Genomic DNA, 144,179 nt, shown 5'->3' with positions numbered 1-144,179 from the left:
GGCTACTGACTGTAAAATTATTGGCTTGTAAAATTACTGACTGTAAAATTTACTGGCTTGTAAAATTAGGAAGCCAAAATTCTGAGGCATCAGGTTTTGTGCCATCATTTTCAAGATATTGTTTATTATGAGTTAGTGTTGTGAAGGTGTAAATATTTATTTTAATGACATATTTTTGTTATTAAAAAGCACTTTATTTATGTATTTATTTTTATTTATTTACTTTTGCATAAGAATGTAGTTGTCTTCAATATTTATTTATGGGAAATATTTGTGTTTATGTACCTAATAAATGCTTGTTTATATATTTTCATTTCAATATTGTGTTATTAATTTCCTTCTTTAAATACAAAACTGAAAAAGAGGATGCATTGTCTATCATTCTGTATCATGTAAGGGGTTCTCAGAAGGGCAAGTGTTGGCTGAGTTGTGGATTGCAGCTAATTACAACAGCAAGTTCATGTCTATGATGAGTGCACATGGTTTCCAATAGGAGGAAATATAAAAATTATCTACTTTCTTCCTCCTTCCTTGCCAGACTCTATGTTTTCAGAGGCCTGGGTGACAAAATTCACTGATAGAAAGTAATGAACAAATAATGGTTAGTCACAAAAATTCCAAGGCAGTGGTGGTGCTTGGACAGTATGTCAGCTGACTAACCTGGCACTGTATGAGGTTTTCATTAACTTAAATAAGCAGGGAAACTTGATAAACATTAAGGAAGTCACTGAGCATCCTCCCTAATTCCACTGAGGAGGAAGGACCACATCAGGAAAAGTCCTAAGAAATACAACTCTGATTGTATGGCCATGCATCTGCCTGTGACACAGCCATTTACAGAGAAACAGCTGGAATACAAGCAGTGAACACTTGAGAAAGTGGGAAAATTGGACAAATGTTTTGATATTTGTTTTACTTCAGTCTCTTCCAATAGGGAGCTGCTCCATATTTTGCATGAACAGCCCAAGTTTGCTCATAATGCAAGATAAAAAAGGGAGTTTCTGGTACTGTTTGAGCAAGCTCTTATGCAAGATGACAACTATTTCAAGCATACTTGACTCCCTCTCTCCAGTGGGTGAGCAATTGGCTGACAGGCCAGGCTCAAAGGGTTCCAGTAAATGGGGTTATGTGGGGCTGGTAACCAGTCACTAGTGGGGTTCCACAGGGATCCATCTTAGGGCCAGCACTCTTCAATGTCTTTTTAAATTACTTAGGCTGAAGATTGAGGGATTGCTTAGCAAGTTTGCTGATGACACAAAATTGGGGGGAGCTGTTGACACTCTTGAGGGTAGAGAGGCCCTACAGAGGGATCTGAACAAATCAGAGAACTGAGCAATCACCAACCTCATGAAGTTCAACAAGAGCAAGTGCTGCATTTTGCACCTGGGACATGGCAACCCTGGCTGTACATACAGACTGGGGGACAAGATGCTGGAAAGCAGCTCCACTGGGGGTTCTGGTCGATGAGCCAACAGTATGCCCTGGCAGCCAAGAAAGCCATCTGTGTCCTGCGGTGCATCAAGCACAGCATTGCCAGCCACTCGAAGGAGGGGATTGTCTCACTCTGCTCTGCACTGGTGCGGCCTCATCTGGAGCACTGTGTGCAGTTCCGGGCACCACAGTATAAAAAAGATATTAAGCTGCTAGAGAGTGTCCAGAAGAGGGCTACAAAGTTGGTGAAGGATTTGGAGAGGAAGCTGTATGAGGAGTGGCTAAAGCCACTTAATTTGTTCAACTTGAAGAAGAGGAGACTGAGAGGAGACCTCATTGTGGTCTACAGCTTCCTCACAAGGCGAGGAGGAAGGGCAGGCACTGAACTCTTCTCTTTAGTGACCAATGACAGAACCCAAGGGAATGGCAGGAAAATGTGCCAGGGGAGGTTTAGGCTGGACATTAGGAAAAAGTTCTTCACCCAGAGGGTGCTGAAGCACTGGAACAGGCTCCCCAGGGAGGTAGTCATGGCCCCAAGTCTGTCAGTATTCAAAAAGAGACTTGACAACACCTTCAGACACACGGTGTGAACTGTGGGGCTGTCATATGCAGGGATATGAGTTGGACTCGATGATCCCTGCGGCTCCTTTCTAGCTGAGGACATTCTATGATTCTGTCCCTCAGCACTGCATTACACAGCCTGCTAGAACTCAGCCTCAGACTGTAAAGCAAATTTCTCAAGAGGACAGGTTCTGTTCAGACTTGTCTTACAACACTAAGCATTCTTGTTTTCCAAGTGATTTTTACAAGCTGGCTTCTTTCAGAAATCTAATTTGAAGGGACACATGCTAGAAATATCAGCCAAGAATGGGGAGAAGTGGGGGAGAACCCCTTTATATGCACACCCCATAAAAGTAGGTGTGTAGCCTAAAGGACTGACACTAGTTTTAGTGCTATACAGGTACTTACAGTAAGCACATAACTTCTTGTCACCAGCAAAACCCCAGTCAAGTTACTGGGAGCTGAATCACAGTCAACGAAGGGTTCTCATCATAAATTCTTCTGTCCGAAATGTCAGCAATGGTTGTGCTCCCAGGACTCCAGGTAGGGCTTCTGCACAATGGCTGCACTGTATCCATGCTTTCTCCATAGGTTATCACTCAGTGGTGAGACATGATTCAGAGGCTGGCTAGAAATGACAAAATATTGCATTTCTGTTCTGTGTGCACTCACAAGACACCTTTCTTAGGAACACAACAACAACCCCCACACTTCCAAAAACATGTTTCAGTGCTCTCATAGCCAGCTAAGAGAAGCACTGCAGCTGTTCTGACTTGATGACTACCTTTGTCAAATGTTGGCTGTTCTTCTGTGTTGTTTCTGCTTTGCTAATACTGTCTCTCCAAAGCCAAACTCTGACACCATGAAAATTTTTCTTGCAAAATATTTTAATGTTGAGACACTTAACAATCCAACCAATTATTCACTAGTTAAAAATCTTAGCTAACACATCCAAAGTGTTTTCCTCCTCCCAGTGAGCAAAAGCAATATGCCATATATGTTCAGGATAAACTGCCATCTCCCCTACATAAAATACCAAAGCTCTCCTTTGGCAGGTTCCTTTACAAAACCCAATTGCTTCCTTAATTTTAGTAAAGGAATGAAATTCAAATGGACAAGATATTTTATCAGATCATAATGTGGTCCAGTTTTTTTTCCTTGAGATCACCTTTTTTTTCACCTCAAAAAATAAGAATATCCAATATCCCAATAAGTAAATGATACACACTCTAGAAATGGATTCCTGAGGAATACTTGAGATATTTCACTTACAACATATATTTAACTTCTGTTTTAAACACCTATGATTATTCTAGATGCATAAGGTTACAAACAAGTGCTTATTTTAATAAGGTGTTGTTACAACTCTTATTGTCAGGTACTTTATCTTTTCATATTCTGAATAAATGAAATATTCAGGAGAGCTTAAGTGGTATAGGTGACAGTGCCTTAGTCATTTTAAGCTCATATTTTCCTGCCCAATGACTGGAGAGGCTTTTCAGTACAGAATCAAGCATCTAAATTCCTTTAGCCAAACTGAAAATGAAAAAAATCATTTCAGAGAACAAGAGAAACTAGTTACATCTTGCCTTCATAAGGCACTGGGTAAATAGCTTCATTAGATCCTTATCAAAATGTAGTCCATTAAGACTGGGATGAAAAGTTGCAGCAATTGTGTTGGGTAAAAGCTTTTGCACAAGGCATTTAAACTCAATGCAAAGAGCTAAACACAAATTCTATATTCAGAGAGGGGGGAAAATTTGGGATGAGGCACGTCTGATAATGCTGTATTTTTTTCCAAGTGCAAGCTCAACATTGTTGGTTAAAACTAATATCCCATAAAGATCTTGCAAACAGATAGTGATGGATAATAATCACAATTTAAATAAATAAATAAAAACATAAAGCAGCAGAAGTTTGGGAGTTCTGAAGTGCTGCTGAACAGACTGCACAGAGATTTGGATTTCTTATGCAACACTCTCACACATTAGGAAACCTGCATGTACAGAACATTGTCCATTGTGCTAGAGTACACTTGTTCAGCACTCAGGCTGCTGGGAGTGCACCTTTCCAATATAAAATGTAATGTGAAATAGAACTAGAGCAGGACATCTGTCAAGAACAAAACTTCTGTACAGTAATGGATAGCCAATATGTCACTGTAGCTTTGGTTCTCTATTTGGTCTTAATGGTGGGATCAGAAGGTAAGAAAATGATTTCTTAAAACTCACATAACCATATAATACATATGCAAATGCAAGTGGGCTTATGCTATGTTAATGTCGACTTTTTGCGAGAGATGTGCATCATCAATAAACTATCATTCAGAAATAAAAAGTATAATTTGTATTTGCATCTGTTAGGATGCTGTGGCTGTTTGTGGGGGTAATTAGTTTATTCCTATGCCTTAATATATGCCTAACCCTAGATTATAAGAAATATTTGAGTTAAGACAGGACCTTTTTCTAAATGTGCTCAAACATTTCTTCTTTTCCAAATGACGACTTTCTCCTATTTGTACTTTTTTTTGGTAGGCAGGTTAATGGCTGCGCTTCCTCAAAGCAAGAATTATGCAATTTGCAGAAGAGAATAAAGAATATGAGCAGATGACTATGGCAGAAACTAGTAAAGAATATGTGGATATAGTTTATGACGTTTACCTACTTTGCATGATGTAATTTAGGTGTAGAATCTGTTCAGGCACAAATGCATTATGAAAACAGCAAAGCATTTTCACTTAGAGAAGCAAGCTTAACTTTAAGTGTATCTGCATAACAGCAGCTTTGAAAATGTAACCTCTGCTGTTGTGCAGGTGCAGTTAATTTTATCTCTGACACTTAGAGTGTCTGAGTAACAAGAATAAGGCTCCTTCTTCATAGGAAAAAATAATGAGATTGTTCATTTATGCAGACATAATTAATTTTTGTTCTATAGGCAGGGTCCTGGTGAAGACAGAGGAAAAAGGCTTCCAATGACTGTCCATATCACTCATTCCAAGTTCATTCCTCCCAAGGCTATTCAGAATGTGAGATTAAGCCAAAGAGGACTTTGCTGCAAAAATGTGGAAATCATGTGAGCACTTTTGCAAAATAGCACCTTGCTTTCAATAGAAGGAAGTGGCTTGGCATTTTGCATAGTTACTTATTTACTTTGAGCAAAATTATATTGATATATCCCTTGCAAAGCCTCATAGACACCAAGTATAAGGTACTAGGCCTTCTATCCAAAGGAATGAGCTCATTTCCTGCCAATGTTACAAGACACTTCCAGACAGTGTTTTACAAGTCTCGCTATGCTAGTATCTTAAATATGACCAACATCAGAGGAGAGAATGAAATGCCTATAACATATTCATGACACTATTAATAATTTAGACAATGAAGAATCAAAGATACAATCTTGATCCCACTGAAATAAATTCAAGCAATTTCCTCTAACTTGGTCTGCATGTGGCAAAGCTGGAAATACCACAAGTTACTCCCTATGTCAGTGTTCCCTGTGAGCATTTTCCTTTGCAAGGAATGTGGAACATCAATTGTAAAATCCACATGAGTACCAAGCATAAGACAAAAAAATCCCATCAAGAGCTGTTCACATTAATTGAATCAATGCATTCATGTAAACAGAAGGGAGCTTTCAGGTTTTCATGTTTTCGCTGTGATTTCATAAGCAAATAATACCCATACAATCAAACCCTTTGAAGCATTGCATGTCATTCAATTCAACCTCACCAGTAATTGGTAATTTCAGCCAGATTTTATTTCCAAGATAATTAAGTTCCTGAAAGATCTGCTAAACTATGACCAGATAGAGATGAGAAACCTAATCTATAATTCATCTGGCTCATTAAAAAGTATGCATCATAAGCACCTACACTGACACCATTCATTAAGAAAAAGGTTTTTTAAATGCCCCAGTATGGAAAAAGTACAGGAAAATATATTTTCCCCAGTTCTCTCAGAACCTCTAGTTGGAAAATCTCAAACAGTTTTAATAAATGGAAGTTCATACCATGTCCTCAAGTTACTTAATTGTCAAATAGCTCAGACAAATTTCAAAATATTAGGAGAGTGGCAAGGATCCACCTAGTCACAACTTCTTTGTTTCTTTCTTGGCAGAGCTACACTGAAAGGTGGCCAACAATTGTGTTTGGAACCCACCGCTCCCTGGGTCTGGCTCACTGTAAAAACTGTTTTGGCCAGGTAAGATGTTTTCTTCACTAGAATGCTTCAGCTCAAAGCTAGTTTTAGAAGGCAAAGTTTAGTTTCCTGGCATGAAAACGGTCACACTCTTCAGGAATTAGTAATTCTTCAGAACAGTTCCCTCTAAATCTATGTTTCTAAGAGCCTGAGGATTGAAACTCTTTCCTAGCTCTCACACAGTCCCTGTCTGTTAAGCCACCCAAAAGACCACAGGTATGATGCACCTAAACATCTGCTGAGACAGTAAAAAGCAAGCACGTGGTTGACGCTTCCAAAAATCAAGGTCTAAAAGGCTCCTTTCCTCTTTCCGGCTATAATTTAGACCTGTTGCTGGCATTTCAAAGCTTCACTGCTGTACATGGGAACAATCAGGTACCTTCTTTGCTCAATTTGGACCCAGACATAATGGAATTTCTTACTGTTGGAGCAGTACTTGTGTAAATACAGGATTTTTTTTGTTTGTCTTTGCACATATGCCGCATGTCGAGTGGAATGGCAGGCAAATACCAAGCCCTTTGAGGGGAATAGAGGTGGCTTTAGAAGACAGAGTGGGATTTTTTTCCCTGGGGAATGAAAGTGGGGTGGTAGTGAGGACACACAGGAGCCAGGAGTTGACAAGAGTTGACCTTCCACAAGCTGAACCCTTGTTCCAGTGAAAGCTTTGTCTCCCGGGCCTTTGGGGTCTTGTGTGCACAACTTCTCAAGTGAGAGGTCTGAATTTGTCTAAAAAAAAGACATATTCTTAATTTTCTTGAAGTAACCTTATCAGCCCAGAGGTTGGAGCATTCCCCTGGAACTGGGGTGACCCAAGCCAGCAAGCAACTGGATCCAAGCTCTCCCCCATCCCTCGTGATGATCCTGGTCACCAGAGTATGCATGAATCCTCCTCACTGTGGCCCTTGTGTTTGGATGTCCTGCGTTACATGCAAGGCTAAATGATGCCCAGCCAGATCCAAAAAGATTCCCATTTGACTTTTGTGCTCGTTAGACAAGGTAATGAGTCACGAAATAGAAAAACTACTAGTTTCCATCCTGCAGCAGCGAACACATCCTATACGCTGACCTGAAACACAGGCAAGGGAGATATTTCCTTCCCTTTTCAGCAGTTTTTCAGTAGTCATCGTATTGCATCACTGTTGTTTTGTTTGTTAAAAGCGTGCTTTTAACAGGGTTAAGCATGGACGGTCTCTGCTTGCGGCTGTATCAGCTCAGTCAGTGACATTACCCTTCAAAAGGAGATGCAATTCCAGTTGCAAAAGTCGTCTCTGATAGCTGGCAGGGAAAACATGCTGCCAAAATCTGACAATGGATTTGGAGTTCCCATAGGCAAGGGCTGAGACAAGATCCTAGGCAAAGTGTTGAAGGGATGTAGGGAGAAGTTGGGCGAAGCACGGCACTCCCAGCAACACAGGTTAGGAGTGCCTGCCCCTCGGGCTTCATCTCTCATCTTAACCTTTTTATGCCCTTATCATCACTATTACACTCTCTTTACATAGTCCCGATGAAACTGTGTGATATCGAGAAAAACCAGAAGCAGAGGGGATGCTTTAGCTCTCAGAAAACATAGTGGATTTTTATTTCATGACAAATATCTTGCTCTTTTAGGCAGCTACTTACCCTTGGCTCAGGGGCAGGGTTAATCATACAAGTGGAGTAGGCTCTTGACTTCACTTTTGACCTGGGGATTTCTGCATATCTCTTAATGCCATACTCAGGAAATAGCTGAGTCTAGCGGTTAGGAGGACAAGCAGTCTTTGTTTGTACCTGGGGACTTGAGGGGGAATTTTCTTTTTTTTGCCTCAGGCATTGATGCTATTTCAGTACACACCAAAATTAGATAACAAAGCTTTAAATAGTACCTTAGAAAAATGGGATCACTAATTAAATTTGAATTACCATGTGCATGTACATACATATGTAGAGACACAGAGCGAAAGAAAGAGATCCCAAAAAAAAAAAAAAAAAAAATCAGCAAAATCTTATTCAAATAAAGCTGGTTAAAGCTTCAACATCCAGAATTTTAACACCAGTGAAACGTGAAACCACCCTGTTATTTTAAAATAACATGTAAAATGTAATAAAACATAAACCATAAAATATAACCTTCTGTACCTGCTAAAATCCTCTTCTTTTTCATGCCTTCAGAGAATTAAATTTATTTTTCGGTAAAGCTCCTAATCACACACACTCCAGATGGGTTAAAAAAACAAATCTTCATTTAAGCAACAGATCAGCATTTGAGCCCAAGTCTTCCCTTGAAATTGTCTCCCTTGCAAGGCAATATCTCCACCAGACACAGCAAATAAACACTCAGCATTCATGCAACAAGGTTCTTTTACAGAAGTATCTATAGCAGTGCCATAATGTTATTTCCCTTTGTTAAAACCTAAGGTTATGGTCATTGAAAAAGTCTACAGAAAAGACTTATTAACAATATCTAGCACTTAAAAAGAAAAAAAAAAAGCAGTTGCATTTAGCAAGTCATACTATTTTGATTCCACACAAAGCTTCCTCTACTGATCATTCATTAATATGTGTGACATGAAAAATGCAGGCATGATTTTCCAAGCCATTTAGAATTCAATATCTACTTCCCACAGGAATCTTTGAATATTGCAGGCTCAAATTCTTTATTGAACAGGTAGTTTTAGAGACGAATTTACTTTGGAGGATACCACTTCAACAGAAAAAAAAATAAATCTGTAACATCAAAATAACACTGAGGTAAAATCCTGATGCCAGTGAAAAAGCTGTTCAGTTATTCCAGCACTGCTCGATTTCTAATCTAGTTGTTTAAAATCAGATAAGAAGAAGCTATTACCATAAATGGAGATAAGAAATTAAATAGCTTAAGTATAGATCTGGGATCCCTACAAAGAACAGTTACAACCCTGAAGAAAATAATAAATAGTTATAATATAAATGTAACTGAAACCATCATAAGGTTGTATTACCAAATAAAGGTATGCATTGGAAAAAGCACAAAATTTACAGAAGTCTACAAAAGAAATCAGAACGCATGGCTATAATTTATTTTAATAAATTAATACATTACCTAATTCTCAGCAGAATAATTCCTCGTCATTGAGGAAGGAGTTTCATAACAGTCATATGACTCATCTTTACTGCATCTGGGAAATTCCTCTAACGCAATCTACATGCTAGCAGAGCACACATTTTGGGTACAAAACAGTATATAAGGAAGATGGATCCTCAGACCAAGCATCAGCAATCCTCCAGACAAGAGAGGTCACTGCTCCACAGAACCAGAGATAAACAATCCAGCAAAAAACTCCTAACTAATCATGAACAGCAAACTTGCGGCTGTCCTGGCTCTTTTCCTGATTTCAGTGGCTGTGTCTCAAGGTGAGTAAATCCCTCCTAAGATTCCCCATGTAGTATTGTGTACGCATCTACTGAGATGCATGTCCTTGCAGAGAGGTAGCTTTGTATTTATGTTTATATTTCAGCAAATTAGTGTCTTTGGAGATATTTTCAGCAACTTGTCTTCAGTCAGAAGTCTACCAAGCAGCCCTTGTCCTGAAGAGTTACTGACATCTTCGGGGAAAAGTTTTAAGGATGCAACTTAAATTTGCTTTGTTTCAATGTTTCACTTGAAGTGTATGTGACTAGAGACAGGATCTTTTGCTTAAGTGTTTGAATGTTTCTCTGCCTTTTCACACACAGGACAGTTTATGATCTCATATTTGTTACTCAATGATCATACTGCCTCAAGCAAATAGTATAAAGCTGGGAACAGAGAACAAACAATACGAACATGGAAGCATGGGCAAGCCTCCTATAAATTAAAAAAAATAGGGCTCTGTTTTCTGTATAGTTTCCATTTTGTCAATCCAGATACTAAAATGATGCAAGTAACTGTAAAGTGTGGTCAGTACAAGTAACCACAAAATATGCGGCTTTATTTTAAAAAGATGTGATAATTTAATTTTAAATGTACTTGGGCATCAGCTCCTCTGAAATAAATAAGCAATTGGTCTTGATACTGTGAGGACTTAGGCAACTTCGACAAGTGCAGTATTTCAATCAAGAAAATAAAATAAAGCAGTCATGCTTTATATCTGATACAGGGATAGTAAGACCACCTCTCAAAGCATGATATTCCTTTTCTGCTCACAGGTAGGACCCTGCCAAGGATGGCAACCGAGCTGCGGTGCCAGTGCATAGCCACTCATTCGAAGTTCATCCCACCTAAAGCCATTCAAGACGTGAAGCTGACACAGAGTGGCCCCCACTGCAAGAACGTTGAAGTCATGTAAGTAGCTCTGCGACAGCCTCTGTCTCCCTCACCTACACTCTGCTGCTGCTTGCAGGGGCTTTTAATATTCACAGCTATGACAGTAGGTTGACATTATGTAGTCTGATGCAGTTATTATTTTGAAATGAAAATTTTAAGTAATATGCCATGTTTTTCATTGTCTCTATGACCTTATGTATTCCTGAACTGATCATTATTTACCTGTCTTGGGACATATTAAATCATCCAGGCAAAACCCCCATTAAAAGCGTATGCATCAGTTTTAGAGAGAAAAACTAAGTGCCCACAAGCAGATTTAGAGAAGCAATGAAACTAATCTGATCTTGAATGGCATGGAGGAGGGACTAAAATGTTGAAATCCTTATACTGCCAAAATTCCTTTTTACCACTGGAGGTTTCAATCATTGTGTAAGAAACCTTTACTAAAGTAGACAAATTCAAAACAAGTACTCATATCTACTAAGAAAGATTTTTGGGAATGTGTGACTGCTTTGAGAGCAGGTACACAAACTCACAAAACTTCTTGACAATTTTACCCTCCTCAGCTGTGGAACACATAATAAAATGACCAAGTCTAACCCAGAGCACATTGGGATGAATTTATACTAATTAATCTAAACATTCAGTATTAAATTCTGTGAATAAAACAAATTCACATAGTAGTTTCCTGACTTTTCTTTTTTCCCTGTTTTGCAGAGCTACTCTGAAGGATGGCAGAGAGGTGTGCTTGGATCCCACTGCTCTCTGGGTCCAGCGGATTGTAAATGCAATTCTGGCCAAGTAAGTTACATTTGCTCTCAATTTGGGCAGTGCAGTGCTAAATCTTCCCAAAGAAAAAAAGCCAATTTGTAGGATTTCCTAGTGATTTTCTCATAATCAGATTTAAAGAACATGGAAACTTGCTGCTTAGTTATAGAATTAGTCTTTCTGACTGTGCTGCAGAGTCCTTGTTCAAGCCGATATGTCACAGAATCACAGAATCATAGAATCACAGAATGTTAGGGATTGGAAGGGACCTCAAAAGATCATCTAGTTCAATTCCCCTGCCAGAGCAGGAACACCTATATGAGGTTGCAAAGGAATGTGTCCAGGTGGGTTTTGAATGTCTCCAGAGAAGGAGACTCTACAACCCCCCTGGGCAGCCTGTTCCAGTGTTCTGTCACCCTCACTGTGAAGAAATTTCTTCGCATATTTAAGTGGAACCTCCTGTGTTCCAGTTTGTACCCATTGCCCCTTGTTCTATCATTGGTTGTCACCGAGAAGAGCCTGGCTCCATCCTCGTGACACTCACCCTTTACATATTTATAAACATTAATGAGGTCACCCCTCAGTCTCCTCTTCTCCAAGCTAAAGAGACCCAGCTTCCTCAGCCTTTCCTCATAAGGGAGATGTTCCACTCCCTTCATCATCTTGGTAGCTCTGGGCTGGACTCTCTCATGCAGTTCCCTGTCCTTCTTGAACTGAGGGGCCCAGAACTGGACACGATATTCCAGATGCGGTCTCACCAGGGCAGAATAGAGGGGAAGGAGAACCTCTCTGGACCCACAAAGCACACCACTTCTAATACACCCCAGGATGCCATTGGCCTTCCTGGCCACAAGGGCACAGTGCTTGCTCATGGTCATCCTGCCGTCCACCAGGATCCCCAGGTCCCTTTCCTCTATACTGCTTTCTAATAGGTCATTCGCCAACTTATACTGGACATGTCACTATCAAACTTTTGAGTAAGAGCAACTCCATCTGGAAGGAAAGGAATACGGAAGTGTTTTGGCTCCTATTGAAACAATAGGCATTAAAAAATTCATCTTCCCCTCATTTGCAGTATCATATGTTAATAATTCATATTTCCAAGTCAATTAGTTTCTTGATTCAAGTAAATGCAGAGACTCATGCTGCAGATGTTTCCTAGCTGAGCACCAGATATGCACACACTGTGACTTCAGTAATTGCTTTCAAAACACACCTCAATGTAGCACATAGGCTTGGAAAGAGACCACTCATCCTTAACTGTTCATGCAATGCTAAGCAACAATAGTGGTTCTTGAACCTCCTTTTAAATTATCCTCTTCCCTCACCTCTTAACAGGGCTCAACTCAATTCTGACTCGCCACTCTAAGAAACACCAGGACAGAAAAAATCTGGGAACTCGTGCCACTCCTCCATTGAGAGAAACAAGAGGGAAAAGCATAATTCAGGCCACATACCACCTTCCACCTCCTGCATCAGTGTTATGATGTTAATTGTAGATTAATTTATCTATTTATCTATTTATTTATTTATTTGTATGTATTTAAGAAAGCCTTTCAAAATGGTTCATGTTGTCTGTGGAACATGCTGTTTATTTACACTGAAAATGTGGAACAGGTAAAGTGCTAAAGGAAATGAAGAACCTTTGGAAGCCACTTCAGCAAAACACAATCAGTTAAGTGCAATGCACTTACAGTACAGCTTGTTTACACTAAGCCTTACTATTTTGCTATTGCACCAGCAAATTGATAATTCCTCTTGCTCCCCTGGAGTGCAATAGTATGTTGTGTCAACAACAGTTTCCTGAGCCATGGTCAGCCTGTGGCTAGACTGTGAACTGTGATATCTGACTTCAAAATCTAGCCTACAGAATGTAAGACAGTTGGTTTGGTATTTATTTATTGTGAATTCCATGCTATTTATAAAAATATTGATTGAGTAGTTTCTGTACAAGAGAAAAAAAAGGATGATAAGTAATTTAATTCTTACTGGATTTTTCATTCATGCTATTCATTTCTTAAGAATTTTTCACAACCTCATTGCTCTGTACAAGTATGTCTAAATAGCTACTCAATCAGCTAATGGTAAAAAATTTAGCTTACATATGCAGAATTTGCTTGTGAGAGTGTATTTGTTCCTAACAACGTATTGTTATAATAAATGTTTTCTAAAAAAAAAAAAAAAAAAAAGCTATCTATTGTTATTTTGTTATTTCACATTTTCATATGCAATAGCAATGTCTTAGGGAAGGGCAATGTGCATCCTCCTCTCTTCAGGTTGCTCCCAGTCCTTGTGGACTGGTGGCCTGCAGAGCAAGACTCCTTATTTGAGTACCTTGCAGACAAGAGAATTTTATGCTCTGGTGCCTAAATACTGCCAGTGTCCAGATCAGCCCCAGAGCTGTAAATCTTTATGACATCAAAAGGCCACTATTTGACCATCAAAATGGGAATTTGTGACCTTTACTTTGGGTACCCAAGTATCAAGCATTTGCCCTTGTGCAGCACAGCCCTTGTGGGTGTGGACGCCTTTCCGTAAGAGTCCCAGTGCAGTTCATAAGACAGGAGTATAAAACAACCATCCTTAACAATTCTCTGAAATCAGCAGCTCAAAGTGCAACAGCAGCCAAATGAAGCCTGTGGAACATTGGCTATCTTCAGGAATGGAACTGAGAATAAGAGAGAGAGGTCACAGGTTTATTGCTGTGTAAATAATTTTAGCGTGCTCAACTTTTGAACATTGTGTGCAGTTTAGATCTCTGCATGTCAAGAAGCAGGTACGTGAGCTGGAAAAGCTACAGGAAAGGGCAGCGGCAGTGATGAAAAGGACAGAGCAGATGCTCTACAGGAGAGACTATACAGGACTTTCAATTTGGAAAAGAGGAGGTTGTGGAGAATTTGAGCAAGCCTTACCAAATCCTGAAGGCAAAGGGTGATGTACAGAGGACTGTGATTCATCAAATCCCACTCTTTAGGATACTTAATGAAATCTGCAGGTCAGTGTAGAACAGATAAGAGAAAGTACTTTTTTAGACAGCATATAGTGACCTGTTGGCAGAAGGCAGTCAGATTCAGATACTAAAAGGAATACTGAGTGATGTATTCCTCATATCCCTAAAACATGATAAGCTGTGGTACTGTGGGGATAAGGGAGAACAGCCCAGGGTGGCACGCTCTCCTATTGCCACTGCTGGACACGGGCTGCTGGGCTGGATGGACTGTAGTACTGGTCTACTAGGAAGTCTGTATGTTCCGTGTTCTGGAGAATCCAACACATGTGAATGATCAGATCAGGTTTAGTTGATCTGAAAACATGGCTTCTATTTTCCTCTCTTCTTCAGTATCACTCCAAGAGCAAAAGCAAAAAAAGAGCCCCCCTCATGTCGCCACAACAGTACAGGATTAGCATCATAGTTAACATCTGCGCAGAACAAGTTCTGCTCTCCTCTGACCTGTTGTCTACGCATTTGCACATTGCATAACTAAAGGATGAATGATATAAGGAAATAGCCCTGCTTATTCTCTTGAGAGAGGAGAGGGTTTTAAGATTTCAAGGGATTTTCACTGGACAGGAAAAAAGAGGAACATGAGAGAGCTATTGAGTGTTTTGGCAACTTGAAATCTGAAAGATATCCATTAGGTCCTTGTCCTGGTTGATTAGGAACAGAAGTCAGAACCTATACATGAAGGAGATCCAATAGGCTTCCACATGTACCTCTTTCTGTTGCAAATACTAGCACTTCCATGAAAACTGAAAAATTCACATGATGAAACAGAATGCACAACAGAGATTGACTATGCTGCAGCCCCCAGTAAGTGGTACTTACTAAGAATATGGCATAAAATAGGGCAGATTCCTGCTTTCTAACAGTGATAAAAGCAGTTGAAATAGAGGTGAATCCCTATCCATCAGACAATGCATGTGCTCTCTGAAGCAATCAGGAAAAGGTATGTTTCTATATGTGTTTCTACAGCAAAAATTGTTTTATTCCACCAGATGCTACACTCTCTTCAGCTGAAAGAGCTTTGAAAGAGCTTTCAGCTTTGATTGAAAGTAAGTAGCCATGTGACAAAATAGCAGCATGTATTAGTTGAATTAAGCTGCCTAAGTAGCAATAGGCACAGGAGATGCATGACCATCCAAGGAATTTTAAACTAATGTTTATCTGTTTATCTGAGGTGTGCACAATTTAGTGCACTTTAACCTGTGATCTAGATATTCTTGAAACTGCAGGATTATTGCCATTTTGTGATCCTAAAAGAGGAGAGCTACCTTTAGCTTGCTTTGTCTTGAAGACCCTGTGTAGTGAGACTGAACGGTCCCCTCCTCGACCCATATCATTTTGCCAACAGATTGAGGTGTTCAACCATTGAGCTCTAAACAATGTGTCTGGTGGTCCTCCAGTTACCAAGACATGCAGAAGCCACAGAAGAAAGCTTCAGCCTTTGAGAACACATAGGCTATTTAGCGTCTGTGTGTCTGTGCGTTCTGGTCCATGTAACACACCAGAAAGCTGAACGGGTGGTGAGTAAGAGTCAGGACATTTGCATCACAACCAAAGAAATGCCCTTGAGATTTCACTGCAGCTAACTATATGTTCTTGTCCATCTTCTCCTTTTCCCAATCTCATCTAAGCTTATGCTTCTCTTGCCCACTTCATTTGGCATCAAAATTGTATTTCTACAATGCTGACAGAAGGTCATTCCATGTTACAGATGTGTATTCATCACCCTCCATTCATTTCTCTACTGCCCTCTTTTCAATCAAATGTAGCAAAGGTGTTTACATGTCCTTTCTGGCCTCAGCTATCTTCTTGCTCCTTACTTCATCTTCCTTCCAAACCACTTTCACTCCTTTTTCACCAACAATTTCAGTTTGGGAGCAAAAAGGACAGTAGCAACAACCAAAAAATGAAGTAACAACCTCGTGTCATCTCTTATCCTCAAACTCACTCTCCCATGGCTGGTTGTTGTAGTTCTGCTCTTGCATCTGGAGCCTTTTCAGTAATGAGCTGTAATTTGTTCCCTTGAATTTCAGTGTTACTGTTATTAAAATACTGAAAGTATATTTGCCTCTAATCTATAAATGCTGTAAACCATAGAGGAAGTCAGTGAAAGAAATATTGGAAAGTCCCTGAAAAATAATTTAAACTCTTCCTTAAAAGAACAAAGAATACAAACACAAGTTTGCTGGCCTCCAGTAATTTGTCTGTGATGAAAATTGACTAATCCAAACATCCTGGTTATGTATCAGGTGACAGATGAATTATCCATGCTTTACCTGCTTTTCTTTTATGGATTGCTTCTCATTCTGGACATGATTCGATTTCTTATATTGCCATCACATAATATGGGAAAATCCCAGGAAAATTACACATAGTGCTGGCTTGATATTGCAGATTTGTTCCAAACTTTGGATGTGTTCTTGTTTATAACAGGATATTATCACAGAATCACTGAATCAACTGGTTTGGAAAAGAGCTCACAGATCATCAAGTCCAACTCTTGGTCCAACTTCAGTCCATTTACTACAGTCCATTTACTAGATCACGGCACTAAGTGCCATGTCCAACCTCACTTTAAAAACCTCCAGGGACGGCGAGTCCACCACCTCCCTGGGCAGGCCATTCCAATGCCTGACCACTCTCTCTGTAAAGAATTTCTTTCTAATATCCAGCCTAAATTTCCCCTGGCAGAGTTTAAGCCCATGCCCCCTTGTCCTATTGCTGACTGCCTGGGAGAAGAGACCAATCCCCACCTGGCTATAACTTCCCTTCAGGTAGTTATAGAGAGTGATGAAGTCACCTCTAAGCCTCCTCTTCTCTAGACTAAACAACCCCAGCTCCCTCAGCCTCTCCACATAGGTCTTGTGTTCAAGTCCCTTCACCAGTCTTGTTGCTCTTCTCTGGACCTGCTCCAGCACTTCAATATCTTTCCTGAACTGAGCGGCCCAGAACTGAACGCAATACTCCAGGTGTGGCCTCACCAATGCAGAGTACAGGGGAAGGATCACTTCCCTTGTCCTGCTGACCACGCTATTTTTGATACAGGACAGGATACCATTGGCCTTCTTGGCCACCTGGGCACACTGTTGGCTCATGTTGAGCTTCCTGTCAGTTAGTACCCCCAGGTCCCTTTCTGTCTGACTGCTCTCCAGCCACTCTGTGCCCAGCCTGTAGCGCTGCAGGGGGTGGTTGTGGCCAAAGTGCAGGACCCGGCACTTGGCCTTGTTGAACTTCATCCCATTGCAATCGACCTATTTTTCCAGTCTATCCAGATCCCCCTGCAGAGCCCTCCTGCCTTCCAGCAGGTTGACACTCCCTCCCAACTTGGTGTCATCAGCAAATTTGCTGATGATGGTCTCGACCCCTTCATCTAAATCACCAATAAAGATGTTAAACAGGACTGGACCCAACACTGACCCCTGGGGAACACCACTAGTGACTGGCCGCCAGCTGGATGCAGCCCCATTCACCAGCACTCTCTGGGCCCGGCCCTCCAGACAGTTCTTAACCCAGCGTAGAGTGCACTTGTCCAAGCCATGGGCTAACAGCTTTTGAAGGAGTATATTATGGGAGACAGTGTCAAAGGCTTTGCTGAAGTCCAGATAGACCACGTCTACAGCTTCCCCTTCATCCACCAGGTGGGTCACCTGATCATAAAAGGAGATCAGGTTGGTCAGACAGGACCTGCCTCTCCTAAACCCATGCTGGCTGGGTCTGATCCCTTGTCCATCCTGAAGGTGCTGTGTGATTGCATTCAGGATGATCTGCTCCATAACCCTGCCAGGCTGACAGGCCTGTAGTTGCCGGGGTCAGCTTTGCACCCCTTTTTGTGGTAACATTTTGGGTAACATTCACCAATTTCCAGTCGTATGGGACCTCCCCAGTGAGCCAAGACTGTTGGAAGATGATGGAGAGCGGCTTGGCGAGCAATTCTGCTAGCTCCCTCATCACCCTAGGATGGATCCCGTCTGGTCCCATAGACTTGTGAGGATCCAGATGGCTCAGTAAATCACCAGCTATTTCCTCCTGGAATACAAGGGGCCTATTTGGCTTCCTATCTCTGTCAACCACCTCCAGAGGCCAGTTGTCCTGTGAGCCACCTGTCTTACTGGTAGAAACTGAGGCAAAGTAGGTATTAAGTACCTCAGCTTTCTCCTCATCTTTGTTAACTATATTTCCCTCAAAGTCCAACAGAGAATGGAGGTTTTCCTTGCCCCTCCTTTTGTTATTAACGTATTTAAAGAAGGACTTTTTATTATCCCTGACAGAATTGGCCAAATTAACTTCAAATTGCACTTTTGTTTCCCTGTTTTTTTTTCTGCATGATCTAGCTATTTTCATAAATTCTTCATAAGTAGCCAGCCCTTTTTTCCACAGTCGGTAAACTCTCTTTTTATTTCTGATTTCCTTCAAAATCTCCCTGTTTAGCCAAGCCAGTTGTCTTCCCCGCCGGCTAGCCTTTCGGCACACTGGTATAGCCTGTTCCTGTGCACTCCAAAACGCCTGCTTGAAGCATGTCCAACCCTCCTGGGGCCCCTTGTTTTTAAGCATTGTTTCCCAGGGTATACTCCTAACTAGACTTCTGAATAGGCAAAAATCTGCCCTCCAGAAGTCCAGTGCAGAGGTTTTATTAATGGCTCTCCTTTCATCTATGAGTATTGAAAATTCTATTATTTCATGGTCTCTATGCCCCAGGCAGCCTCCAACCACTACATCTCCCACCAGCCCTTCTCTGTTTGTAAACAGTAGGTCTAGCAGGGCCTTAGCCCTGGTAGACTCATTTACCAGCTGAGGAAGGAAATTGTCCTCTATACACTCTAGGAAATTCCTAGACTGCCTCTTCTGTGCAGTATTGAGCTCCCAGCAGATATCCGGCAGGTTAAAGTCATCCACAAGAACAATGGCTGTTGATTGTGAGACATCTGCCAGCTGCTTGTAGAATAATTCATCTCCTTCATCATCCTGGTTGGGTGGTCTATAACAGACACCCACGAGGATGTCAGCCTTGTTGGACTTCCCCCTGATTCTGGTCCACAGGCACTCAACCTTGTCACTACTGACCTCAAATTTAACAGAGTCAAGAGACTCTTTAACATATAAAGCCACCCCTCCACCTCTCTTACACTTCCTGTCTTTTCTGAAGAGTTTGTAGCCACACATAGCAGCACTCCAGTCATATGAGTCATCCCACCATGTTTCTGTGATGGCAACTATGTCATAGCTTTCCTGCTGCACAATGGCTTCCAGCTCCTCTCATTTGTTGCCCATATTGCGTGCATTAGTGTACATGCACCTCAAGTGGGCTGCTGATTTCACTCTTAATTCAGGCTTTCCATCCTTAGGCTGATCTTTGGAGAGCCCAGTTTCAATCCCTTCCCCCTTCAAATCTAGTTTAAAGCCCTCCTGATCAGCCCCGCCTCTTGATCTTCCTAGAAGGACAAAGCCCATCTGGTTTGAGGAGAAGCTCATCTGATTTGAGGAGAGGGAGACCCCAGAGAAAATGGATCCTTTGGAAATAATATAGACTGCCATGGATATTTCTGAGCCTGCAAAAGTGAAACAGGAATTTCACCACCTATAAAAATAAGCCTGAGATGTCTGTTGTTAAAAATCATTGTGAAAATTTATTTTTAATATAACCTACAGTTAACTGTGTTAATAATAACAACTATTAGTGCCAGTCAGTGCACTGATGACTTAACAATTTGCATGGATTTCTAGAGAGGAAGATACTATGTATGACAGAATCTAGAAGGCAAGCTGAGACACAATTTGAAAATTACAAAAGAAATAAGCTGTTTTCCTTTAGCCAGATCTAATGCTTAGTAAGTTCAAATGTAAACTCTGTACTATTAGAGCTGCATATGTACAGTGCTTACAATGTATTTTCTTCAAACCTGTCATACTTTTGGCCTGCTCAGCATCTTGTGACCATGACTACCCAGAACTTCACAGAGCTATTTACTTTCAACCTGAAAAGTTGAAAGCAATAAGATTTTCTCATATTTTAACCTTTTTTTTTTTTTTTTTCCTGATGCCTTCCTAAATGCTTCCTAAAACTCAGGATGTCTTTTTGACTGCCATAATACACTGTACACAGTTCTTTAAAACACATCAAACCTGTGACACCCAGATCTATTTCATCAGTGACAAAAGCTAATTTACAGTTCCTTCTGTGCATATACAATAAGCTTATAGGTATAACTAAGCTCACTGGTACTAAACTTAATCTGCCCTTTCGTGGAACAGGCAACATTGTGACATCTTGCTACAACTTTCTGCAGGCAGATTTCAGCATAGTTAGGCCCAATAATTTTGCATCATTATCAGCCTCTGATAGGACCAACTATCTTATTCCATGACAGTTAAAATTCATGAGGAACATTATCACATTTTTTTGAAGGAAAAGCATGCTAGGTTGACCAGATGCCAATTGCTTGTAGATCCACTGACTCAACCAATGACTTTAGTGAATATGTGAAATAAGGCCTTTCATTCCAAAAGGTGCACTGGCAACTCCACTATCAGCCTATTAGTTTCTCCTATTCCATACTGAAAGGTAAGTAAACTGGGGAAAATGTAATTTTTTTTTTTTTTCCTCTTTGAAGATCACTATTTTTCATAGATTTATACCTTAAAAAAAGCTGCGGAAATAAAATTTCATTAGACAAGTAGCTTGTTTTGATACCACATTTGGACCCAGTTAGTCACCTTTCCTCCTACAAGCCTTCAGTTTTTAGAGAAAGCAGTGGTAAGAGGAAAGTTTTTCTGATTCAGCTATAAGCTATATGCCAGAATGTCAAGACCAATTTTTAAGCACTGAAGCAACACTCACACTGAGCTGCTGAGATTAATTATTACTGTTTTTTCATCACAAGTGTTTCCTGAAACAACAAAAGTTCCATAAGACGATCAAATGAGTAAATCTACCCTCTTACCCTGTTGTGTTGTTTTTTTTTTTTGTTAAAGATATATGATGCCTGTTTCCACAGAAATTATGAGACTTCAAAAATATGGACAATTCTTTTTTTCCTCCTATTTTTTTTTTGTTTGAGATCATATTTCTTTCAAGATTGCAAGCAGGCAAGAAAATCACAATTCAGTTGCACAAGCTAAAACCAAAATGTCAACAGAATTGTAAAAGCTCGAAATACTCACCATTTCTGTTTACCTTTAGTAGTAACTCTGCAAATGTTTTTATCACATTTGTTGACCTTTTTGTTATGTAAGGATATCATGGAGAAGGGAGCCTTCTCATATCCAAGAGTATGGATACACATTTCATCTTTTTTGTTGCCACCAAGTCAGGGCAATGAGAGTATTCATGGTGCTTGGATTCCGATCTGTTCTATTTTGACAGTTCTGTCTTGCTATGGAATTGGGATCAAGACACGAGTGTGAAAATGCTGAGGGGATCTTAAACGAAGTACTAGCATTCCCAGGATTAAGAAAGAAAAATGCCAGGACCCTGGGCTCCTGCTCATCCCTCTACCCTCAGAACTACACTTTCTCTGTGACAACCTGTTCAGATTCCCTTGATGGGACAAACAAGATTGCACAGCTGTGCTTACTCCACAGGTGATGCAAGCCCAGAGTTTCAGGTGATTGACTTGTAGATCTGTAATAGAGCTGAGCAGTGTTTGGTCTTTGGGTTTGTACTCAAGCCTCTGCCACCTAAGATACTCTCTTATTTATTTAATCTCACTTCTACTGTCTTACCTATCACATGACAGCTGGCAAATTAAAGGAATTGGGTGGTGCCAGGGAGAATTTCCCTCTGGGAAATAATGAATGACTTATGAGAAACTAAAACATAAAGAGATGATAGGAAGACAAACCTTAGATCCAAGAAATTGAAAGGGCTTTTTTGTTTACAAACTATTAGCAGTGTATTCTTTCCTTCTTTACCATTTTATTAAGTGTGGAACACATATAGAAGCACACCTTTTCCTGTCCTGTGGACTACAATCTCTCTTAGACTTCTCCTAGTGTATATTCAAACTGTAGTAATCTTCAGCAGTGACTACTTTTAACAGAACTTTTCATGTCTCATTTTGTAGTGACTTTTTAAAATCCGAATAAGAAGGAACACATACATTTTGTGAAAACAAACTCTGTCCTTTTCCATTCACTTGAAGGAAGATCCTTTTATGGCTGTGAAGCGTCAGTAACACCAAAGCACTAACAGAAGACATTCTTGCCCCATTAGCTGAATGCTAAAGCTTTGAGTGGCAGATTTCATTAATTGTAAGACTGGACATGCTAGTGAAAGCCTGGATTGCAAGTGTTTTTTTCTCTTGATGCAGAACATCTAGAAGGAATGAGACCGCAGGAGAATGAGCCACTGCATGGTGGCAGAAAACAAGCATCAAGGAAACAATTAATGCCATGATCAAAAGGAAAGTACATGTTTACCAGTGCTTGGGAAAGCATGGCCACCAGCTGTAATGGGTTATGAGAAAATGAATGAGTAGACAGGCAACAGATGAGTGCCTTATGTTCTCCCTTCTGACAGACTTTCATGGAAGTAAAGGAGAAGCAATATATACCAAGCACAGCAAAGGGCCAAAGAGTAGAATTTTGGATGTCACCAGCCACCACCCAACCTTGGACATGGGACAGAACTGTTGCAGTATTCCTTCCCATACAGAGACATCTAGGGTGAAATCCTCCTCAGGGTCTATAGCACTTCAGATTTTAGCCTCCACTGATGTTCAGCTTGGATTTTTCTACTAACTGAAACCACACAAACTTTTATGTCCCTTAAAACTAAAAAATCTCAAAACTTGTTGGGACAACGATGTATCTAAATCCTTAGGCGGCATTAAAAAGAAGAACCAAAATCCATTTGCAAACAGAGCCATCCTAGATGCTTATATTGATTTAAACCTCCCAGGCTGACAGGAAATGACTCTTGATCAGGAAGGGAAAGCACTCAAAACAGAGACGACTCATTTCTCGGTTTGTTTAGGTACACTACTCTTCCCTTGCAATGTGCCTGAAAACAAAGTGGCCTTCTTGTGGTTACTTTTCCTCATAGATAGAAAGAAAAAGTAGAAATTGGCTTTATATTCTAATCTACAAAACTAGGTTTGAAATACAGATCTGGCATTTTGGCTGAAACCACATGTTCCACAAAAATAAAAAAATGTTAAATCTTAAAACGTGCTAACCGTTAATGTGGGGAGAATACAAACTGGCAAGTGATGATATGGAAATAGAGCACCCAAGAAAATAAGCTACATTGCTGATTGTGGTAGTACACTCCCCTCCCCCTCTTCCCCACTCCCTCCCCAATCTGGCTAAAAACTGATGTGGCAGCTGCATGTGTGCACACTCCCCCAGGTTCCTCAACACCTCTCCCCTCTCCTGCAATGGGGCAAGTTAATGGCTCTTATTGTGGGACCCAGGCCAGAGTCGTTAGGAGAGAGGAGGAGATACAGGTAGCCACAGTAGTGGGGTGCAGAGGTGCACATAGCCACAGTAGGGGGGTGCAGGTAGCCACAGTAGTGGGATGCAGGAGTGCACATCGACACAGAAGGGGGGTGCAGAGAAGCCACGAAGCTTCTAGACTGTCCACAGCCAGATCTGACAAGACTATAAAACAGGGTCCCACCGAGGCTGCTTTTGTGTGGTCCTCTCGGACCGTGGGCCAAATACTGCCACCAAGAGCCTTCCCGGGACTGGGATGCCATCTAAGGTAACCTCCCGAAAGAAAAATGGGACTGCCTCATCTCCGCGTGTGGGTGAGTTACAACTTAGATATTTCCTCACCAGATAAGCGAGTGTATTAAATAATTCCTCGCTGCTTGGGCGGGTGTTTTCGGCACTAGAACAGTGAGTGTATTCCATACTTAAATATAAGCATACGTAGTTTCCTGGAGTCAGGGATGGCTCCGACGTTGTTTTTGATGAGCCACGTGTATGCACACTGTGGATCTCTGTTACTCTTATTTGCTGTACCCCAATAATTTCCTCAGGTTGATATCTGAATCTGTATTTTATGTTACCAGAATATAAAATTATTTTATAAGCCCCGTTTCTAATTGGTTGTTTTCCCAGACTTTCCAGGACAGAATAAAAGCTTGTTTTGGATCTTGTTGTCCGCCTAAAACTAACTTTGGGGTCCCTCCAAGACACTGATACACTGTAAATAGATTTTTTCCATAAATTTGTGCATATCTTACATCTGATTGTGTTTCTGTCCTTAGTGAGGCTTCTAGTATGCACAGTAAGTTCACTACAATCCAGGGTCACATGCTGCTCATAGGAAAATTTTAGCTTTGCAACATTTAGGAATTTTTTTGGACATCACCAACCACTGAACGTAAAACACAATTTATAGGGTGCAATATACACTCCACAGATGTCCATTTTGCTCTGAAGCAAGTGACATCTGCATAGATTGAAATCTCTTATCTAATAATGAATGGCATTACTGCTGCCCTGGCTCTTCCTGGAACTGGGAGTTGTGTCCAAAAGCAAGCAAATTTTTCCAGCCCTTATGACTAAAACAGAGTAGCTTTCCAAAAATATCCAGTGACCTGCATGTTAAAACCTGACTATGCCTTTGTATGCATAGGCAGTGACAAAATCCTGGCAAGCAATTTTCAGGTTCAACAGCCTATGCTCATTGAGAAAGCTACCTACTCTGCTCAGTACTTACTCTGAACACCAGTCATACATTTAAAGAAATAGTCCATTCACATTAGAAAATTATTTGTGTCCTATCTTCTGCTTGTCTGACCTCATTCTGGTTCAGTGTAGCAATGATTCTATATGAAAAAGGATTTTACAAATGGAAGAAGCATCTACATACATGCTTCAAAGCAATAACAAATGCATATTTTGAAAGGCATTAATGCATGTTTAATATAACATAACTTACCATAAATTGTGGTTATATCAGGCTCTGGGTGCTCAAAACCAAACCTTTACCTTTTTCTTTATAAATACTTAGGTAGTTTAGAACTAGGATCAGAGACAATTCTTTATTCATGTGTCATTGATAACAGAATATTCTTGTAATATGAGAACTAGGGCCATCATGTAAAGCTAGAGGAAGCAAAATTCAGACAAACAATAAGAGATGGTTCTTCATGCAACAAATACTTGACCTGGGGAACTTCTCGCTGAAATAAATAACTCACGTTTTTTCTATGGATAAACAACATTTAATCCAATTCCTTGTATTCCTTAAACACGTGTTCATTAGAGCATAAGCAAAACAGCGCTGGGTGCGCAGGGGATTCACTCCGCCCAACACGCACACTTTTAACAATAAGAAGTGTGCTTAAATACAGTATGGTATTACATATCCATAATGACCCTAGAAACGCCTATACATATTCATGACCTTTCCCACTTTTTATTAAAATGAGTCTCAGATAACCATTTACATATTCCCCTCCTTGACCCTCCCCTGTTGCGCCTGCGCAATGTCACTTGGTGAATTTGAGGAAGGGTCTTTAGGGGTCTTGGGATGAAGGTTCCTTCAGCTTTGTCACAGTGGACTTTTTACCTTTGGCTCATTAGAAGGAACTGGCTGGAACCCAAGCTACCAAGCCAACTGAAACCAGACTGGCACCCCCTTTTTGCTGTAAATCTTGGCTATCTTGTCTCCTCAAGGTTGCAGCTGGCGCTGTAAAACTTCTTATCTCGGCATTTAATGAAGTCCTGCTTTTTTAGCACAATTAGTTACATACAGCTCTAAACTAGATATTAATAATGTGGCTTAAAATGTTAGCTTGTTAGTAGGCCCTTATTATATAGTTGCTTAACCCTTAAAATGTTAGTTCCCTCTATCAATATAACTTCCTAAACAAGTTTCATAACTTCTTACATAGAACTTAACCACCCTTCCCTTTTCCAAGTTCAGAGTCCGTGCCTCATTTGGTTATACCTGTAAACATTAAACATCTTAGCACGAATCACAACTGCATTTTTCACAATTCCCCCTTTTTCTTTTTATCCTATTGATTCGTGCTTTGGCCTCAAAGTTAGCTAGCACCTGCCTAGCGGTGGCTAGGTCCAGTTTGGTGTTATCTTTTAAAATCATCAATTTATGCCCCGTTCCTTTTGTTGCCATTTGCACCTTTACACTGATCCTCAATGGCAATTATTACATTTTTCTGGAGTACATCAGAAAGTAATGTGATATATGAAGGAAACTTAAAAGTCACATTGCAGATGCAAGATCAGGGCGGTCTGTCTGAATGAGATTTGTATAGGATTACTTCTAGAGATAGTGTCTGATAGTACCTACTTAACGATGCTTTCTCAGATAACAAAATATTTAAACGTTATTGTCCAGACAGATAGAACTATTAAGTGTCAAGAAATCAGACAAAGTACGATACATGGAACAGCATTTGGTCAAAATTTCTGAAGATACTTAAAAAGGAGTAAAATTAACTCCTGTGATACTAAGCCAATTTCACCCCAAGCATTATGGGCGTGACATAACAGTGCCACTAACTCCACAACTGACCTCAGCTTAAGCTTTTACAGACTGTCCCTGCATCTGTAGGGACACAAACAAGAGCATAATCCTCTCATACCAATTCACATGTCCTGCTGCCAGCCAATTATTGTTCTAGCTCTTAAGAGCTATGAATTCTCTCTATTGCTGTCAAACAACTGTCTCCATCTACAAGGAAATGCAAGAACCAGTACCCAAAGTAATTTTAGATCAACATTTCAGCCTCACTGGTGTGAATGGGAAGCACAACTATGTTCTTCTGTGGAAATATAGTAAATGCTTTTAAATAAATAGACTTAGTCTCTAAAACAATGTGACTCACTAACTCAATTTGCTTCCGTTTACCATATCAACAATTAGATATGATTGACAAGTGTACTTTGTCACCTTGTAATCAAAAAAGTCCTCAGAGCTGCAGTGTTGGAAATCCTGCACATTCTACTTTTAAGAAAGGCTGTAAATCAAATAGCCACATTCTAAATATTTCTAAATGCCAAGTATTTGATCTGAGTGAGAAAACATGTTTGCCTACATTAATTCTTTCCTGTTTTATGCAAATCTTTAGGGTCTCTGAGAGATTAAGATAACAGATTTTCTTCAGTTCACTTAAGTCATCATGAGTCAGAAATTACTATAATACCATCAAATTCCAGTACAGTTGCCCCACGATATTAAAGATGCAAATACATATTTAGGGAAAATTTTTCCCCAGCACTCAAAGGGCAACTGAGCTTACTCAAGGCACATCCTTAATTCCAACGGATTTCAGTCATTGCACTGTAGGAGGTTTCTTATTCCCACCCAAAACAGACTGCAAACAATACCAGATTCATAAAATAAGGCACAAGATAAAATGTTCCTCATGTGTCCAAAAAATCAAAAAAGTTGCTCTGCCCTTGCTACAGTGAGAGGTCATTTACCTTTTTTTTCACCTCTCTCCCATTTGCATTCCAGATCAATGAGGCTTGTTTGGATAAGAAAGATAGCATGCAGCAAGCACACTAACCTCTTCTGTTCATCTAACCTCCTCTTTCTGGCCAGCCTCAGCTCTTCTGCATAGTGAAGTGCCTGTGCAGCTCCAAACAAGGACATTTCCTTCTGAATGAGATCTAAAAATAATTTTTTACAATACTGCTGCCTTCATCAGAAGCTGCTGTTGCCCTGCTTCCTCTATCTGGTCTCCACATTTCCTCATATTTTCCAACCCTTCTAACATGCAGCCACAAGTGTTTGTGCAGCTGCATGGTGCATCACACTTAAGAACTGATAACTGGAAAATAACATATCACAAAGTAAGAGTTAGCTCCATTCTCTTGATTTGTTCATTCTGTGAGAACCTGTATTGGCTTAATCAACAAGAGGGAATAAAGGCCACGAGTGAATATCTATAGTGGGATGGGGACCATTTCAACCAATACAAAGATCACTGCTACCAACTGTTAAACAGCAGCCTAGGATTGTAGGGCTCTGTTTTTCATCACATAACAGAAACACACTAGTTTGTCCAGATTTTCAAGCAGAATTAAGTGAGAACATGATTTGAGCTATAGCATTTAACTACAGCATCTAATAGCTTGAGTTTGGGGTATGATGATGTCCTGTGATGATCTGAACTGGTACCAGTCAATGCAAAGGATTTATGCAATCCTTATACCTTTATGTTTAGCTTTATTTTATTTTTCTCCTGGTAGCCATATATTAACAGACTTTAGACTCTTTACAAGGCATTCTGTATATTTCTGAGACCAAAGACTCTAAACCCCACAGCACCCTACAATAACTGGCTTTGAAAGAAACAGAAATGCAAATTATACCACAGTGCAAATTTCTTCCCTGTGGGACAGCAAGTAAAACGTTTAGAAATAGCAGGTATTTGAACCTCACCCCATTTCTGGGGAAACCATAGAAACCGATCCATTTATTTGTTCAAGGAAACTGAGATGTTATTCAGTAAACATCCTAACTATAGTGAGCCAAACATAGATACTCAATGCAGTCAACTGCACTGTTTCATTCAATTCTAGTCTGTGCTACGGGGCATCTGGTATATTGCACGTATGCATATGGCTGATGTTTTCATGGTAAATGTGGTGGGTTTGGATTTGACAACTATCCTCCCTTCCTCCAGCATTGAATGCTGAAATTATTTGGGAGAGAGCGTGCAAGTTCTTTTCAATCCACATGCCACATCTCCTGCCCTGATCAGATTAACAAAACTGTGAACAAAATCCTCCTTGTCAGCTGGGTTTTTCTTTCTTTTTTTGTTCCTCCTTTATACTTCAGCACTGTTACTGTGTTAGGAATTTGGAAGCGGTTTTTCAAGCTTAGCTCTGAGTTCACAGATCATTAAGTACAGAGTAATGATTTGTTCCTAGGTGCTCATGAGATGTTGGTGCACCTGACTCGTTTTCTTACTCCCCAGGGGCACTTTCTCTGAGCAGCCCTACCTTATTGCAATGATTACAAAAGCCAAAGGGCACAGCTACCACGCTCAGCACCATCACTTCCTCAGGGTTCCTCATTTGTACTCTCATCCTGCCCCACATCACTGCTGCATTTGCTGTAAAGAAGCTGAGGCAAGTACAACCCCAGTGCATCTACTCCACTACCTGTTGGTAGCATACAGGCAAAAGCTTGCATCCAAAGATACGTGGAGATATTCTCATATTATGTGTGCCATAGTTAATAACATTTTGCTTTCATGTTGCCTAGGCTAAGATGCAACTGGACAAAGTGAAAATACGAGACAGCCAGTACTGTGTGTTCAAAACTGGGACTGCTTCACCCCAAACTACAATGAAAGTATCTTCCTGAGCTGTCCCCAGCTATTTGCCTGTCCCAGAGACTGGCATTTCCAACTGATCACCTTGATAATCAGCAGCTTGTTTACAGAGCAACAATTTTCCCCTCATAACTTTGATCTCACACCATCTCACAGTAATTTGTTGATGACAGATATCAAGAGACAGCTCTGCTTCTTCCGAGCTCTCTTGTATTGTGTCATACACTCTCACAGGAAATAAGGCAACTCCAGGTCCTTGTTGAGCAAAATGACCATGATATGCTATTATTAACAAGTGATATCTTTTCCAGATGATCAAAACTAGCAGCAAAACAAGAGCCCATTTCACTATGCAAAACAAAGACCTATGAAAAGCATGTGCAAGTAAAGGGATATCACGGAGTGATGTAAGCCAGACTGGATTATACCCATTCCCAGCAGCTCAACATAAAATGACAGTTTTGAGAGCACTCCCCAACTCTCAGAGCTGCACCAATGTCCCAGCTGCATCCCAGCTCCAGGTCGGGACAACATCTGGATTTTTGTCATCCCCTGCCAGATCCTAGTGTTCATAGGAAAGAAACCTGGATAAGCAGGGAACAGGATTAGGCACCATGTTGGAAAATTTCTGTTTCCCATATACTAGGAAGACAAGGTCAGAGATGGAAATGAAGCAAGATAAACAAATGTGTACACCCAGCCCAGAAAAGCACTAGGAATATGGTCCTCAGAAAACACTAGGGACATGCTGGGATAATTTCTGGAAAAGGTCATGTAAACATATTCTTTGCTACTTGCATCCAGGCAAAAAAAAACTTTGTGCTATCTTTGTAAGCAAAACAATTTCATCAAAGCAATATCTGACTTCATTGCAACTTCCGTTTCTGAAATGTACCTCCCTGAACATCAAATTTAGGTCTGGTCAGCACAAAAACTGGTGAAGTTATTTGTATGTCTCAGTGTGTTAACTACAGGTTCTACCATTAACTATGAAGGGAAATTGGTCTTTTGATGGAGGGAATACAAATAAGAACTTAATTCACTTGGCCCTGGAAACCAGAAGCCTGAGCACGTGGACTAATTTTCTGTGAAAGGGGTCAAGTGGGCACATCAAAATAAGACCTAAAATGTGGTACATTGTGAAAATCCTGATTTTAGATCTGACCCCTAGAAATCCCTCAGATCTGGCCCATGTACTTGATTAAAAAAACCCAAACATTAAAGCACTTTTATAAGTAACCGTGTACGTTTAGAACTCCAGAAGGAATATATTTTGGAAACAGAAAAACAAACAAAAAATAACCAACCAAGTGATTCTTTTGTTTTTCTGAGGTCATACTGGTTGAAGAGATTATAAGTTGAAGACGATTGGCAGCATGGCTAGAGATCAAATATAATAGAAGAAAATACAGATTCTTTGTACATATTTAATAGTGGAATATTTGAGATCACTAAAGATATGATGAATACACTCAGCTATATTTTGCATCTGGAAGAGGGTAGATAAGGCAATTTTTTTTAGTGCTTTACAAAATAGCCGAGAGCTTTTAGTCCAAGTCGAATCTCATCAGCATCAAATTTTTATCTACTGAGACAGGAACATCTAAAACATGTGTTCACCATGTTAGTTAGAAAATGCAATTAGTTGCAGTTGTCGTGGTCATTCTGAAATATTGTGAGCCACATACGGCTTATTTAAGTTGTCTTCAGGATATTGCTCCAGACAGCATGCTGCTGAGGGTTTGTCAGCTATAGTTTTTTGTGTGCTTCCATTATTTAAGTATCACTCACAGTTTTCCAACTATGAACTCAGCTGTCCATAAACAAAAGCATAGCTTAACTCTTCCTACCAAGCCAGAGTTCACTGGAAACAGACAGTATCTCAGAGATGCAATTTGAGGGAATACATCTGTTTGCTTCAGGCTTCACAGGTGCCTCGGGATCTACCTAATCTGCAGTAAGAAAAATTGTGTGAAGATTCTGCAGCTAAGAAGCAAAAGTTTCTGAGTCATTCCTCCCACCAGAATCCAGTAGGTAGGAAGACCAATGACTTCTTTCCCTTACTGCTGCAGAGGGAGGCAGCTTTTAATTTTTCATATATACAGGGAATCTATTATTACCATGCCCCTAAGAAATGAAATCTGGAAAACATTTCATATTTGGAAGTTAATTCTTAAAGTCCCTCTGTGTCATCCAGGAAAAAGAACAAATCTGATTTTCAAGTAAAATATAGGTGAAATTGAGAAAAAATAAACAAAAGTGACACAATGCACAGGAAAGACCCATCACTAGCATTCAGTTACCTTTCTCTGAACAATTACATAAGGCAGGCTGCCTAGAACAAATAGCTGGTGTTTCCAAACTGAAAAAAATAGCAGTAAAATCGATGAGAACATGACCTGCAGAAAACATGACTATGCACCATTGTAGCTTAAATAGCACAGAGCCTTTCCACTCTGTAGCTTACCACTCCACCCTTTGTATTGAATGCTCTGCTGATGATTCTCTGTGAATCCCTCTGCTCCTCAATAGCTTTGCTATCAGTTTCTTCAATGAAATGTATGAATCCTCTCAGAGATTGCTTGCCCAAGTGCAGGGTGTTGGTAAACAAATGTTTGGTTGAAGACAGAGGTTTTGGTTCAATTTAATTATCTTTCCCCACTGGCAGGAAACTCATGGCTACTAAAGAAAACACACAGATTAGAGGCAACAGCAGGTGGTGACAGCAAGGCATTGTTCATCCTCCCTCAGAGGCAAACCGATGGAGTTCGAGAGTCACAACCCCAGGTTCTAGGTAGGAAATGCTAATACCTCCAGAATATACAGGGCCCAAGGTGCAATTATGTAGGCAATCAGGTGATTACTGTCTCACACATATTGCAATACAAATACAAGAACACTGAAACACTCAGAAAATACCATCAGAAATAAAGGCTGAAAGACAGGCCTCCAAGAACTGTTCTGTGTTTAAGATTAAGGTCAAAGCATTAAGAAGGGAATGCTTTGTTCATCACAATAAATACATGGGGTTATATGAAAGTACTTAATTCCATCACGAAATCTCTTCTTCTGACTGACAAAGCACAATTGCTTCATCACCAAAAACAAGAAAGGGTGACACTGGCATGAGAAGTAGATTCAATTTTCAAAGAAGATACACTGTCAGCTAGCATTTCTGATGGAACAGAATGAAATAAGTGAAGGAGCTGTTGGGGGTGGGTGGGTATGGAGAAAGACTGGAAGAAAACGGGCAAAATGAATTAAAAGTGAATGAATTAATTAAAAGTGAGACTATGAAATCAAAGAGATGGAGAAGGTTCAAAATAAGCTATGATATTCTAAAATAGGGGCTGGCAGTCTTCCAAAGAAAGCTCCAAAATATGTGTGGTTAGAGGTGAAAACACTTTTTTTTGGAACAGCATGAAATGTTTACTGTGAGTCTGCTAGCTGCAGACTTGCCAGTTCAGAATGGTGTAGAAATTAGGGAAGAGATGGGCAAATTGATCTTGTCCTCAAAACTGTGGGAGTTAGTCAGTAAAATTTGCATTTACGCTAGAAATCACCAGGTCTAAGCTGCTGGTCAAACACACCATAATTTTATTTTACTTAAAGAAAACAACAACAACAACAGCAAAACAACAACAACAAAAAAACCAAAACGAACAAACAAACAAACAAGTAATTTGCCCTAGAAGAACAATCAGTGAGAAGGCGATTTCCATAATTTGGAAATTTTCATAATTTGAAGCTATATAGAATTGGTCAAGCCTCCATAGAAGCCCAGAGGTTCAGACTGATAGGTTTCTCACCCTGTTACACAAAACTTAATTTTGGAATTGCTTTTATTGCAAAACTATTATACTGGCTGAGCAAAAAAGGGAAGTACTACAGTGGTCAACAGTATATTTACTCAGCAGTTTTACTGACAAAAAGAACTCCTGACTTCAATTGCCCATGTTTCCAAATTTCTTTCACATCAGTTGTAGATGCTAATGCCTACAGTTATGAACAGTATTGACTGAATAACCCAAACCCAAGTCCAAGGTTTCTTCCACAAAATATTTTACCCAGCAGAAGATTCTAGAACTTATTAAGCTTTTTGTTACTTTTACATAGGGAAAAAAAAAAAAAAAAAAAAAAAGCAAAACCTTATGTTCAGGATAAATCCTACTCCCTTGCATCAAAATCCTGGGACAACCTCCAAACAAGCTACAAGCTACAATGCTATGATCTCGTTACTATTCACATATCCAAGCACAATCATGATAGCGCTTGTACCTTGCTCAACTAGCACTGGTAACTGTTTCACAAAATGGTCTGTCATTGACCCTTCAAAAAGCTATGTTGACAGTAGCAGATGCCCCTGTGAAGTAATTATTCATCATACCTGAAAATCAAAGTGATTAAACAAGTGTGAAGACAATTCCAGAAATTTAATGGCTTCTAGGTTCATGAAACACATCCCACATCTGCACACTGACAATTAAAGTGGGTGCTAGAAACGGTGGGGGCAGTGAAGCACCTGCCTCTGCAGAGTGAAACACAAGCACAGGGACCAGCACATGCCATTGCATTTAAGAGTTTACAGAACATCCGTCAGTAAGGCTATAAACCACACCTCAGGGCAGCTTGGGTTTGGACTTCACCCAGAATCATAACACAATGATACCAAAGCATGCAAATGAAATCTGAATACAACCTACATGGTCTTTCTGCCAAATCAGAACTATATTTGCAAGCAGAACACCAGAGTCAGAATTTCATTTGCACCTCACTGCACCACGTTGGGTCTGGGAGAAGTTTGTAGGTAGCATACTGTAACTGGAAGCAGAATGGCATGCTTAAAATCAAGTACGATCCACAATGTGAATATAGGGGCTCTGTTCTCTTTCATTAAAAGGACACTGTGTTGCACCTTCTCCACACGGATCTGAACTATAACCTGTACTTCCCTGTCACCGTTTACTGCAGGGCGACACTAAACCGTGGCAGGTGCTCTCTGTTAATCCCCTGTCCTCCCCACTAAGGAAAGGTAATAGGAGGAAAAGGGAGAGAGACTCATAAGTTGGAAAAGTTTAAAATGCTTTACCGATGCTACTAATAAATACAGAAAATAATACAAGATATACAAAATCAATCTTGAATTTCCTGGGGCAGTGCAGCAGCAGCACTGCAGTGGAGCTGGCGTGGTTCCAATGGCTTCAGGGCAGGCACCCAGAAGTCCTGCGTTGAATGCCACAGTAAACCAGAACTGGATTCAGGGATGCAAGGTCTGGATCCAGGCCTCAGATCTCAGGGACCACAGGCAGGGTCCTCTTCAGATGCCGGCCATGGTCAAAGAGAGAGAGTCCCCTCATGATCTCCTGCTTTTATAGGGTGTATGACATGTATGCGATGGAATACTCAGATGGTCAATTTTAGTCATCTGTTCTGTCTGCGCCTCCTTGCAAATACACCCCTCTCACTTAAGGGACATGCAAAATTTATCAGTAACCTTGGCTGCCATAGCAATAAATGTAAACCCGGACCTCTTCTGCATACCATTGCTCCCCTTATCAGCTCCGGAGCCCACTGTCTGAAAAAAAAAAAAAAAAAACAAACATGCATCTAAATTCAGAAAAGTGCAGTTACTCAGAAGAACTTAGCTGAAAGGAAAACTTAACTAAAAGAGGAACTGGTCTTGTTTTTTGCAAAACCAGGACATGCCCCCAGAACTTCTTGGCCATCAACCTACACAGTCCTTCCTTAAGTACTAACTCATATTTAATGCAGCTCAGTTGCTCTTACCGAAAAGTGAGAACTGTCTATGCAGGTGTCAAACTTTCGTGTGAAAGGCACTTAGTCAGCCAACACAAATATCAAAGAGCAAGTGACTTGTCAAGAAGTCTGATGCTCTGAAAGTTTTATCTTGGAATTATCAACAACTGATAAACAAATGCACAAGCAATCCAGGATGGTTCATGGCTGACTAAGCCAGAGATTGCCAGCAGCATACCAGTAATCAAGCCAATAAAAACACATCTGCTGACTCACTGGATCTCTGTTGTTGAAATTCTATCAACTCCTCACTTTCTGCAAATTCCTTTTCCAGAAAGTTAAGGCAGGTGGAGTCCCTGTGTCCCTTGGGTCCTGCTGTGAGAGGCAGAGTGCACAAGACTGCAACAACTCCTCCTTCTCTCTCACTCCACTCTGGGCTTTCTCTGTTTTATACTTCACCTCCATCAGAAAAGACTGTCATTCTACAGAATAGAAGCCATTTATGTAAGCACTGTTCACCATGAACACAACTTTAATAAAAAGAGAGCTTAAGAAAACAGACATCGTTGTAGCTGGTTCATACCGAGCACTGTGGCTTTGCCCACTCCTGGTTAAGATTAACACACACAAAAAAAGGTGTTTTTTTGCAAACTCAAATCTTTTACACAAGTCAGCAGACGAATAGATTGAGTAATAAACACAGGAAAGAGCTGTAAATCTATCTGCACCTGTTTCACCTGATGGCAGACCAAATCCTACTGAAAAATTTCTATGTGGGAAAATTCTCATAATACTATTCCTGCTTGGAGGAAAGGATGAAGGAGAGCATCCACATGCTTCTGATACTAGAATATCTATTAAAAGAAACAGAATAAGAAGCAAATGGGTAATGCTGGATCAATAAGGTCTACAAGAGGGAGTTCTCAGTAAGAAGTACTGATTACAGTTTTTTTTCAAATTATGTGTGCCATGAATATAGCCCAGAATGCCCAGGTGGAAACTATGTTGATAGAACAGTGGCCCACTAGAAAAATGTTGATTCAAACATGCTGAAAAACTTCCCTAAAAAGCCATGGTTTTGTCAAATGTAGGCATATATTTGAATGCTAGTGGCCAGCTTCTTATCTAAATTAAACTATTAAAAAATACAGCAAGAGTATCAAAGATCAAAGAAATACAAGACAGATAAGGTAATGAGGAAGATAACCATTGACAGTAACCTCAGTGGTGATCACATTTATCAAATACATTATCAGTGTTTTCCGTCTAAATATCTCCATCTCTAAACACCCCCATTTAATGAGCTGAAATGAATATCTGCACCTCTTGCTGTTTTCTATGCTATTTTGGATCATTGACTGAGAAACAAGCAAACTTATTAATATTGTTTTTTCTTCCATTTCAAATTAGAAGCAGGCTTTTTTTTTTCCCAGCAATTTTACTACAGAGTCCAAATGCGCTGAAGAATGAACCTGCACATAGCATTCAAATAAATGCTTTAAGAAAGCGTTCCCTGAGATAGCAGCTTTGTTATCTTCTAGGTTGTAGGTCAAGTATGACTTCTTAATTTTTCCTTCATTGCAACACACCCAATGAAAATAACACAGAGGATTACAGCGTGGATGTCATAAGACTTCAAAGATTTTGTGATGATTCCAACGAGTGTTCTCATTTTCATGTGGTCACAAGTCTTGTGTCACTGCTTTCTCAACTGATGTCATCACTTCAAACAAAAGACCACATCTATCCAAAGCACAATCTCAAAAATTAATAAGCTCCACTGAACCTGAAAACTTAGTTGGATTGAGTTGGCTTAACCAAGGTTTGCTTTTTTGTTGTTGTTGTTTTGAGGTTTTGTTTTTTAATTGGGTGAAGAGTTAATTTTTTAATTGGGTGGACAGTTCATTTTTAGGAGACTCATATTTGTTTTATTTCCATCTATTTGCAGATGTAATATTTTTATGTATTTATTTTGAAACAGCTCATTTCCCACTTGAGGGAAATATTTGCTATCAGGCTTAAAGTGTAAGGATGTGAGGACTTTGTCTTTCACAGCTTCTTTGAGGAGTCCTGTTGGAAAGCAAAAATTTTATTTCAGGTAACAATGCTCTCAAATAAAACACGTATTTTACTGCTTATGAGTTGCTCAGCTTAAACTGAATATACTGTTATAAGTTTTCAAACTGAAAAAAATCCCACACTTATTTTCATCAATCTTTTGATCATGCTCCCTGGGGAGCCTCACATACTTCTACCCACCACTTCAAAATATTACTACCTAGAAAGTATCAGTACAATGGTGGCATATTGCTGGCTCTGCATCCTTTTTCCCATGCTTAGATAACACCACTGGAACAACCATCAACTGTTACACAATATGCTATGTCATGTGTGTACAAGGCACTGGCAAAGTGTAAGTTCTTCTATCAGATGTTACAGACAGATACACCAGCAACAGTGGCCAGTTGCATATTCAGTATAATTGTATCTGAATTAATTTGCAAACCATAGGATCAAGATCTGCCTCAGCAATCAGAAAACTTGCTTGCTTCTGGCAGGCAAGCAGGACCTAACAGCTCACACCTCTCGACCTTCTGAATAAAGGAATGCTCCTGATGTTTTTACAGATCCAAGGGTAAAAACCTGCAGGAAGTTCATAAGATGTGGAGCATTTTAAGCTGCAGATAAGGCCAGGAGGACATCATAATGCCTTTCAGGAGTTGTGATGAATTCAAAGGCTTATCAACTGAACAGCTATGTGGAGTGCAAGGAGTAACCAAATTGTCATCTTTATCCAGGATCATACCTGCCACTAAAAAGCCCGGGGATTCTTCCCCCTTAGCGGGGGTAAGAACAAATTGCTGAATAATTTGCCGCCATCATCAAAAAGAAGCAGCCCTTGCACTTGTATGTCAGATATACATTCCCAGAACCACTCAGTCCACCACCAGCCAGTCAATGTATGCACTTTTTTCAATCATTTTATGTCTAGGAGTCATACAAAGTAATGTCACAATGTGGCCGTAATTGCAATCCCATTAGCTATCTCAGAAAAGGTAAGTTGGCACTTGAAACTGAATAACTGAGAAATTATTACCAAATGAACTGATGTCAAAGCCAACCCTTTTTATTTGCAAAGGCAATGCTTGAGTAATACACACACATTCCTTTGAAGTTATTAACTGTGTTTGTTCACGCTCTTATTGTCACCAGTAAGCATAAGTAAATGAGGACCTCTAATTCTGTTGAGGGGAAAGAGAAAGACCTAAAGACTTCAGCATGTTGAAATTAGGTGAAGATCCAGGAAGACAGGTAAGAAAATACTGACCATCATTTGCTATATATCATAATTTTAAATGCAAATGTTACCATCTCAAAAAGTTTTAAAGAAACGACTGCATGACTGCAGCAATGAGAATCACACATACAGACACAGACAGAGATGCACAGACAGAGTTCTTATTAGCAGCAAAAGCAAAGCCAGGCAGAGTTGACTTCTATTAACAGTTCTCAATATAGACACAGGCCTGGACCAAGAGGTTAGACAGGATTTTTTTCAAAAAATATTATTCGAAATACACCACACTCATGTTGTGTCTGTTTTCAGTCACGTTCCCATGCATATCATGTGGGTGGTGTTCCGACCCACTCATTCACATGCCTAGGCCCAACATTCACACATCATACATATGGGGTGGTTTTCTGACCTGAGAGATCATTCTCACCAGCCTGGGCTATCACTCCTTACACTCATAAAAAGCATACTTCTGTATAACCTGCCCAAGGCCCTTTAGCTGGAACCACACGTCCTGCTGTTCCCACACACAACAGCATGTGATGTATGCCACAATGCAGTTGACAAAACTGAGTTGAGATCCTTCGTGATACAAGTTGAACAATGGCACATTTGTATTTCTTACATGCTCAGGTATTATTTACAAGTGAATATGGATTGGAAACTGTTGATAACTAGGGAAACACAAAGAAATTCAAGAAGATAAAACATCTGAAAAATTCAAAATAAGTATGAAACATATTTTACATCAAATTGTAGCATGATAGTGAAATTTGGCTTCCAGCCAAATCTTCCTAGAGATTGATCCAGCCAAGATAGCTTCCAGCAAATCTTCCTAGAGATTGAAAAGCCACAGTACTGGCTCCCCAAGAGCAGAGCTGATTATATGTTTGCATGTCATGACAGAGCTGGATCCACAGAAGGATTCACAGGTGCAAGGGAATAGCACCCTGTCATAGCCAAGGAATACTGTGAATCATTCTAAATCTGCTTGGTAATACCTTGGTTAGTGACAGCCTCAGCTGCAGTGATTACAATATTGTGAAGTTCGAGATCCTGCTGAGCATGCTGAAGGTAAGTACTATGACAAAGGTTTTAGATTTTAGAAGAGTAAACTGCAGCTCGGAACACAGTTGGGCAGGATTCCATGGGATGTTTCCATGGATGATAAAGGAGCTTGAGCAAGTGCTGGGAGTTTTTCAAGAACACTCTTCTGGAAGCACAAAAACTGCTCATCCCCTTTAAAAGTAAGGGAAGCAGGCAAAGCAAGACATGCCCTTGGCTTAACTGCAAGCTTCTGAGCCTGTGCAGTTAGAAGTCCTCACTTGTTGAAATGAAAGCAACTTTGTCTCTTCTTTAATTGACTTTTAGCTTTCCTGGACATGCCACCAGCAAATGTATGCTCTTACTACAGATGCCAAGCCAAATACCTACCGTGGAAAGGCAAGCAGCCAAAGTGTGCAACAAAGCAACAGAATCACTTCCTGTATTTAGCGAATTAACAACTCGATGACATGAAAATGATAAAGTCATGTGCCTGGTAATACTCTGTATGCATTTCTTTAGGACCTGCCTAAGGTGGGACAGCTTTCTATGCTCCACTAACCGTGAGACTCACACTAAGGACGCTGAGGGATTTCAGCATGTCTTCACACAGCAGATAAGAAAAGGATGGTAAATTGAATGGTAGCTTCAAAGAGGCAAATACAAACACTTCTGTGAGTTCCGTCTATATTATATATACTTATACTCTCTCCATATTGACACCACCACTCATGATAGCTAATTCAAACTTAAGTGTATCTGTACCACCAATGTACCACCAATGTGTGACAGACATCTATAATGAAAGAGAGATGGCAGCAGGCAGGGAAGAACTCAGCTTTCTGAATTCTGTCTGATGTGATGCTGTCTCTTCTCTGACTTTTCCTTACTTTCAAAAGGAAACATGTCAAAGGCAGTGAGGGGAGCTGGAGGAAAGACTAGAATCCAGTAGAGTTCATCTACTTATCAGCCCTGTTGCTGCTATAATCTGGACTTGAAGAGGGCCTACTCACATACACATGGAAAGTAGCTAGAGGTGATCTGGAAGCCTGCAGGAACAAAGCCTTGCTCAGGCAGATGGTCTTGACTTCTGAAATATTCCCAGAGATACCCACTTCCACTTTGCCAAGCCTGTTTGTGTGAGTACTGACTCACAGAATCAAGCTCTGTAATGCCCACTGCACCTCAGCATGTTCTTGATCTCTCTGACTATAGCTCATCTCAGCACAAGTCTCTGCTGGAGAGCTGACTGCTAAGTTCCACACGTTGCTGCTCTGTGTCCAAAACAGCTTCATGTTTCAGACCCCAGGAGGCTTCTTCTGGAATTTCCTCAGCAGTAACAACTGTGGAATAAGTCTGACAGTTCAGATATAGTGAACAGTCATTCAGGCATAAAATCAAGCACTGTCACGTAACCTTTCCTTACTCATGTGTACTGTCCAAGAACAACGTGTAATCTGACTGAATATGAATGACAATTTCTTACTCAACTGATCTGCTTTCTACATTTATTCAGAGCTGGATCTGCTAATGGTAGCTTCAATGACTTGCACTGGATTATCTGTGCATCATACTAACTGTTTATTGCCTCAGTTTGCTACAGCTAGGCAAATCCTTCTTCCTGGTAATAGAGCATAAGCCTCAGTTTTGCTGTTTGGCTTGCAAGGGCTAAGTTTAGGAGAAAACTACTTATGAACACACAGAGGGTGGAGTAGGGTACTTGATCCCCATAGATTAAGGTTGTTCAAATGTGTGTGCTCCTATCAACATAGTAATGCACATATACAAATAAAATCTGTGCTCATTAGTGTTGTCTGCAAAGCACATGGCACTTCCTTGGGGCAGCCATACCTGGAGCTGACAGTGCAATGCTCCTGGTATTATAGCCTAGAGGAAATGGTGCCTCCACCCCTATGATTTCAAGGTATCCCAGGGAAGGTTTGTAACTTTTCTATTTAGTAGTTGCCACTGAACACTGTGGCCAATTGTCCATTCTAAACAGATGTGTTTGTTATGGTTTTCTTAAGGAATCTTTCTAGTTTTCAAGGCAAGCAAGCCTCTGCCTCTCCCTGACTCCAACCTCTTCAGCTGCTGCTCTACTGGCTTAAAAAAAATCTTACAACACTACTTACCAGGGTCTATTACAACTATTACTACTTAGAAGGGTGAGTCAGGCTGCAAAAACAGAGCCTGGAAGAGCACCACTGCTGCAAAGCTTTGTCTTGAAGCCAGAAGCTCAAGTTACACGATGCATCAGCTTTATGCACAATTTCATATACACAACAGTGAAGAATTAATTTTAATTTAAAAAAATAATTAGTTTTCAATAATAAAAATAGTGTGGCATATGACTCATGGGGATGTAACAAGTCCAGATGTAAAGATGTGTGCTTTTTCCAATCTACTCAGTGTAATACCCACTGGACTCCCACACAACCTCTACATCCCCTAGTAGACTACAAGTCCTCCTCATGTCCACAGTTGATTCTCTGGTAACATCATTTCTTCCCAAGGCCATATAAATCACCTGCAATTCATCAAAAGTTTTCAGCAGCACAAGGGACAGTGCAGGAGGCAGCTAACTCTAAGCTATGCACTGGCTGCAAGCAGGAATGTCTGGACTGGCCAGCTGGAAGGAGCACATCTTACACTGCAGATTTTCCCCTAACGGCAGTGCTGGTCCTCCCTCCATCCACCATTGACTCTCCACAACTCTGATCTCCCAATAGACTAAGCCAGCAGCCATATGAACTATCTGATCTGTAGGTGACAAAGCTCAGGAATGAGAGTGTCTGTGTGCCACTAGGATGTCACCTAATTAAGTTCTCGCTAGGACTGATTCACATGCTACATTTTACCTGTTTTGAGTCCTGACTTGGTTTTGTTTTCAGACAGTAAATCTTCTAATGGGATTACAGTACTGTGATCCTTGTAATTTCAAAAATGACCTTATTTTGCTTTCTATCTTGGCATCCCTGCCAGTATAGTTTTACCTACAGTTAATTTGTGTTCTATCCTGTTAATGTCATTAAAATACAATGATTATTATTCTTGTCTCTAAAAAAAGTAAGTATAATCTATACCCTTCAGTTGCAAGAAGCTACCTCTATGCTGGCAGTCTTCTTATCAGGAAACAATGTTAATTTTCCCCTGAAAGTCAAGTCAAGCCAGTTCAAAACAGTCATGGTTGGTTTCAAGTCATTCTAATTATGATTCATGAGCAGATCTATTCTTCACAAACCAGGAGTGTTTCACTTAAATGTGATTAGGCTTATCCAATTTTCTATTAGTGCTTAAAGTTTCAGAGGTATAATCTACAGCAATAGGGATTAGAAAGTTTCAAGGGGAAGGAGATGTAAGAACATGCTTGCAAATCTTAAATTCCCACACAGCTATAAACACATCATAAATCAAAACAATACATGATGTGGTACAAAAAACCTGACCTATAAGCTTTAGGGATACACAAGACATTTAAGCTGTTAGAGCAAGACATATGGCAGCCTGATCCAGGAACAATTTGATTTAATGAACTCCACTCACGTTCACAAGGACCTGTGAAGAGAGAAAAGGCATAGGCTGCAAAAAGAGAAGTTCAAAATCATATCTCATACCAAAAGTAATTACAAAAGAAAGTGCATTGACCATATCTGAACTAAACTATGTGTAAATAAATCTCAGAAATGTTGCATCTAATTTTCTTCAAAAGCTCCCAGAAAACTAGTGACCTATCTGTGCAGAGAAGTGGAATAGAAGGCTTGTAGACGTGGAGTGTAGGTAGTGAAATTTGAGTGTCTCCAGGTTGCAGGAAAAACAGATTAGCAGCTTTCAAAAGGCAGGTGAATACAGGGGTGCTCAGGGGAGCAATCCCCACTGGATGAGAGTGAGTTGTTGCATGGGGTTAGCCATCAAGCCAAGCTTCAGAACCCAAACCCTTCTTCAGCTCAGCATTCTGCACTGGAACTAACCAGAGGCAAACTGATATCCCCCACAAAGGAGCCTCAGTTCCTTCCAAAGAATGGGGTGAGTCGGCTCTAGGTTCCCCGTAAAGCCTGAGAAATCCTGGGGGCAGTGCCATGCTTTTCCCGTTCCTGAAAGAACAGCTGTGCCGGGAGCCTCTCGGAGCAGGGAGCAACTCTACTTCTCTCCCTGCCCGGCTCCTTCAGCAACCCACATATGAAAGTGGAAAGGGGCCAAAGGGGCTTCCCTTCCGGTCCGGTCCGGCCCGGCCGCCCCACTTGGCCCGGGGCAAGGAAGGTGAGCAGCTAGCTTCACCCCCACCCCCGGCTGCACTTTGCGCTCAGGGAATTCCCCGACAGCTCCCGGCAAGAGATAAACGCAACGGCGGACAACAGAACCGTAGAGTCCGTTCCCGCAGTACCTCAGCCGCCAGCACTAGCCATGAACACACGTCTCTGCCTCGTCCTCCTCCTGGCCTCTGCTCTCTGCCGGGGTAAGCGGCTGCGGACGCCGAGCTGGGGCCACTTAGCCGTCCGCGGGGGTCGGGGCGGGGGGATCCCACGGGCCGCGAGCAGGGGGGGCTGCGGGGAGGCCCCGGAACCGAGGCTCAGGCGGCGCCTCCCGCCTCCCAGGTTCACCGCTGGCCGGGGAGCTGCGCTGCCGCTGCGTGCGGACCGTGTCCGAGGTGATCCCGCCGCGGCGACTGGCCCGCGTGGAGTTCGTCGCCGAGGGGCCGCACTGCGCCATGCCCGAAGTCATGTAAGTGTCGCCGGCTTCACCCCTGCCCGCCGCGGGCCCTGCACCGGCCTCACCCCTCCCTCGTCCCGCAGAGCCACGACGAAGCACGGACAGACGGTCTGCCTGAGCCCCTTCGCACCCTGGGTCAAGGTCATCGTCACCAGGATCCTCAACAGGTACCTGCCGCGGGCCGAGGGCAGCGCGCCCCGCTCCGGGCGCCGCCGCGGGAGTGTCCCGGAAAGGAGCGGCCCCGGCTGCAGCACACTCATAGAAACCCTCACCGGCTAAAGCTGGGGGGAGCCTCTTTCACCTCCTCCGAATCCCGCTTACAAGCAAGCTGAAGGCTGGCAGGTGATGGCAGGCAGTGCTGACCTCCGTGTTCTTGGCTTTTGGCTTTCAGCTCAACACAGAAAAATTGACAGGGTAGAGCAATTCGCCGGAAGGGAGATGACACCAAGCCTGAGACTTCTGGGGCTTTCTTCTTTTGAAATGCACTGCGTTTGTGTCAGCCTATTTATTTAGGACTTTAATGTAATGATATCTGACTCTACTTATTTAAATATTGCAAGTACTATCTAAGATGTATCCTTAATTTGGACATTGTCTGAAAAGCAAAATTTGAAATGCTGTACTAATTTACTGCCTTTAAAACCTTGCTTTTGGGCTGAAGTGCAAAAGAAAAGATACAGGGAACATCTGGACTGCTTTCAGTGGAAAAACTTTGCCTATGCTCCAGCATAAGCAAGCCAGTGGTGAGACTTCAGCATCAGCATGTAGCCTCTCCATGCTACACTCCTTTCTAAGTGTTTGAGTAACTCATAGAAACATTTATTTTACACAGCAGCTATGAGTAGAGAAGGGAAACTGCAGCCTCCCAAAACACATCTTTGTTTTGTTTTGCACATCTTACAGATATGTGCCTGGGGGAAAAAAAAGCTTTCCCAGTTATTGCGGGAAAGCCATGCAGCATGCTGTGCCAGAGCCAAAGGTTAACTCAGCAACGTGAGGTCACCAGCAGCTTCCAATTCTCTTCTCCTGCCAGAAGTCCTGGCATTATACACAGCACTGCTTACCTTTCACATTTGAATTTTGAGTGAGATGGTGTTATTTCCTCCTTGCAACCTTAGATGTGCTATATCTTTTTTTTTGTATGGCATAGTGTCCTAATTTATATAAAGTTATATATAAGTGGATATGCTGTTGCGCTGATGGTTGGTTATTTATTCTAGTTCAAATTCATTTTGGAACTGTGTATATGCAGTTTTCCTTGCTCCTCATTTTTCTGTCCAGCAGAAAATTAAAAAGAAAGGGGATCTAAACCACTTTAAAATACTGGTACTTAAATGTCATCATGGCAAGACCATATGATTTCTATAAATCTACTAATTTTCAAAAATGTGGAGGAAACCTTCAGAGTTACATAATTATTGTGTAGATGCATCATCATATATCCAGAATAATCGTAGTTAGTTCCTGTAAATTAAATAGAATTTTTTTTCTAATGGTTTCATTACTGCCTATGTTTCCTAATTCAGAAATTTTCCCTCGTTACCTACAGAGTTTTGTTGGGTTTTTTTAAAAATAAATCTTTAGAGAAACGCATCTGATGTGTGTTTCCATGTGTTAATGTAAATGACAGATCTTACAACACCAAATTGTGTTGGTTTAGTTAGTGGCTTGTATAAGCTGTGTCTAATATACTTTCACCATTCCAAAACTCCAGTCCTCAGGCTTCCTTTGCCTGAATGGGACTTCTGCACTGAGAGAGCAGTAGAACTGAGCCTCTTTTATTTGGTATGGCTTGCAGGAAAATTAAATTATTTAGGAAGCTGATGTGAAAAGCACTATGGTTCCATATTCCTCTCTTATGTTTCACGGTATTCACGTAAAAGTTGAAAACTGGGCTTGAGACAACAGGATTTGAAGCCATGAAACAACACTTTCCTCTCCTCACCACTAGCCCAAATTTCTGTGCCAGTTGCTGGTTCCTTTTGAAATGATGAAAAGGACAGGTTTCATATGGTAAAACAGCTTAGGCCTTTTCTTAGCAAGGTTATGAAAGGGTTTTGCCCTTACATCATCTTGCTGTGCTTGAAATAAGCTAGTGCTGCCACTGACCTTTTGGCAGAGCCCTTAGAAGCCAAGGGCAGGGAGCAAGTTTGAGCTGGTTTAGATTGAATAAAGCCAGTAAACAGTGGTCTGGATTGCATGGAGATAATGTCAGATAATGTAACTTCACCTGTGAGAACAGATTGACACATGAAGCTGTATGATTGTCTCAGGTTTCTCAAGCCTAAGAGGCTCTTCTTTCTGTCTACTGGCACACTTCTGTCATATAACCTACTGCAAAAAAGCAACACTATTTTCACAATACATTTTTTCTAACACATCCTCCATGAAAATGCAGCAGGAGGTGGTAGGGTGTGGGTAAAGTAAGAGCAATTCTACCTATTTCAGCCCTGATTAGTCTGCTGCTAATTTGTTCCTCATCATGCTGACATTTATGATGGCTTCATAAAGTTAATTTCCAGCCTCTCTGAAAAACAAGATCAGGCTGGACATTCTCCATAATGAAAGAGAAATTGTTGGGAATGTGGTATTTCAAGAGCTTACAGAACTTGCTTTGAAAATTGCCTAATTGTTCCAGTAACAAATCCATGCTGTAAATGAGCAAGCAGAGTTGTTCATATATACTACAGTATCTGCTGTTTGCAACACCTGACACCGCCTTTCCCAGTTCATACGGATTGTTGTGACTCAGCTCTGGAAGCCTTTTTTGGGGAAGAGTGATCACTTTGGTCCACGTTTGCACAATGCCTAGGACTGAGGCTTCTGGTCCCTGTTTGGGAAATGCTGCCTTAATGCAAATCTGGCTTTGGGGCCATTGCTCCAAGCAATTTCTTCTGCTGCAATAGGGAAAGAAGGCACATTCTTCCTTTCCTCATATTTATCTCAGTTTAAAAAAGGCTGGAGATGAGGAGGTCCATAACAGAGAAGCAACTGGGCAGATTTTCAAACCTATTTGTTGGACCTAAGAGGAGATATGGCTTCCCCAGCACTCTCTCCATGACGTCTGGACATCCTCTGGCTACTGGGGCACTTCTGGGTGTACAAAGGAGATTGAAGAACAAACCAAGCGCAAGCTTGGCCGTGATTCACAATTCACTTTGTGAGTAGAAGCAGGATTTCAGCATTTTTGTCCTCATCTGAGTTTCTTTATTTTCACCTCCACTCCCCCATCTCCTCAGTACACACGTATTTAAATAGGTCCTGAATGGCTAGCTATCCTTTTCTCACTACCCCTGCTACATGTCTGCAGCTGCCATAGACAACATGGGGATTTTCTTTCTGCATAGCTATTTTGCAAATATGATTACTTTATTTGGATGACTGCATGGGAGTGGTACATTACTGAAATCCAGTTTGACATCTGCTTGGCAGCATCTAGCCTGGTTTTCTTAGTAAAGAAAGTCTATTATGTGATGAAGTTGGCTTGATTGTTCTGTATTCCTCTCTTCCCCTTTTGAGTATTGAACATTTTCAAAGTATTAGGATCAAAGACTTTCCCTTTCTAGATGTTTCCCAAAAGTCTATGGGTGGCTGTACAAATTGCTATTGTGTTTACACTGAGGAAAAGGCTGCAGTGTAAGGACATAACACACTTCCATAACACACTAGAGAAATTAAGGTAGAGGAAGAGAGAGAAGTTATGAGTGGCTTAACTAGAGGAAGTTCCTCGGTTGGATTGTGTACCTAATTTGACATCAGAGAATCCATTCACAAACCCCAACTCCATTGAAAATCAGGCTTTGTCAGTTCTGTCACTTGTCTGCTCAAAGCACCGTAATCATCCATTGCAATAATCCTCACCTGGTGGGAGCAGGGTCAGGTCTACCATTTCCCAGTATCAAGCAGAGGTTAATGCTACTGGGCTTTATTAAAGTTTCCTAAAAATATTGTCTATGCAGAGCAGCAGGATGAGCTGTGCAGATTGCACATCTTCCTTACATTACAATACCCATATTTATCCTCTTTGTGTCATCAGACAGACTTCTCGACAAACTAACCTCATTACAGATCAACGATTTTAAAGTTACTCCTTCTCCTTGGGCTTCCCTGATTCATACTCACTGGCATAAGAAAATTATCTCCAGGAGGCAAGAGGAGAGTATATCTATAGCCTTTCATCATGCTAATGGGCAGTGGACCAGTCAGCCTCTCTTATCTCTCACCAGTAACAAATGACCAAGTGTGACCAACTGGTTGTGTCAATTAGAAAAGTGAGGGGAATTTCCCCATAGCCAGAAAAGTCTGGCCAGGAGTTTGGGCTGATCCCACTTGCAAAATTCAGCTAATCGCCCAAGGCACCATCCTTGAAAGAGTTCACTCCTTCAGTGTTGGAGTGATAAAGGTCTCAGCATTCCTTATATATGCAACTATTCTCTGATCACACGTCCACGCTCCAAGCATGCATTCACTGATTGGATATCATCTATGTTCATGAGCTGTGGCAGGATGCAAACGCACCTCTTTCCCCCTCCCTCCTTCGATATGGAAGGAGTAAATACATCTCCCTCTCTGCTGTTTGAGGCTAACAGCTTCTTTTGTTTGGTCCCAGAGCACTCTGGCCAGGGCCATTAGGAGAAGGGAGTGCCAATGTGCCAGGGAACTGCTGGGCGCCCGTGGCCAGTGTGGGGGACATTTGGAAGCTTCAGGGGCACCCTACAGCCAGTGTGGGGGTGCAGAGAAGCTTCTAGTATGCCTACAGTCAGATCTGATCAGCCAATTAAAAAACAGGACTCTCATCGAGACTCCGCCCATTGTCGCAGGTCTCTTGGAGCACAAACTTAGCCACTGCTGCCAGGAGCCACAGCCCCCCCTCTCCCCACACGGAGACTCCGCTTGCCTTGCCACCACGTGTGTAGGTAAAATTCACCCTCGCAGGACTGCAAGTGCATCTACTTTCCATGCACATTTGCATGTGTATTTCTCCTCGCAGGATTGCGAGTGTATTATAAATTTACCCTCGCAGAATTGCAAGTGTACACTTTCTGTAGTCAATACAAGTACGTGTATCTCTTTAAAATAATCCCACACTGTGTTTAGGCAAGTGTGTACCCTTCCCGGACTCAGGGGCGGCTCCGGCACTGTTTTGGGTGAAGCCACGTGCACGCACACTGTGGACCTCCTGTTGTATTAGTTGCTGCCCCTTAATAATTTACTCAACTGATATCTGAACCTGTATTTAAGTCACTTTGGAGTGCTAAAACCCTGTTTCTCACCGGTTTACCCTCTTGTCCCTTAAACTAACCTCGGGGTACCTCTATGACACGAGCTGTCCATGCGCTGAAGTCTCACTGCTGATAGGTCTGTTGATTTACGTCATGTTGAGGCCTTGTTATTGTAGAAATGCTTCTATCCCATGGCAGGTCCTGTTTACAGCTTTCTGAGTTGGTCTTGAAATTCCTTTGGGCCTGGCTAGTTCAGTAACAAATCTCCATCTAACAGAAACCCATCCATACTTCAGGATGATCTTGAGTTATTTTCTTCTCTTTGTTGAGAGTCTATCTAAAAGTGACAGTGTGGACTACATATTTGTAATTTCAGCTGCTTCCCAGACACAGCCTTCACTGAAGACTATTTTATTGGTTCCAATACAAAGGAATAGTTGTAGAATATCCTGAGCACTAGTACAAAAAGCACAAGTTCTTGTTTCACAGGGACAGAGACAGAATAAATTATGCTCATCTGATTTTTATTGTCTTTTTCTTCTAAAACATAATCCTGATCATACTGCTTTCGGTGTCCCCTGATGGAGCCAGATGTGTAGGGTTAGTCTAGCACAGCTTAAAAGGAAGACACTGAGCAATGCTCCCGGGCATGAGACATTTTTTTGTGTCTTCATACATCTTGAGTTTCCTCTTGCTCCATTAGTATGGTGGGTATTTGCACAAGACTTTCCCAGAACTCTAGCCTGGGCTAGAGGTCAGGCCAGCTGTTGAAGAGTTTGATATGTCAGAGAATGAAGACATTCTAGTCCATCAAAAATGTTTTTGTGAACATCAAACAAAATGGTTAATTACATCACAGGAAAATGACTGGGCAAATAAGCTTCTTCGTAAGCACTGCAGATGTTCCACATTTGTCAACAAGCCACATTTGTGATTGAGTAGTATTTCCTTTTTGACATGGTGAAGCAATCTCAGAACTTCTTCACCTCTTTCTCCAGTGAATTTTTGCTTCCCTGACACATCATTATTTCATTGTTATAAACTGCTCAATGCTCAGATTTCCCTTTAAAAGCAACATACCTTAACAAGATTATCTGCTGAATTCATGCTGAATCATGTTATAATTCACATCAAGAAAAATCAGTGGCAAATGAATCAGCACTGGGAGGTGCTGCTAAGCCCAAGAGAACACAGGCACATTGTCCATTTGATTTCATGAGCCCTGAACAGGTTAAGTTCTAAATTATACAAAAACCAGCCCTCCAGATTTGGAACATGACTGTCTCATCAGAAAGATGGCATTTTTTCCAGTACACAAGAAGCACAGCTTTACTTCAAGGTAGCTTGGATTTTTAAGGCCCTCTCAGTTACTTGTTACAAAATCTCCATCTGGGCACAAGAAAGACTAGGAAGTGGCTTTCCAGATGTTTGAGAAGGAAGAGGAAAGTAAAGTAATTTAGGATCATATTGCTGGAGTTGATAGTTTGAAATCCACAGGGCAGAAGGCACATTAGGAAGATTCTCACTGTATGGGGGATTTATCACTGCTGTTTTACCATTTGCATGTTGAATAGATGAACTGATCTGATAATTGGTATTGCTATGTATTTCATTTAGCTCAGCCTATTCCTGGACATTAATTCCTGCTGAGAGATTTGAATAAAACCAAAGTAGTTACTCTAACAAAATATGCTCTTTTAATGCAGATTTCTATGTGACACAAAACATTGACCACCCTTTAGCAGAGAAATCCTTTTCTTCTAGGAGATGGGCTCTTAGTGAACCCTTCGTAACAGTTTTCTAAGAGCTTAGCCACTGCTGCCCTCCCTGAATTGATCAAAAAATGGGTAAAATGCAGGTCAGCCCCAGTTGTTCCTCTGTCCATTGTCTACTTGAAGTGACAACTGAAGTCAGTGATGAAAAGCCTGTTTTACCTAAGTTGACATTGACGTCAGTGGGATGAGGACTTCACGCCAACAAGTGCATTTACCCTGAAATCCAAGAGGGTTTTGTCTTTCATTTTAGCAGAAGATGACTGTGTACAGAACCAGGCTGCTATTGACCTGACAGTATCCAAAGCAGAAAGTCTGTTTGCACAGAAAGTCGCCACAAAAAAAAAAACAAACACAAAACCCCACACTGGTAACATCAGAAAGATTACCCAAATAAACAGAAGACAGCACATAATGTTGTATCTTATAAACAGCCACAAGCCAAGAAATGTTAGTTTATACAGGGGGTGTGGGAGGAAGTAGGAAACCTGAAATACAGAGAGAAAAAAGTCAGGAAACAGTTCAGAGAGAATATATCGCTTACATTTTAAAGCTAGTCTGCATCTTTATGATCCTTTTGCATCTGGCACACCAAGCATATCACTTCAGGTTCTACTCTGAATATTTTTTGTATTGGAGAAACAGGATTCTCAGCATTAAACAGTCATTCTTCTCTTGGCACCTTGTAAGGAAATTTTGCAATAACAGGCAGGCTTGTAGCTGAGATTCAATGTTGTGAAGCAAGGACTAGCATACAGGCTACTGATAGATAGTTGGTGCTAACCTATTGAGCTAGCACCTCTAGTTCTGTCAGAAAACTCATGAGCAAGGCAGGTGAATTACAAGAATTACAAACAAGTAGGAATTAGTTATTTGTTCCCTACCCTTTTGCAGACTGAGCACAATGAGATGCAGGTGCTTTGGAGAGAAATACAAACCCACACTGCTCTGAAATCTTCCCCTCCTGGTTACTTTAGTGCTTCCATAACTTCTTGCAGGGTGGCCCAATCAAGCAATATTTAAGTGCCACAAGGCTTACAGATCTGATGGACCTAGAACCACAGACACTGCAGTTGCAAAGCCCAAACCAGGGAGTTCACACCCAGGACCAAGAGGAGAAAAGTCAGGTCATTAACAGCAAGGCAGTCAAATTGGTCAATGTGCAACAAAATATTTGACAGACTAATTATGACCACAAACTTATCTCTGTTCTCAGCTTCTCTCTTCCTGAGAATATTTTGCAATTAAGCTGAGAGTTGGTTTATAGGCTTGCAGACACCACACTAATTTTTCTTCCCCCTGCCTGAACAAAAAGAAATGAGATATCCATTGCCTAATATCAAATTGGTTCTTTTGCTGATGAGTGCAAGGAAAAAAGTTAAGACATTTATTACATCTTAGGAGAAAATATTTAACCTCTCTTCACTGCTCCAGAAAGCACAATAGCATTGCAAAGAAAAGCTGCAGGCCCAAAATGAAGGAACACACAGTCTCCAAAGACTGGGAACAGTGGGTGTGATGGCTGTGACACCTCTGGACTGCACTTGCTGTTCAGAGGCAGCCCTGGAACTTCCAGCAGACTTTATGCCTTGACATCTTCCTTTCAAGAAGGCTAGAGGGGGCCCCTACCACTCACTCTTTTCCATAACAATCAAGGCTCTTTGCTTTGAAAACTGACAACTAAATCCTCAATGAAACTACTGTGTGTTTGACAGAGAAACCCAGGTGCTAAAATTAAATGTGAACTTAATTCGTGGATGCATAAACCAAATTATTCTACATCTCAGTTTCCACTAGCATCTTTCAGTCTTATGAACTTAACAAAAACTTGGGCTAGACTAAGTTTAGCCTTCACATTCTGGTGTTTAAAAAGCAGTCTGTTCCTGTGTGAGTTCCCATGTCTGGCTCCGAGGCACTGGTGGGCTCCCTGGGAAGTGGAGCAGGCTGAACAGACACAACTGCCAGACACAGACACTTCCAGAGGGCCAAAAGCAGTGGGGCAGGGACACTGGTCAAGCACTGAAACCAACCCCTTGTGCCCTGGAGGGTGCTGAGTGATGCCGTGCTGACCTGTGTGGATGGGTCTTGATAGATAAAGATCTGTTGCTGAATTAGTCAGGCTCAAAGGTATCTCAAGGCCACTTCGAGAACAGAGTCTGCTGTGAGAAAGAGGGGCGTTCCACAATCACCCAGGTCCTGGCGTGGCATGAATCATCGGACGTATCATCAGTGAGACTCCAGAGCACGGACAGCCCACGATACTCATTTAACGAATCCACGCTTGGAGTGTGGACGCGTGATTAGAATATAGTTACGTATATAAGGAGACTTGTTTCCGTAATAAATGGCTTAGCGTGATTCACATTGAATCGACTTGTTTTGCTTGGTCCTTATCTCGCTCTACATCTGGTGACCCCGACGTGATACTCTGACCGGCGTACCACAGAAGATGGGGAAAAGCCTAGAGCGGCCCAGCCGGAGGCGGATCAGCTGGACTGAGAACCGGGCGGAGGCGTACGGATGTTCCGCGTTTTGTTGAAGAAGTCACCTTAAAGGGTGAGCGGCTGGGAGCGGGAGGAGGGAAGAGTGAAGTTATGGGGCAAAATAAATCCTTTGAGGAAGAAGCCGTAGTTAAACTCCTCCTGCCTACTCTCTCTATGAGAGGACTTAAATAGGAAGAAAGTAACATATGTGGACTATTAATTCGGTATAGAATTAAAGGCTACCCAGGAGAAAACGAGAAGGCTTTTAAACGTTAACTTTGGGATGATAAAAGGCAGAAATTATGGAATAGGGTCAGCAATGGAGATGATAAAGAAACTAAATCACTAGCGACTAAATGGAAGCTTAAAATTTCCACCTTAAAAGACTTTAAGGCTGAGCGGGCTACTATTGCCAGAATTTTTCCAGCGTTGCAGCCTGATAACAAACCTAAAAATGACTGTGAAGTTTACCCAGATCGTGTCTTTTGACCCCCTCCCCACTCCATCCCCTGTTGTGCCAGCGGCACTGATTCAACAGTCTGGGGCGGCGGGAGGAAAATTACGGAGTGGATGGCCTCCCATACCATCATACGACCCTAAGGAGACCAAGCAGTCCAAGGAACTGGAGTCAGATAATTTGTCAAAACAACTGTGTGAAATGTAACAGCTATAGATCATTTAGGACAGAACAATGGGGATTCGTCGAGGCGGGGCAGGTGTCCCACAACTCCTGGAAGAGACACTAATTGACACACCGCAACTACAGACACGATAAGTTTCTGAAATCCTGAGGCAGTCAACAGATCTTGCATATCAAGCTATGAGAGAGGTGCCAAATCATTTGCAACTATTAATCAGGATCCCAATGAGAATTACATGCAATTTATTGACCATCTTCAAGACGCCATCAGTAAGCAGGCCGAAAACTTAGAAGCTAAGGAAGCACTGGTGTTGAGATTAGCAGTAGAGAATGCTAATGTTTGCTATCAACGTGTTATTTGCAAGTTTTCCAGTACATATTATGTGCTCCTGTGTATTGCCTCTCTGAAAATCAAGCAGCTTGTCAGGAATGTGAGTTAATTGTTTTACTAGTTGTTTTTAAGTGCACTGTAAAACCTTCTCCCACTTTTCCCATTCTCGCTGCAAGCAGCCCTGTGCCTTCCTCCCCCTCCCTCCCCTCCCTTCTCAAGGTTTTTACTTGCAAGATGGGGTCAGGAACAATTGTTTTCAGTTGTGTTCCTAAAAAATCAGTATTGGGAGGTGTTTTAAAACTTAGGAAAGCACTCGGAATTATAAGGAAGGAAGATCTTGTAAAATATTGTAATTAATGGTGGCTGCGGTATAACTTAAATGATTGGGAAAAGTGTCCGGAAAATAGAATCTTGTTGCGATTAATGTTGGTTTTAGGGCGAGAAGAGCAGAACAAAATAAATCCCTACAAGAGATCATTAAATCATTTCAGACAGTTTTACAGGCGGGGTGCTTTGAACTTCAACAAACTGAGAGAGAGTTAACTGATAACACACAGGTCACAGAAAACTTGTTAAAGTCTGCAAGATGCTTGTATGTTGCAATTTTGGTAGGTCTGTGCTATATGGTACGATAAGTTCACAGTCTGTTAAATCATGAGAATCCGCTGACTCAAAATGTGCATTTTGTGATAATTCAGAAGATCATGAGTAATTTAGTTCTTTACTGCGTGAATGTGATGGTAAATTTTGTGTGTAGTAGCTGTTATTTTTTTTTTCTCTAGCATGCTAGCTTTATTCCAGCATTCAGACTTGCACAAATCTGTGACAGGCTGTGTCTCCTCTCGGTGTGCTGGATTTGGTTTTTCCGTATGCACATCATGTAAAGAATCCTGGTTTTGGAATAACAGCTGTAGCGCACCAGATGAGACACTAAAACAAAAACAAAACAAAACACAAAAAGGCCTTGCTCAGTCCGGGTCGGCGGGTGCGGATGGGTTTCAGCGCGCAACTGACTTTTTTTGTCAGGGAGACCCAGAAGTACCTCCACCTGGCTGAGCAGTGAGCGGCCCAAAGGTGCAATATAAAAAATTGAGATATTGTCTTAAATTGGTGTAACTGTGATCCATCTACATATTTGAATTTGGTATATGGTTTTCATATCTGAGCTTGGTATTTTAGTTTGCATATTCATATTTGGTACCAAAAGAATCTTGTTTGGGGAGATAATTACAAAATGGGAACCGGTTGCACTGCTAAAATTCCACCTTGCTCCTCCTTAGGATGCATCTTTACACATTAGAGTAATTGCTTATATTGTTAGGAAAGCATTTAAATTGTTAAAATGCTATGATAGCTGTGAATTTGGAAGAGGTTGTATTTAAAAGTTGCTAGAATAGTAACTGATTTAGATTTAGGAAAATAGAATAATGGATTTATGTTTATTATACTGGTTTATACTGTTTTTTGACATCTCTAAATTGTAACAGGTAAATGGAGCTAAGGAATGTAACTATTGCTGAGCTACTTGAAATTGCATATAAAGTGTATTATGGTTGGAATGAAATGGGAAAACAAAACAGCAAAATATTCCAGGCCTATGTGCAGCTCATTGTAACTGAGGAGTTTACCAGAGCCTCCCACCTCGTACCAGCTGCGTGACCTTGACTATATCTGAACTGCAGGAAGGAGAGAACGAAAAAAAAAAAAAAAAAAAAAAGGAGAAACCTGTTTTCCCGCTGCTAAGCGGAGAAAGGGGGGCTTTACTCCCCCCGCTCTGTCCTTTTTTTTTTTTTTTTTTTCCCTGAAGTATTGTCATCCATTTTTGTTGTGGCACTGTGTTGTTTTTCGGCTTTGAATCAGGGGTTATTGGTGTTTATTTTTGCTTCTGTCTTGTTTCCTAGGTTTTGGCACATTTGGGAAAAAGAACTCATAATTTTTCCTCCTTGCTGAAGTCAGTCTTTTCACACTGGTCAGCTTTGGGGGGTCACAGTGTTCAGTGCTTCTCTGGGTCAGACTGGTACTGATTTGGGTGTGGAGTGGAGCCAGATTGGTTTGATGTGGAGTTCGAACTGATGTGTTTTCATGCTGGGCTGGACATCTTGCCATCTCAGATGGGGGCGAGAGGGAAGTTTTATTCCCCCCCACACCCCTCCCCCAAGCAATGTTACTGCTAGAGAGCTGTAATATTGCATGAAGGAGTCTGAGGGTGAAATTTAAAGGCATCACCAGTGGATGCATAGTTCTAATGAAACTGGAAAATTAAACCAAAAATTTTTTTAATAGACTTATTCTGTGGTAATTAGTTGTAAGTGACTTCTTAGTAAATTCATCATGCTAGTTGTTGAGGTCATAGGAGAGAACGAAAGAAAGGCCATTTTTTGAGACCAATGGAATGCCAAATTTGAAACAAAGTTTTAATACATGAATTCTTATATTTGCCAGAAAGTCCTATACCTCTCTTAAGTTGAGATTTGCTAAGTAAATTGTAAGCTCAAATAACGTTTTCTGAGAATTCTGTTTAGTTGCATGGCCTACAAGAAGCTGCTGGGATGCTGCAGATCTGCTTGCTGCAAGTGAGAAATCTCCAAGGAAATTTCAAATGCTGTATTTCCACTACTATTAACAGCCAATGTTTTGATAAAGCAAATACTACACTGATAGATCTGAAACAGGACTTCGATCCGGTAAGGGAAAACAATATCCAATAAATATGACAGCCAAAATGGAGTCAGAAACTTTGAGGAATGAATTTATGACCACCTTACAGGCTGACTGCATTCGATTGGACTTGCAGATTTGTCTATTTATAGCTACAACATAGAAACAACCTGTGGCTATTGTGGGACAGTATGATGAGATTGCTAATAGACTGATATACCAATTGTGACTCTGATCAAGAAAATGCAGGGAATGAATTTAAGTCTTAATAGACCATGATCCTTTTGTCATATATGTACCATTTGTGAGATTTAATTCTGATTTTTTTTATTTGTAATGTATGTCTTTATAAATTGCACTAGCTGGTTTTCTTAACAACACAGCTTTTGGCATGCCTAAATGTAAATTGCTGCAGAACCTGCAAGTCTTTAACATCAGGTCATAGACCATACTTGTATTTGGTCTGATCCTACATACTTGCAAAGTTTTTGTTGATGGTTCTGGGAAGTCTCATAAAGCTGTAGTGGTTTGGTGTGAAGATAACAATTGGCGTCATTCTGTAAAAATTATTGAAGGTTCAACCCAATTAGCAGAACTTGGCACAGCTTTAAACTACTTAGAGCTTTTTAAGGAGGAACCTCTAAATTTGATTTGTGATTCTGAGTACGTAGTCAAGATGCAATGCATATATCTGGTTCTGAATTTTTTGTTTGTTTGTTTTACAAAAAAAAAAAAAAAGAAGAGGGGAAGTAGGGGAAGCACCACAAAACCAATTGTCAAAAGCATTGTTTTTGCTGAAATACTTTGCAAGTATGACCCAAAACCATGCTAAATCAGAAAGAACCTACAGAAGTTATGGTCAAATCACTAGTCAATCAAAAAGGCCACATCAATTGATAACCTGGGGAAAAGGTTATGTTTGTGTCATTACAGGCCAAGGATTGAAGTGGATTCAACAAAGATTAAACGGATGCAGATGGACAGGAGGGAGATAAGTTGTGAGGACTGTTTCAGATGTAAACCATGGATCCTAATTCAGTGTTACAGATGCTCGCAGACCTGGTGGTCTAGAAGCCTATTAGCAAGCAGGTGGTGTACCTTCACTTCTGTGGAGAATGGCAATTTGAACAATCAGCAGGAGATCCAAAAGGGTGATATTATGATTAGATAGTCAATGCATAGATAAGGTAAAATTATGAGATATCTCTATCATAGTAATCTAAGTTCAGCAACTGATAAAGTTTTAGAAGGGATATTAAGGTTAAGCTATTGATCTTTTAAATAGGTTAAGATAACTTTTAAGATATTAATTCAATTATTAGTATATGCTGATGATATTAAGTATGTTACCCTATAAACTGCGCAGTTATAAATCTTTTAGGAATTTAAGAGAATATATTGTATTAACTTGTCTGGTTATTTTGAATCTATTAAAATAGTGTGTTAATAAGGTTGTCATAGTAGAATTAAGATTTTAAGAATAGGCAGGTAGTTGTTTGATCTTATTAAGTAAGGTTTAACTGCATTATATGTAATTGTAATTATGTTGTTAATCACGTGTTCTATGTTGCAGTATATTTCAAAAATGATGCACCGTGCGGTTTAAGGGGCCTGACTAATTCAGGAAAAGAAAGGAGGAAGTGTGGATGGGTCTTGATAGATAAAGATCTGTTGCTGAATTAGTCAGGCTCAAAGGTATCTCAAGGCCACTTCGAGAACAGAGTCTGCTGTGAGAAAGAGGGGCGTTCCACAATCACCCAGGTCCTGGCGTGGCATGAATCATCGGACGTATCATCAGTGAGACTCCAGAGCACGGACAGCCCACGATACTCATTTAACGAATCCATGCTTGGAGCGTGGACGCGTGATTAGAATATAGTTACGTATATAAGGAGACTTGTTTCCGTAATAAATGGCTTAGCGTGATTCACATTGAATCGACTTGTTTTGCTTGGTCCTTATCTCGCTCTACAGACCTGGAGGATCACAGGCAGAGAAGAGGGCGAGCAGCAGCCATCCGGGGATGTACAGAGAGGAAAGATTCGTGACAGCGTGTGAATCATGTTTCTCCTACCTGCCTCTACACCCTAGGTCAAGCTCATCATCACCAGGATCCTCAACAGGTACCTGCTGTGGGCCGAGGACAGCTATTGTTTTCCTTGTGGGGATGAGGACGTGCACCACTCAGCAGCCAACTCCAATACAAACCCTTTTGGAGGCCAAGCTTAGCTTTTGGCTGGGTTTTAAACCAGTGTCAGTGTTACAGGAACAACAAACCTCATTCTGCCATTAATTTATATGGGGAAATCTGTTTAGGTATGGCACAGACTTGCCCATGAAGTGTCTTGTTTGTTGGGAAACAAAAACCCTGTGGGCCAGATAGAGTAGTCACAGAAAATGCCTGATTCAATGCAAAACAGGGCCAGTGTGTTTCACCATCACCACCAATCATCTTTTCCAAAAGACACATCTCCTACAGGACTTATTATCTGGGGTATGCAAGAAGATTTAAGGAAGGATTTCCTGATTGGCTTTAGAGTTTGGATTCTGCCTGTTGCAGTTCACATAACCAGCTCTGAAGGAAGAAACATGTCCAAATGAAGCTACCTGTGTTTACCATAAAGTACCATGAAATAGATGCTGGAAGAAGATAATAGCCTGATTCTGTTTTTGATGAGTTTGTAGACCAGATGTTCTTTGTTCTAATCCTCCCAAGACTCTCCTCTCTCCTCATATTTATTATTGCCTATTCCTGTATATGTATTTATTGACTCAGCTAAAGTGATTGAATCCATTTGATAAGACAGCATACACTTTGCTAGGCACCTCTCAGTGACCTTGCTGCATTTCTCATAACTTGAGTAAGCTCCTTCCTTCTAAACAATATTTGCCAACTAGTTCCTATAAATAGCATTAGTTTCAGAAAAGAAGATGGGTCCATTGTGGAGACCATTGTACAAATGTCCGCATATAGTCCAATATATCGAGGTTTGAATGGCTAGGGTTGTGAATAGTGGGTAATCCTTCTGTTAGGAATAACAAGATCACTGCATGTGAGTGTTGTTTTGCGTTTAGCGTTTTAGTGTACATTCAGGTTTACACAGGAATAAAAACTGGTTGAAGCAAGCACAGTACTTTGCTGCCATGCTAAATCTGTTGTCTCATGTGCCTAAATGAAGCCTGGGTTCAGAATGATATGCTAAATCCTTTTCCCCCTCTAACTTGCTAAAGTTTACAGTAGAATGCCTAGGATTTTTTGTTGCATAAGATACAGAAAGCCTGCTCCTGAAGTGTCACTCTATTTAATATGACAGTTTAAGAATTGCCATGAAATTGTGGGTTTCATGCCTAGAATGTTTTGGTTCTAACAAGATAATTTTGGTGTCTGTGTACTTGTTTTTAAATGTTTACATTTAATTATTTTGTATTTATACACAGGATGTAAAGGAACAGTATATGTTCTGAAGAGACTTAGATATTTTATGACATACTGTCATAATTAATACACAATAAATGATTTTTCTTATTCTGCTTTGGAAAAAAATGTATTTATGCAAAAAGTGGATTTATCATGAAATGATAATGTCATTAAATACAGTGCAATAAAAATATTTTCTTGTTGAAAAATATACTGGGTTTTCCAATCAATCCTGTGTCAAAATGGACCTGTGTACCTGTGTCAGTTGGCTAGATGAGAAGTAGGGAAGCGGTAACCTCTGTGGTGCCCAGGGGTTCCCGGGCACGCCAGCAGTCCAGCTCTCTCTGAAATGTCTGGGAAAATTTGTCTTGAACAAACATACTTTTAGATTCAGAGACATGTTATTTAAACCTTTTACTCAGAGTTGCCAATGTGGAGAGATCAGCCCTAGGATAGATGTAGTGAATTCAAGTAAGCACCTGAAATCTGCGGGAGCTTGTATTCTGATCTAACATAAAGTGGGGCTGTGCTTAGAGCTTAACATGTTTTGCTGAGTAGGAAGAAGCAACTGTGTCTGCTGTGGTAAGAAACCATCACAGTTTACAGTGGAAACAGTAAATTTGTTTCCAGAAAAAGAAACTGTTCGAGTCCCAGATGTAACAAGGAGCCACCACACGTTTTAAAACAAAGAATCTCCATTTCTAGATTCTTTTTTTAGTGCACATTTCTAGTGCAAACAGTATATTCAGTCACAAGGTACATAGTACTTATTTAGTGACAGAAAAATCAACTACTGTTTGCTCATGAAATTCAATAGGACCTAACCTGACAGTATGATCATATCCTGGCCTTATTGACATGACTGAGAGTCATATAGTGTTCTCCCATGACACCTGTGGAAAGCTGGTTCATCCTTGTAACACAGCCTAGCCTTTCTTTGAAGAATCATTGGAAAGAAAATCCATTAAAAAAGATTGCTCTTGTTCCTTATTTCTTCCTCTTCATGTAGCAATTCAGACAATCTTGGGGCACTGGAAGTTACTTTTTCTAGTTTTGAAAACTTCTTGATGTATAAAATAACTTTTCTCTCTGCAATGCCAGAATTTTAAAGTCCAGTATTTAGGCTGTTGTGGTTAGGAGAAAGTGTTACTGTCCTGGTTTTGTTAAAAACAAGACCAGTTCTCTTTTAGCGATTTTTCTTTCAGCTAAGTTCTTCTAGGTGGCTGTACTTTTCTGAGTTTTAATCTGTATATTTTTTCCTAGGATGCTGTACTCAGTGCTGATAAGAAGACCAACAGAATGCTGAAGAAGCTCATGTTTAGATTTATTACTATGGTAGCCAAGTAAGACTGGTAAGTTTTTCCACATTCCGTTGTAAGAGGAGCGTGTTTGAGGAGGGGTGGATGGAACAGGTGACTAAGACTGACCAACTGAAGTATTCCATCCCATAACCATCATACCCCCTATATAAGAGGATGATCATGAGGGTCAAGCTCTCTTCAACCATGGCCGGCATCTAGAGAGGACCCTGCCTGTCTGCCTGTGATCTACAGGTCTCAGGCCCTGCATCCCTGCAACCAGGTTCTGGTTTGCTGTGAACTCCTGCCCATGACTTCTGTGGGCCTGGCCTGCACCTGCTGGAGCAGCCAGCTCTGCACACCCAGCTCTGCTGCTGGAGTGACGCCAACTCCACTTCGAACATTCAAGATTGGTTTTGTATATTTTGTATATATTCTCTATTTATTAGTAGCATTAGTAAAACCCTTTAAAAGTCTCCAACTTGAAGTCTAAGTCTCTCTTCCTTTCCTCTTATCTTTCCTATCATCTTTCTGATCTAAAGGAAAGGGGTGGCAGGAAGTGAGGGGATAACAGGGAGCGTCTGCCACTGTTTATTGATACCTTGCCTTAAACCTTGACAGTTTTTTTTAGTGATACTATCTTCCTACTGTTGCTCTTGCAGGAAAAAAAAATCTTACTATGTTAAAAACATTTCCAGGGAAAATAATTCATTTTGCTTGACTTATCCAGCAGATGAGTGCAGAAATGTAGAGGAGGAAAGGGTTAAAAAGATGTCCTGCATTTGAGGAAAAATAATTAAAGTTTGTAAATATTAAAGAGAGAAGAATTCAGGGAGAGTGTAAGCTGGACAAAGCTACATATCAAAAAGCAATGGAGAATGGGAGGGGTTACCTATATCTACATAATTAAATAAAATGTCTATCAAAGGGTGGATTTTACAATACATATATATACAACTATATATACATATATATTTGCACACATCTACTTAGATCAACTGCATATTATGAAATCACAAAATGACTCAAGTGTTAGATATTTTCTACCCAACTGGCTATTCCGCTGGGTCATAATGTGAACTACCTGGAAGCTGAAGGTATTTACATGACTGGTGTTACTGGTTCAGTCATATAACAGAATCACAGAATCACAGAATGCTGGGGATTGAAAGGGACCTCAAAAGATCATCTAGTCCAATCCCCCTGCCGGAGCAGGAACACCTAGATGAAGCTACACAGGAATGTGTCCAGGCAGATTGTGAATGTCTGCAGAGTAGGAGACTCCAAAACACCCCTGGGCAGCCTCTTCCAGTGTTCTGTTACCCTCACTGAGAAGAAATTTCGTCTCAAATTTAAGTGGAACCCCTTGTGTTGCAGTTTGAACCCCTTACCCCTTGTTCTAACATTGGCTGTCACCAAGAAGAGCCTGGCTCCATCCTCATGACACTCACCCTTTACGTATTTATAAACATTAATGAGGTCACCCCTCAGTCTCCTCTTCTCCAAACTAAAGAGACCCAGCTCCCTCAGCCTTTCCTCATAAGGGAGGTGCTCCACTCCCTTAATCATCTTTGTGGCTCTGGGCTGGACTCTCTCCAGCAGTTCCCTGTCCTTCTGGAACTGAGGGGCCCAGAACTGGGCAAAATATTTCAGATGCGGACTCACCAGGGCAGAGAAGAGGAGGAGAACCTCTCTTGACCTACTAACCACCGCCCTTCTAATACACCCCAGGACGCCCTTGGCCTTCTTGGCCACAAGGGCACAGTGCTGGCTCATGGTCATCCTGCTGTCCACCAGGATCCCCAGGTCCCTCTCCCCTACACTGCTCTCTAATGGATCATTCCCCAACTTATAATGGAACCTGGGGTTGTTCCTACCCAGATGCAAGACTCTACACTTGCCCTTGTTCTGTTTCATTAAATTTTTCCCCACTCAACTCTCCAGCCTGTCCAGGTATTGCTGGATGGCAGCACAGCCTTCTGGCATGTCAGCCACTCCTCCCAGATTGGTGTCATCAGCAGACTTGCTGATACTACACTCTATTGCCTCATCTCAGTCAGTGATGAATATATTGAATAATACTGGCCCCAGTACTGACCCTTGAGGCACTCCACTAGATACAGGCCTTCAACTAGACTCCATCCCATTGACCACAGCTCTCTGGCTTCTTCCCTTCAGCCAGCTTGCAGTCCACCTCACTACCTGATCATCCAGATCGCACTCCCTCAGTTTAGCTGCGAGGATGCTGTGGGAGACTGTGTCAAATGCTTTACTGAAGTCAAGGTAGACCACATCCACCACTCTGCCATCATCTATCCACCTCGTTATGTCCTTATAAAAGGCGATGAGGTTGGTCAAGCACGCCTTGCCCTTGGTGAAGCCATGTTGACTGCCCCTAATGACATTCTCATCCTTTATATGCCTTGAGATGGCACCAAGGGTTAGTTGTTCCATCACCTTCCCAGGGATGGAGGTGAGGTTGACCAGTCTATAGCTACGCAGGTCCTCCTTCTTGCCCTTTTTGAAGACTGGAGTGACATTTACTTTCCTCCAGTCCTCAGGCACCTCTCCTGTTTCCCAAGACTTGACAAAGATGATGGCGAGTGGCCTATCAATGACCTCAGCCAGCTCCCTCAGCACCCACAGGTGCATCCCATCTGGACCCATGGATTTATTGATGTCCAGATGGCTTAATTGGTCCCTAAACCCTCCTCATCAACTAGGGCAGACTCGTCCATTGTTCTGACTTCCTCTGGGGCCTCAGGGGTATGGGGCTCCTCAGGACAGCTTCTGGCAGAGTAGACAGAGACAAAGAAGGCATTCAGGCCTTCTCTGTATCTTCTGTCGCCAGGGCACCCACCTCATTCATCAGTGGGCCTACATTGCCTCTGGTGTTAGTTTTATCTGTCATGTATTTGAAAAATCTTCCTGTTGTCCTTGACCCCTCTCACCACGTTTAATTCTAAGGAGGCCTTAGCTTCCCTAGTTGCCTCCCTACTTTCTCTGACAATAGCCTTATATTCGCCCCAAGTGGCCAGCCCCTCCTTCCATGATCTATAAAGTCTCCTCTTCCACTTAAGCTTACCCAGCAGTTGCCTGTTTAACCAAGCAGGTCTGCTGGTTCCCCTCCTTGACTTCCTACATGTCAGGATGCTCTGATCTTGAGCTTGGTAGAAGCAGTCCCCAAATGCTACCCAACTATCTTGGGCCCCCTTACCTTCAAGCACCCTTGCCCATGGGATTTCCCCCAGCAATTGTTTGAAAAGGCCAAAGTTGGCCCTGCTGAAATCCAGGGTTGCGATTCTGCTTGCTATTCTGTTCCTGCCACAGGAGATCCTGAACTCCACCATTTCATGGTCACTCCAACCAAGGCAGCCCTCAACCTTTACTGCTTCAACCAGACCCTTCTCATTAGTGAGGATGAGATTCAGCAGTGCACCTCTCCTAGTTGGCTCTTCCACCATTTGCACGAGGAAGTTATCATCAAGGCACTGGAGGAACCTCCTGGACTGTGGCTGGCTGGCTGAGTACTCCTTCCAGCAAACATCAGGGAAGTTAAAATCCCCCATGACAACCAGGGCCTGTGACTGTGAGGCCGCTCTCAGCTGCCTGTAGAAGGCCTCATCAACCTCCTCATCCTGATCTGATGGCCTATAATAGACACCCATAACAGTATCACCCCTGCCAGCCTGCCCCTTAATTCTCACCCATAGATTCTCAACTCTCTCCTCATCTGTGCCTGGACAGTACTCAATACAGTGTAGTTGCTCTCTCACATAAAGAGCAACTCCACCACCACGCCTTGCTGGCCTGTCTTTCCTGAGAAGGACTTAGCCATCCATGACCACATTCCAGTCATGTGAGCTGTCCCACCATGTCTATGTAATTGCCACTAGATCATAAACACCTGCCCAAACACAGGTTTCTAACTCCTCCTGCTTATTCCCCACGCTGGATGCATTGGTGTACAGGCATTTCAGGGGGCGAGCTGAATACACTGATTTCACCCTAGGGGTATGGGAGGCCTGCCGGTCTATCAGTTTTAGAATGCTGCCCCACTGGCACAAGCCCAGCTACAACCCCATCCCCCTTCAAATCTAGTTTAAAGCTCTCCAAATGATCCCTGCTAATTCCTGTCCCAGCATCCTTTTGCCCCTGCAAGATTAAAAAAAAAAAATAAATCTGGCTGTAAAGAAAACCAGTAGCTTTCAAACTACTATTATACTGTTTGTCAGAGAAAAATATTGAGATTTTTTCCCCCATAGTCCACATTGCTAAGTGAGATGAAGTGATTTTTTGCTGTCTTCCTCAAGAACATTTTCCTTCTCAAAATTTACCCTTTTAGACTGTTTCCTATTCATATTTTTCAGCCTTTTGTCCTCTTTTAGACTACATTTCACTTTGTATTAGTGAGAAAACAAGAAACTTTGCTCTTTTTCCTCTCAGTGAGAGTTCTATTTCATATGCGTTTAAGTCCCTGTGCCATTTAGCACCTAAGCCAGAGGTTCCCCTTGTAGAGATCCTGACTGGGAGACACTTGTGCATTAATGATCCACCAAGCTCAGTTAACCTGAGCTGTGCTGTGCTGCACATATAGTTTGGCCTTCAGGCCTGTGCTGCACTGCACATATACTCTGGCTACAGGATAAATTTAGCCAGCTCATTTTAACAAAAAATTCTGCAAGCAGCTCCCACTCCATGCTGATGGTTAGCTCCATGTCCTTGCCCTTACCCAAAATTGCAGCAACAAGTTCTCATATGAACATCTTTCTTATCTGACAGTAGAAATTATAAGTAGTGTTGTTTTCTTTTTAGAAAATCCTCAGAAACACACAGGAAAGCACCGTCACCTTTTACATAACCATGCAATGAGACCTCACTGCTCTAGACAGTTTCTGATGAGGCTCATCCAGATAATGAAGCAAGACTACTGGTTTTCGCACTTCTCCAAGCAGAGCAAAAAGTTCTCAGAAAGGAAGCACAATGACAAATTATCTCAGCCCTCTTCTTTCTCACCTCTAGTTACACCATGTTGGTCTGCAGAACCAGAATTTTATGTGGCTTCTTCCTCTTTTCCTCCCTTCCTCTACTATCCAGCTCTTTTCTCCATCATCCTCAATCCACCACAGAAATGGATGCCTCTTTCCAAGAAAGGACCATGGTGTTCACATTTCCACTGGCCATCATTACGTTGAAACCACAAGTCTCCCCTCATAGCCATCCCGTTAATGTCATTTGTCACTATACGCCTAGAACCCAACCTTGCTGGTTTTGTAGAGCTTTTACCTGTTCATTGAGGAATTCCACAAGGTACTCCTCTGCTGATCTCAAGAGCACAAGTCCCTTGCCTGTCCCAGAATTTATGCCTTGCTTTGCACGCTAGTTATTCTCCATTAAGGACAAGCTTGAGATTATAAATTTTCAGATGGTGGTAACAAGCATATTGGGCTGTGGATAGTGGACCAGGAGGTGCAGCAAAAGTGCAAGTATTACAATGTCACAGAAGTGTTCAGATATAGCAGAGCAGCCCTGCAGTTGATGCCTGCTGAGAATACAAAAACATGTGCCTTGATGTTAGTTACAAAGTAAAACTCTCTGCAAATTAACATACGGACCAAAAGTGAAAGGTTATTTTGCATGACATGTTAGCAACTTCTCAGAAAGACATATATACAGATACAGGTAGAACAAGTCTTTTATCCTGGTCCTTAGAGTAACCAATAATACTTTTCTACTGTGTACTTCACCGAACTTATAGAGTTTTCCATTGCTTTATGAAGTAACCTCAGTTGTGAAAATAAGCTTAGATCTGTAGAGTGATTTATTATATGTTTTTGAAAACAAATTATTTTCTAAATATATACGTTAGAAAAAATGTTCTTACTTGTACTTTTGAGTTAATTATATTCTATAGGGGTTAAGTGCAAGAGTGTAATAAGAGGCAGCTTCTTTGTGCTTGCAAATCCAAAGGGACTTGCAAGAAGGAATTAAATTGCCCTTGACTGAGAAAAATAGAGTAAACCAAAGAGGTCTACGGGCAGGGAAGGGACCATGAACAGATGGTGGCTGTTCCCACCATTTCCACCATTGTTTGGTTTTTTTGTGTGTTTGTGGTGTTGCACAAGTAACTCAAATGCTTGTTTTACAAAATCCTGAACCACACATTATTAGTCCCATTTTAAAGAAATGGGAGCTGGAACGATGAAGTTAAGCATAGCTGTAAGTGCTTTCTAAAACACCACGTAATATTCAGAGGTGTTGAAAATGGAAAGCTGCTTAAAACTGTTTTTTTTTTTTTAGTTATACAATATGAACAAGCGTAGGAGGTCAGGAGCTGTTTTCTGGACATCAGAGCATGTGGAATGGAATGTCTTGTCCATACAGCTGAAGTCTTCTTTCCTACAGAACAGTGTGTCCTCAGCCACAGGAAGAGTCCCTTATTCATTCTGGCCTATGAATTTGCTGGGCATTATATGGGACAGTGGCTAAGTATGTGTAAGAAGTTCTTCAAGATCATTACCTTAATGTGATAATACCCTGACTTCCTCATCCTATTCAAATAACACAATTACCTAGATTTTTGCCAAAGTTCTATTATTAAGTTGATTCTGTCTTGTATTTCAGCACTGAGAGAAAATAAAGTACTGAGCTATAAATGATGACAACAAATGAAGACTGGTACCCCTCTCACTGCTTTAACCAACATGTTCTCCCATAGTATTTTACTATTTTCTTGGAATTAAGAAGCAATCAGAGCAGCGGAGTGGCTTCAACTTAGTGCTGGGTTAGAGGTGTGTTTAGTACAAACTGTTTAATCTTGATTTTTCCCACTAATTCTTCTGCTTATGGCAAAAGGCAGCCACAAGAGTAATTACATCTGTGTATACATGTTCATGTGAAACAAATCCTGGAGTATAACAGTCCCATGTGGATCTGAAGATACTGGAGTTTGCTTTCAGTTCACCATAAAAAGCCATAGAGACCAGTCATGGATAGCAAGACTGTAATCTCCCTCCTGATTCTCTCTTTTATGGGCAACTTTCCTAGTAAGAAAATTCAATTTATTTTCCTTTATATTACAATTCTTCTGCAATATGGTTTAGCTAAACAGAATGTTTTCAAGGTGTGTAGGACTTGCGTGCTCACACTGTCTGTGAGGTAGCAGGTCAAGAAAAACATATTCATGGAGAGTCAGAGCAGGCCAATTTCTTGTCTCCTATTACTCTTCTGCTAGTTGAGATTCACTGACATTGGTGAACTTAAATATTCTGAGAAAAATGAGATTAAAACCAGGACCTGAGAATAATAGCCTGTAATAACTTTGGCATATTGCATCGCTATCACTTTTCATGCTGTTTTATGATAACAGGCCCTGAGATGAAAACTGGGAATATTCTACTTAGTTTGAACTAATCTATTTCTAATCAGTAGCCATCTGTTAGAGCTCTTTCCTGAGAAATGTGAGGGTAAAAAACCCCACAAAATCTGCTAGGAAAGTCCAAAAAGTATTTTGCAGGCAGAAAGTACGCCCAATTTAGAGATCTGGAATGCTTCCAAGACTCAGCACTTGTGGATGCTTGCTCCTACTGCATGCTGTCTTCATGTTGGCATGACACACATCTGCAGTCTCTTGTGAGCTACAACAGAGCTGCATGTGGCTAGTCTCGAGGCTGGACAGCGGGCTAACAGGATGTCTGTATCATTACACACACCTGCATTGAAGCCCTGGCACAGCTTTGGGAATCTAATCTTCTGTTGAGCCTGCAGATGGGATGCTGCTGCTCTGCTGCTACTCTATGTGCTTCCCAACATTTGGCCTTCAAGTGCATTTGTTTCTGCTTTCTGTCAGGTAGGTAGAGAGGTGTTGGTCAGCCAAAAGAAGCATCAGCAGATTCAGTTATGCAGAAGGTAAGTGAAGAAGGGAAACAAGTGGATGATCATATCAAGATACAAGAGCTAGCAGAGGGTGACATAAAGGGTGTTGCTGTTTGGTCCTAAGGGATATCAAGACTATAGACAATAAGAGAGGATTGATGAGCTAACTGGGATTTTGGCTCCTGTGGCCATCTCAGTAGCAGGAGCATGCATGTGCCCCACACCCATTTATCTGGAGCTTGTCTTTGCTGCTTGGTGATACTGCTCTCAAAGTACTCAATTTCCTTTTTCCAAGTATGTTCCACAGTTCAGCTGTCAGGAATTTGATGCTGAAGATGCAGTTTGCCTTATTAGGAAAAAAGGACAAATATTGTGATTGTAAATTTTAACCTGTGATATCTGACTTGAAAACAGGAAGACACCCCAGGGTCTGTAGTGGATTGAGCTGGGGAAGCCCTGGGCTTCATGGCTTGTGATCTTGAATAACTAATGTCACTTCTCTGGTGTTCTGTGCTCAGTCTCTAAAGTTGGAAGCTGGAATAACTTTTTTTCTTTTTCTTCAGTAGGGAAACATGGGTCTGAAAAGATTGTCAGATAACAGCAAATTTTATTCTATGGACTTGCATACTGCACAAGTGGGGCGTAATTTAATCAAACTCCATGCCAAAGCTTGTTGGGTTTCTTGCTCCTCGCAGTTACACAGAGCTGCTTCCCCAGAGGTCCCCACACCTTTCCTAGCATCTTAATTAAGCTTCTAACCTAAATATATTGGTGGTTCTTTCACACCAGGTACCAGTGTAGAATTTGAACTCAAACAGGTTTCATCTCTAGATGGTATGCATGGGGAGTAGCAATCTGCCTCTTCAGCTAGGTTTTTCTTCCTCTCATATGACAGAACCCCACACTTCCAGGAATCTTTCATTGCACTTGATGTTGTGGGCTTTCAAAATGTTATAACGGCAACTTATAAACTGTTACTTGTTCAGAGTCTGCAGATCTCAAATGCCCTGTTCTTCCTCAGTGAATGTACTAGCTTGTGGAGGGGTTTTGATAGATAACGATTTGTTGCTGAATTAGTCAGGCTCAAAGGAATCTCAAGGCTGTTTCGAGAAGCTGAGAACAGAATCTGCTGTGAGAAAGGGGGCGTTCCTCAATCAGCGGGGTCCTGGCATGGCGTGAATCATCGGACGTATCATCAGTGAGACTCCAGTGCATGGACAGCCCATGATACTCATTTAGCAAATCCATGCTTGGAGCGTGGACGCATGATTAGAATATAGTTGCATATATAAGGAGGCTTGTTTCTGTAATAAATGGCTTTAGCGTGATTCACGTTGAATCGAATTGTTTGCTGAGTCCTTTATCGCTCCAACACCAGCTCAAACCCATAAAAAGCAATAAAAAAATCAACCTTTTATCCCTCCTGCTTTCTCCAATTATATTTTTCATTTTTAGTTTGGTTCACTTACAGACATCCTTTTATTTCCTTTCCTCTCAGAGATGATACTGGCAGCGGAGCTGTGGTGTCACTGCATCCAGACTGTCACAAGATTAATGTTTCCAAAGCACGTGGCCAACATAGAAATCATTCCTAGGGGCCCACACTGCAACACTGTTGAAATCATGTAAGTAAAGTCTGCAGGCAAGAGAAGGTGTGGCTTACAAATGCCAAAGAGTTGACAGCCTTTAAGCTTATAATCCTCAGCCTTTTCTTTGTCCTCCTCTGACCTCTTTAGGTAATAAAATTATAATAACTACAGTGAAATATTCTTTCAATTGCAGAGCAACACTGAAGAAAAGACAGCAAATCTGTTTAAATCCCCAGGCCAAATGACTGAAGTGGATAATTAACAAAATTCTATACAGCTAACTGCCAGGATTAGCTAGTAACTGGATTTAGTCCACCAAAGGGCATATTTTCTCCACTATAAACACCAATGTGCATGCAGTCTTCAGCTATTTCTCTGAGAGCCATTTTATTAGTGTAGGCCTAGGAATGCAGAAGGACTAGAATGAGTTGATCTCCAGACAAGGCAAACAAAAACAAGGCAAACATGACATATCTCTGTAACTTAGCACAAACAACCAAACAGATATGTGTCATACTTTTCAAACAAGTATATTGATCCAGGGTTCCTCAGGGTTGTGTTCAGCACCACATCACCACGGGCCATGTTTAGGCTTTCTGGAGGAAGAGCCTTGAAAGCAATACAAGGTGCTCAGCACTGCCCTGTGCAAACTGAACTGGCCAAGAGATAGGATGATCAATAGAACAAGCTTCTCTTGTGTCCATGGGAGGGTGCATTTCCTCAGAGATAAATTACACACAATAGCTATCTGGACAAAGTTATTCCAGAATAGTTTCAAGTGAGTTCCCACTAGTGCAAATTAAACAAACGTTCAACTAAAAAGAAACAAAGAAGAAATATTTTTGTCTCCCACTAAAAGTTAATCTGATTTTGTCTGGTTTTAAGGTTTGTAAATTAATCTCACTGTTTTGTGCCTGCTGTAATTCATTACAATATCTGTCTTACAGTTCATACAAGAAATGGTATCAGTAAAGGAAACAGAGGCACCTCTGCAAACAAGCAAAAACTGCATAGGAATGCCGTTAGCCTTCAAGTGTCTCCAGGGTCAGAGTATTCATCATTTTATTCTAGCTCTTTCTATCCTTACTGCTCTCCATGTACAGGTTGTTAATCTGCAACAGGAAACTGCTGGGCTCAATAGGCTGTCACAACACTAGCAGACTCTCATATTTTATGGCAAAATTTTACACAGTGCTTAACCACACAGAAATTTAAAGCAATTTCCTAACCTCTTGTGGTTTAACCCAAGCTAGCAATACAACCACGATAGCTGCTCAATCCCTCCCCCTCAAGAGGAGAGAGAATTGAAAGGGAAGGGAGAAATTTTGATTGAGATAAACACAGTTTAATAAAATAACAAAATACTGATACACTACTAGTAAATATATATATAAATTAGAAATAAAAGATGCTCAAGGCAATTCCTCACGAACTTGGTCCATGAGCAGCCAGTCCCAGGAAGCAGCATACTGGTCCCGATCCCAAAGAGGGAAAAAAAAAAAAAAGACAGAAAGGCTCAGAGGCCTCTGCAAAACAGCAAAAGATCAAACGAAATGTTCCAAACCAAAACTTCCCCAGCTTGAGAGAGAAAGCATCTGGAAGTGAGCAAGAATGAGAATGCCCGAAAGAGAGAGACTAAAAGATCTCCCCTCACCCTCCTTAAATATGAAGCATGACACTAATGGGATGGAATACTCTTATTGGTCAGTCTGGATGTCAATCAAGTTCCACCCCATCCTGAAATATGACACTATTCATGTAGAGCCAGAATTTTTTACTCAAAGGTAGCCACAGAGTTTGAATTCTGCACTTCTTGTCCCAGCATAATTCTTCTTGTCCCTAATAACAAATTGATGTGGCCACTGCACTGAGCATTGCTGTGGGAACATGCCAGTGAGTGCACAGTACCAGGGTGAGATCACATTCAGACCAGACCAGCAGACACATGGTATGTTGCAGCAATGAGGAATGATGCATACCAGGACGCAGACAAGGATACACACACAGGCAGAGATCTTGTTCAGGAAGGAGCGCAGAGCCAGGCAGAGCAGAGAGCTAATAAGCCAGGCTGAGACCCTCTTTATTAGCCATTGACAGTTTACAGGATTTACAGATATGGGCCTGGACTACATAAGATGTTTTTCCAATAATTGTCATTAAAAACACACCGCACTCATGTTATGTTTGTTTCAATTACATTCTCACTCATTCACAGAACGGTCTCAAGGACATTCACACATCCCATGCCCTTGGGTCATCCAGCCTGAGATACCATTCTCACGAGTCTGGGCTATCACTCTTTAGAATTATGAGAAACGTACTTCAGCACAATCTGTCCATGGCCCTTTATATTTTGCTATGATCTATAGTACTATTTCTTTGACTGTCCAGATGGTCATGTTAGTATTGATCTTCCTTTATCAACCACGTAGCTGGAACTGCACATCTTACTTAACCACAATTTATAAAGCTGCATTTAGGATGCCACATCCTTATTGGTGTTGCACTCTGTGCCATCTTTGTATATCTTGAGGCTTTAATAAGATGAGCTGCTTCATGATTCTTTCTAAGTGAATTATGGGAGCAATCATTCTGTGAAAAACAGGAGTAAGTGGTCACTGGAAGACTTGTGCATTCAAAAGGTTTAGTGTGGTTGCTGCAAAGGTTGTGACTTATCCATGAGGGAATCAGATCAGAATTTGGAAATGGACTCAATTAATGAGAATGAAAGCACCAATAATTCTGCATGAAAAGCCCTTGTATAAATCTTCAGATCAAAACCCCGATTAAGTTAATTGTAGCCTCTTACCTCCTTCAACAGGTTCCACGTGTGACCTTTAATTCCCAGCTACATGTTACTTTCTAGTTCAGCTAACAGAGGTTACAAATAGTTTCTTACAACAGTTGAACAAGAAGATGAAAGAGGAAAAATGATCCAAAGGGGAAAACAGCTGGACAAGTCCAGACTAAAAGGAAAAGAAAGAAGGATGAAGAAAAAAAGGAGATCTGGAATATAATGAAATAGTAAAGATTCCTTAAAGGGTGTGGAATCTTCCTGCTCCCATTTGCAATGGCCTGAGTCATTACAGCATTAGTTTTGGCACTCTAAATTATTACCCTTGTGATCCTATGTCAGATGGAAATGTCCTTTTCTGATGCCTGATGTAGAAAATTATGTGGGAAGTACTGATTCACTGCAAGGAAAAAAGAATATTCACAAATATTCACCTGTGAGGCTGGTGGCACACTAAATAAAAATAGTATTAAATAAAAATGGTGAATACACATATTAATTCTTCAATCATATAGAAAGAGTCAAAATAAAAAAAAAAAAAAAGAAATGCAATTTCTTTTAAAATCCATTTTGATATTTTGAATACTAGCACTTGGGGCTTGAAAGGGCCTCTTCTGTCCAGTTCTTCATTCTAAGCCACAAGGGTGCAAAGGTCCATTGGTCAGCAAGACAGGACTTCTTGGTAATGACAATATATTTATTAGACTTACTGGTAATGATAATACCTTTATTAGACCAACTATTTATGTAGGAGAAATAAGTATAGGGACCACAAAGCTTTCATCACGCCACTTACATATTTCCTTATAAAGTGAAAATACTCAGGTTATTTAGCTGTTCAGTAGAGTTTTGTATTTTTTTGGCAGAAAACTCAGCAGGCACTTTAAGAACAACACAACTTAGGAGCCTTCTACAGTGACGAACTGAGGCTCTGCTCTACAGGGGGTAAAGATCTATTATCACTCCTGGCTTAAAAATGGAGAAATTGAAGTCCAGGATATTTAAATTCCATCTATAATTAAATCCAAATAAAAGTTCCAAAGCATCCAGTTTGTAGAGAAAGGAAAACAGAATTATGTTAATAAAGTTTTAAAAACTACAATAAAAGCAAACAAATTTAGATCCAGATAAATGTATTGAATAAAAGATTGCTTATAAAAGCCCTATTTATACCTTGTCAAACTCCGTTCATGTAACATACCAGTTTTTTGTAATTTTTACTTGCACTTTCATTTTGACTAACATTTGCTTTACAGGAACAGTGCACTCCTCATCATAAGGATATTCAACTAGATTTTTACTGCTACACAATCATATAAAATAGAACCTTTTTCTTTCTACACTTAAACTAGAACATTTCAAGATATTTCTTTGTGAGTTTATGCCCATGCCCTCCTCTCCAAGAGACAAGACTCAAAAGTAACATTTTCAGAGATTCATTTAAGCATTTTTCTTTCTGTAATTCTCCTCCTTAACCTAGACAGCTGCCAGCATACAGGCTCTCTAAACATGACATACCCAAATCCCTTATACCCTGGATACCAGTTTATCAACACCCATCACCATATAGAGGTGTCTTCTAAAAAGAAGAGTCCTCAGATATTAATTCAGCAACCAAATGCAAATTTGCCTGTATTTCCTCAACCCCAGCCCACCACAGTCTTTGTAGCTCTTCCCAGGTGGTTTTCAGCCCTTTACAGCCCTGCTCCTAAAGTTCAATCAGCTGGTCACCTCAGGCATAAATGCCAGCATTCCACAGTTTGCTCAGAATGAAAGATGTCTTCAGACCACAGAAGCAAAACTTGGGTAGGAATAATCTGTCCTTGCCTGGAGGAAAAGCCATAGAACATAAAGTCAGCAATGGAAAGGTAGAGAATTTCAACTCTGTATTGGACAGAAACTTAGTGCTGTAAAAACAACAAAACAAAAACAAAACAGATATGAAGAGATGGGAACTTGGCACCAGTGGCACATTACTGCCGCCATGTTTCTAATTCCCTGCAAAGGAGGATGGTGATATTGTGAAGATATATATGGGAATAGCAACTGTAATGCACAGATGACAGCTATTTTGGAGTCTACATCATTATCAGGATGATTTGGAACAGTACATGTGTTTTCAGTAAAGAAAATGCTACAAGCTTAGGAGTCTCATATAGATAATATTAGCAATACCAACGGCTTTTCTGAATTTTGAAGATGAAAACCACACTGAAAATTGTGACCTGACCTCATAAAATTTCCAGGGTTTTTTAGTTACGTGAATGAACTAGAGATAAGCTACTTTCTGGGATTGCCTACAAATGAGTGTTTTACCAAAAACTTAAGTCATTTAGTGAGTAGATCTCTCAAAACCAAAGACAGCCAAAGAACAGCTTGGCAAGTGAAAAGAATGAAGATAATAGATAACTATTATGGGTTTTCTGGGAACTTCAATGTAGATTTACTTTCTTTTAAACTCATAACGACATCTTTTGTTGTCTTCAGTAGCAGTGCTAATACTGAAGTAAAAGTAACATAGAATGCCAGTTTTATGTTTTGCTGAAGCATGTTATCAGATTTTTTTTTTTTTTTAACAGAACAAGCTTTACTGTAAGATCCATGGTGAGATCCCTTTATCAGACATAATTTGTAATGTGTGGTTAAACTACATGCTAGAAGTCTTGACAATGTTCATAATTCTTAATGATTATTTCAGAATAACCTAAAAGATAATATAAATGTAATTAAGATATGTCAGTCAAGCTTAAAAGAAGCTTCCCAAGGCAAAAAATTGTGTTCCCTTCTGTTGTACTCATTGGAAAGAGGTCAAGTACCAACTCACCAACTAGATATCTGATTTTCATTTGTGCATAGTTATATAATCAGTTACAGTAACCACAAAAAGTCATAGCAGAACAAACATAGCTGACTATTACAAATTTGTCTGGGAAACAATCTAGTTTCAGTAGAATTTGCTTAAATTTACAGCACATATTACATTCCTTACAATTCAAATAGACTACTTGGTTTGTTTGTCTAAAAATGAAAAACAACCAAAAAGTCAAATATATTACAGAATTTGGAGCTTGTTACCATTTAGAAATACCTGTTACTATTAATAATAGCAGTAGTCTTTACTATCTACCAATGATTTTGTAATAACACAAACTTGTGCCATTTAAAATCACATAAAAATAATTTGTTTCTCCACAAAAACATGCATTTAAAGGATCCAAAAATATTTGTGAAAGGCATTATAAATTTATATTGCTGTGGTTAATGATTCCTATTTGATTTACATTTTTGAAAAAATACCAGAACCTTTGCTTCAAATTCAATCCCACACCAAATGCTAGAATTTTCCTTTTTCAGATAAAAAGGTACTTTCTGTTGTTCCTACTGTAAGATTCTTCAGAGTGCAATACTAGGACAGGGTAAAAAGAACAGGAAAAGCTTAATTAATTTTAGTTGTGATAGGGAAAGATGGCTATAGCTGAGAAAAAAACATGCTCAATATTTAGGACCTCTGTAGAAATACAATGCACTGTTACTGAATGACACAATCTACCTAACTTGCATCAGTGCTTCCAATGCTGTACTCACTTAAAAAGACATTTCAGAGTCAGACCATAACAGAAAATGTTAGTTGATAAAAAATGCATCTATCCATAAAATTCAGCACTCTGAGAGCACTGATTTACTGTCTTGATATCTGTAGAAAGGGATGCCAAAATAACTAAGATTAAAAACTCTCATTAAAAGAGAATTGGCTGGGTATTTATTTCTTCAGTTTGTGCCTTAAAACTGTGTATCTGAGCCTGTCTTTTGATGTCTATATTTATCTTCAAAAGCATAAATATGAATTTCCATCTTCAACCTAGTTCTCTTTCATCTCCTACAGAAAAAATTAATATGTGCTTTCTATTGCAGCTGACAGCTATGTTGAACGGAATTTGTTCTCCCGTTCGACAGTGTTTCCCTGACACCATCATCCAGGAGCAGGTCCTAAGGGAAAATAAGCTATTAAAACAAGTGATGTGACCGGAGGCTCTTATTTTATGTCTGAGAATAATGACTACATAGCAGTAGATGTAGCTAAGGCGATCACTAATGCTTTTCATGACATTCAAACCGAACTTTGGCTTCCCAAGTAGTGCATTTCCAAAGATGGCAGCAGTAGGGCAAGGCAAGACTAACGTGTGGGCTGCCTGCCTCCAGGTGGCTACCTTCCCATGGGGCAGCCACAACCAGGGATGGCAAGCACTCACTTTTCTAATTATCCTAATACACTCACACACTTTATATATAAGAACAACAAGAAGGTACAGTCCAGATTACTGATGCTGATGATGCGCAATTCAATAGAGTCACGGCACATAGTAACTTGCACACACACAGACACAAACCAGAAGTTGTGATATTGGATCAAGGTGCAAAAAAATGCATCTGTTAAATACATCAGTAACGCATTTTTTTCTTTACTCTCTCTTCTGGCTTCAGCAATAACTGTGACTTTCACTTTTGTTCACATTCCACAAATTCCCAGTATTCTGCTGTTAGGGTCCAGGTTACATACATCATTTGTTGTTGCAGAAGGCAGACCCTGCAGCAGGTGCTGAAAGTATCAGATCATGGGATCTCAAGCAGGGTTTCTTCAAATACAGTAATATGTTCATCCTGAATACTATGTTCATCCCGAATGCTGGTGTCCTTCAAAAACAGAGAGTGAGGGTGGGGTGAGGGTAGGACTGCTAGAAAGTAAAGAAAGACAGCAAATACATTTCCTTAAAGTACAAAGCTTCCTAAGGGTGACATTATGTTTTCTTAAACAATGTTTTTCTTGGGTTTTTTTCCTCAACTAGGACTCCAAAACAGAAGGCAATTCACCTTTCTTGTCAACCTCTTAGTCTTATACAAAAGTACACCACCTTCCAGCAGCTGGGAAGAAAAAACAGAGAAGAAAAAAGTGGAGAAGTGAACAGAAAGACATAATATTCTCCCAGGATATAGAAAGAAATTACTTACAAGATTGTTTGTAAAGCAATATTTCCTGATACAGGTTTTCACAAGATGAGAGAACAGTGATATGGCTACAACCATGTTTGACTTCCTCTTCACACACAAATAATTGTTGAGATAATTTTAAGTTGATGAGATTGTTAATGCCCTAGACAGTATTTTATATAGTCCATTAGCATGTGAACATAAAGCTCCATTTCTTCACAGCTGTCAATGTCTAACTCTGCTTTAACTCTTATGCAAAGCAAATTGCACATTTTCAGTTTTATCCTTTGTAGCAATTTCATCAGTGCATTTTTGTGGATCATATGGATACTGTTATTTATTATTGTAGCATCTTCGTAACATTTTCTATATAATGTCTTCAGCCGATCTTTAGCAATAGTAAGGTGGTCATTTTTGTAGGCTATGCTCTGCAAACTATTACTAATAAATATTATTGTAGCAGTGGTACTCTTTCAGATTTATTTTTTCAGGAATGAGATGAAAATGGAGAATATTAGTTTGGTGTGAATTACAGATGCTGGTAGCATTTTTAAATATGTGCAAGACTATATATAGCTTCAAGGTCAAAGCTGAGGAGTGGATAATCTTTTTCATCTCAGACAAAAAGCAACTTTTGACAGAATTAACTTTTCTGTGATACAAATGTTTAGGACTACTGATATTTTTTTCACTTCTCCGTTGTGTTTTCTGTTATCTTCATCAGATTTTTTTTTAATACCTTGCCTATTCTTTGTGATATATATATATACACCTCCTTCAAGTAACCTACTGTCTTTTTTAGGATTATTTACAATTGCTCTGCCCGCTACCACATAAAGTGCCATCATTTTGCTTCAGGTTCTGTGTTCCCAGGCAATGTCTAATAACTGAAAGAAGTTAAAATGATCAAGACAATTAAATTAAACAGCATTCCCTGAAAATAAAACAGAACAAATATGAGGCCTTGTTACTTATCCAGAGTCAGCATCAAGTGGCCTGCAGGTAAAGAAGGATGTGTCATTATCCTTCTGGCTTTGTAATCATTAAAACCTTTTTGCTTTATATGAAAGCTCAAATATCATCTATATATACACATTGGCTTAATATCTTAATGTTAGTGAGTTAAGATCAGTATAAAAATGAGAAACTCACATTAAATTTCTGAATATGAATAATTCAATTTGGAATGCTAAGTAGTCTAAGCAAAGCACTAGTTAATGCTATACAGCTAAAAACTTGAATGAGACTTTTAATCTATCTGTATTTGAACATCTCTGCTTCTATGGAAACATAGATATGACAGGTCTTAAAAAAAAAAAAAAAAAAAAGAAGACATTCCAAAAATGGCTAGTTTTTATATACATGAGCTTAAATATCCAATTTACATTCATAATCTTCAGTTCTTTAGAAGCTGGATAAGATAGATTAGCATTGAAGATTTTTGTTCTATCTTAAAGACCCACTATCTGTTCAGGACTGTAAAATTTCATGGTACTTCCTATATCCTCACATTCATTTTTCTCCAAACAGGATAGTAACAAGAATCATGGGAGTAAGCACAAGCGTATGTGTGTCAATAAATCTTGGTAAGTGTACATTTTTAAAAAAGCTTCATAATGAATGCAGTACATACATGCTAGACAGTGATCTGATGAAAAAAAAAAAAAAAGCCAGTGCCATAGCAGAAACAGCAGCCTCAGTAATCTGTTGCATCTTTTCAAAGCTTTCACCAGCTTCATAAAGGAATTTGCCAACTGTCAGTAGACTCAGTATTGCATTTAAGGTTGACATTATTTTGGCACGCTTCGTATATGGAATTTCAGATCTGCTGTTTTCTTCTTCCTCTCTGCACAGAGGAATTTTTTTCCACAGTTTTTAGTGATAAATCTGCCATAGACCAAAACAGAAAGCATTAATATGCAAGTTGCAAGAAGTCCACGAGGCTTCCCCTGGGAAATCATGAGGGTGCAACTAAGAACTGCGACCCGATGTTTGTGTGTGTAGCTCTGACTCGGTGTCGGGAGCGGGAACACGTTGTCGGTGGTGGGAACAGAAGTTCACACAAATCAAGGGATGCAGACGAAAACCGCTTTTTGCATCATTTGCAGAGGTTCCCGCCACAATCCGCCGAAACACTTGAAGGGTGGCATGAGGTGGAAAGGGGATATGCTCCTCGCGCTTTCAGCACACAAACCCGCAGGGTCTGCCAGCCCCGGGCCATCACACGGTGACGGCCTGCCCACAGGTGCGCCTTACCTGGAGACGCTGTCACCGCCCACCCTTTCAATTTTACCGGGTGGTGTACACACCTCGCGTTCCAAGCCCACCACCCCTTCCACGAAAACCGGCGGTGCTGCCCCGCCCTCAGCGGCCCCAGGCCTGTTACTTGCCCTGGCTCCTCCCTTTCCTCGTTTGGTTGAGGCGGTGCTTCCGTCGACACAGGGATGGCGGCGGCCGCAGTCTTCTTTTCTTCCTCCGCTCTGCGCCCGGGCTTGGCGCCCCTGAGGAGATGGCGAGCCCTCTCGCTCCCGGCGCCCTGGGTGGACTACAGCGCCAGCAGCTCCCCTCGTAGCGCCTCAAGGTATGCCGCACTGCTCGGGGCGTCTTCATACTCTCTCCTTCTTCCTCTTTGTCCTTCCGATGTGGCGAGAAGCATGCAGGGGAACGGCGGGCTGGGCAGCCGCCGCTGTGCGCGCCGCGGCCGTTTAACGGTCGCCTTGGCAGCCCGCGAGCGCGCGGCGGGCTGAGTGGGCACCAGCCGTTGCGGGGGCGAGGGAGGGGAGTTAGGGAGCTTGCTCCTGATACCTCGAAGAGCAACTCAGTTGATTTATGTAGAATTTCTATATATTTTTTTTTTGTTTTCTAGGATTATTTGTGATGATGGGTTGTAGGTGAGTATTTTGATCTTTGCGAAATAATGTTATTGTCTGTAAGGAAGACTTGTGATGGCGGGAGCCCATCGCGTCTCGCTGTCCTCAGGAATGCAGGTGGTGTGATACTGTGGTGCTGCTTTGTGCTTGAAAAAATAAACAAAAAAATAAAATGAAGAATTAAAATAATTTTTAAAAATTAAGAACACATAGTCACTCTGTATCTCATGTAGTGCTTCAGTGTGAAGGGGTCTGCTGAAAGGCTGGATCCCTGGGGTGAGCAGGACACGCTTGAACACAGCAAGGACTGGTCTCCTGACTTTGTTACCCCCTGTGTTTCATTTGATATACTGGCTTGATTGAATCTCTCGCCTTGGTGGTGTGACATAGCTGCTACAAGTGCTTGTCTGGGTGTGGAAGGGAAGGTTTCAGCTGAGCTGTTGCTGGTTGGAGCTTTGATTTTTTTACTGGAGTTTTGTGTTAAATACTGACCTGAAGGTTGGCTGAGTTCATCAGGTCACAAGTAGCCTATAGTGAAAGTTTTGCAGCTGCTTTATATTTTCAAACATGAAGAGTATAGTGAGCAGTACTGTGACAATTGAAGTAAATGCCTGACCTCCTAGGTATTCTATATATTCTGTATGATAGAGGATTAGATTCTGGTGGTTTGGGCACAAATAACTGTATTTCTGGAAAAGTGCATGCCTACTTCTGTTTTTTGCTGCTGGTAACTGTTTTTGCCAGTTCTGCTGAAAGCAGATGCTCCCATGATGGTGATTTTACAGTTTTTCATGTTGTAGGTATAGGACTGAGAAAATACCTTTGTGATGTCCCATAGGATTTTTGATTTTTAGTGTAAAGCTTGAGCTAAAATAGCAGCAAACTTCATTGTTTCTGTAATATCCTAGACATGTTAACAAGAAGGATTCGGTATGTGAATTGTTCTGTTGCTAACTCACACAAGGTTCAGAACAAAACCATCCATGAGTGGGTAGAATAATAGTGGGACAGGATGGCATAATAACACTTATTAAATCTGTCATAACGTCTGGTCAAGCCTTCATGTGAATGAAATTAAAAATAATAATTTACTCCATAATTTCAGTGTTTTGGATAGCTTGCTGCAGCATAGCTTTTCTGTACAGTTGATGCTTTACTTTTATGTATAGTTCTTGGTTAATATTTCCATTGAAGGACTTAAACTGTCTAGATTCTAAACCCAAAAAGCATCAACTTATTACAATATTTGCTTTTCTCGTATTTGACATTTGTGCAAACTTTTCTTTCCCCGAGAAGCCTTGTAAATAAGATTTTGAAGAGCCTGAGGGAAATGTCAAGGTATTGGTATTTTTTCCTTAGCTATATATTTAAAGCTTGGGTGGGTTTGGTTTTGTTGTTTGTTTGCTTGTTTTTTTTTTCCAAAAAAAGTTAATTTTATAACTGTGCAGTTTTGCTGAGACAGAGTTCTGAAGGTACGAATAACAGATGTGATAGTATTAACTGAGCTGTAGTGAAGTATTCTTGATATTTATTTCACATATGAAAACACTAGCTGATTCATAGAAGACAAATTACAGTTGAATTCAGGAAATCACAGATGTTTTCAAGGTGACCTCTGTTTTGCTTAAAAAACCTCTTTGTTCAGGAGGTTGCTAGAATCGGAAGGTGAGCTGATTTTAAGTATGTATTGGCAGCAGGTGTGTATGTGTAGGCCGCTGCTTCATCCTTCCCTGATAAGCTCTCAGCATTTCATGCATCACATTTGGAAGAAAAAGCTTGAAACTTTAGTGGTTTTGAAGTTAATCCAGAGACTTCAAAAATGTGTGTTGAGTAGATGGTGACTGTGTAGCAGAAAGTAGGTTCTTAAGGAAATGCCCTTGAGAAAAATGAAATATTGTGTAAATCAGATATGTTACATAAAAAGTCATGTCAGTGTAGCTGTTTCTTTAGAGGAGGGTGATTTCTGGAGTCATGAGGAATAGAGAATAATCTTGAAAGGAGGAGAACTAGAAACTTCTCTGTTTGGAATGGTAACTGACAATGCATTGTTACTTGATTGGTTTTCTTTTTAATATTTGCATCTAAACCCAGGATGTTTTTGTTTGCTTGCTTTTAGCCATTGGCATTTTAACAAGTTTCTTTCAGTAGTTTGGTAGGTACTAGTAAGAAGGCTGTGGTGATGTTTAGGGTCCACTTAAAATGTGTGGAAAGTTGTTGGTTTCTTCCAGAAGTGCTGGCAACAGTTTACAAATATGATCTTACTTAAGCAAAGGGATGAACTATGTTGTGGGTAGGATGATGCTTCTGGCAGTTTGTCCTTCTTGGATATTTTTTTTTTTTCCTGTCTACAAGACCAGCAGATGAAAGAAGTTCTTTCCAAACTCACCACTGTGCATTTCTTCCATATGCCATTAGGGTGATATTTAAAAATCCTTAATGTTCTGCTATCCATGGGTCAATAAGGTTTAAACATAGTATGGTGTCTGCTGGATTTTAGATATTTTCCCTGTATGTTTGTTAACATTTTTCATGTTTGAGTATGCTGATAAACAGATCAGTATGCATCTTATGACAAAGCATTCATCACAAGTTATTTTACTCCAGTTGTGTAGTTTCTTGTCATAGAGAGAATGCAGAACTGGTTTAAGACCAGAGAGCATGATGGGTTTTTCCTGAATGCTGTTCCAGGTGCAGACTCATTCATCCCCTTAAAGACTTAAAGCACTTTGAAAATCAGTCCAGTGTTGACATAAAACCAGAATTATTTATAGTTTTTGCAAATTACTTTGAACTACTTTCATCAGGACAAACTAACTCAACATATTTTAAATATCAATGTTAAACGTGTTAGTGTACACGTGCACATTAAAACTTCAAGTGTATATATTCACAGAGGGACAGAGGGTGTTGAAATGTTTTTTTCATTCTGGATGTTTGGAGTGGTAAAGCAAAGAGAAGATTACTGCTGAAGGATGTTGACCCTTTATTCTCCTAATACTGCATCAAACATTTTTTAATCTGTTTTTTTTTTTTTTTTTCCTCTCTCCTTTCTTTCTCCTTTTCAGGGAGGTTTGTCTTTGGAACTGAATGCACACTCCTATTACATAACAGATAAATAATGTTTCCACAATATACTGAGTTTGTACCCTTGTCTTAGAATTCCACATTAGAACTAATAGTGATGAAGAGAAATAAAAAATGCTGCTGTCTTAATAGAAAATAGTGGTAAAATAAGGTCACATACTTCACTTATTTTCTGTGTCAAGCAAAGCTGAAGTAATGAAATATTAGGAGTAAGATTGAAGTACACAATTGTGGTGATAAAATTTCATTTATTAAAAACTTTCATAAGAACAACAGTATGTTGTTTTGCTTTAATGATGACCAGCTGAAATTAATTGTCATCAACACTGAAAGCATTTTAGGACATTTCTAGATAGCGTTCACTTGTACCAGATACTGAAGTGTTGAGGTTTCAATTTGTGTAACTCAAATGTAGATGGTTAAGTGTGAACACTAAGTATTTGTGTTTGTGCATTTTTTTAAAGTTTAATAAATGTGGCAGAATGCAAATCCCCCTCTCTCCCCCTCCCTCCTTCAGTATGGAAGGAGTAGGCACATCTCCCTCTCCCTCTGCTACTTGAGGCTACCAGCTTCTTTTGTTTGGCCCCAGAGCACCCTGGCCAGGGCCATTAGGAGAAGGGAGTGTCCAGGCACCACTGAGCCGCTGGGCACCTGCGACCAGTGTGGGGGATGTTTGGAGGCTTCAGGGGCACCCACAGCCAGTGTAGGGGTGCAGAGAAGCTTCTAGAATGCCTACAGTCAGATCTGATCAGCCAGTATAAAAATGGGATTCTCATCGAGACTCTGCCCATTGTCGCGGGTCTCTCGGAGCACGAGCAAGATGCTGCCGCCGAGAGCCCCCCAAGGGATGGAGACTCCGCTTGCCTTGCCGCCACGGGTGTGAGTAAAACTTCTCGCAGGATTGCGAGTATATACTTTTTGTGCACATATGCATGTGTAACTTTCCGTGCTCAATATGAACACGTGTGAAATTAATCCTCGCATAATCATGGGTGTATTTTCCTTCTGTGCACATTTGCATGTGTAACTTTCCATGCACATTGCACACGTACTTTCCATGCTTAATACAAGCACGTGTACTTTCTGTGCACATTTGCACGCGTAACTTTCCGTGCTCAATGCGAGCACATGTATAAATTATTTTCTCGCACAATCGCGAGTGTATTTTCCTCCCGTGCTTCCACATAAGCATGTGTAATATTCTGTGCACATTTGCACGTGTAAGTAAATTAACCCTCGCAGAATTGCGAGTGTATTATAAATTTACCCTCGCAGAATCGCGAGTGTACACTTCCCGTACTCACTACAAGTACGTGTATCTCTTTAAAAATAATCCCACACCGTGTTTAGGCGAGTGTGTACTTCTCCGGGATTCAGGAACGGCTCCGGCATTGTTTTGGGTGAAGCCATGTGCATGCACTCTGTGGACCGCCTGTTGTATTAGTTGCTGCCCCTTAATAATTTTCCTCAACTGTTATCCGAACCTGTATTTAAGTCACTCTTGGAGTGCTAAAACCCTTTTTCTCACTGGTTTAATAAAAGTTGTTTTGGACCCTGCTGTCCCTTAAACTAACCTCGGGGTGCCTCCGTGACAATAAAGTAGACCAGCGAAGTGGTAATGCACTAGTATCTCCAAATTGTGGAATACCTAACCATGTAGAACAGAAGAATCTTGATATTTTAAGTAACATAATGTTTGTTTTACCCTTGGTGTTGGCCTTGTAAGAATTTAGGTGCCAGCTGAGTTAGAACAGAACTATTACACTTTGCTTAGATAATAAAGTGGTCTTCAAGGAAGACGAAAAAGGGAATACATATGCTATATATGAAGGTGGCGTAAGCTTTCAAATCTATTTGAAAACTTATGCTAGGAAATATAAGAGAGATGATGAACACTTAAACTTAAATGGTGGTTCTTGTACTAGCAATATTAACAGCCTGGTTACGGTGATGGCATTTTTCAATGCAGTTAACCTAGTGAATTTGTAGAGTGCTTTTAATAGCATGGGACTTTTGACTACTGGGACACTTGGTTTCTGACCCATTATAAAATTATTAGCTGTGTTCCAAAAAAGATTTGCATTACTGACATTGTACTGATATTGGTAAACTATGGGTGATTGAGCCCATGTGGCTCAAGACAGGTGTATGATCATCAGCTATAAGCTTTCTTGCCTTAAACAAGTAGTAAAATTTAGAGAATGATTAGCAAAAAAAGTGTCCTTAAAGGAAAGAGCAATACATTTGTAACTTAATAGGTTCTTTATCTGTAACTCCATAAGATACAAAGCTGACCTTTCACACTCTATTTTACCAAAAATCGATAATTTCAGTTGCTCTGTCATTTGTTGCGAGTCTCCAAAGCAAAGGCTGAAAGTTTTATCAAAATGTTGGGTTTTGGTTTTTTTTCTCTGTACATTCTCTTAACTGAGATTCTCCTTGAATTCTGGAATCTCTTCCATAAATGTTTACTGTAAATGTGAATGTTATTTATGATGTCACTTCCCAGCACCTTTAAGTTATGACTAAGGAAACAGCACTACTCTGCATTGATTCCTTAACTTCCACAAAGTATTGATTTAGCTGTTGGAATGCCAAAAGAGAATAACTCATTTAAAATAGGGTGATCCCATGACTTCTTACTAAGGTATAATTTTTCTTATTTTCTTCTGCATATGTGAACTAACCTGGAATCATTTTAATCTTCTACATTTGAGCAGCCCCAGAGTATTAATTTTTCGGAGTAGCCTTAACTGGAAACATTTCTGGTTTCAGCCAAGCTTTTTGTCGTTTACAAATAACATTCACTTAGGCTTGTAGAACTTACTGTATGTTGTCTTCAGAAAGTTCGAAGTGTTGAAGAGCCTTTCCTGGCTATGATGTATTACATGCATTTTGTCCTAGCTTCTAACCTGTGTGAGGGTTTTCTTATTCTGTGTTTTGGAGTGTGGGCGGGCATGTAATATGTGCTTTTGCACATATACGTTGCACATAAATGTATCAGCAGGGTATGTTTGTTTTTCTTCTTTTAATAGTATGCACTGTAATATTTTTGAGTTGCAGTGACGTGAGCAAGGTGTCATTATAACTCACCTAGAGTTCTTCCTAAACTATGTTAGTTAGAAATGGTAGCCATGTTGAATTAATTTATTTAATGCAAAGCAGGTGTTACAATCTGTGTGTATACATGTAAAGCTTATTTTACTGAAGGAAGTGAAGGGTGTTTGCAGAGGAGAAACCCTCTCATAGTCAGGCTTACTATCTAGTAAGAAAGATCAAGTAGTCAGTCAACAGTCTTTGGTTAGGAGCTGATATACCACCAGTGTGTTTTTGTTTTTTTTTTTTTACAGTGTGGCACAGTTGTGCTCATTAGAAGAGGGGTGAACTTGTCTAGTAGGAACTTCATCTTTGTGTCTGTCTTGGTAGTTCTGCTTCTAGGGAGTTGGTATTATTTTACTTCATTTTTACAGTTACAATAATATTTACTTTCTTGTTTATAGTATAAAAAAAATTTGCCAAGGAACACTTTTAACTGTGTTTATGTATCATTATGTTTAGGCTTTTGGAGTTTATTTCAGAAGATGAGGGGTTCAATTAGTGAAGGACATAATGTAGAATCTAGCTTAAAAGCTTAAACCATGGTAAAATAGATCCCATGGATATGGATAAGGTGATAAGCATCTACACTTACAGTGAGCAGACAGGCAGGGAGATGGAGAAGTCTCCAGAGACTAGGAAAACAACTGGACTAAGACAAAGCTGTCACTTGGGAGATCTGAATGAAATAGTTCTTACAGAAGTGCTGTTCAGTGGAGAGGCACTTGATCTTTGAGCAGTTAGCTGGTGAGGTGAGCATAGGAAGTTCATAAAGGAAATTCTTAAAGCCGTTAGCCGTCTTCATTTTATTGTCACCGAAGTGTCATTTGAGGGGCAGGACTTGTAATGTTAAGTAAGTTGACTTCCATTCCATGGTGCTATTCGAGAACTGTTAAGGTCTACCTTGTATGCCATTTGAAGTAAAATTTATTTTAAAAAACATTTGTGGATTGTTGTCTCACTGTTTGCAAGTTATTGATTTATTTGAAGAGACTGAGCAGTGGTAGAAGTTAGAAAGTTGGATACAATTGTTTCTCAAACAGAAAATTGTTTTTTTGATATCTTGCTGTTCCTGATCTGGCAGAGTCCTCTTAGAACCCTTCTTCAGCAACCTAAAATATAGAGTGGATTTCTTAATTTATCAGTCTGATACAGAGGTTAAGTTTGGGCAATTACTTTATTTACAGAATCACAAAATCGACTGGACTGGAAAAGACCTCAGAGATCATTGAGTCCAACCCTTGGTCCAACTCTAGTCTGTTTATTAGATCATGGCACTAAGTGCCATGTCCAGTCTGAGTTTAAAAACCTCCAGGGACGGCAAGTCCACCACCTCCCTGGGCAGGCCATTCCAATGCCTGACCACTCTCTCTGTAAAGAATTTCTTTCTAATATCCAGCCTAAATTTCCCCTGGCAGAGTTTAAGCCCATGCCCCCTTGTCCTATTTAAGACCATAAATAGTCTGTGACTTTGGGTGGTTTTGTGGGTGTCCTGTCCTGTGTGGTGTCATCACTGCTGCTCCTTCTCTACCTTCCTTCCTCCATACCTTCCTTGGTCATGAAGATTTGGCTGCCTAAAATTGTGTTTGAATCTTATAACATACCATGTTTTAATCCAGATCAGTGACAGAATTTCTTGCTCTAAAGTTTTATCATTCTTCATTCTTTCTCCCTTGCAAGCACCATCACCTCCAAGCAATAAAGTTAGTATTTAAAGGCTGCTTGTCTGATACAAAAAGAATATCTTAGCATGTGAAATTTTTACATGCTGGTTTCTTTTTTGTTGTGGGTTGGGGGGGTGCGTGTGTGGGTTCCACATCATTGGTTGGGGTGATGATCGTAGCAATGATAGAGGGAAAGAGCAGGGCTGAGGAGTTCTGGGACAAGTTGAAGGCACAAGATTCAGTTTTCCTCTGCTTCTTTTACATGGGTGGGGCAATGGTTATGGCCCCTTGACCCAAGGAGGATGTATGTCTGCTGTAGTGCTGCTTGAGGGGTCGTGGGATGTTACTAGAAAATCAGGGAATTAAAGAACAGAAGCTCCTGAATTAGTCAGTATTAGCTTATATGTGACAGGTGAGCTCCTCTTCTGTATGCACCAATGGCACATTCCTGCTCTTCAAATAAGAGGCCTGGGAAACATTTCTCTCCCCAAGTGGGTTTGCAGCATGCTAGCATTTTTCAAATAATATTTAGAATACTAGCAAGTTAACTAATTGAAGCATTTGCAAGTATTTAACATGATAGGTGTCTTGTTTATGAAATTTTAGACTTAAATATTGTGTATCTTTTTTGTCTTTCTAGTGATGAAGCAACCATTTTCTCGGGGACAAAGCTTGCTAAACAAGTTTTGAAAGAAGTTCAAAGGGATGTAGAATCGTGGATATCCTTTGGAAACAAGAGACCTCATCTCACTGTAATATTGGTAGGAGACAATCCAGCTAGTCATATCTATGTCAGAAACAAGATAAAAGCAGCTGCAGCTGTAGGTATGTTTTCATGCAATAGAGATGATCCTTTGGTAAGCACAAGATACTGTTCAACAAAAAACAAACAAAAAACCCCAAACAAGCAAACAAAACCGAACAAAAAACACACACAAGAAGTGCGGGGCAACCCCGTTGTATTTTCGTTTAATTTGGCATTGTTTTCTTCCTCATCTTCTCTGAGGAACCTAAAGTTGAGCATTGATGTGTAGAAAGTAGTTTTAATGGTATGTGAATGCTAGCCATAAGCTTCATTCTGTATTTTAAAATGTTGTTAGGAAATCATTTGCACCCTTACTGTTAGAAACTAGAAACTAAAGGAAGACACTAGGGAAGCCTTTTGACAAGTAAGTGTCGTAACCGTCTGAGAGAAGCTTGGTGAATAAAGATAACAGGAGATAAATCATGTAAGTTCTTAGTTGTTACTGCAAGATACTTTGATATCCTTTTGATTGTGAAATATTTATTATGGAGCCTTCCTCCTCAATACCTGTTAGGTTTCCTCTTTAATATGCAAGCTTTTCAGCCTACTTCAAACTATGGTAGCAAACCCTGCTGCCCTGGAATTAATAGGAACAGTGGTTAAGTAACCACTTTCACAGGAAGATGAGAGAAGATCCTTTTTTACTTTGTGTCAGCAATTTTGTCATAATGTGACATGTACATATGCCATATCTCATGTAATATCCGTCCTGTTGCATGCTTTAGGTTCACAGTAAAGCCAGGCAAGTAAATCCAAAAGCAAGGTGTCACAGTTCTGCATATGAAGGGCAAAATTTCAGACATAATGAAATTAAACAGTAAAGCTGAGTGATTACCTGGGCTAAATCCCAGTCGCTACAATATCTCATCTCCAAAAGAAAGAGTATCATAGCCTAAACAGGGAACTTAATGTTGTTGCAATCACTGAAACTGCGGTCTTGTGAAGTAACTTGAAAAATTTTCTTTTCAAATAACAAGTTTTGTCCCACAGAAGTTATCAGGTAAAGTGGTGGTAATGGTAGTGTAGGTTGCTCTGCTCAGTTTTAGTTGTATTTCTCAAGAGCGCATTTGTAGAAAAGATACATGCTTTGTTTTCCAAGTATTTCTAAACTGTTGTTGAATTTTTGAGCTACTGTGTCCTACTCTAGGTTATTTTTTCCTGTGTATTTCATCATACGATACTTGACGTCTAGAAATAGAGCATTAAAGACCAGATGGCAAAAGCAGAATTTTTAGCAAGTCCTCCATGCGTATTTAAGACAGTTGTTAAAGATCAGAGAGATTTGTAGGCAAAATTCCTAAGCTGTCCATCGATACATTTCCTGATACTAACATACGTCTTCTGATTTTTGTTTTTTATCAGGCATTTCTAGTGAGGTCATACTGAGACCTAAAGACATTTCTCAGGAAGAACTCTTAGATATGGTGGTAAAACTGAATAAGGATTCAACAGTTAGTGGTATATTAGTTCAGCTACCTCTCCCAGGTAGGTGACATCTTTTGTCCCACTTGTCATATACAGTTAATGTAAGTTTGACAATTTTGCATTGCAAATGTATCTTAATGACCCAAGAAACTCTTGAAAGATGACATGCATAATGAAGGACTAGTTGAGATACACTAGCTTGCAGTTAATTTTAAACGACAAAAAAAAAGCAAATTAAATAATGACAATAATTTTGTATTATCAACCTGGCCTTTTTTTTCAGTTCAGACAGAATGCTGTTTCAAGGAGTGCACACCTCTGCTTTAGCCACTTTATTTATCTGATTTTTGTTTGCCTTTTTTTTTTTTAACCATCTTGTGATGTTGTGCCTTTAACTCCAAGACTTTTGCCATATTTTCATCTCCTATATCGTGCCAAGTTATGCTATCTAGAAGATGGTGCTACGACCTTTCTCACAGTGATTCTAGTTTTTACCTTAAACATTTTTTTGGTTTTCTATGCTGTCCCTAATGTTCCAGATGAGCTCTGTGTTAAGGTCCTAAAAACCTGTACTATATTTTTGTTTATAATTTCCTTCCTATTTTTAAAACAATCTCACTAAAATATCACGTGGCAGCAGTTGGCAAGATGGTATTTTGTCAGTGATAACACTTGCAGCTTTCTATCTAAATCTATGGAAGTCAATTTACTTAAACCACTGTATGCTTCCTAATGGAGAGAGAACTACATTAGTAGAGTTGTAATAAATTGACTGGCATATTGGGCTTCCCCTGTATTTATGTTTCCAAATATTGTCTTTTATTGTATGTTTAGAAAGTATGCTCTGAAGGGCAGGAGCTGTCTTTATGGCCTATATAGGCACGATTTATAGGGCTAGCTGGGACCGCAGAGGTTACTGTTTATAAGTATCTCTCAGGATGGTGAAGTTGAAACTTTGTTTCTAGGTAAGCTCTTAACACTTACTTGTAGCCTTGGTCTTCACTTTCAGACAGTTCAAACTGTCTTCATTTCATACCTGCAAAACAGTAAAAATTGGGGCAGGTGCTGAGTGCTACAGAGAAAGAGATTGATATGTTTTGTTCATATTTGTAATAAAAGTCAGCGTTCATGATTTGGAAGTTTTAACGCTTTGTATTACCTGAAAGCTAACTGAAATCAGCCCCTTGGCACAAGGTGGAAGTATAACACAAGTAAGGAGGCTGAAGTCTTGGACACTAAGTAGCCAGTTTTGGAAGCTGATTGAATGCTGTTGGTTTACTTTGAACAAACATCTCTCCCACTAAGAACAGGTTAGGGGAAACAGGTAACTTCAAAGAATTTTATTTCAGTGATAAGTACTTGTGCAAAAGATTGAGCACTGACAGCCTAGGGGTGGAAATTTTTCTGGCTGAAGTGTATAGCAAAGGAAAAGGATAGATCCACTGTTTTGTTCCCCAGAAATGGGAGATGTCACTTGCCACATGTTTTACTTGTGAGAATACTCGGTAAAATTGTTAGGTATCAGTTGCAGAAATGTGGTTTTTTTATTGAGGTCATGACAGTCTGTTCTTATACTGTCTGCATTCATCGATACCTAGTTCAACAACAGACTTAAGCCTTGAAGCTTAGCGAATTTCAACCTGTTGAGCATTTGAATAGAAAAAATATCTGAAAATAATTCTAGTTGTGTCATTTCAAATGTCTCATGCTAATACACCTAGATGTTTTGAGCCCTAAAGAAATTGATTGAAGATCCCTCTCAAGAGCTACCTACCATACATCTGTCATAGTAACTACAAGAAGACTAATTAGCCTTCCTCTAATGTGTAAAACTTGCTAGTTTGAGGCTTGGCTGTTGCCTATCTTAGTGAAAGACTTGAAGTAATTTTATCAATAGATCTTTTTCAATATTACATTTTCTGTATAGTCAAGTTAAATATGCAAGTTATCATGAACTTAAATATTCAGGAAGTTCTTTACTTAATAGGTGTCAGATATAATTAATTACTGAAAACTTTTTTTCTCCCCAAAGAAACTTCAGAAACAGAAAGGCAGAATGCCAAGTTAACTCAGTTTCCAAAATTCTTTTGATCTGCACTGTAATGGAAGGAGACAAAGCCCAGAAGTTGTAAAAACTTTATCATTAGAGGCTGCTTATTCTGGAGTTGGGGTTGTTGTGTGGTATTTTGGGTTTCTTGGAGTAAAGCACACACAGGTGTGGCTTTTGATCAATAGTGGAATAAAAATAGTAGCAGAATGTAGCTTTGTTCTCTTTCACTTTTGTGAACCAGGGCAACTTGACTTTGAGGATTATGATCTTTGCCTGAGGAAAACAGTACGAATGAGTACATTACTTCTGATGTGGTAATTATTTTGTGGAGAGTTTCCTGTATCTTTTTGAAACTGCCTGGAAAGATGGCTATGATATGTTAAATCTTTGAGATAGAATATGAAAAACTCAAAATTCTCTTAGTTTTAAGAAGCAAAGAACTGTGACACAAATGAGTACAAACGTCATGTGCTTCTGTTATGAAATACTATGCTAGCTTAAGCGTGGCCTACTTTGGTGGAACTGTCTGTTCAAATCATAGCAGTTTTGCAGTACAGCTTCTCAAAATTATTTCCAGGGAGCTCATTGCTGCTGCTCTGCTGAACAGCTTCCTTGTATTTCTTGATCTGTATGCTATGTTTTCAGATCTCTTTCGTGCCATGTTTTTATTTTCATCAGTCTTCCCTTTTGAGAACCAGTCTTAATTTTCTGCATGTTGACATTAAAGGCGCATTTTGTTTATGATGTAAATATAATAAGAGTTTCTCTATGGGCCTGTCAGAGTAGGTAGGCAAGTGCTGCTCAGTGTCATCTTGCAGGTTTGGTTAAGAAGTGAAAGGATGAGGTGCAGATTGAAACTTGGCATGGAGGATAGCTTGGGATGGCAGCAAGTAGGTTTGTCTGAGTATCATATGAGAGGAGGTTAAACATGTGCTGTGAGACTGAAGCTGATGTATTAAATTTTTTTGTTCACCTGAAAAAAATGGGGTGGTCTGCAGTCAGCGGAAACAAACCAGGAAGAAACATTTATTGATGCAAATAAAATCTATACATTATGTAACATATTAATTATTTTTATACAGTTTTAACTGGCTTGGTTTGTTTGCAGGATGACCCATCCAAATAGTGTTTTCTAAGTGTCTTTGAGAAGGAGGGGAACGTGTCTACATCCTCTTTTCTCAGGGCCATGTCAGCCTTCTTGTTCCCAGCTATGCAGCTGCATCTTTTTCCAGCACTATGTGTCCTTTTCTGAAATTCTACAAATCGGTTTTGAGTGGAAAAACAAATCTATGTAAAGCGTGATTTCTTTCCATTTACATGAATGTATCTATTATCTTTCTATTTCTGAGACACTGAAAACAGACAGCAATGAGGAGTGTTTGTCAGAACATATCACAGGCACAAAGAAAAGTATGACTACTGACTTTTTTTAATTGATGAACAACTAGCTTGCCTAAGATTAACAAGTTTTCCTTTGCAAACACTGTTTAATAGATTATTCTAATTTTTTTTTCTATTGTTTTATTTATTCCCCAAGTTGACATAAAACCAAGATTATTGTTGCCTTCCATCTGAAATAGTCTTGCTTGACTTTTAAGAGACTCTTTCATCAATGTACTTAACATAATTTGCACTGACCTTTCTCATTAGTATTCAGAATGGAACTTCCTCCCTTCAGAAAATGGAGAGTTAAATTGTAGATCCTAACATTCTACTTCAACTCTAGGATTTTTTTTTATTTTGAAATCTTTTTAACAAGAGACTACCATGCTTTAAGTCTTATAACATGCGTGATATCTTTTGATTGATGCTCTCCTTTTAAGGGAAAAAACACAAAATACCTAGACTTAATTGACTACTAAAATCAAACGTCTATGTCTACAAAATATTTTTCTGGAATTGCCTGAGTTTCATAATCAACATGCATTTCCCTTTATTTGGCTTTTTTAATCATACTGTTATGCTCTCTGAACCAGACATTGGGATATATAGCTTCGCAACTGCAGAGTTCTGTTAGGGATCTAGTCTAGAATGGGCTTTGTATATTGTAGAAAAGATGTGAAAAATAATCATTCTGAGATGAAAGTAAAGATAAAGGTGTAATCCTGGAAGCGGTTTGGGAAGTTATTAAATGATGAAGCAAGAGACTGAAATTGTGACTGAGGTACTGCTGGGTAAATATATTTATAAAACGAAGGTTTCTTTCTGAGTCAGTATGGGGATGTTTTGTAGAGCTGTTCCTCTGGAGTGTGTCTATGTAAGTTTTATATTTGGGCATGTAACTTTGCAGAAGTAGGACTGGCTAATGTGTCTGTTCTTTTCATAAACAATACTAATGTTTATGTAGTACAAGCTTTAGGCAGTTGCAAGCCTACTCTCTATCAATAGTGCATTTGAAAAATGTTAGTTACTAGTAGATATGAATAGTCAATTATGCATATGGTGTCATCATTTAAGCCATACTCAGTATTTTGAGCTCATCAGTATTAAACAATTTTATGCATTCTCACAGTTTTCCAGTGAAGTAGGATATGTTTTGGTCCTACTGATTAGCAAATTCCTCAAAAACAGTTGTATGGTTGTAAAATCCAAAATGAAATTTAGACCTGCAAAGTTATGTTAGTTTAGGGTTTTCTTACGTTTGTTTAAGTCTTAGGTCATGTATCCTGTGTGATCTTAGACATGTAATGTGAACAAGAACTTTTCTGCCTTTTTTTTTGAGCCGCTTTGTAATTAACACTTCCATAACGCAGAAGTGACTCTGAAGTATCTTGTTTAAACATTTATTTTCATAGTTATTGAATCATCATTCTCAGTTGAGTATCAGCTTCTCATATTTTTATTAAATCTGTTATATTAGCAGTGTCACAAATGGAATAATTTAATTTTCAATAGATGACTTAAGAAGTTGAAGTTGTAACTACTGCCTTTGAGAGAAGGGGTGTAGTGTATTCACAATGAAAAACAATAAGTATACTAACTAGATGAAACTTGTGTCTTTTTCTGATAGCATTGATAACTCCTGACAAGTGAGTGTAATTTGAAAGCAATGTGTTTCCTAGATCACATAGATGAGCGAACAGTTTGTAATGCTATCACACTTGAAAAGGATGTAGATGGATTTCATATTATGAATATTGGACGTCTGTGTCTTGATCAGCCTTCTATAATATCTGCCACTGCTTCTGCCGTGTGGGAAATTATAAAACGAACAGGTAAGAAATTAAACTTATTGAATCTCTTTTTATCATTGAAGATGAATGAAAGATAAACTCTAGTGTGAGTTAAAAGGTCTAGGCTATATTAATGCAATGGGCTTATTGAAGAAAAAACATTTAGAGGATTCATCTAAATAATGAGGAGATGCCAAATAGATGAGAATTTTTGCCAGCAGCACAACTATTAATTAAAGTGTAGACCATAGTCCACGTGCATTACTTGTTGAAACACTTTGGTAACTTATTTTCTGTATTTTAAAATGTTGCAAGGAGCTTTCTGTGATATTATTGACCTCCCGATTATTTATCAAATGGAAGACTTGAATGCATAAGTTATTGTGGGGGAAGAAATAAGAAGAAAAATAAGAATGTTGAATTTGGTAGTAGAAGGGGAAAAGAATGTATGTATTCGGTAGCTGCTGTTTTAAAATTATAAGACCGTTCTTATTGATAGACGTGAGAGGTGCCATTTCCCTCTGTGGTCAGAGAGATGAAGTCTCTCCAAGGGGTGATTCAGATAACCTGAATGAGTTGCCAGTTCAGTTTCTCTAATGTGAAGGGTGAAAGTTGTTTTGTGGATTCATCCCTGAAGTTCAGACGTACGGATTTTCAAGTCATGTTGGTGTCAGCAGTCCACAACAGCAATTAATTGTGTCTTGGGGACTGAGAAGAAGGGTTTAGATATATCAAAAGAGTGGAGTACAGCGTTTTGATAGTTGTGTTTTGTTTGTTTGTTTTCCTATAAGGAATACAAACATTTGGAAAAAATGTTGTTGTAGCTGGAAGATCAAAGAATGTTGGAATGCCTATTTCAATGCTTTTACACACTGACGGAGAGCACGAAAGGCCTGGAGGTAAGTCTATGAATATTTAGTGTTGACGTTTGTGAAATCACTGAAATAAAGCTAAGGATTCAGGTAAAAGGAGAAAGCTTTTATCTCTTCTATGTTATTTGCAACCAGAGCAAGGAAATAAATTTGCTGATATATTTACTGATATATTCTTAGATGAGCAAGGCAGTTTCTAGACTCGACTTACTCTGGTGTTATGTCATCATTTTGTCTTCCATTTGAAACAGCTACTGTTTAAATATGGTTAACAGTGAATGTTGAGGTCAATACCTGACTGTGTGACCTTGAAGTGTTGTGGAAGTGATGTTTATGCAAAGAAATACACCTGTATGCCTTAACCTCATATTTATGAAATATTAATGTCAAGTTTTTCATACACACACGTGTGCTCATACACCATATATATATATGTGTGTGTGTGTGTATATATATATATGCACACACATATTTTAAAAAAAAATGACATGATACCTGTGTTGTGGTGTGTTAGTTAGGTGATGATTATGAAAATATTGAAATCGCCAACAAAGCAACTTCCAGTGTGAGCTCTGTGATATTACATGTTGGCCTGGGGATTTTTTTGCACTGCAGTTTATATTGCCCTGGAAATTCAGGGTTGTAATGGAAATATTTTTAACTAATTACAGAAGCATGTGTGTGCTGCTATAATTGTGTTGTAGAAAGGAAAACAAATTTAAATAGAATACTGTCCTTTTGCAACTTCATTTTGATGTTAGAAACTGCCAAAGTGGTTTGTGCATATGAAGTAAACATGGTTGTTTAATCCCTGGCGTATTTAATAGTGGAGTGAAATCGGTTATTAATACAATAAAAAACTAAAAGCTGCTTACTAATCATGGAGTGGATTTTTCCATTTACCCTCTGTGGGAAACTTACTATTTAAAAATTCTCTCAGTATTGAATTGTAATTACCATCAATGCATAGTTCTAGTCTCATCCCCATTCCTATGAAAATTAGTAGCATTTTTGCCATTTGCTGCAAATATTGGGATTTATATATTCCTGGCAGTGCAGTTTGGTGAGCCAGCAGTGGAGTTTGAAATAAGCTTTATACAATGCAGTTACATTGAAAAATACTTGAATGTTTCTCAGTTAAAATTTAGAAAACCTGATGACCTGTGATTCTCTCAGCAACTTGTTACAAAACCTAAAGTAGTTGCATGGAAATTTTCTAGCTGTAACTAAATGCTGGTTTGGAGCTTTCAGTTTTTTAGTTGGATCTGTGGCTCAGTTTTGTTCTGTTGTATTCTAGGTTTGTAGTTCTTATTTGACTGGTGGTAGTGTTACTTGTTTTGAGGTCCTAGTCTGTGAATTTGTTAACCTATGAATGAATTTTGTTCTGCTTCATGGTCATTTGCCTATGTTCTGATTTCTGACATAGTATACATAACTTGACTGGCAGCTCTGTTTACTGGCATAGTTATTAGTGCTATGTATGTCAGGTATTCTATAGGGGGACAGAAAGACATATGGATACTCCTGTGCTCACAACACTGGAATTGAGATGTAAAAGAGTTTACTCATTAAAATTATCTTGGCTTATTCTGAAGAAATTGATTTATTTTTAAAGTAGTCTGTCTTCTTTTCCAAGCTGCCAAGTAGTAGTATACAGTACAAAGCAGCTGGCAGTGACAAAAGAGAGGAACTTATATACTTCTTTCAAAATAAATGAGCATTAAGTATGTATTTGTCATGTACATGGTGGTAAATCCTTTCATAGTTGGAGTAGTCTGATTTAGTTTTCATTTCTGACTCACGGATTGGGCTATCCTTGGAGATCTGGTTTGTCTTCTATAGTTAGCTTCCTCTTCTGCTTCTCTGAGCAACAAGAGGCCAGCATGTACAGCACGTGGAAGGGAAGGCAGGCATGACAGTAGTTTCGGCTTTACCCCAATGGTTATGAAAATTTCTGGATGTATCATGATGAGAAGAAACTGAGGGCAGTTGAGATAAGCTGAGAGATACAGTGAAAGGGAATGCATAAATCTCATGTATAAGACGACCAAGGAGTTGAAACTAAAGGAGAGATTGGAGCTGTGAACATAATAAAAATAATAGCTTAATCAAAATAATCCTTTCCACCCATATTCTTAGCAGCTAATGGCAGGGCAAAATTTGTGCATTATGATTAGAGTCATCTGTCAGGGTACAAGACGAGGTAGCTTTAGCAAGTGTGTGAAGTTTCTAGATGAAGTGTATTTTGAAGTTGAAAATTGCGTCAGTATTGCTAATTTTACTTTTTACCAAATGAAGGCAGGCTTTCTTGTTAAGTGAATGTTTAGAACACTTTAAACCTGTTAATGCAGATGAAGTGGAAAGTTTTTTTTATTTTTTTATTTTAATCCTGGGGGGTGAGGACCAGACAAGACCTACAGTTAAGTGCTGAAAAAGAGCTTTCTCAGGTTATTGGTCAGGATAGGGTTTTATCAGCAATTGGACTGTTTTAATTAAATTATTTTTCTTGAGAAGTGATGCAAGATCTGTGTGATCTTTTTTTTTTTTTTTTTTTTTTTTCCCTCCACTCTGTTTGGTAGGTTTTAGTTGTTGATTTTTTTACAGTTGATAAAGAAAAGTGAAAAGCTAGACTCTTTATTATCTGGTATTTTATATGTAGAAACTGTAATGTCCTGCAGGTGGCAATATCTGATCAGATAGGAAAACCATCTGAGCCCTTACAAAACAGGTCAAGAGACTATCTCTGTTTTATAAGGTAGTGAATTGACTCATCAGTGTCATGCAGACTCTTAATTGCTAGATATCTTCCTCTGCCTTCGTTCAGCAGAAGTAGCAGTGTAAAAATAGTTATTTTCTGTTTTGGCATTATTGCAAATAAATGGAAAACTTACTCTTTCTGGGGTGTCTGTAAGCTTCTGGACTGCTCTTCTGAAGGCAGGGACTTTTGTTTTGCCTTTTTGTTTTTTGTAGTGAGAGGAATTCCTTGGCTTCAGGTACTGATGACAGACACGTTTTGCACTAAAATCTTGATGGGAAAATAACACTGATTTTATTTCTAAGGCAGTGTGAATATTTGTAACTTGGGATTTAATCCATTGGGTTTCCTCTCAGAATAAGAGGTCAAAAGAATGTTGTGTATATATTTTTGGAAGCAATGATTGTGTTTTGGGTAGATATCCTTCATTTGCTTAAAACAGGTACCAGAAGAGTTCTTAATATGTTTGTAGAATGAGGCCTCCAAAGAGGGGAAAACTCTGACCATCTGTAGAACCTTTATGCTGCTCACTCAGAAGACAGTGTATGTGGCCTATGTGCAAACAAATGAACAGCTGGAGAGATGTTGCTTTAGATGAGTAAAATAAGGAGTATTGATTAATAATTCTTGGGTCCTGTTCCAATTGTTTTGTTTGTGTGAGTTGTTATTTCTTGATCTCAGAGATAATAAAGGAAGAAAGCTGAAGGAGTATCAACATGCAAGCTTTATGTACTGGCTGGGATGTTGCTGTCACAGGAACAGTTACAGCTGTCTAAGCTTTTGATGCACTTAAATTCATGGGAACTTATAGAAAGTTGGTGAGAGACTTCTCACTTCTGGCAGTTTGCCTTATGTCGTGGAATTTCTGATGCATATCTGTACTTCTGTTTGCATTTTCTGAGAATGTCTTCATCTGCATCTCTTTGAGGAGGTGTTATGCATTGTACAGACTGAAGGAGGAGAGGTGGTGATTGAAGGAGAAGAGAGATCAAAGATCATAGAATACTTTGGGTTGGAAGGGACCTTCAAAGCTTATCTAGTCCAACCCCCCTGCAATGAGTAGGGGCATCTTCAACCAGATCAAGTTGCTCAGAGCCCTGTCCAATCTGGCCTTGAATGTTTCCAGGGATGGGGCATCTACCACCTCTCTTGGAAACCTGGGCCAATGTTTTATTACCCTCATTGTAAAAAATTTCTTCCTCATTTCTAGCCTGAATTTCCCCTCTTTTAGTTTAAAACCATTACCCCTTGTTCTATTGCAGCAGGTCCATGAGGGGAAAGAGCAGTCAGAGCACAGATGGATTGAAGATGAGATGCTCAAGGAAGAGAGTTAATGAAGTGAAAGGCACAGATTAGATCAGTCAGACACATTCCAGAGGAAGTAATGCCATAGTAACATCTGAGATGGTAATTACTTCTAGTTTAATGCTTAATGATGTGGCTTAGGACTCTATGATAAGTGGAGTGTGGAGATGAGGGGATGTAACATCTGAACACTGTGTAGTACAAATAGTTGACAAGGGAGAGTGTTAGGAGGCGCCTCCTTTGATAACTGTTGTCTTTGTTCTTTTCTTGGGCAGTCCTTGAGGGATCACCATGATTGCTGTTGGATACAGCATGAAACTTCAGCCTGTATTCCTGTGACAATTCATTTTGTGTGTAGTGGTCCCTCCTCAGTATCTCCACCAAACAGCACAAGGTTTTTCATGTGCTCCAAGGAGGATTTATTTATAGTTTCTTGCCAAGCAACACGGATACGTGCAGGAGCAGGTCCCAGATCTTTTGAGTTTGCCCAAAAGGATGTGGGCTTCTGTTTGTGATAACTTCAAACGCTTGCTACTCTGCTGTAAAGTAAGGGTTCAGCAGTTTTTGTTGTATCAGGAGATGCAAGAGATGGTAGGACACCTCTAAAAATCTGAACTCCTTTTTGTCCATTTTTTTCCATTCCTGTTGTTGTATTTGAACTACTTAAAATGATGAGTTGGAATGCTTTGAGCATGTGGAAAAATATATGCATTGGATGTATTAATTCCTTAAGTGGTTATGATGATAAACCTTCTCAGATCCATCCAGTTGGAATTTTGTAAATACTGATGCTGCTGTTCCTCATGTATGTTTCAAGAATGCATCTCCGTGATGAAATCTGTTTGTGTTCCACTCAAGAGGGATTTTGCTGTGTGACCCATGCAATTATTGGTCAACTGGTTTTCTAAGCAAAGACCCTTGGCCCAGGGGTGTCCTTATTGTCACAGCTGCTAGATTTGTTCCCTGTGCAACCAGGCCCTACAAAGAGAAGAGCCTCTGTTGTCATCTGTTTTTGCTGGACAAGTTATCAGCCATGTTAATCCTTGAGAGGAGGAGTATCAGTAAGAAATAGCGCTACTTCACTGAACTTGAATTACCATTTATTCCTTAAGCACTCGATCTGTCAAAAGCAGATGCCGAAGACTAAACTTTCACTCGAGGGAAATGCTGTTATGAATTCAAGTCATGGGTACAGGGAATACGGTGATCTGCCTTCCTGTCTATACAACAGAATGTCAAAGGAAGCATCTAAGGAGCTTCAGGACAGATGAATGACAAATGTGGTTGAAGACAGATGTCTGAACATAGTGATCTTTTACTACAAGCTTTGGTTTGTGACAAACAACTGAGTTTCATGTTTTATGGTACACTATATAAATCATGCTTAATAAGGTAGACACCACATTCCGTGCTGGGCTTCCTCTGTGTAATTCTGCTAAGTGTAATGAACCTGATGAAGGAGTAAGTTAGTCTACAGTGTATGAATCAATTCTGTGAGAATTTTTAAGATTAAATGTCTTGTCATGTGTGTGAAAAGCAAGTGTTATGAACATTCTGCCGGTGCTGAAATAAATGATGTATTCCAGGAGAAATCTGGTATCATATGTACTATTGTTAATGTACAGGAGTCATTCGTTTGTACCTGAAAGTTAATGCTATAGATGCGTTTTTTATGTGATAATTAAGTGATCATCTCTTTTGTTTCAGGTGATGCTACAGTGACCATTACTCACAGATACACGCCAAAAGAGCAACTCAAGATCCATACACAGCTTGCTGACATTGTAATAGTAGCTGCAGGTAATGCTAGTTGTTGTTCATACTTCAATTACAAAATTAAAAACCTAAAAAATGAACTTTGCCATCTGTGTTGGTGGCACTGCTGACTATTTCACGTTTTGCCAAATAATTGCTGCTTATGATTGCAGAGGTTGTTGCAGTAAGTAGGATTTCTTGTTGTAAGAGGGGCAAGTGATTCGGCTCTTTGTTCTTGCTCTTCACATTTGCAGACGCAAACTGTTTCTCATCACATGTGACACCTTTCCCTTAGGGAGACTTCAGAGTGAACTCAAGATTGGAAGCCAGTCAGTGCATAGTTTATGCATGTATAATTATGTAAATTAAAACATTATTTGTGCAGTGCAAAAATCATGACTCATTTACATTTTCACAGGAGGGTTTCTCTAAATTAGCTGGAGGCTGCGTTCTTAAAACAATGGTATAATTCCCTTGCTGTTAGAATTAAGGGCAACCTTGCCAAATTAACTGGTAGTTTTGGTAACATATGTTATTAATGTGTGGTTTTTTTCTTTTATGATTATCATATAATGCAGAAGAGAGAATGATACTTGCCTAGATGAAGGGATCTGAAAGATCAGCGTCTATATTCGTAAAACTATGTAGAGTGAAATATTTGCAGTTTGACTAGTCTTGGACAAAGAAACAAGCAGAGCTCTGAGCAACCTCTGTTTTTTTCTTTACAGGGATTATAAATAGAAATATTAGTTAATAAAAAAAATAACCCACCTTGGTAAAATTCTGCATCCCTTTGCAGCTCAGGATACCTTCCTTCTCTTGTATCATTTTGGAGGACTAAAAATGGATTGTCTTTCCTCTTTTTTCCTCCCTTCCTCTCTCATCATAATCCTCAAGACCCAAGTCTTGCTTACTGATTTTGTGTCTGAAGACAGATGTGTGCCTGTCTAAAGCTCATAATTTTCTGTTGAAGTGGCATGTCCTTGGCTTCAGGGCTTAACTGTACTATCTCTTTCTCATGCCAGGTCAGGAACAAGAAACAGCTTAGTTCTTCCATATGTGATTGCTAAACTGTGGGCCTGACCAGAATTCACACACTGAGAATGAAAAGTAAAAATGTGTGTGTTCATTGGAAATAAACTTGAAACTTTTTATCCAAATTCACTGCTTCAAATTTAAACATAGCTTCTGATTTTTGTGCTAAACATAGCTTGTCGTCATTTATGCTTGTAGTTAAACAGTTTAGTAGCATCCCAGCTGTGTAAGTTCTTTACATTATTTTCCTCATGTCATTTGTAACAGGAGCATGATACAACACTCATTACACAACATAAGATACACTTGGAATGATGAAAAAAACCTAGGGCTAGATTGTGCAAACAGTATGCAGTCCTGCCTCTGGATGCTCTGGGAAAGATTGCACTTCAAAAAACGGTGGAATCCCTCCAAGTTCCCCTTGACCTGTTCAGCCAGTGTTGCAAACAAAGTAACTTCTACCCTGCCTGGTAGAAACAGCTGCTGCTATAGGCCACTGTGTGAGATGTGCAAATGGAAGATGGCTTTTTGTCTGCATATCAGAGCAAGATTTCTATTCTTGTTTTCCTCTTCCCATATAATGCTTTTAGAAGAGCCATTTGCATTCTTCCTCTGGGTTTCATGACCTGTTGCAATGAGTATTCATTCTGATGTAGTACTCCATCTCTTAGAAGTCTTGCATTCATGGCTTTCATAACCCTTCAAATCAGGTGCTTCTGTTTTTACTCTTGAGTTTGAGAAAACTCATCTTAATTTGTTGTCTGTCCTTCACCCCCAGCCTTGGGACCCTAGTTTTCCTGCTTACTGTGATTTTAACTATCCATGTAGTTTATTCCTTTCCTCTTGTTCCCCCCCAACTCCGTGCATCATAAGTTCTAACAATGCTGCTCTTGTCCAGCCTACATAAAATTTGTCTCTTTGCTTTCCAGGTGGAGTTTCCTAAATTCTTTCAATGCCATGCAGCTTTTGGATTTTTAGGCAAAGCATAATGTTTCCTCCTAAGCACATTTGGCACTTCTCATATCACTGTAGCCTTTCCTATCCTTGTCTGCTATCCATGTCTATACAGACATCCCACGGAGTCTGTTCTCTTTGTCATCAGCCCAGACCTGTAGTAGAAGACTAAGTGCAGCTTTGCCTGTGGTGCTTGCATAGCCACTAGGATACTTCCAGGGTGGTAATGGAGGCAGTAGGCAGTCTTTGAGTAGTCAGCCTGCTGTTGCTGTCTTGTCTTTCCAGTCTGCCTTGAGAGAGAAGGCTCATTGTCCTGCTAGACTTGAAGAGAAGGAATGGGGGGGGTGGGGGGCAAATGCCAGATTAAATTGTTCTGGGATTACTTGGACTGTCCCTTGGCACACAATCTGTGGTCACATTGTATAGAAATTGCTGATTTGTCAGACTTCTATTCAGATAGTGGTTGGTTAGCTTTCTCAAGAGTTAGCTATTTTACAGGCCTTGTAGCTAAGCTGAAATTAGGTAGGGCTTTGTTTCTTCTTTAAATTGTGATTCACTGTTTTCTACAAAAATTACCAATTAAAGATTCTCACCCATATTCTTCAGTCAGTGCATTTTAGGAATAGCTGCTCTAATGCTTATCTCTTCCTACTTGGTATGTAAAGTAGACTTAAGTAAATAGGTCTGCCTACTTGGTTTGAGGGTTGGTTTATTTGTTGCTATTAGCTATTTGGCCTACTATCAAACCGTTTTACGAAGAGTGTAACTGTGCAGCTTCCATTAATATGGTTCCATCCCTATCACACACAGATCATTTACTCCCATAAGACTGAGGCATTATCCAATTACCAGCCAGCTTGAAATTGACTGCATAAGAGTGTGATGTAGTAGTTGCAGCCAGATGTTATCAAATGGCATAAGAAAGAATTTGAGGTCCTGGGTTGCTCAACATTAGAAGCAGAGTTTCAAGTTTGTCTTATAGGGGACTGAAAAACAGAGAGCAAAGAAGGTTCTTGTATTGCTTGTATTTAAATGACTGGCTGTGATCCAGCACTTCAAATGAAGCAAAAGCCCTCGTATAGCAGCGCTTGTCTCTAATGAAACTATAGTTTCAAAACATATTGATTTTATTCCTTTTCCTTTTTTTTTCTTCTCTCCACCCAACAGAAAGCTGCTTTGGTGGGGAGAGAGGAGCTTAGGCTCTTCCTTGGGAGATACTCTGTTACTAGGATGAACATTTCTCACAGAACATAGACCTGAGGGAATCACTCAAGAAGCAAAGTGAATTGTGATTTTTTTAAAGCTGGAATTTCCTGTCACTCAGATTTGGAGGTTGCATAGTAGGAAAGAAATGTAGGAGATGGTATAAAGTGACTACAAGAAAAGATTGCTGCTGTAATTAAGGCCTGATAGGCTATTGCAGATGATGTGTATGGACTTGATATTCTTGGCTGTCCAATAGCATGCAGGGACTTAAATTGCAGATATTGTTTTGCTTTCACATTCCAGGAGATACTTCATTTGTTGTGACTGTCCAGGAATGAATTTTCAGCTGTCTCATCACATGTTGTTGCTCCTGTTTTTAAAGCAATGCTAGTACATTTGTTCTAAGGTAGCCTTTCCTGTAACTAAAATTGCTCTTTGCCAAGAGGCATCCTTCTGAACTCCTGCTCTTGAAAGGGAGGTCTTTTCTGTGCATCAAGTGGAGCTGTTGGCATGCCATAGAAGTCTTACCTCTCACTTCAGCACGTTGGGAGAGTCAGGTGAGCTTGAGCTCCTCAAAGTAAATGTGTGGTACCACCTGGAGTTTGAAATCTCATGTGGCAGTGATCTTTACAAACTGGAAAACATTTACTGTTCAGGACTACTGCCTTAGAAAATGGTGTTTTGCCATCCCCTTCAGTAGGTCTCAGGTCAGATTTTATTTGTAATGGAGTTGCAATTTTTGTACTTAAGTTCTTTTAATACCTAAATAACTGTTTTAGTGTCTCTTGCTATGGATATAGATATCTCAACTGTGCTGACTGGAAATGTACAGCCATTGACTCACCTCACTTGTAGTGACCTTTTAGGCTCTCTGGGTCCTGACTGAACATCTTGGTGATGAATACCAGGATTCTTATATTTAAATGTGATCAAGAAATACGGTGTGTATGAAAGAGCTAAGGCAGCTTGCTGCAGCTCTGTTTTATCTGGTGTTTCCTAATAGCAAAAAATAGTACTCCAGAATGCTATACAGATGTAACCCACTGGGAGATGATGAATGTGTGTAGTGCTGAGGCTGGGCCCTCTTTTGTTAAGCAGGGAGGTCTCCTCTTTTGATATAAATAGGACATGGAGTTTTGTAGCAGCTCCCCTGTGAAAGGTCGGTGTCACACACTTGAGTTACCAGTAAAACAGTTTCACTTGCTTATTAGCAGAGTGTGTTTATTCAACCAAAACCAATACTGTTGTACATCTTGTGGTGGTTTGTTTTCTCTTTGTGTTTTGTTTGTTTGCTTTTTCTTCCTGTACTAGTAGTAGAAACTAACATTAAAAAGCCTCAGCTGTATCTCATTCAGTCTCGGGCTGCCATCCTTCACCCTTAAATTTTGATAAATGTGTTTGTCAAGTGTCAAAGGCTTCATAATCTAAGGAGTACAAGAGTCAGCAGTGTTTTCTGTATATCACTGAAATATGAATCTAGGAGATCTTCTCAGTTCTCCTTTGCTGTGTCTAAATGGAAATAGTAGAATAGCAGGGCAAGAATAATCTTTTGAAAGCCCATCTAGTCCATACCAGTGCACCAGAAGTAATATATTGTGCACACAAGTACGTACTAGTTTAATCTGCTTTCTCAAATCTCTAGCAATGGAGACCAGTTTATACTACTTAGGCTACTTGCTCCAATGTTTTTCTTTTCTTGTGGTTAAAAAGTTCTGGACAGTGCAGCAGGGAAACAAACGCGAGTCTCTTATTTTGTGTTAGGTCTGGCACCCACAGCAAGAGTAGGGTATCCCAGCTGATGTCACATGTTGAAGAGATCAGGGCTTCTACATGTGTCTAGCAGTAGCCTGACTGTGGCTGTTTGTGTTCAGTTGATCTAATCTCAAATTATTTTTCTGAAGAATTACTGCCTGTTTGTTTCCTATCTTGCCTTTGTGAGGGGTAATTATTCATATGTAAATGTGGTGTCTTGCCTTCCTCCCGGTTGAATGTCAAATGATTTTTGATGTTTTGCTCCTTTTTGCAAATGACATTTGAAATCTGAGCTAATCTGCTTAAAGTTCTTTCAGCTTTGTTATCTGCACCTTGTGCTACTACCGAATAACAAGTGCTCTCTACTATTGTGCTAGTAGCGTTATAAACAAACACTTGGCTGTTTTGGAATTCCTTCCATACATGCTTTCATTTTCATAATATACCACTGGACCCTCCTACCCAGGTACAACTACCCAACTGGTTTTCCAACCAGTACATTTTTCGTGATTATGAGATCAAGTAGAAAAAGGTTTACCTGAAAGGTAGTTACTTCTCTCCTGCAGTTTGTGATGATGCTGTTTATTGTGTGCAAATCTAAGCTGGCTTTTTTTTTTTCTTGTTGTCTATCCATTATTTATAAATCACAGGAATCAAAAATAAGATTATGGGATAGATTAGATTCTCTCAAATTAGCCATTTTATTTTTTGTAGCAGTGGTATTTCATGTAGTTCATGTTCATTGTTTAACTGCTCAAAATGTCATGCATCTAATAAGTATATGAGAAATCAGATAAGCCAAGAGTAGCACAAATACAATACAGATATTAAAAAAAAAAGCAAAGACTAAAGAAAATGCTGCAGAAATAACATACACAGCTTGCTTCAACAGTTGACAGAACTTCTGGATCAGCAGATCTCTGATAAGGCTAACCACCTCTTGAGGGTTGCAGAGCATCGTTATAGTCCAGATTTCCTTTGGAAATGCTATGAAAGTGACTTATTGCCACAAAACAGCAAGTCCTTTCTTCCTTGGCATCATGTTGACTATGTTTGTGACTGCAGGTTTAGCTGAAAATATTTAGCCAAAATAAACAAATACCAGCTTTTTTTTCTTATTGTAATTGTGAATTGTATGAAACAGATAAATAACTTTCTCTGTGTGATGTATCAAGAAAAATTGAAGTGGAATTATTATCTTCTTTCCCATATGCATGCGTACCCCTTCACATAATTTGAAACTGATGACCCAAAATTACCTGGCCGTGTTAATCAAGTGTCTCTTTATGATTTCAGGTATTCCAAAGCTGATTACAGGTGATATGGTTAAAGAAGGTGCAGCTGTTATTGATGTAGGCATCAACTATATCCATAATACTCTTTCAGGAAAAACCAAATTAGTTGGGGATGTGGACTTTGAAGGTTAGTGAAATGTTCTTTATATGAACTTGTTGGATAATTATCCTGAAGTTTGTGGGATTCAGTTATGATAAACACATGGGATAGTCAGTATCTGAAATGAGATGACACTTGCAGGAATTATTTTAAATTTGTTTCCTTAAATAACAAAGCAAACAATATGTTTGTATATCTGCTCTTAAAAAAATGGTATGTTATTCAAGAGAGGAGGTGTTACTCCTAATTACACATACCAGTGACCTTTAAGAGATGCAGATGAGCTATTATGGCAGCATCGTGTCAAAAGATGCTTGTATCCAGGTTTCTTTAATCTTTATGAGTCCGTGTAGTGTTTCAGGAGTAAGCAATAAAAACAGTTTCTGCTTTTTCACAAGAATAGGGTCTCCCACTGTTCATAAGCAATATTATACTGCAGCTTCTAAGCCTTCTTTTATGCTCTCACTCTAAATTTGTAGGTGCAAATATTAACTTGTGCTTCCGAAGTATTCTTTATGCTAAGGTTTAGTCTGAGTTCATCTTAAACTCCTGAAAATCTTGGTCCAGGCAAGCCTGAGATAAAAATTAATGTTACATATTGATCTTTTTATGTTTAATGTGTTGCAGAGCCAGTTCACAATGTAACTTGATTAAATATCTCTGCTCTGGGGGAGTTCCAGACTGGAATAGTAGGATTGTTGCAGTGAAAAATTAAAGCTTATTGGTGGAGTTGATTGTGGGAAGCTTAGACAGCATTTACCCACATTATTAATGGTTCTCAACATTTCCTTATTTTGATACGTATGAAAATCACATACATTTCTTTTTTTTTTTTTTTTTTTTTTCACGGTTATTAACATCTTGGCTGGCATAGTGTCTCAAAGCTTAATTATATTCAGAATATTTCTAGCCGTCTGTATCTATTTTTAATTCTGTCAGTCCCTTAGTTTCTGCTTCTTTTAATCATACATGATACCTGTCTGTTAAAGTCAATGAAATTACCTGCATGAGTGCAGCTAAGTGATTGTCTCAGCATGCATTTGGAAACATATAACTGTATGTGTACAGTGGAGTTCCAGCAGAAAAATACTCTTAGAGTTACAACCTGAACATTTTTGTTCTGTTATCCTGCTTATGTTATCACAAATAGAGGGTTATATTTTCTGTTTTCAGAACTTAAGTATATAACATTTTCAGGATTTTTTTGTTTGCTTTAGCAGGTTTGGGGAAATAAGCTGTAACTTTCAGAAACATTAAATTGTATAGTTTTTGTTCTTTAAGTGTGCAACCTTTTGAATGTAATATAGGTACAGATTCAATGGGAAGGCTGTGATTCAGAGTTTCAGCAATGCATTGTATGTGTCTTGTCATGTCTACTGTGGGTTGTGCTTGGGATTTTACCTGGGGGGAGGGAAGATCCAAAAAAGAGGGAGGAACTTCAACTTGGATGATGCCACTACAGTTGCAAGTAGCATTTCATTGTGCGTTGCCAAAGGGAAATTGTTGTTGGTACATTGGTATCGGTGAAAGTTTCGCTAAATCTCTAACAAGAATAGAAAACATCCTGGTGTATACAATTCTGAATACTAAAAAGTAAAACACTCTTGCGAAGTATTTGATTTGGCAGTTAGGAAATGGAATAAGCTAGTGTATTCATGTAGCAAATCATTTCATCCTTTTTCTCTGATTCCTTGACCTTCTTGTCTTTTCATCCCCTTCCTTAAGTAGAGAAATGTGGTGGGGAGAGCAGAGATTTAACTGGGCAATCGGAGGTTAAATTTGTTTTACTTGAAATAGGTGGAGATGGCTGCCTGGACCAGGTCATCTGACTGAACAACTTGGATAGTGGATATAAAGTTTAATAGATAGTTGAAACTGTTTTGAGTTGTCATATCCTAGCAATATTTGGATGCCATCCTCTAATCTCTAGGAGATATGTTAGACACCGAAGTTTAATTTTATCTCTTAAACAGCAAAAGGATATAATTGCAACTTTTTAATATTGTTCTTTATTAAATTCCATGTAAGAAATGTCTGGAGATGAGAAATCCTATCACAGGCCAAGAGGAATTTGATAGCTGCTCAAAATGAGTTTTAAAGGTTTGAAATCTGTTTTAAAATGTGCATTTGAGTCATGTCCACTTCTGCTGTGAGCAACAGAGTTGTATGCAGTCACCTGCAGCCAGACTTTGCCTATGACTGTGCTTCTTGCTGACCATTGCTATATTGTGGTGTACATGGATACATGTTCTCAAGCCACTGAACACACTTTGGCTGCCCTTTAAACTCCTCTAGATGAGGAGGAGCAACAAGATTGTTTTAGTTTACTTAGAAAAAATTCAACAGTATCAGACCCATGTGTATCAGTATTACAGCTGCTATAATGGTTGGCCTGGTAGTGATGGCATCGAGGTACTGTTGTGGTTGTTAGGCTTAACTGTTTATTTTGACCAAAAATCCCAGGCTGTGTTGTGGAACACCTTCAAACAATATTTGTGACTTCCCCTACCTCCATATGCTCTCTTTGTTTTGACACTCCATTAAAAAAAAAAAAAAAAAAAAAAAAAAAAAAAGTTGTTCAGAATAGTTTCGTGTGCAGTTCCAAGGTAGCTAAAAGAACAACATAGGAAACCACTGTGCATGCGGAGGTCAGCTGCAAAAGCACTGCAGTACCTAGCCCTGATATTGCTAGGGTATCTTAGACTGCCTGTGCATTTCTCCATATATAACCAGCACAATACATTCAGTGTGTCCCTATTTATGTTAAGAATTTGCCAAAATAAGTGGTCTGGGGAGGAAGTGTTTTGTAACTTCTGGGAGCCACAAGAGGGGGAGTGAAGTGGCAGGAAGGAGGAGAAACAGTGGCATCCTTAGGTTATTGCCAGTGTTATTAGTTACTTTTGGGCAGTCAATTTCAGTCGCAGAAAGGGAGACATGTTTCTGCGAAGAGGGTAATACATGTGTGGGTGTACTTGGCCCTGTTTTATATGGCTTTTGTTGCCACAGCAAAAATGCTAAGGGGGGAGGAGGGCTACAAGAACCAGGAACGTGAAATAAAGCAATAACTTACATAGAGCATTTAACTGGAACGGCTTTTTTTGGGTGGAGCACCATTTCCAGGAGTGACTGGTAGAGCAGGGTAGTAACATGCCAATGTAGGAGCTAACCTTTGTTACAGAGCTCCTTGTTACAAGCTGCTTGTCTCTACACTGCTCCTGCCCTGCTACCTGACACGCAGCAGTGGCAGTTTCCAGGAGCACAGTATTCAGAGATCCTTCCTGAGCTGCAAACCAAAATCCAACTCAAAGATTTTCATCAGTGTGCTGGCAAAGTGGGCTAATGTCACCCATGGGTATTCCTTCTGGTAGCTGACTGGGGTTGGCTTTTTCAAAGGCTCCTGGGTCCATTTGTCGTGGAGTTTAATAATAAAATGAGGAAGGAGCTTCTGTACTTGAATTGCTACTGCAATTTTGGTAGCTCATGAGAAGGGGATGTTAGTGCTGAAGAATTATGTCATGCTGTTTATGGGATTTGCAGATGTTCCTCATGTAGGACAAAAATGCTGAAAGTTACTAGTACTAACTGAAAATTAACTGGAAGGGCCCATGAAACCAAAGTGTATAGAACTGGAGTGGGATTTGCTTAAAATGCTCCCTGTATTTTTATATGAATCCTCCCATATCTTTGACAAGCAGGTGGTAATGCTGTTTTTTGAGTGTTCATTGGGTGCATATATAGAAAATAAATTATTTGTAGGTGATACAGTTTCAATATCAGTGAAGGGGTTTATAAATGGGAATTTTCATGACTCATCTGTGTTCTGTGCAGCCTAGACAATGCAAAAGAGATTCTGGAACATGGGTGCCACCAGGAGCCAGGGAGAGTTTCCAAATACTGAAGAGCAGAAGAGAGTTCCTCACCAAATGATTGATATAGGGAGGGATGATGGGTGTATATTATGATTTTCCTTTGAATGAGGGACAGTTGGATGGAGTTGAAGGCAGGAAAATCAGGGAAATGGTATGTCGAATACCATAGAGGTGGAGAATGGAGATTCATATATCACTTCTGGGTAGACCAAGTGTACCCAAAATAATTGATTTAATGAAAAGCAGGTAAATGTATCCTTTCCACATCAGATACAGGACTAATGACTACAAAGTAATCAAACAAGTTGACAAGTTTCTTGAAATTTGTTCACTTAGTTTGAAAGATTTACCTCAGTAATCTTTTAATTCAGTCTCTTAATGGAAAAGGTGGTCCTACAGTAGTACCTTAGCAACATTTTACAGGATACAGAAATGTTTAACCCAGGCTTCATGAAAGCCATCACTTCCAGTGGTTGTTTGCTGCTGCTTTGTGTTCATTGTGTTACCTTCCCAGGGTGTAGGCTTCTTTTCAGATTATTGAATCCTTTCCGAAGTCTCTCTCTGGACAGCTTATCCAAACAGCAGTCATGAAAATAGAACATGCATGTTCCAGCTGCTTTTGCTATAGCTTTGTTAGTTAATTTCTAAGTTGATTTTGAAGACCTGGCATTCATTTTGCAATCTATAGAAGTCTGTGTAATGTTGTCACCATATTGCTACCCTGCAAAAATCAGGGGGAGCATTGCCTGTTGTTATGCTCCATTAGTGCAAGAAATACACCAGAATGTTGGCATTAGTCTGGGACTGTCAGAAGGCCAGTCTGACTGGTGCTAACTTGTGGCAGAAAGCTGCTGGATTGCCAAGTCTAGTACTTCTATGTAGAAGAGTATGTTGTGGAGGGCTCTAAGTAAGTTATCTTTGGTATCTTGAATTTCTGCTGCTTCTGCTTATTATCACACAGCTACAGTGATACCCTATCCACCTGTCTGTACTAAGTAACTGAATGCAAAGAAACTGTTGTGTGTAGTTTTATGATGGAATTCTCTGCCTGGGATGCCCCTGTTGCTTGGCTTTCATAGGTACTGGAAGGGAAAGATGTGTACATTGTGAGAATTACAGTACTGGGCAGTAATTCCTTGGTTTTCCTTTATACTGCTGTAAAAATAGTTGCAGTAAGAGAAACAGAGACAACATCAAAGAGAAGGAACTGTGAGAAATGGGGTAGATGTTTGCTCATCAGTATCCCACAGTTCATAGTGAGGAAAAAACCCAGTATGTGTAGAGGAGGACATGTGATATTTACTGTGATTGCTGAGCACGTGATTCACACTTACGCAGTGCTGCGGGGATGTAGTGATCCAGAGCAGGTTTGCAGGGCCTAATAAAGCTGTGTGGAAATAGTGCTTAGGCAGGAATTTTTCTGCATCGCTTAATGCAGATGCACAAGACCCAGAAATGCCTTCAAGTTGAGACTTGCCCTTGGTTTGTGTGATTAACCCTATTAGGTGTATGATGTCCTTCGCTTTGGAGGAACCTAGGAATGAAGGGCTGTATCCAAAGCAGTGGATCCTGTTTTTCAAGGAAACAATCTACATTTCATTTCTTTTGAAGAATCAAAGGAAGATTTTTAAGGTTCTACATATGCTGCAAAATAGCATCTCCTCCCCCATAGGCACCTAATTTGTATAGCAACATTATTCAGATTGGCGGAGGAATTCCTGGGAGAAGGGCACACATCTTGAGAAAGCAGAGTTAAAGCTAGGGGCAAAGTTTTAATGTTGCTGAGAAGCAGATCTCCTGAAGGAACCAACAGTGTGGCACCTAATTTGCCAATAAGAGATCAGTCACACTGAAGTGCCATCTTGGAATTGTGCTTTTGCCTACTACATTTCACAAGGAAAGGAAAATCTGTTTATATTTTTGAGAGCCAGGTTATTTTTCTCCCTTTGGTTACTGGCATTCATCTTCAAAAGTTGCATTCACCATATCTATATTTACTCTGATAGGTGGAAACTTATCAGATAGTAGCTTCCCCAACTTAGACACCTGTTGTATGTTTTAAAATCTGGATCAGCTTTTGTGAATAAGCTATCCAGTTGGTTCTCTGCTTAACTTAATATGTCCTCTTACCCCACTGACCCACACAGATTTTCATAATGATAGAGGCTTGGGAATTTCTCTACCCATAAACTTGTGAAAACAGTGTACTGTGTGTTTACTGCTGTGTACAGTTTCTAATACTAGAGGCAATGAATGGTGTGCATGATACTCATTAGAAGGCTTTCTTTATTTAAGGCATGGTGTAGTTGTGGATTGTAGGTCTTCATAAGTAACATAGGAATAGTGTGAATAATACCACAGAAAGAGGCATCTAACATTATCATGGAAACTTACTTATTTCAATTAAAAATGTGTAAAATTAATTATTGTATTAACTTCAGATCTGGCTATGTTCCAGTAATTGGCATTCACCTGGGAATTTGCAGTAACTGTATTGACTTTAAACACCAATCTCAAATGGTAGTTAGTTGAAAATAATATAACTCATAAAAAGACAAATTATTTGTGTTTGATATTAAGAATAACTGTCACGTGTTATCTTAATTAATTGGTTAAAATTAGCATGTTAAAAAACCCCTACATTGCAGTTTGTTTACCTTTCTAAGTATTTTAACAGTATATCTGGTGGTATCAGTCAACTGAGCAATAGAAACCCTACCAGTTGTAATTACTATCCCTCTTCAATGAGGCTTAATCTTCTGTTCTTCAGTTCAGTGGGTTATTCACTGTGAACTTCTTTGCATGTTATTGTTGGATCACTGGCTTGGTGAGTTCAGACAATGGGTTTTTGTTTATTCTATTTACCCCCATCTAGAACTTAATAAGTGTTCTGTCAAAACAATATTCAGCTTTTCAAATTATTTTTAATATTTTTTTTTTAAGACCTTGTTATTCTCAACAGTAAAGCAGAAAATAAATTCAAGATTAATATACTGTAAGCAGAGGCAAGTTATCTTGTTTGTTCCAAAATCAAGGTGTCTAATTTTCCATCCAATTGATCTCTTCTAATGGCCAAGTATAGATTCTTCTCTGTGGTAACTTCAGTGGAAATGTGTGTGCTTGTATCAGAGTCATGTTTGCTCCATTTTCTCCTCTGTGTGTGTGTGCTGTTTTAAAAACAATGCCTTTAAAATTAGAGTGTGAGTTTCCAATAAACAATTTCTAAGCAAGCAAAGAAAACTCAAACTAACAAACAACAAACCTCTCACAGTGACACTTAAAGGAAAAAAACATTCCATAGTAATCAGATTATTAATATGCTGTTTGGACTAATCATTATTGGCCAATAACTGCTCGTTAGTTTGTCATGGAATGAATTTCTAGCCAGTTGCATATGATTTCTTTGCAAGTAACCTGCAATTCCACTTGATTGTTTTTTGCACAGTAGATAAGAATATCAAGTCCAGATTTATTGGTACGTTGTGCTCCTTCATTGTACAAAGAGGTTAACTTGACAGATGTTAACTTAAATGCTTTAAAAAAATGTACAGATTTACCTTGTAGCACAAGGATTCAAGTTCTATGCTTTGATTCAAGTATATATGCTTTGGATAGTCTGTGGTTCATGGTTGGAGGTACTTCAGCTATAAGAGTTTCCTTTCTGTTGAGATTTTGGTAAGATCTGTGCCTCCAGGTCTCTTCTCTGAAGGAGGTGACTATGGCTGAGGGTTGCAATGGGAGTTTTGCCAGTGGAATCTGTTTTTCCTTTAAGAAAATTCTCATTTTTGTTCTTTGTCCATCTTGTGAAGCATTTAAAAAAAAAAAAAAATTGTCCAGGAAAGAGTTCTAAATCCATCTGTGGTTTTATGTTGCCTTTTCTGATCATAAAAAATCCTTGTTAGAAGCTGCAAACCAGAGTGGGGGAAAGTGGCTGAATAGGTGACCTAATTGCTGGTGATGCAGGTCAAACAGCTGAAAACTTCTCCTTGCCAAAAAAATTTGTCAGGAATAACTTTTCACATGGCTGACCACAGGCTGCATGAGTATGTGTTGCTCCCATAAGGGAAGTGCAGCCTTCTGCAGTAGATCAGCTTGCACAGTTTGTGACACCATGCCCCGGAATTAGCCCTTAGGTAATGATATTCAGATGAAGAAAACTACAGCCTGGTCCTGACTGTATCCTGATGCTATTACCATTGCTGAAATAAGACTTCTGCCTTAGTTTTTCCCATATTCTTCAGTACTCACCAAGTCACAGTCTTTTATGCTCACTGCCAGTTAGGTATCTGTGGACAACTGAAAAATAAAAAAGTTTCTAGAAACATTCTTAGTCAATACCTTTTTCTCTTTTCTCTTAGAAGTGAAGAAGAAGGCTGGCTTTATCACTCCAGTGCCAGGAGGGGTGGGACCTATGACTGTTGCAATGCTTCTGAAGAACACACTCATAGTTGCTAAAAAGCTCATTTACTAGAGCAAGCGGGCTACCTTGGAAGAAGAATCCAAGTTATTCTATTTATTGAAACACAAAATGTTTATTTTTTACTACAAATATATTTATTTCTACATTGTATTTATTTTTTAATGTAAAGTATGCTGAGCGCGATGGTTTACAAACTGTTAAAATACTGTGTGTTAACTCCTACTGACTATTATAAGAAAAAAAAGTTGAAGAATGCAGCCTATGCAGATACATTCTTGGTGGTCAATTATGTGTGTGAAAATGAAGAATCAAGCAGGAATCACAAATATACCTGTGTATCTGAGGATGGGGTGCAGTTACGAAAATCTTCAAAGCATTCAGGACCATCAGTTTTGATCAGAGTGTAAAAACTAAGTTTCAACATGATAGATATCTTTTAAAAATATAGTTTGCCTTCTGAGGTCGTGAAGAGCTCTGGATGTAGTTTGAAGTCTTGAATTTGTATGTTTTTATAAATACTTAAAAGCTAGCCATAGGGATCTTGAATCTGAAAGGAGTGAAAGACTGGAATTTTTTATTTCAACTGCCAGGCATTGATGTTGACATGAATGCAGATGATCAGTGCATGTTTTAAAATATTCACGTACACTTGAATGTGAGTAAAATTCTGATGTTAAATGTAGGTAAGAGGTATGCATGAATAAATAGCTAGAATCGAGGGTAGAATTATTTTCTTTCCATGTTTAGATGGAAATGTTTTGGTGCATAATGCCTTCATCCCACAAAAGAAACCTGTGAAGATTTACTGGCCTGGATCAGACTATAATTGGGTAGACTGTAGTTAAAATCATTATGCACATCCAGTGTGTGTATATATATATATATATATATATATATGCAAAAGTTTGTCCCTGATGAACTATTTATTGTCTGAATTCTAAGTAATTTAATTACTCCCTTATTTTTCGAAACTGCATGAATTTGTTTTGTTGTGTTGTGTTGTGGGGTTTTTTGTTGTGTTTTTTGTGTGTGTTTGTTTGTTTTTCTGTCTTGTAAGGTTGAGCCATATGAATTCTTGGCTACAATGTTTTGCTGCTTGGAGGGCTTTAGTTCTAAAGATGGATCTGGAATAGTCTTGTGGAATGCAAAAGTTGGAGTAGAATAACTAAGATACCAATTGAACCGTGTGTATATGCACTATGGATATGAAGAGCCTACCCCAGTTTCCGCTTAAGTAATTGAGAGTCCGTTTGAGCTTTTATCTTCATGTTTTTATCTCAGTTGAGATAACCTTGATTTATTTTCATCAAGAACCTTAGGTGTTTGCCAGTACACTATAGATAACTTGAAAGGGGGAGGAAAAAAAAGCATGGCTTAGTACTACTGCCATTAAACAAAAAAGTGCACTTTCTCTAATAAAAGAAACAAGATGGAGTGTCACTTCTGTGCTGATTGTTCTTATGATCATCTTTCTGAGAGTTTTGTTTAATGCAGTGTTTGCAAAAGGGGTTGGCAGAATCATTACTAAATATAGAGCACCATTAGTGCAGACGCTTGCTTATCTGTTTAAATTTAAGTAGTGGTAGAAATGTTGGGAGGATTATTGTGGCTATGAAGATAATAGTTAGACTGGTCAACCTATCATTGACTAAGATGGAATAAAACCTGTTCACTGTTATGTTCATCTTTGTGAAAAAGATTAATACAGTTTGGAGGGTGGTTTGTTGTTCTTTTTTTATCAGTGTATTGAGAGTGAAGCAAATGGAGGTGGTTTGTTTGTTCAGTCATTTACCTTTTTTCATCTGTTTATATTGCTGTCCTAAGTTCTCTTTTGTTTTATTTGATTTAACTGAAAGAATCTCTGCAGTTTTTGGCATAAAAACAATTTATGATGTTTTGATTATGTCACGTGACTGAGCCTATTTCTTTCATGTCCTGCAAACAGTTTATTGTGCATCTTAAGCTTTTTCTCTTTTCACCTTTGGTGGATTGACTGGCATTGCACAAAAGCCAGTGAGAGTGAGGTTTTGCTCAACAGCTTACTCTTTTCAGAGCTGCCAGACACATCTGTGAGCATGTTCTCCACTGAGAGAACATCCAGAAGTAGCATCCAGAGGGAAAGGCTTAGCTCGTGTGCCAGACCTGGTTAAGTCTGGTCCAAGCATGAATGCCCTGTGGCAGACAAAGGCACAGCCTTATTCACTGAAGCCTTCTCACAGGTCTGCCGCACCCAGCTGTATTGCCTAATGACAAAGCCACCTTGGATTCAAACTGGATTAAGTTCCCATTGTGTAGATATGTGTTGAAAGCAGGGCTCATCATACTTAGCCCTCCTCTGGACTGATAGCAGAGGTTATCCAGGTAGGCATAACCACTCCCGTCGATTCGGGGAGTGCACAAACTGCACTTGATCAGTGTGCAGGCATGCAGCAATTCAGGATAGCAAGGGAAGGGAAAAAGCCTCTTGGAATGTAGTCCGTGAGCAGGAGAACACCTAATTAAAATGTGCCTAACTAGCTTGTGTTTTTCTCTTAATATGTGAAGTGGTTAGATTTAATCCTGGGGATCATTTGGGAGAGTGCAGCATAGAGGGAGAGCTTGAGCTGACCAGAGTTATTAAAGCATTTATCAAAAGATTTTGGTTTTAACACAGAGATGTTGTGAAATGTTTGGTTTTTTTGCTTGGGGTTCACAGTTGAGAAAGTAGAAGTTGTTACTGGGGTGAAGTCTGTAGCTCTCCTTCAGTGAGGGTCAAGATTTTGGGGGTAGTTGGGCGGGGAGGGGTTGTGTGTGTATATGTATTATTGAACTGGGCCTTTTTGGCAACCTGCTCTAGTATGTCAGCCAAGGTAAGTACCCTTCAGAGGGTCCAGTCCTATTTGTTCCAAGTTGCCTGTGACCCACGAAGTTGGACAGTGTTTGGGGCTGTGGAGAGTGCTTTTTTTTCCCCAAGAAATGTGTGTGATGGCTGTGTCCTAGAGACCTACAAACACTTTACATAAAAAGTATAATTCTCTCTTTATGCATACCCACTTTTTTGAAAAGGTAGAGGTGGGCTTTTATGACAGTATACTGGCATCAGCAATGAAGGGATTGCCTAATATGGGAACCAACAGCTGACCTGTCTTTCAGCCTGTGTTTTCTTGGCACCTGCACTTTCCCAGCTTTCAGTTTCTGCCCTGCACAGCTATGTGTAGCTCCAGCCAGCAATCCAAGTCCTTGAGCAAGGCTGGTGGCCTGCCTTGCTTCAGTGTTGTGCAGACAGGAAAGCTAAATGAAAGATGGTTAGCGTGCCCCTCGGGCTCACCAGGGCCTGTGTTCAAAGGCCTCTTGCTGGCAGTCACAGATGGAGAACATCATCTGTTATCTTTGTGTCTGATTGCTTCCTAATCTTGGCACTAGCTGTTCTCCCAGTTCCTCTTGGGGATGGCAAGGAACTGAGGTACAGGAAGGAATAAGGAAGGAACATGCACAAAGTAGGGGCTGGACTCTGACCTCCAGAATAGCCTGCTGAATGCTGACTGACCTCCTAGAAGTAGCACAAGACCTACATTGCTAAGGGAAAGAATGATCATGTTTTTTACCAGACATGATTTTTCATTTTGCTCACCTCTGTTTTATTGTATTTCGTTGATCTGCTCTGGCAGATATCATGTCTTCCTTTAAAACTGTATCTTTGCATGCTCAATTATGCCCACAGGTAATAGGAAACCAGGGTTTCAAAAGAAAACCTGATCCCATTGCTAGATAATAGCAGTTTCCTAAATAAATGTGTGGTTGCCCTGGGGGTTGAGGTTGTTGCCAGGTGCACCTTTTTCTGATTGGTGAGAACAGCAGGTGACGCTTCATGTCATATAAGTGCAAGAGAAAACACGGGAGCACAGATAAGCAGAGCAAGTGAGCCATCTGAAAAGAAGAGTTGAGAAGGTATTAAAGCAGCTGTTTGCAATGGCCTTTGGAATGCTAATCTATATTTGGCTGAAAGGTGGGTTTGGAGGAGACTTTTCAATGGCATACGGTTCCAGGCTTTGAACAGTAGTTCAGTCTTTCTGAAATAAGCAGTAGTGGTGGGAAGCATGCAAAGATCCTGCAAAGCAGAATTGTTTTAGCAGTTTTAAACTTGGATGAGATTTTAATTGATGGGATATAATTTATACTCTTCGCAAAGAAGCTACTTAGACTGGTAACAGGTGTAGTATATTACACGTGTCTGTGTTATAATTTGCATAAAATAGAATGGAGAACAAAATGGATATCTGTTTTGGAATTTTGCGAACAGTAGTTTGTTACTGCACAGTCGTAATTATGCTGTAGCAAAAGGAAGTTTGAGGCAAGAATGTTTTAAATGAATTATTATATTGCTGCATTGTATCGGAATTGTATTAAGTGAGTACTTGTTTTCTGGATTAAATGAACCTTGCATAGATATGCTGAGTTTTTCTGTTACAGTAAGTATCTATTTGCATTACACAGCAATGGGGGTGCTGAGTGAAGAGTCAGCTGTTAATGTTCCATCCCTCAGCACAGACTTATGGAATAATTGGACAAAATACAATGCTGAAGGTATTTCTTTTTCGTTTTGTTTGCCTCTAATAATCTGTCACTTAAAAAAAATCCCCCCAAACCTCAGTCTATCATGATGATTGCTGATATAATGCTCCTGTCGTGTGGACACTGTTGAATTTTGTGTGTTGTATTTGTGAGATGAGCACCTTGTTTTTGTGGAGCCTTAAAAACCTCTCTGAAGGAATAGCTGCCATTCAGCTGAGGTAGGCTCAGCATTGACCAGCTAAAGGATCACTTATGCAAGGACAGTTATAATTTGAAGATATTTTAAGATTAATTGGGAGAGATGATCTGCATTTCTGATTGCCATTTCTGTTACTTTTAACTAGTGCTTGGTTTTTATCTGTCTTCAGTATGAATTTTCATACACCTGAGTGAGAATGCAGCAAGCATAGTGATGCCCCTTCCTGCTGTTACTCAGTAGTTTCTTTCTTGGTTGCAGTTTTGCTTTCAGCTACCACAGCTTCCACAGCCTTTTGCAGAGTGCTAGCTCTCTCTTTCTTTTTCTTTTCTGACTGAAATGTGAACTCAAGCTATTTACCTACCAACATCTGAGACCAGAGGGCTGCCTTTACTCTACATGCTGCATTCTTGATGTTACTTGAGGTGCTAATGATGTCATTACTTTGGGAGAACTGTGCAATCTGGAGCTGAGGTTTTGGCAGGTCAGTAAAGGAGGAAAGGATTTAACTGTGATACTTATTGATGTCTTTGTACTTTAAAAAGAACATAAACATGCATACAAATCGTCTTCTGTTAATTCTAAGTCATCACAGGATGTCTTAGAAGCCTTTTTTAGTAGCTCCCTAAGCTTTTTATTTTGCTCATAAAAAGTCAAACTGTTCTCTTTTTGATCTAATTTGTCATAGTGGTACAGTATAATATCTATGTATACATTCATACATATATATGTGGACTTCATATATATGTGATATATATATACATATATAAACAAATATTATGCAAAAATATGTATGTGAAGTCAAGATTATGTTGATTTTGACAGTAGTAGTTTGATTTATCACCATAGCACTATGGTCTGGTTTAGTGGATTTGTCTGTGACACGATTCTTCTAGAGCTGCATGCAGAGCAAACAGGAATATAATGAAATACAAATATGTTGTGAGTTATTAAGTACCTTGTTCATTTTGTTTCTAGAAAGCAGGAGCTATGGGTCATTCTTTAACAAAGAAGATGCTTATTTGCACAAACACAGCCATGTCTGTGATTGCCCCGTGTGCCTTTATGCCAACTGTGACTGTGCAAGTTGAGTAGATACCAGCACTTTTAGATGACAGAATGTTCCCTTCAAAGCTAGACACAAATGCACAAGCATACAGGCACACATTTACACAGGTAGTTAAAGTATATTTCGGTGGACCTTTCACAAAGTTGTTGAAAAGTTTAGAGAACAGCATTTCTAGAAAGAAGATTGGAAAGAAATGCATAAAGAGTCACCAAAGAAACTGGCTGTACCTTTGTGAAGTTTTCTTGCAGCTCCTACTCTGGTACCAGTTAAGTTTGTAGTGAGGGTTATAACCAAAGTTCGGTAATACTGGTTCCTGAGAAAATTAATTCCTGATTAAGTATTATTGGAAGAACCTGCAGTTTCTTTTGGGATTGCAAGTCCCTGGGGACTGAGGTGCAGTTTGTTAAAAAAATTATTTTCTACTCAAGCCATTTGCCTCCTATTGACAAGATTATATCCTATTTCCATATTTTACGTTATGTAGGCTTTACTTGTCACCAGTGCTGAGATTAGGAAATACTAGGCTTGTTGATCACCTTGGAGGGGAAAAGGTAACAGAAAGGGTGCCTGGCTGGGAGCTAACACAGCAGGTGTGAAAACTTGAGACACTGTTTGGACTGAAGGGGAGCCTTTGTAGCGAAGTGAGCAGCTAGGATACAGGAAGGGCTTGGTTTTACTGGGGAAAGAATGGGATCCCTTTATTGCCATGAGCTTGTTCTTCCTTGCAGCCTGCAAGGGAGACTCTGAACCTGGGGCTAACCCCTTCCCTCCCCTTTCTGACTCCTGTGTTCCTCCCAGATGCACCATACTTAAAAGCTGAGCCATCATGGTCTTAGTGGTGGACTCTTTGTGTTGCCAGTCTGTCAGTTTTTGCATGCCCAAGCTTCCAAGTACCTGGAGTTTTGATTTCATGTCGGATCTTGCCAAGTGTATCTGCTTGAATGACTCACCTGCAGGCAGCTGTCAAGTGCTTACACAGCATGCTTTTCTTTCCTCATGTGACTTGAAAGGCACATGGATGTGTTTATTCAACAGCTTATTTAGTATCTAGATGGATAATATGATATGAATTATCATAATGCTCTGGGATGGGTTAGAAAATAATTCTTTTTGTTTTCAAAACTCATCATTCTTTCAGAGGTAATTATTTATACTTTTGCAACATCAAAATAATTAGCACTCAGTTTTTATGTGTACATTTAAGATCCGATCTTGCAACCCACACTGGACAGAGACCTTGCTCCTGACAACAAGGGAGGAACATATTGTTTATTTGTGGTCTGTGCAAAAAGATGCTTGAAATGCTTTCTAGGCAGGCTTCTGCTCTAGGCTGACTTTTTCTAATGACAGAACTAACTTTCATGGCACTCAGGGGAAGAGGTTTCAGGTACCTGCATGAAGCGAGGTTTCTTCCAGATGTTGGTACATGGAAGGCTGCCACCTCTTGGCAGTGGTGGTGTGAGGAAGGATATTCTGGCTGTTTGAATCCATCTTGGGGAAGATTGAATAGAGGTAGCTGGGGATTTAATGCCTCTGGCATAGAAATTGGTACCTTCCACGTTTATTTTTTTCACATGTGGCAGAGATACAAGTGAAATATTAAGTGTTTTCAGGGCCTGGTAGAAAAGTAGTACTTTGGATGTCGGGAAACTAAAGAGTCCTTTTGAGTGGTTATTTTTAGTGGTTTCATAGCGCACTGTTCAGCCCCCCTTTGCACTCAAAAGATGATTCAAAGCAGTTGGTGCTAAAGTATTTGAAGAGAGACACAGGATGCTTTAAGTTGCTGAAGCTCTTCCCTGCAGAGTTTTGATAGCTGGTCTGCAGGTATATTAGTGAAAATGGGCTTTTGCAGATCTTGTACATTCTGGATCTCCTTGGCATGTTGAACCCTGCAGCTGTCTTGACTATGTGCTTTGTTTTGCTTTGTGCTTTCCCCAGCAGTGAGCATCATACAGTCTTCCTGTGGAAAAAATAGTATTATTCCTCTCTTGTCCTAAAATCTGTCTTTTCTCCCTTAAATCTATTCTTTCTCAAGTTGTTCTCTTCCTTAAATCAGTCCCTCCAAGGCCTGATCCTGCACTGACTCTGTTCTTGGTCAACAAGCTGCTGTGTGATGCTGCCCACAAATTTAGTCTGTGAGGCACTTGAGGCAGGGTCTGATAGAGATAGGGCCTAAGTCTTGGTACGTCCTTCGTGTGTATGTATTGCCACTTTATTGCTAGGCTGAAACTGGGTTTGCTTTATAGTTTTTAGCATTGTGTTTCTAGCTCTAGGCCTGCCTTCTCCACAGTGTGAAGAGAAACTTCAGATTATTCATTACAAGAATGGAAAGATGCCCTTTTCCCAGACCGAAGCCATTCATTTTAAAGCAATACATGTTTTTTTCACAGCTCTGTAGCTTTTCCTGGGAGAGTAAACCAGCATCTTTATTTTCAAGCAGACTTGAATTGTTAATTGTTCCAGTTTATCAAGAGACTTAAAGAGAAGTCTGATTACTCTGTCAGATTTTAGAGGGCACTGTTTTCTAAGTAGTGTTATTTGATCTGAGTAACAGTGATAGTATCAAGCCTCTTTGGTGTCCAAGCCATGTGATTCATAATGGAATTGCCGTAACACACGGTTGTAGAGTAGAGCAGCTGTTTACCATTGCTTATCATCACTGTGAAATTGTATGAAGGACAAAGCAAAAAAAAAATATCGCTTAGTTGAGCACACGTGGAATTCCTGCCATGAAATGGCTCAAACTGGAATTCTGTCAAGAATTTAGGAGGCTGACGGTGTTACTCCTGAAAAATGTGTCATGGGATCTCAAATTGCCTGCAGGAAGACTGGAGGCTTATGTCTCTGACAATCGTTCGATCAGCGTAGTATCTCCAGACCTTGATTCAGCACTTAGTCAGAAAGGAAGATTTTTTGCTTGCCGCACCATTGATTAGTCACACTGCGCGGAACTTGTCACCTTCCTGTGTGATGTTATTTTTCTTGTGGTCGTAACTGAAAGTTAGTGTTGACAAACACTTAGGAAATTGCCTTCAACCATCACTAAAACAGTCCCCTGAAATACTAAGGCACTGCTTGGACACCCCACCTCACCAGTGATTCCTGTAACTGGGTAGAGAGACCAGTTCGAACAGATACTTCTGTTGACAGTGAACCTTTCGAGCTTTCTCTTGGGAAGAAGGTAGTTGTTTTCTGTGCTTTCAAAGCAGAAGCATGCTTACTGACCTGGATGCTTTTAACTGTGCACAAGTTCAGAAACTTAATAGTTGTGGACAGTGGTTTTGCACAGGAAGAGCATCTGGGCCGTCTTGAGTCCTTACAAACATAATATGTATGGGAGGGGAGCAATCCCACCATTCATCACTCACTCACAGTTGCAGAGCTGGCATGCAGGAGTGTTCGAAATATAGCAGTTTGTCTTGTGATGGGGAAAAGAAAAAAAAAAAAAAATTAATTCAGGCTGGGAAGCATACTGAGAATAATTAAATGCTCTCATTGTGTCCTAAATCCCTAATATTCCTGGGATGGTTTTTCTGATGGATTGCAGGTTGGATGGCGTTGGATAGTTTTTTTTTTTTTTCTCTAAAGCTATGCTGGAGCATCTTAGAAGCCTGTGCTATGTGGTAGTGTTTGAATCGGCTCATGAGACTTATCACAGTAAATTTATGTATTGTCTTTCTGCAGGCAATGTCTGTTTATCTTGAGTTGTGAAAATATATTAAAATGTTTGTTGTGTTGGGTTTTTTTCTCCCTGAATGTAACTTGACTTTTTCCCCTTTTCACAGTAGACTACACAGAGCAGCCGAAGCTCTTGAAGCTTATGCAGACCTGTCTTGAAGAACACTACAGCTATTGTATCAATGGGCTCTGTGCTTTCCACAGTGAACTGAGGAAGCCCATATGCAAGTAAATAATACTGCTTATAAGTATCCTGCTTAGAAAATAGCAACTGTAGCATTGTTTCTTTGTCTGCTACATATTTTCAAAGTAATGTGGCAGCCAAGTATTTGGGGGCTTAAACTTTGACACAGGCTTGAGTGCGATAATCACAGTTTGTGTGTGGCCTTCCAATAATTAAGGGGGGGCTTATAAGAAAGATGGGGACAAACTTTTAGTATGGCCTGTTTTGATAGGAAATGGGGTAATGGTTCTAAAATAAAAAAGAGTCAATTCAGAAATTCAGACTAGATATAAGGAAGACTTCTTTTTCCCTTCTCTTTTCTTTTTTTTTTTTTTATTTGTTTGTTTGTTTTGTTTGTTTGTTTTTTTACATGGGGGGTGGTGAGACACTGGCCCAGGTTGCCCAGAGAGGTGGTGGATGCCCCATCCCTGGAGACATTCAAGGCCAGGCTGGACAGGGCTCTGAGCAGCCTGGTCTGGGTGAAGATGTCCCTGCTCATTGCCAGGGGGCAGACTACATGACCTGTAAAGGTCCCTTCCAACAGAAACCATTCTGTGATTTTAAAGTGACTCAGGACTGTTACCGAGGCACTAGTGCTCTGCTAGTGTAATAATCAGGAAGCAAGAGGGAACATTCACATCTTTATAGGTCTCTGCTTTGGCATCTCAAATCACAACTGGTGCTATAGTGAATAGTAGAGGAATAAGTAGATTTTCACAGTGGGTACAATGAAGGAGGCAAGATGTCAGCTACAACTCCCTTATTCTACAACTGCTTACACACCCATCAGGACCATGGTACTCTTAAAATTTTCTAGAGTCCGTACTGGACTGCTTTGGCTGTTGAGAAGCATAGCAGCTAAGGATCATCAGAGGACAGGGCTCTTAGTCCACACCCTCTGTGATGAGGGTATGTTTAGATTGTGTTTGTTGCTGTGACTGCAGTACTTGAACTAGCTTTTAACTAGATAGACTGGGATAACTGGTAGTCTTTGTGGAGTAAAGAGGTTCTGACAGCACCAGATTCAGCCCATCCTCATTTAGACTTGTTCTAAATTGTTTAAAAATTATGAAAACTAACGTGTTTCTGAAATTCAAAGCATAAGAAGTTCTGAATAATTTTTTGCATGGTGTGTATTTATTTTGTAGGTGCCTTGCAGGTTATAATGGAGAGAGGTGTGAACATTTAACACTAAACTTGTATGCACATAATTCTTACGAACGCTACATTGCTGTGGGAATTGGTATAGGAATACTGACAAGTGGGATACTTGCTATCATCTACTGCTACGTGAAAAAGAGGTATGGGAGAGATATAACCTTTTGATTACATTCATCTGAATTACAGTGGACAGAAAAGCTGTGCAGTTTTGAGGGCACTGGGAGTGAGTTCTTGCCTGTTACTCATTTGCTGTGTGGTATTAAAGGAGCTGACACTTGATACCTCTGCTTTCCCATCTGCCAAAACATGGGTTTCATGAGGTCTACCTAATGGAGTTAAGAGATGAGATTTCAGTTCTGTTCAGACTACTGTGTGTTTAGATTTGTCCAGTTAAAATCACTTGATATTGTCTGTTTTAGATGCAGAAAACTGAAATCACCCTACAAAGTCTGCATGGGTGAGACAGCATTGTGAAGATCTGGCGTTGGGACACTTACCAATTTGCCTGTAAATGAGAGGAAGTTCTGCTGGGAAGGCTACTCTGTGCCATCTGGCAGGTACTCCAGCTTCAGTGATTAGATGAAATAAAGGGAATAACAGAGCGAGTACATGAAGGAAACTCCTGCAGAACTGATGGGCTCCATTCACTTTTGAAGAAAAACCCTCTTTTCAGAAAATGTTGCTAGATTAACAGATTAGAACAGCTATTGATACTTTCAGCCCTCTCAACACTTTCCTGTGGCTGGTAGTTGTTAAGGGGAGGATTGATTCATTTTAGCTGTTTTCAGTCATTTCAAACCTTAGTAGAGTGTTCTGCTCTAGTCTTTTCTGTCTTTCGTTGTTTGTGTGTTTTGGTTATTTTCTTCTCTGGAGGAAATGCACAACCTGCCTCACAATGGAGCTATATTCTGAACATCATATGCTGACAAGAAACCGTTTGGCTTCTGATTTCATCATCTACTGCCTTTACATGTGAATAAACAGTCCTCTTACAACACTGCAGGTATCTTCACTGTACTATGCAAAGTATAGGCTTCTGTTGTCATAATGGACAAAATCACCAAATGCTTTGAACTGAGGAAGATGGATGGTTCTCAGAGGCTTACTTAAACTTAGGAACAGAATCAGCAGTTCCTGGAAAAAATAGACCATGACATCCCTGGGCATGGCAACTTCCTTACTGTTTTTGCAAGTAAAGGAATTGGAGTCTTTCTCCAAATGGATTATTGAGTGTGCTCATGACAGAGAACCCTACTCTTCCCTAACAACATAAAACAATTCGTTAGACTCATGGAACTTCAGGCAGAACATTATGTTGCTGCACCTGATTTCAGCTGCTTGAGAAGCTACACTTCAGTTTACCGCTGCCCAGGAAACAGACTCTCTTTATTCTGTTCTCACATTATGTGCACAATGTGACCACTCAAATAAAAAAAAAATAATGACTGGGAATTTTTTTCTACCCTGGACAAACAGATTGCATATCAGATGCTTGATTTTCTTTATCTTGTCTACAAAGAATCACAAAGGTAAAAAGATTTTGTTCAAGGAAAAGAGAAGAAAATTGCTTCTGGAGAAGATGGAACTAACTGTGACTTTTCACTGACAGTTGGAGTATTTGCCAATGATGATGAGACTGGAGATGGCTCTGAGAGGTTTTCATTTCAGCTGTTGCATGTTGTAGGTGCCTCTGTTATGCTTAGTCACCTATGAGAAAAAGGCAGTTGGGTACTTTGATGTTATGGGGTGATACAGGCTCCTAAATTTAGGTGCCCTGCCAGAAAGCTCTATTTCTGTTTTGTGTTCATTTTCACAAAAGGTTGCATGTCTTTTGTTTTTAAAAACCCTCTGTATTTGTGAGACTACAATGGTAATGCTGAAATGTGTATGAAAGGCTGGGTTTTGAAAGAGTAAATGTACATTTGTCACTTGAATGGTCTGAAGTTCTGTGAGTTTCTCCCACAGGGCATTCTGATCAGCAGCTGAGTCATTTGGCTCTTGATTTGATACCCTTCAATAAAACAACTTGTCACACACTGGCTGGACTCCCTGTGCAACAGACTAGAGGAAGCAACATGTGCATATGCAGAAAGGATTGTTGATGAGAAGCTGGATGGAGACAGCAGTGCTTTCTTCTATGTGTTGACATGAGTGTTTTTTAAGAGGCACTGAACTGATTTTTCTGACTCTCTGAAGCCTTTTTGTTTTCTTCATCTCAAGTTACATCTTCAGCTTTCCATATTGTTTGCTCCTTTCCATTTTTCTGGTATTTTCTTAGTAACCACTGAGAGACAGCTGCTGGTTGTCATGATTTTCAAGTCAGTTTTCAGTATCTGGCTTAACATCTTTTGTGTCACATTTATGCAGTGTGAGTGCAATTAGATGTGAATTAGATTCTGCACATCCACACACAGACACACAAAAAACACCCTTCATCCCTCATTCACTGGACAGACTGATGTGAAATACCTACTAGAAATATGCATGTCATCAGGAAATACAGGTGAGAGGCCTTTCTCATTGAGCTCTGAGAAAATTTTAAGAGCTAGATAGGCCAAAGAATGAAAATCTGTTGTCATGTGAGTGAATCTCCTCTACACTGAGTTGTGTCTTCCTCCATGCACATTGTGAGTGCTGCATTCACTTCTGGAGGAAGCAACCTTTCTTCATTGGAGAGGCTACATCTTGCAGCAGATATGCACAGTAATGCAACTTGCTCTGGGTGTACATGCAGTTGTTAAAGAAGTTCTAAGGGTGGGAATTTTAACAACTGGACTTCCATTTGTCCAAAAAAAGCTGTAAGGGAGAGGTGGACTTGGTTTTAACCATTTGCATTTGCTTTTACTGACTTTTTTTATATCCTTTATATATCAGCAGCCAAGCAGGTGCCTTGCAGGATATGTAAGTGCTTCTTGAAAAGTATTTACTCATTGCAGTGAGACACTGTGTACCTACAGAAACACACTGACTTTTTTTTCATGTTTGGTTAAACATAAGTGGAAAAAAGGTTTATTTCAACACCACAATTCAGCAGGAAACTAAATAGTGAAATATTTGTTCTAGTTCATTTTCTGGTCCAAGGAAGCTTTGGAAGGGCTGCCAGTGAAAGTTTGCTAGTAGAAGAAAAGCTTGAGAGTGAAACATCGGATGAGTCTGTGCCATGCAAAATGTGACTTTGTGCAAAGGCAGAAGGAGAATAAAATGGAAAGACAATGATAGGGAAATTCTTTGCTTTATTTTTTGATTTTTTGATTTTATTTTTTTTTCCAAGTGGTATTGAGGCTTCCAGAAGTGGGTTCCTCACCGCCTGCACATTGCATGCCATTTGTGCTGAAGCACAAGGTGGGAGCAGGCTGCCAGCTTCCCAGGCTGGTGGCACCAATGCAGATGATGGCTTTCTCCATCAGTCTGCAGCATTTACAGACTGTAGCCCATGTGAGAGAAGGGTGTTGTCATTGCAGTTTCAAGGTATTTCTTCAGGCCCAAGCTGTGTTTGAGGGATCACGGCATGAGTTAATTGCACTGCTGTTTGACCCAGCTGAGGAAGCCTGTGTTGCCTCAGATTGCTTTGTGGAGTCAGCTGTGCTGAGGGCTGCCCTGATAAGTGACAGGTGTTACTGGGCTGGTATGGTGTGTTGCTACTTAAGGTGCTGAATTTCCTGCAGAACTGGCCTGTTAGAAGACCAGGATCATCTTTCCTGGCTCATTTATCAGGCTCAGACTCTTTCTGTAATTAAGAACATCATAGCTTCTGCTTTCTGTTAGCTGCGTGTGCCAGAAACTGTCATTCAAGAGGAGACCATGTGTTTCTGTGACTTTTGGGTAGCCCTGTACCAGTTTTGGGGCACTGGCTCAGCAGGGTCAAGACAGAGAGGTTAAAGAGTGGGACTTGCCTTTCTGAATGACAGATCACTGGCCCTGCATGTGATCCTGGCTCCTGGAACCACACTGGCTTTTCCTCATGCCTAGTTTGCCCTTAAGCCGCTGAGCCCTCTCCCTGCTTCACTGGCAACTGCAGTCAATGTGAGGGTATACTTTGTTGCTAATGCTTTGCTGTGACTTCAATTCCTCCCCTGCATTCAACACATATTTTCTATTGAAGTGTGTGGGTGGCCTGCAGTTTACTTCATCCCTGCAAGGTCCTTCTAAAAACAGTAGATGCAAGCCTGTGTAAAAGATGACTGTCCTTGCAAAATATGACTTAATCTTGGAAGTAAGCATCACAAAGTGTATTGGTTGCTGATGTTCAGAGTATGTGGTGTCCCTGGGAGCAAGCAAAACTGTCTTGTCTGCCTGACAGGATACACTGTTGATTGACAATGGTGGCATAGCACGCCAATGCCTGCAGACAGTGCCAGGGCCTCCTGAAGAAGGTCTTGGAGATCTGATGGCAGGCAGGTAGGTAGGAGACAGTTTTCCAGAGAAGGTTTTCTTTTATTCTTTATAACCAATAGTATGTTGTGCATAATAACACATCAGAGTTTCTGGTCATTCCCACTTAATACAGCAACATAGCTTCTTCTAGTGCATTTTAAAAGAAAAAAAAAAAAAGATTTGTGCTCATGTGGCTAGCAGAACACTAAACTAGCATACAGTGTAAGTATTGGGTTGTGTCCTAAGAACTAGCTGTGAGGCTGGTTGCTTGCTGATGACTTTGAACTTCATACAACAACCCCACCCTGCCCCACTGAAAAAAACCTACAAAATTTTATAACTGTTATTCTTTACACCCATTATAGGTTTTATTTAATTTCTGTTCTGTGAAATAATACTGTAGTTGGAAAAGCATCTCACAAAGAGAAGGCTAACTTGGCAAAATGCTGGATTTAATCATTAAGTTTAGAATAGCTCCAATGACTTCTGAAGCTTGTGGTCCTGTATGGCTTGGTCTTTGGAGCAACCCTATGAAGGAAGGCAATGCTTTGGGGATGATATCGTGGGGAGAACTAAGACAGGGAGGGATTAAAGTCTCATGAAGGAGAGGCATTAAACCCGCCCTTAGTGCTGTAGGTGATAGACCAGTGAAATGCCTGTAGAGGTCCCTATTGTACTATAAATCCAGGAAATCAGCTGGGACTCCTTAACGACAGAGTTAGCAAACAAACAAAAAAGTGCAGGTACTCATTAAAAGCTCAGTGTAAGTAGTCATTAATTATCATGACAGCAATAAAATCATGTGCTATGACTCGATTTGAGGCTGTTCCTACTCTTGCTGAATTAAATGGGAGGAAGAGCAGGCTTTGTAAGAAGCAGCTCTTAACAAGATGGAGGAGGTGTCACAGCACAGCTGGTATCTCTGATTTGTGCAGAAGAGGAGAAGGTTTATTGTGGTATCACTTGGAGCACTGTTATGGTAGGCCTCCTTTGCTGACTGTGCAGATGAGAAGAGTACTCTTTCATGGGGTTGCCGGGGGTAAGAGATGGTTTTGGTTGAGAGCAGACTTCGCCTTGGTATGCAGTCCCATTGCCAGTGTTGGCAAGCAGGCCCCTAAATGAGAGGTGAAATTAGATAACTGTAGGAATAAGAGGTGAGTTCCTCTTTTCTGGATGAAACAATATAAGAGTCAGTTGAGGCACAAAAAGAAGCTGTTGCTTGATCTGAATTGCTCGAAGTCAGACATGGGCATAGACCCTGGGCTGTTGGCCTACCTATCCACAACCTAGGTGACTCCTGTTTGCAGACCAACATTTCATTCTTATATTTAGGGGAACAGCAGAGGCCTAAGGCTTAGATAGAGAGCCAAGCTGCTGTTTGCTGGATTTGGTGGACACCTTGTTAGTGTAAGGATAGAAATTGGTAGTGCTGTGCTGGGGCTTTAAGTTGTTCACAAAGAAAAAGGAAGACAAAAAGTGGCACAAACACAGATGAACATAACACTCAGAGAACTCTGACATGGGGTTTTTGATGCAGCTGATTTTTTATTTATTTTTTTTTAAAGATTAGTTATGGTCCACATCCTGCTTTTAAGTTCATGTAGAAGCAACGGTTCACATTACCGTGTTGAGGCTGTCATATAGCTGGTCCAATTGCATTGTTAGGTTGGTCAAGTCAGGCAACTTAAAATTGTAATTTTATTTTTAATAAATAAAAACAAATGCCTTTGAGATTTTTGTTTCATGGACTAAATTAGGATAAAAATTGTTTTAAATGCTCATTCTTTAGAGTAGTGCAAGAAGTGCAAGTGCAAGTCAGACAACTTAAAATTGTAATTTTATTCTTAATAAATAAAAACAAATGCCTTTGAGATTTTTGTTTCATGGACTAAATTAGGATAAAAATTGTTTTAAATGCTCATTCTTTAGAGTAGTGCAAGAAGAGCTGAACTTGGGAATCAAGGCATCTTGCATAAGCATTTTTGGGAGTTTTCCGTCTGATTTCCCCCACACATCCCATTGTAGAAATAAGGCCATCTGTGAAAAGGAGCTGTAGGTCTTGGCTCAGTTTGTGAACTCATAAAATGGTCAGAGTTATCCAAATGCAAGGTTTTGATTTAACATCTACCATTAAGTCACTAAAATTCAATATGACATTTTCATTAAAAATTGATGTTTATCTTCTGAATGTTGGCAAGTAAGTTTCTATGTCAAGATTCACTACTGACTTGTTTAAACAGTATTTTGCACGTAAGCAAAACTACAATTTTATTTATTTATTTATTTATTTTTCAATTTTGCACTTTAAGCAAAAATACAATTTGCTTTACTTAAAATACACAATTTTTTAATGTCAAGCTGTGTTTTCTGGTCATGACTGACCAAAATGCAGCACTGGAGCTGTCTGATGGGCGACTGGCTGATGGAGAACCATCCTGAGGCAGCCAGCATGAGAAGGTTGCCCAGACATAGTGTGTCTGGGAGCTTGGAGTTGAGTGCATGTACCTGCTGTGCAGGGACTAAAAGCCCCAAATTGCTCCTGGAAGCCCAGTCTTCGGTAGTTACTACTGTTTGCAAACTTATCTGTGATATCCTTCACCTTCCCAAGACAAGGAGCCATGTTATGACTCAAGGATGTAAATGTTAGAGCTGTATCACTGTCACTCAGTGAAATATGTTATGCTCTCTGCTTTTTTTGGTTTGTTGTTTGAGTTTTTTGTTTGGCGAGAGAAAGCAGCAAATTTAAATCCCAGGACCCTTACCCTGCTTTAGATGTTCAAGACTGGAGTGCAAAGATGCATCTCTGTAGCTCTGTCTGACAAATAGTACAACCAGGGCTGAGACATGAGAAGAGAGGGCTGTGCTTTGCGTCTGACTAACTTTTGCAAAGCTAATTTGTTTGACATCATTTCTATATGTAAGACTAAGTCTATTTATGTCGCATTGTTATGGCAAGTGCCATGATGAACTTCATTTTATTGACTTCTGCTAGCCATTTGATGAAGCCGAGCAGCAGGTTTGAATATGAGCACTGTTCCAGGAATCTGTCTTAATAGATACTAATTCAGAATTTAAAGGTTGTGGGGCAACAAATTGTCCTCACATGTGGCAGTGGCAGCTTTACGTAGCAGGGAGGACAAGCGTGCTTTGGTGCATCTCCACTTTGCAAGCCAGTCAGCTCAGCAGCCGCCCATCAGGTGAATGAAGCAGGCTGAGATGAGTCACTGTCAGGCAGGGGACAGGGTCAGGGCACCTTAAGTTACGGGTCATCCCACGAAGCTAGAATGTGCATTATTTGGCTACTAGTTTTGTGCTTTTTGCCCTCTTTTCAAGGCTACAGCTTCACACATGTATTGAGGGCATGCTATTCAGACTGAGAAACACAAGAAGGACCTCAAAGTGGCCTTGTCTGTGTTTGTGATTTTTGGAAACTTAGCATCTAAAGTGTTCATTTGTTGGTGTTTGTAGCTCTGGCACAATACTTGTTGGACACGGGCAGCTTCATCTGCCTTCTGTCTGTAGCAGTGCAAGCTCTGAATCTTGGCAAGCTGGCATTTATCATAGTTGTCGATGCAGGCAGGGAAGGGAGAGGAGCTGCTGGCAAGGGTGAGAAGGCAAATGCGGCAGGTGGACTTCTGAATGGGACATTGTGTCTGCCCTGCACAGATGAACAGGACGTGGGTACGTGCTGGTCTTAATCTTGGCTGCTTTCAGTGACTGTGGCATCACTGATGTCAGCAGTGTTACCATTGATTTGTGAGTACTGAGGATTTCCCTTGCAATGGATGGCATGGTTCTAGAAGAAAAGCCAGCCTGTCTTAATGGTGGTTTTTTATTTTCAGCAAGGGATACCATGGAATGCACAGCTCCCACTTGATTAGGCGATAGAGCCAAATCTTTTTGTTTGACATATATCTTCACAATGAGAGCAAATCCTTTGATACCTAATGGCTGTAACAGAGTGGTGGCTATGAAAACCTTCAAGTAGGAGTTTGTGCTAATTTCTCTTGCTGCCTTAATTTCAGAGTAGTGGTGAGATGCAGAGCTACGAATTTCAAGATAGGTGTGAACAAGAAGATGAAGGCAACCTGAGCCTACAAAATACACTGTTCTTAATGAACCTGTAAAGTCACTTACTTCCAAACTGATCCTATAAAACAAGTCAAAAGAAACACCATTGAGTCTTTCAAAGCAAAACGAAGTTCAAGATCCAGCTCCTTTGTTCCACTGATGGCAGAGTGAGATGTGTGGAAAGTCACAGGAGATGCTTATCTCACTGCAGCTGCCTCTGTTTGAGCTGCGTTCTGGTTTCCTGCTTATGGTTTTACAGCTGAGCAGCTTGTTTTTGCCCCTGTGTGAGGGTGAGCATATGCAGCTAGGCTTGCATAGCCTTAAACAACAGTTCTTAACTTTCCCTGCTGGATGTGTGGATCCCTGTTAATAGAGCTGGCTTTGGTGGTGGTGTTGCAAACCATTGTTCAATAGCTTATGGGCTGGTGATGTAAAGGATCTGATTTTGCCCTGGTTGCCAAGGAGGCAGAAAGTTATCCCAATTACAGCAGTGCCTGTAGCTCACTGTGACGTCCCATAATTGGGTATCACTTGTACAGTCTCCTGTGTTAAGGTATACTCTTTTCTCATTTTCCAGTTAAAAGTAATTTTACAGCTCTAGCTGCCTGTGGATGACCTTTGTGGTGTCTGCTACCACTTTCAGAGCAGTGCCCTTTCAGGCTATTGGCGTTTACTGGAGTGAACCGGCACACTAATGCAAGCAGGACTCTGAAGGACCTGAAAGACTGGAAATTGTCTTGCCCTTTCCCCTTGTCTGGTTGATACTTCTCTTTACTTTTTTGGTGGCATATTCACAACTTCTCATGCGCAAATACATTTGAAAGTTCTCCTCCCTCAGGTACTTCTCAGTCATCTCTTGAATTCCTTCTTCCATCACTAACTACTTTTTACATCAAGATTACAGCAGCAAAAAATGTCCTCTATGGGCTAGGTGCTCCCCTGTGCATGAAAAATGTGTGCAGGAGCCAAGACCCACCAGGAGTTTCTTCCTGATTGTTCCCAAGAAGAATGAGGAGTGACACAGGCAAAGGGCATGATCTTGCAGTTCTCCCTAGTTTGACCTCCTCAGTTCATTTAGGCAGAGGGAAGATAGCTCTGTGTGAGTTACCACCATAAACTTATCCAGTGTGGTCTTGTAATTCAGGTACTATATTGAAACTACAGCCTGGAAAGTCTTTAAAGGGGTATTTATTTAAGATGATTCCAAGGAGGGTTAGTTTGATTACTTTTTAAACTGTTAAGTACTTGCAAAATGTAGCAGTTTAAGGCCTCCACTGAGGCTTTTCAAGGGAATTAATCATGAAGTAAGGATGTGTGATTTTCTCAATTAGCTCTGGCCTAATTCCAAGCCCTGATGCAGGCTATAGTAAAGCATCTGTTGACCTAAACAGACATAGACTTACACTACTTGCACTATCTAAGTCCTCAGATAATTAGGCATTTATGCCTCTTGAGTGCCATGGGATTCTTAAAAGTTCCCAGTTTTTTTGTAGTGTTTTCTTTAGTGAGAAGTACCATGAGATGCAAGACAACCAGGGTAAGAGATATAGGCCAACATGCTATTGAGTTACAGCAACTCAAACATAAGCATGCTCCGAATATTACTAGAAGTTTGAAAAACCCTGGGTGGAGGAGAAAACTCGAGGCTACTTGACTGTATTCGGCATGGAGTGAACAGAGCCTATTGAAATAATGGGTGTTTTTCCATCAGCTTCATTAGGCTTTGGAGCAGGCTGTGATTCCAGTGACACAGGAGAATCTTAGGGCATTTGTCACATTTGGGCCAATTCTGTGTCTCATGTTCACACAGGCGAAATTGTAGCAGAACTAGCATTTCTGATTTTAAGCACAGACTTGTGAAGTAACAGCTGACAACAGGGGCAATTAGACTTAGCGTGGTTTTACGTTATTTTTATACCAGCCGTCCATCAGTTCTTCATGTCTACCACAGGACTTCTGGAGACTGTGTGCACTATCCACAATTTAAGTGAATTCCAGCTTCTTTCCTTCAATACAAATAGTTGAGTCTATTTGTATTGAAAGAAAACATGATACATATATGAGCCAAATTCCCATTGTCTTCAAAACTTTTGAATACTTTTGTTTAAGAATGTGCATTGCTTTGTTATTTGCTAGTTCTGTCTTCAGCATTTTAGTTGTCTGCTTCCATACACAGAATTTCTGTTATGCTAATGATATTTTCTGTGATCATTGTCTAGCTGACATGGAACTATATAGTCAAATATTGACAAAGGTGACCTGTGCGTATGATAGAAAATTGTTAACTTTAATGTGCATACCATACCTTGTACTGATGCACAGCTGAGGCTCTGACTTAGATTTCAGGTGTTTTGGTAATGTTGAACAGCAAGTTTTTCTTTTATTTCTTATAAAAACTTCTTTGTTAACCAAGAACCTCATGTTCACACAGATCAGTACACATGCAGAAAGCCCTGAAGACATCCCATTATCCTTGAAGGAGCTCAATTAGAAAATAAAAAATAAATGCAAACAAACAAAAAAACCCAAAGCAAACAACAACAACAATGAAAAAAACAACCCAGCTATGAGGGGGAGAGTGTCCCTCCTGAGGCCCATCTTACTGTGTGGAGTGTGGGGTGATGCTGTGGCAGGTCTGTATGCGAGAACATGCAGATCAGGGCCTGCACGTGAAAAGTCTCTCAGCAGACTGTGGCTGTGAGCATTTTGTACCTGTGTTAGACCAGTTACAGCCTTTGGTGACTGTGGGGTGCCTTGGCCTGGTTAGGGTGCAGGAGCTCTGCACTCTTACATCTAAAGGTAGTGTTAAGGTATGAAGGTTAAAACAGCACAGACTGAATCACACTCAACAGAGGGGTGCAGGGTGCTGTACATTCAAGAGCAGGTGGAGAAGTTTTGGAGTTTATAGGGAAGAGCTTTCGGGGACTGCTTCTGATTAATAACGAGTAATTACTGACTGCAAAGGTAAAACCTCTTCTGTTTCTGGACAGTGGGGAAGTTAGTGGTACTGAGAGGTTTTTCTTCATATTCTGCACAAAATCTTTAGTGCAGTTCTTTCCACAAATTAAATTCCCCTAAGGCTTGTGGTCCCGTGCAGAATGCAAAATGATCACTTTATAGAAAGCACATGTAGTTGGTATTCTGAGTGATTTACCACAAGTAACTGTCAAAGAAATCCAGGCAAAGGTTTCCATATACCACAAGGAATTAAATGGTACAAAATAAGCTTCCATCTATTTCAGAAAGCCTGTTGTTTTAGAAGCTGGAGCTCAAACATGAGTCCATCTCAAATTGCAAACCTTCTAAATTTCCTGTCTCTTTTGTAAAACAACAAGCTACCTGGGTAGAAACATGAGCTAAAAAGTTTATTTGGCCTGTGCTACAGGTAAGGAAGCAGCAAAGGGAAAAACTTCACAGGTTGGTTCCCGGGGACCATTATGCACAGGATCTGACTTGTCCCAGCCTGCAGAGTAAATAGTCCCAAGGGACCAAGTGGTTGTCACACTTGAATATAATGACCAGACAGTTTTGCCACTCTTAAATCTTTCTCCTTGCTCAGCTTTAAATTTTCGTTGTCCCACAGCATGGATCGGAGCTGTAGCATCAGGAAAAGAAGTCTGTGAGGCAGCCAGCGCTACTCCAGCTCACAGTCCACAAGAGGAAGCGATCTGTGAGGAGGGCAGGAGTCTGGATCGTAGGAGGTACAAGTCTTTGACTCCACATGTGCATTGGGTAAGTTGCACACGATGAGCGTGCGTCAGTGCTACCATCAGAGAAGTGTTGAAATAGCTACAGGGATACCATGGGGATAAAAGTATGACAGACTGTAAAGTACTTCTTAGATGCTGGGGGATGGTAAACCAATAATTAGTCCTTAAGTAACACTTTGAAGGCAGCATTTCAGCAACTGGCTGGAATTACACAGGGACTCCTCTGGCCCATCACACTGCAGAGAAAGTGAATACTTCTCTGTCTCTTCCTTTGCTTTTGCTGCTTGCCTCCTTTAGCCCTGCCATCCCTAAACAGCTGAGGAGAGTTTCAGGTATTACTGATTTTAATAAAGTGGTTTTAGGAATGTTTTACTTCTCTGTAGCTCTCATAACACACTAATAGAGGTTTTTGGCAAGAGCAGTAAAGCAAATTGCTCACTCCCTCTCTTCGCATGTGGTAAGCAGTGTCTATCCTGGCAGCCATGTGACTGAAAGTCTGAATGCAGCACAGCACCTGGTAAACTGGGAATGTCCTTGTGCAACAAACACCCAGGCGCTTGTGTCCAGCACAGAAGCACAACCCTCTGCCATCTCAGGCTCACTTTGCCCCTGATCACTGCCACCTCGTGTAGTTCTTTGGAGCCACTTATTTTTGAGCTGATGGGGAATGTTCTGTCATTGGGGTTGCACATCCTTGCACCATTTGCTTTGTTTTTAATGGCATGCATCAGACTTTCAGGCACTATCGAACAGAGACATTTGTGTTTATCTGCCTACCTCGTGAGGGAAAGGTAAGCAATTTTTATGCTTTAAGTGCCTCTCATATCTCACCAAGGGCATTTAGTTAGCTCGTTCCTTAGCTGTAGATAAACTTGTAGTGGGTGTAAGCTACAGTTTCCTCCTGCTTTATCTGCAAAGCAATCTGTGAAGCCCAGCTGAGTTCATAGTACAACACGCAGTGATTTACTTTAGGACAAGTGATGTCAGGACATCAGACCACTGCCTTTTCCTCACTGTTTTAAATTAAAGAGTTTAAGGTCAGTTCACTTACAGCAAACTCCTTTTTCAGATGCAGTTCTCTGTGTTCAAGTGGTGCTAATGATGGGTTAGAGGTATGAAAAGCAGTCCCAAGATTTCCCACTTTTGATGGCAGCAGGAATGATACCAGAGCAGTCTGTGTCACCACACTGGTACAGCCAAGGCAGCTCTTACAGTCAGAGCTGCTCTCAGAGGCTCAGAATATGTCAGGAATGGTCTTTCTTCTGCCCTCCCCCTCCTCTCACCCAAGTGACTGATATAAGAGCAGAGGAGAAGAAAATGGGGTCCTGTCTGAGAAGGTTTTGGTGCTTTCAGCACCACTGAAGTTATTCTAGGAATCAGACAAATGTTCTATCTTTTTCTTGCTTGTGACATAGCATGTGACTCATGTCCTTTTTACCAAAGTCTGGGGGAAGTGTGTGTGCAGGGCAAGGTGAGATGCAGAATGAGGAAACCAGGAAATGTAGGAAAGCTTATCTCAGTCTCCCTGGAGTTTTGTGCAGGATGAACAAGACGTGCAAATCTAGTCCATTTTTCTGAGACATACTGAGGACTGCTGGGAAGAAAAACAATGGAATGGGACTGCTCTGTGAAAGAAGAGCTCACGAAGCTGGGGAAGATGATACAGCCGCAAATCAGGGACAGAGACATAGCTAAGGGGATGTCATGCCCTTCCAGAGAAGCCAGGGCACTAAGCTGAACCTTCAGAACTATCTTTGGCAAGGACAGTAAGCCCGACTGGATCAGACAGAAAGCTTTTACTGTGGTGCACAACTTGACTATTTCTGCATGAGTGAGAGTGTCTTGGGTGGGAGGCCATAGAGGTTTTCTGGTCAAACGACAGAGAGAGGGATGTGGGAGCTGGGGTAATCTAGCTTGGCTCAGAGAAGCATTTAAATTCTTGGGGATAGTGTCAGGATCTGTGTAAAGTGCAGACCCCAGGGCTTTACCAATAAATAGCTCTGACTTCAAAGGACACCAGGTAGGCGAGACGAGATCTTTTTTACATGCATCATGTGTGGAGACGATAACAACAGACATTCTTACAAGGACTCCCTCACCTGCCCAAGTAGTATTTAAGTTTGGATCAACTATTATTTCTTGAATGCTTTACTGGTATCTGACCTTACGCTAGCACACCTGTAGCCTGGAGTTATAGTTCTTTAAAGCACTTGTTTTGGAGCTAAGGATGTACTGTCAGACTACTTTGTAACAGTCCGCTTCCATTAGTGGGTTATTCACATTTGGATTAGGAATGACACAATTT

The 144,179-nt window shown here is 40.1% G+C and overlaps 3 protein-coding genes across 3 annotated transcripts; all 3 read left to right on the top strand.

Moving 5' to 3' along the window:
- Positions 1 to 9,499: 9,499 nt before the first annotated feature.
- Positions 9,500 to 12,589, top strand: LOC308040260 (interleukin-8-like; the record flags this gene model as incomplete). The annotated part of the gene is made up of 4 exons (XM_080344167.1): positions 9,500 to 9,564; positions 10,339 to 10,470; positions 11,170 to 11,253; positions 12,559 to 12,589. 4 exons carry the CDS (start codon positions 9,500 to 9,502, stop codon positions 12,587 to 12,589), a joined length of 312 nt encoding a protein of 103 aa, XP_080200293.1.
- Positions 12,590 to 81,800: 69,211 nt separating this feature from the next.
- Positions 81,801 to 118,892, top strand: MTHFD2L (methylenetetrahydrofolate dehydrogenase (NADP+ dependent) 2 like; the record flags this gene model as incomplete). The annotated part of the gene is made up of 8 exons (XM_080344001.1): positions 81,801 to 81,937; positions 90,711 to 90,895; positions 92,238 to 92,360; positions 97,413 to 97,565; positions 98,315 to 98,422; positions 104,163 to 104,255; positions 110,454 to 110,579; positions 118,780 to 118,892. 8 exons carry the CDS (start codon positions 81,801 to 81,803, stop codon positions 118,890 to 118,892), a joined length of 1,038 nt encoding a protein of 345 aa, XP_080200127.1.
- Positions 118,893 to 122,789: 3,897 nt separating this feature from the next.
- On the top strand, positions 122,790 to 130,193 carry EPGN (epithelial mitogen; the record flags this gene model as incomplete). Its single annotated transcript, XM_080344438.1, has 5 exons — positions 122,790 to 122,826; positions 123,315 to 123,404; positions 128,443 to 128,563; positions 129,707 to 129,859; positions 130,139 to 130,193. The coding sequence occupies 5 exons, from the start codon at positions 122,790 to 122,792 to the stop codon at positions 130,191 to 130,193; spliced, it is 456 nt and encodes a 151-aa protein (XP_080200564.1).
- Positions 130,194 to 144,179: the final 13,986 nt, after the last annotated feature.

The sequence above is a fragment of the Nesoenas mayeri genome, assembly GCF_963082525.1.
Source record: "Nesoenas mayeri genome assembly, chromosome: 4".
Lineage (NCBI taxonomy): Eukaryota > Metazoa > Chordata > Aves > Columbiformes > Columbidae > Nesoenas > Nesoenas mayeri.
This window is presented reverse-complemented; position numbering and strand designations above follow the sequence as displayed.